Source organism: Uloborus diversus, chromosome 7 (assembly GCF_026930045.1).
Source record: "Uloborus diversus isolate 005 chromosome 7, Udiv.v.3.1, whole genome shotgun sequence".
Taxonomy (NCBI): Eukaryota; Metazoa; Arthropoda; class Arachnida; order Araneae; family Uloboridae; genus Uloborus; species Uloborus diversus.
This window is the reverse complement of record NC_072737.1, coordinates 166,205,243-166,349,421: the sequence shown is the minus strand read 5'-3', so window position 1 is coordinate 166,349,421 and position 144,179 is coordinate 166,205,243. Positions and strand designations below refer to the sequence as shown.

At 34.8% G+C, this 144,179-nt stretch overlaps 1 protein-coding gene across 1 annotated transcript; it reads right to left on the bottom strand.

Moving 5' to 3' along the window:
- Window positions 1–127,899: 127,899 nt before the first annotated feature.
- LOC129226985 (uncharacterized) lies at window positions 127,900–128,679 on the bottom strand. The gene has a single exon (XM_054861614.1). The coding sequence runs from the start codon at window positions 128,677–128,679 to the stop codon at window positions 127,900–127,902; it is 780 nt and encodes a 259-aa protein (XP_054717589.1).
- Window positions 128,680–144,179: the final 15,500 nt, after the last annotated feature.

Genomic DNA, 144,179 nt, shown 5'->3' with positions numbered 1-144,179 from the left:
ATAGCAACCGGTAGCCATGAATGGACCACATGCAAAAATGTTTATTTTTAATTTTCACCAGCTGCGTTGCCCGGCTTTGCCCGGTCTACCTTGAAAAAACAAAACCATTGCGTCAAGTGAAGTATCTTAAATGGCCAGGATTAAATGAAAGAAAAAAAAAACCATCATGCAAAATTTTCTCGCCAAACAATGACGACAGGTACTAAAATACTTTTAAGAAATTAAAATAAAATGAGAAAGATGGATTTAAAAGGCGTAACCATGGAAACACAAAATAAAATAAGTTTAAGAATTGAAAATGAGAAAGATGAAAATAAACAATGGATTCAAAAAGCGTTACCGTGGAAACGCAAAATAAAATGGTTAAAAACTTGAATAGAGGAAAGATTTTTGAACTTCATTTAATGCGCTTGTAACTTTTTTTCTAATGGAGATAAAGGAGTAAACTTTCGACCTTAGGTCGAGTTAGATCTGGAGTAAAAAAAGCAGCTCTATCCAATGCTGTCAAAAAAAAAAAAAAAAAAAACTGTGGGACAATTCCTTCACTTTTTATTGATGGATTTAATGAAGAAAGTAGTGCCTAAATTTTAGCTAAGCCTAAAAAAAATCGAGCTAAAAACGTAAAAAACTCCCGCCGCAATTAAGTTAGAGCATTCGAACAAATTGCGTAGAACGCGGAAAATTCTTCCCTTTCCAACGATATAATATTATTATTTGCGAGTAATTTTTCACCCCTATATTCGGGAATTTATGTGAAATTTGGGTCTAAATTGGAATAAAATAAGAACTGTTCATTGAATTGTTTTCGAACTGGTCTGCAAACCTTCTCAGGACTTAAAGGAACAAACTGTAAAAATTTCAGCAAAATCGTCCGTGTAGTTCTCGAGTTTTGCGAGTTCAAACACACAGACGCTTTTTGGAGACTTCATTTTACACTATGTAGAGATTCATTATTGTGTGTATTTATCATGAAAGTGAATATTATTATTATTAAAAGAGAACTATACTGAAAAATTGTTTCTATAATTAACGTGAAATTTGATTTGGATTTCCTTTTTAAAAAAATCGAAAAATTTTATGTGGTTTATTGACGGCAACCTTCCCCAATTCCTTTTTAGCTTTCCATTCATAGAAATGAGCCCTATATTATTAAAATCCTTTACTAGTTAAATTGCTTCCTTACTAGTTAAATTACTCCTTTACTAGTAAAATTATTACCAACATTACGGAAAATACTATGCACCGACTTCTTTAGGAAATGAAAAAAACGGAAAAAAAAATAAAGCTTGGAAATTGCATTTCTAGGGGTCGTTTCAAGAACATAAGCTCTGTTTAGGTCGTCTTGTGCGTCCACTAGAATCCAAATGATTCTTTTTATTTAGTGCTGTTTAGCTTCCTCCTCTTAACCTCTTCGTACACCTTACTATTATTGAAGTTCAAGGCAATTAAAGTAACTACATGAATATCTCTTTAAAAGTTTAAGTTGAAGTCATTGTATTACCATGACACTTAAAATACAGTAAAACTTAGTGGAAGACAATTTCATTCGCCTTTCCAAAAATTAAAAAAATAAATGAAACGTTTTTCGAGAGAAATACTCATTCTCGAAGAATAAAAGGGATTTGGAAAAGGAAAAATTTTAAACAGGAAGCGAAGAAATACGGTATTTTAATTAGAAATCTTCATTTAAATCCTAAGCATGATTTGTTTGAAATACTCCTAAAAGGTATAGTTAAGCATTTGATATTCTCATTTAGTTCTGGAAAAACTTCTTTCTAGCTTTTTATACCGTCAAAAGCTATTTTAAATGCTATATATACATTAGAAAGTTTATAAAACTGAAAGTACTGTTTGACAACGGATTGTATGTAATTTAGCAAACTGCCAAGTAACGATGATTCCATCTGAATGAATCTAGCAGGGCTAAGGCCCCTATATATACGAGCCGACGCATCAGCTTAAGATAAGCCTTTTTGGATCGGAGCGCGTGTTTGAGTGGTTGTCTTTTCTGGCAAGTTATCGCGTTTGGTGATTATTCACTGTGAGCAATTATTAGCGGCACGTGAATTTTCGGCAAATTTGGCGATATCCGAAACTTTGCTGTGGTAACCCTAGCAGTGCAACAATGAAAAATCCGATCCAAAATGGCTAAACTTAAGCTGATGCGTCGGCCTGTCTATATAGCGGCTCTAAGCAGGGCAGAAGGGAAAATAACGATGGGATTTTGACGCACGCGTTTTATAATGTCACTAGTGTCTTATTCATTTATTGCATTCTCGAAAATAAAATAAGGGAAGCAAAAATAGTTACCATGGAAACAACAAAAATAAAATAAAATATTTTCATTTCGTTCAGGAACGTAGAAGCAAAATGGTAAGCTCAGAACTTTGTTGTGAATGAATAAATCAATTTTTGCCGTGAGAATATAGATCGAATGTACTTTATATTTAAAAAATGTTGCTGTGAGCAAATTTTAATTTTTACAAAATTAACGCTAAATAATAGAGCGGCAAAAATGCACATATGAAACAAACCAACTAACATCCCTCTAAACTAATAGATACGTCCATTTCCGCCTATAAACCGGATATTAGCCTTTCCATGTAACCGATGGTCAGACAGTAATTGCAATTTGCAGTATTTTGAGCTTTAGAACAAATCTTTAATGACAATAATTAGTTTTCCCTATTTTTTTACAGGTTCCCTAAAACATTGACAACGCTAATGGTGAATTCACATCCATCGCAACAGCGAAAAATTACGTATGTTGAAGTAAATTGTTGCAATGATTAAAAAAATAAATGGAACGTTTTTTGGCAAAAAGACGCATTCTCGAAGAACAAGAGGCATTTGGAAAGTGTCATCACTGCGCAATCAACTCTAATGAAGGATTCCCGTGTTGCGACAGCGACAAAAAATGTTTTGTCATTGTACACTGTTTCTATGAAAGTCAAACTAAGAAAACATCATTGTTAAATCCACGTTAACAATGAATTCACACTCATTGTGATAGCATAAGAACACGTCTGTTGTAAAATTTTGTTGTAAATATTTGCTCGTTATAACGAGCATCAGAAAATGAAATAATAGTTTAAAAAACTAAAAAAACACGCTTTCGTATTAAAATGAACTAAAAAGTGAAAAATAATCTTTGGATGATAGTAGTTGACCAATCACTTCATTTTAATGTAATACAAAAGAGCGTGGGGGGCTTCTTATCAGTTGTCTTGAATTTCTTCCATTTGTTGTCCATGCAAAAATGTAAATACACAGCACCCCACGCTTTTTTGTATTACATTAAAATGAAGTGATTGGTCAACTACTATCATCCAAAGATTATTTTTCACTTTTTAGTTCATTTTGCTACGAAAGCGTGTTTTTTTAGTTTTTTAAACTATTATTTTATTTTCTTCTTTTTAGTTTGACTTGTTTTACGAAAAAATATTCATTTCAACATTGTTCCAAATCTTTTTTGCTAATCCATCTCAGTCATCGATGTAAGCGTGCGGAAATCATATCTACATTACTTTGAAAATTGGAGATGCATTTGAATAAAAGTTTTGCTCAACAATGGTCTGATCAGCAATGAATTTCAAATTGAATGCTCACCTAAATTTTGGCATGAAATTAGTTAAAAACAATTATATTTCATGTTCTAATTACCTTGGAACATTGGAACAAATTTTGTCTGACGCAGAAAAATTAAAGGTTTTTGTGGATATTTTTAAATAATTTTTGCGAGCATTTTTTAATGTATTTTTTTTTAAATTTTCCTTTTTCACATTGTTGGATTTATGCCAAAATATTGATTAAAATTGGAGGAAACTAATAGTTAAAAGAGTTAATTAAATTAATTTGATTATAGAATATTGCATTGTCATCGGGTCTGAGGTCACGTGCCAAATTTCAAAAGAATCCGATCGCAGGAAGTGGGCGAAATTTGAGCTGCAAGATTCCGTTACAAGATACACACATACATACATACATACATACATACGTACAGGTGAAGCTAATAAAAGCGTGTTAAAAAACGAGGTTCATTACAAAAATAATTGATGTTTACTTTATGATTTTTTTTTTTTTTTTAAGTTTTGTCCCAATGAATTTCGTTATTTAACTTCGAACCGTCTTATTGTTTAATTCTTGTGCTACTGTTTTTTAAAAAATCCTCATAAGTTGAAAAGTTATTCTTCCACAGCTGCCAAATTTTTCAAGTTTTAGAGCAAAAAAAATGTCTTCGTCACTTGTTCTCAAGATTTATGACCCATCTCTAACTTTCGGTTTACTTCTGGATGTTGAAGGAATATTTTTAAGAACATTTTCAATGAGCTGAAGTCATTAGAAATTTAATGAGTCTTAATAGTCTCTCTCTATATCCGGGGTTTGCTTGTTGAAAACGAATTCTACATCCATAGACATAAGATTGTACCAACCTAGTATCTCTGATTCCCTGTTTAAGTTCAGGTCATCGTTAAATCAGGCTTCGTTATAAACGATTTTGTCTGAATTTAATGAAGGCCAGATTTTATGCAACTTGCAATCATCACAGCGACACCATGCAATTGTGTTTAGGTTTGAGAAACTTCGAATTTCATGCAGTTTTTTTTTTTGAGCAATCACGATTGCTTATTTTTCTCACTTGACTGTTTTTGGCGTGCTATCATTTTATTTTCCCACCGCCACCCTCCGCATCATCACCGTCGACCGGATCCTCACAATGCTACTCCTATAGCGAAAGAACGTCTCCAGGTTGCGTCCATGTCCTACACATACGCGCATACATACACAACCACACAAGCACACATACACACACATACACGTACACACACACACATACACACAACTACCCACACATTCATGCCTGCACACAGACACAAACACATATGCCTACACACACACACGGCAGTAGCAGAGCGGGGTTCCCTTTTGTGTACTCCGCTCCACACACACACATTCATACACACAACTACCCACACACTTATGCCAGCACACAGACACAAACACACATGCCTACGCACATACACATATCCCTCTACACACAAACACACATACCCACACACAAACACACACGCCTACATACACACACTCGTGATTGCGAAAAACATAATTTGAATTCAAGATGTCAAAATTGAAATTAATTTTTCGTTTTTCTTTTTTTTTTTTCGTGGTGGGGGGAAGGATTTCTTGCACAATTTAGTTAATCGAGTTTCAATAAATGAAACAATCACTACATCACTACAGGAAACTCAAATCGTTCTATGAATTACGAAAAATTTGTTTACTGGAAACCTAAACATTACGAAAAGAATCTAGTATTTAAAAAAAAATTGATTATTTCCTTTGTAAACAAAAAAACTTCCCTGGTTTTTTCCAGGATGTCTAGGCTTTTCAGGTGGATACGCACACTACTCTAAACACCATAACAACTTACTTAGTCAATTTTTGGAAACTAGTGGTAATTTCATTGCACGAAATAAAACAAAAATATCACGTCATTAAACTACTGTTAACAAAACTGACAATGTTTTGAAACAGCAACCAACTTCATGAAACGAATGTTTATCATCAAGGAATTAATGAGCACAAGCGAAAATGAATTATTTTTCCCTCCGAACTCTTTTCTTGAATTCATCGATTTCCCGTCAAGATTATGTATCTGCCTGAATTAATCTAATCTTCAATCAAACGGATCAAATAATTTTTCTTTCCGCATGTGGTTTAATTAAGAATATCTTTTGGTTGCGAAGGTGTCAAATATAATTTTTAAAAGAGCAGTTCTTGTATTGCATGTTATTATGAGGAAGTTTCATAATGCGGAATACATAACTCATTTTGAAAATTTTTCGACAAACGACTACAAGAAAAATGTTAATTTTCTTGTCAAACGTAGATAAAAAAAAAAGAAAAATTAGTTTGAATTTCGACATTTTGAATTCAAATTATATTTTTCGCAATCACGAGTGTGTGTATGAAAGCGTGTGTGTTTGTGAGGGGGGTATGTGTGTTTGTGTGTAGGGGGTATGTGTATTTGTGTGTAGGCATGTGTGTTTGTGTCTGTGAGCTGGCATAAGTGAGTGGGTAGTTGTGTGTATGAATGTGTGTGGGGTGGTATGTGTATGTGTGTGTAGGCATATGTGTTTGTGTCTGTGTGCAGGCATGAATGTGTGGGTAGTTGTGTGTATTTGTGTGTGTGCATGTTTTTGTGCGTGTGTATGTGTAGATGTGTGTATGTGTAGGTGTGTGTATGTGTAGGTGTGTGTATGTGTAGGTGTGTGTATGTGTAGGTGTCTATGTATGCGTGTGTGTATGTGTTTGTGTGTGTGTTTGTGTATGTGTGTAAGTGTATGTTTGTGTTTGTGTGCGTGTGTGTGTGTGTAGGACATGGATGCAACCTGGAGACGGCTTTCGCTATAGGAGCAGCATCGAGTGGAGCCGGTCGACGGTGATGGTGCGGAGGGTGGCGGTGGGAAAATAAAATCAAAGGACATCAAAACGATCAAATAAAAGCAATAAGCAATCGTGATTGCTCAAAAAAAAAAACACATTCAGTATACAACATTTATCATTCATCCCTAAACATCCACCCCCTGGTATTCGTTTGAACTTTGACATCTTGAATTCAAATTATGTTTTTCGGAATCACGAATGGCGATAGGACCCTACTCATCGGGTTTCTTGTTTCTACAAATGGATCCTATGGCAATCATAATTACGAAAAACATAATTTGAATTCGAGACGTCAGAATTCAAATGAATGCTAGGGGCTGGCTGCTAGACGGTATGTACTGGATGCTGTTACTGTCTAAACATGATAGTGTGAGATCGAAAGGATCGGGTGGGAATAGAGTCGATTCCGGGTGACATGGACGAGTTGCCGGAGTAGTCACCAACCAGGAGGAGCACCCGCGTGCGGAGGTCGGTGAACCTCAAAAAAGATAGGATGACATTCAAAGGTAAAGTGAAAACAATAAGCAATTGTGATTGCTTCTGATATTTAAACTAAGAAGAAAAGAGAAAATAAAGCTTAGAAATTGCATTTCTAGAGGTCGTTTCAAGAACATTTGCACAGTTTTATAAATCGTCTTGTACGATGCGTCCACTTGGATCCAAAGGATTATTTTTATTTAATGCTGCTTAGCTTCCTCATCTAAACCTCTTTGCTCATCTTACGATTAACGTGTTTCAATTTTTAAAGGAAGCAAACCATTAAACAAAACTAAAAGTTCCCTTACACTAAAAAATAACCCTCCAAATAGCTAAATTAAACCATTAAAAGGTAAAATAATCTACCAAATAAATAAATCAAGTCAGAAAAAAAAATAAAGTAAAGATTAAAGCAAGAGAAGCAAAAAATGGTAACTGCAGGAGGCTTTTTTCGTCCGTTTGGCATGTTCAACGATATAATAATAGCCCCTAAGAAACTAATGGACACGAGGAAAGTGAGTTATATTCTCCTTCGACTTCTTTTCTCGAGAACAATGATTTCTCGTCAAGATTATACATCTGTCGGACTTGATGTAATCTTTAATCAAATGGATCAAATGATTTTTCTTTTTTGAGCAATCACGATTGCTTATTGCTTTCATTTGACTGTTTTGATGTGATATCATTTTATTTTCCCGCCAGCACCCTCTGCAGCATCACCGTCATTGACCGGCTCCTCACGATGCTGCTCCTCTAGCGAAAGCCATCTCCAGGTTATGTCCATGTCCTACACACACACGCACACACGCACACGCACACACACACACGCGCACACACACACGCACACACACACATACACACACATACACCTACACACACATACACAAACACATACACACACGCATACATACAGACACCTACACATACACACACACAAGCACATACACACACACATACACACACATACACACAACTACCCACACATTCATGCCTGCACACAAACAGAAACACATATGCCTACACACCCATACACACACCCCGCCCCCACGCACACAAACACTCATACACACAACTACCAACACTCATGCCCTGCACACAGACACAAACACACATGGCTACACACACGCATATCCCCCACACAAACAAACACAAACGTCTATACACAGACACACACACACACACACACACACTCGTGATTGCGAAAAACATAATTTGAATTCAAGATAACAAAATTCAATTTTTTTTTTTTTTTTGTTTTGTTTTGAACAATCACGACTGCTTACTGCTTTCATTTGACTGTTTTGATGTGCTATAATTTTTTTTAAAGAGTTCTTTTGCTTGCAAAGATAGTCAAACATCAAATAGTAATTTCGAAACACGAGTTCAAGTAAAATATGCTGCTGGCGGGAATTGTTATAGCGTGAAAAACACGAGTCCTTTAAACGATAATTTTCTTGCCAAACATTTCTTAAAAAGAAAAAAAAACAGCAATGTTTCTGAAATTTAAAACTAAATTTTGAATATTTAAATGAAACCAACCGTTAAACAAGAGTAAAAATGCCCTAAAGTTGAAAAATAGTTCGCCAAAAAATTAAGGGCCGTTCACAAATTAATAATGCCACGCTTTGAGGAGCAACGGGGAGGAGGAGGGAGAGGATAACAAGAAGTGTGAAACCACGAATTTTTTTGTATCAATAGGCCTATGAAAAATAGCGTGACTTGCGATTAGGGGAAGGGGTGCATTTTATCACAGATCGGGGGAGGGGGTCAAATTTGAAGAAAAAAAGAGTGACATATTTATAGATATCTCTTAACTAAATCCAGCGATTAAAAAGTATAATAATCGGTTAGATAAATATCTCGAATCATTTAAAAACAATAAAAACTCCTTTAAAAAATAACATTATAATAAACGGGAGTTTCTTTTTCGGGATGTTCCACGTTACGATTATTGCCTCTAAGAAACTAACGAAAACAAAGAATGTGAATTCTATTCCTCATAGACACCTTTTCTCGTGACCATCGTTTTTTCATCAAAGAAAAGCATCTGCCTGACTCACGTAATCTCCAATCGAATAGATCAAATGATTTTTCTTTATGCATGCGGTTTAATTATTTCTTTTGTTTGTGAAAATGAGTCAAATATCAAAACTGCAGTACTGAACAAAAGTATTGCAAGTTGGAGAATTCTAGTATTTTTCCAGCATAAGATCCCCCCCCCCCCAAAAAAAAAAAAACAATTCAATGAACTCTTTCTTATGTCAATATAATAAACTAGTTTAAAGACAAGATATGATTTAGTGAATGAGCAAAAGTAATTATTTAATATTATAAAAGAACATAAAATTTAACAAGATGTTCTATCTAAAAAGAAACGAGCCTACTTTCCCGTATACCAATATCGACTTTCAAGTATCTGATCAATATTCTCGAAATTAGTTAAAATCGCAAATTGTTTCAAGCATATTTTTTTAATATTTTAAGCTGATTTCTAGAGATAAAATATGTCTCGCTCATTTAAAGAATTAGATGCGCAAACTCTGCCAATGTTTGCGGACTCGGAGTAAGGCTTATTTTTTGATGTCGGAGTCAAATTTTCAGGAGTCGGAGTCCGTCCTATTTTCTCCGTGTATAATTTTTTGCTAAACCTACGAAGTCAGAGTCGAAGTAAGTAGTCGGAGTCCGACCAATTTTCGGGCAAGGGACTCAGAGTCGGAGTCAAGTACCCCAAAATTCTTGGAGTCAGAGTCAAAAGCTGGCTGTCGAGCTATTTCCAACAGAATTTGTTTGAAGTAAATCTGCCTTTAAGTTCGGAATCTATATTGACTTTCAGTTTTCCCGTAGGCGTTAATGTTAAGGGAATTGAACTGTTCAAAATTGAATGGAAAATTGTTGAAATCAAAAATATATTTTCTATACATGCCTTTCTTCAAAAACTTAATCCTACAAAATTTGCTTGAAGCAAATTCAGGACTTATATTTGCCTTGAATTTCCCCGTAGGCGCTAATGTTTTTTATTGAACTGTTCAAAGTTGGGCGAAAAGTAGTTCAAATCAACAAGAAGTTCTGTCTAGAACTAAACGAGTCTACTTTCCCGTATACCAATATCGACTTTCTAGTATCTGATTAGTATTCTCAAAATTAGCTAAAATCGTAAATTATTTCAAACATTTTTTTAAAAATATTTAAAGCTTATTTCGAGAAATAAAGTATGACTCGCTTATCCAAAGAATTAGATGCGTAAAAAATAAATAAAATAACAAATAAAATAACAGCACCTTTTAAACAGATCAGCTAAATACATTTTTCCCATTTAAAAAAAAAAAAAAAAAAAACTATCTTTAACCGCTTTTAAAAAGGAAAAAAAGAACTCAAATTAAAAGCTCATTAAAATAATCATATCAAAAAAAAATCGTTTGTATTTCCCCTGTTGCCAAAAAACTTTTTAAGAATGAATTAATGTACTTTCAAAAATAAATAAAAACAATAAAATGTCAACTTAAAGAAATAATTTTCATTGTCGAAAAAAAAAATCGTCTGCGCGTATCTTTATGTAGAAACATAAAGGCCAAAAACTGAATTCATAAATTAAAACTTAAGCCAGGATTAGGTTGTCAACAGCTATTTCCAACAAAGTTTGTTTGAAGTAAATCCGACTTTAAGTTCGGAATCTATATTGACTTTCAGTTTCCCCGTAGGAGCTAATGTTAAGAGATTTGAACTGTTCAAAATTGAACGGAAACTTGTTCAAATCAAAAAGATATTTTATATACAAGTTTTTCATCAAAAGCTTTTCCTACAAAGTTCGTTTGAAGCAAATTCGCCTCACAGTTCGGAATTGCCACGAATTTCCTCGTAAGCGCTAATGTTAAGATTTTTTGAACTGTTCAAAATTGAACGAAAAATTGTTCAAATCAAAAAGTGAATTATGAGAATGAGATGTCCTCGCCGAGATCTTTCTAACAAAAAAAAAAAATTTCCCCCATCTCAATACCCTTCTTTCCAATTTTTAATTTTTCAATATTTATCTAACTATTTTATTTATTTTTGACTTTTTTTGTTTTTGTTTTTCGAGATATTTTTAAGATGCATTAAGCCTTCTTTCATGCTTTTTTCTTCTTTCTCTGACTTTTACTGGGAAAGTAGGCTAAAAAGTGAAATGTGGGAATGAGGTATCCTCGCCCAGATCTTTCGATCAAAAAAAAAAAAAATTCGAATCGAACTATTTCACTGAAAAGTTATTGGGGGGGAGGGGGTTAGGCCGACAGATCGATAGACATTTTCCCCCATCTCATTATTCTACTTTCCAATTTTTAATTGTTCGATATTTATTTAATTGACTTTTATTTAATTATAATTTAAAACTTTAATTATTTTTATAACTTTAATTATTTTTGACTTTTTTTTTTGTTTTTCGCGATATTTTTTAGATGCATTAAGCCTTTTTTCATGTTTTTTTCTTCGTTCTCTGACTTTTACTGGTAAAGTAGACTAAAAAACATTCAGGTCATCAGAAATTGGAAATCCTTTCGACTCCTTTCAAATAAATGGAAATAAAGATACAATTTCAAAAGACTCTGATCAGGAAAAGTATTATGTGAGTGCAACTCAACCGAAGAACATAATGTTTTCGCTTGATTTAAGTAAGGCCCCTGTAGTGGAGGAGCAGATGCATCCGCCATTTTGGAGCAAAATTAATCCAGTACTTCGCAGCGATAGCATTGCTGCTGATGTTGACATTTCTTTCGCGTATGTTAAACTAGCAAAAATACCCGGCGTTGCCTGGATCAGTAATAATTATTAGAAAAAATCGTTACTTGCTTTTGTTTTCTGCTTTAAGTTAAAGAATTTAAAACACATCTTTTTGACGTGATTAAAAATCGAGTTTCTTCCTTACCCATAAAATTAAAATAGCAATAAGTATAAAGAACAAAGTAGTATTGATGTAGAAACGAAATCACTATATTTAAGCATATACAAATTTAAAAAACATGAAATTAATCTTCTCATGTTTAAAAAGATTAATCTGTTGATACTTTTTTTTAACATGGAGTCTAAAACCTTCTCTGTATGGCTAATGAAGTACGAAGTGATTAAAAAAAAGTAGCTGCGCGCGTAATCCCCTTATACTTGCTTTAGTTATTTCGGGAAATTTCAATCATTGTGGCTCTTGGTGCGATTTTACCGAATTTGTGAAAGTCGTTTCGGGGTACCTTCGATGATGCTCCCAAATTCTTTCCTTACTTTGTAAAACGATATGATATTAATTTTCGTTACAGAGATATCGTCGCCAGATGCTGAGATAATTTTGGTCACCATAAAATGGCGCTAAACAGTTTCATCCGAAATGTTACCAAAATAAGTAATAAAATTTGGTGATTGTTTGAAATTGTGCAAAAAGGAAAATTAATGGAAGTTTTTGTGCTGTTTATGGATTTGCCTAATTTAGTTGCTGGATTATTTAACACAGTAAAAAAAGTCTTTTGAAAATTCTTTGATTGGCGATATTTTGTTTACATGGTGAAAGCTGAGAAACATTATGACGTAGTCTTCGGCTTGAAAAGCAGTAACGTTGAAAAAAACTGCCAAATGTATCAGCTACGGCAATCTATCTGCAAAAATTTTGGCGATCTGCTGGTTGTTTGGATAATGGGTAAGTGTTCAATCAGCATAAATAATAATAAAAACCATTAATTACATTAAAGTTCCGTTTAAATGGAAAATCATCAGCCAAATCATGTATTATTTGCCAATTTTGTGCAAAAATCTTACTTCAAGATTTGACTTGAGAAAAGCCTTGAACAATCACGAAAAGCAAAGAAAGTCAACAATACAACAATTGTCGCTATCGACAGGGAGTTGAGATGATACACTAAATACTGTATTGAGTTGAGGAAAGCCTTCGAACATGGATCTAAAAAGCTCATAACTCGTTTTTTATTCTACTTAGAAATTTCGAACAGGTGCCATCCTCAGCAGAAAAATCAGAGTTTTCGATGGACATATAATGTAAATATGTGCAAGTATTTTTTCATCCCAATATTAGAGAATTTATACAAAAATTGTGTTTTATTGCCCTCCTAAGGGGGTTTTGCCCCCCATAACGGGACGAAAACTACCCTATGTGTTATTCTGATGCATAAGCTATATTATTGTAAAGTTTCATCAAAATCCGTTCAGTAGTTTTTGCGTGAAAGAGTAACAAACATCCATACATCCATACAGACAAACTTTCGCATATATAATATTAGTAAGATTGAGTCAAACGGGTGATTTTTTGGCTGTTAATTGTGCAAACAGCTCCAAAAAAAAGATTTCAGTTCTTCAGATTTCTAGCAGATGCAGAGGGAAAAAAAGAAATGGATAATTAATAGCCCGCGAAGTAACTGGCAGCATGGAAGCGACGCCAACAGTTTCCAAAATTTCGCCAATGTTGCCAATGAAGGTTTTCTGGGGCTATATTATAACTTGGAGGTAATAATTAGTATTCAAATTTTACGTTTCGTATTAATAAATTTAAATCATTTTTTTATTTGCATGAAAAAATTCTGAGTTTATATATAAAAAAAAAGTATATTAATTTGAATTTTTGGCATCTTGAATTCAAATTATGTTTTTCGCAATCACGAGCGTGTGTTTGTGTATGAATGCGCGTGTGTGTTTGTGTAGGTGCACTTGTGTGGGTGCGTGTGTATGTGTGAATGTATGTATGTGTGTGCGTGTTGTGTATGCAGTGCTGTGTGTGTAAGCGCGTATGTGTGTAGGCGTTCGTGTGTGTGTGTGTGTGTATGTAGGCATATGTGTTTGTGTCTTTGTGCAGGCATGAGCTTGTGTATGTGTGTGTGTGTAGGCGTGTATGTGTATACGTATGTGTGTGTAGGATATGGACGCAACCTGGAGACGGTTTTCGCAAGAGGAGCAGCATCGTGAGGTCGGTCGACGCGACGGTGGTGCTGGCAGAGGGTGCTGGTGGGAAAATAAAATGATAGGAATTCAAAACAGTCAAGTGAGCACAATAAGCAATCGTGATTGCTCAAAAAAAATGCATACAAATACTATATGTTTTTCAAACTCTACTTATGCCCAGCTGCTTGAATCTTCACTTTTGATTTTTCATCTCATTTCAGAAGCGATCTTGGATTGCTTATTTTTTTCATTTGACCACTGTGTAACATTGGCTCCTTTATCGAAAGGTAGGGAGTGGTAATTGAAAGAAAGGCTATCAGATTGTTTTTTCTTTTTTTTTTACAAACGATACAATAAATCATCTAAAAGATTCACAATCCTCTATTTGGAAGTGTTTTACTTTTTCAGAAACAAATTACAATGGTTTTATAATTCTTTTTTTTTTTTTTTTTTGAGCAATCGCGATTGCTATTGTTCTTATTTGACTGTTTTGAATTCCTATGATTTTATTTTCCCACCACCTCCCCCTGCCAGCACCACCCTCGCGTCGACCAGCCTCATGATGCTGCTCCTCTTGCGAAAACCGTCTCCAGGTTGCGCCCATATCCTACGCACACACGCCTACACACATACACACACTCATGCCTGTGCACAGACACAAACACACACTCCTACGCACACAAACATACACACACTCATGCCTGCATACAGACACAAACACATATGCCTACATACACACACACACACACACACACACGAACGCCTACACACACAGCACTGCATACGCAACACGCACACACATGCATACATATACACACGCCCGCACCCACACACATGCATACATATACACACACGCGCACCCACACACATGCGCCTACACAAACACATACGCGCATTCATACACACACACGCTCGTGATTGCGAAAAGCGTCATTTGAATTCAAGATGCCAAAAATTCAAATTAATATTTTATTTATTTATTTTTTTTTAATCGTTTAAATTCACTCATTTGCCGTTTCGACTGTATTCAATGTCCGAGACGTATATTAGTTTAAAATGAGTACTTTTACTGGCGTAAATTAAGTAATTGAATTGTTTTTTTCTTTAGAAATAATCAGTCAAGCCAACCCTGTAAGGATTTTTTCTTCGAACGTTCGCACAATGCCAGGAAGAAACGTGACGCAAAAATTTCCTGTTTGGCGAATGGTTGCCAATAAAGGTAGTTGTGTGCTTGCTCAAATATGGCGGATGCGTCGGCTTCTCCAGTTATAGGGGTTCTTGATTAATGTAGCAGGGCTTTTAGGCAAGAAATGTACGAGGTTTTGCAACACTTCTTCCTTAATTTTATGGTGTCACACTTTACTCACCGTTTCCTTAAACGTTTCTATTTTTCCACTTCGAAAAAAAATCAATTTAGTTTCAAAAATACTATTTTTAGTGATTTTTCTTGAAAACCAAAAAAACGAGCTGATGTGTGAATCACATGACTTCCTTTTACTCCAATTTAATGTCATTTCCCCATTATTCGCTATTTTAATGTGATTCAATATTTATTCTCTAAATATCACCAACAATGGCCAAATTGAAACCAAAAAAAAAAAAACTCCGCCAAATTTGTCGCCAAGTTGGCGACAAAACTTGGCGACCAAAAGACTGGCGATATATCGCCAAGTGTCCGACAAATTATAACGCCACTTGAGTTTACATCGAAATTAACAATGATTTCCCCCCAAAAAGGTGCAAAAGACCCCCTTAGGAACATCCGAAAGCAACCAAAAGGGGAGGTGCACAACTAGACCCCACTACGAGTCTATGTACCAAATTTCAACTTTCTAGGACATACCATTTTTGAGTTATGCGAGATACATACGCACATACGCACATACGCACATACACACATACGCACATACATACAGACGTCACGAGAAAAGTCGTTGTAATTACCTCGGTGATGGTCAAAATGGATATTTCGCGTGTCTATACATTCTTAGGCACTTTTCCGCATGTGGTCGAATCGAAAAAAAACTCAACATTCATTTGGGGGTGAGCAAAATGGAAATTAAGGGCGATTTTTGAGTGAAAATTTTTTCGCGAATACAATACTTCCTTTTTTGTAAAAGGAAGTAAAAAAGAGTGATATATTTTTCAAACTCGCAATACTTTTGACCAGTAGTGTATAATAAAATTGTCTGTTACTTTGTTCGTTTTGGCATTCTATTGTATCACTCGTATCGAAAATATGGTAAAAAAATTTAACACAAAGTTTAATATGCCTTACTGTACTAGCAATTCGTTTAAACCTTTTTAAATCAATAAACTGATATTAAGTCCTTAAGTACATTAAATTCCCGTTTATCCCATTAATTGGGCGGCACAAGTGGCGCAAATAATACAAATTGCGGATTAGCCGAAGAAAGAAAAAAAATGAGAGAAATAAGGAAATTAAAATTAAAAATTAATTTGAATTTTGACATTTGGAATTTCAGTTATGTTTTTCGAAATCACGAGTGTGTGTGTATTAGTCGTGTTTGTATCTGTGTTTGCAGGCATGAGTGTGTGGGTATGTGTATGTGTGTAGGTGTGTGTGTATATGTGTGTGTTGGTGTGTATGTGTGTGTAGGTGTATATCTAAGTGTGTTTATATGTGTCTGTTGCTGTGTATGTGTGTGTTGGTGAGTGTGTGTGTGTGTATGTAGGATATGGACGCAACCTCGAGACGGTTTTCGCTAGAGGAGCAGCATCGTGAGGAGCCGGTCGACGGTGGTGCTGCTGAGGGAGGCGGGGGGAAAATAAGATCTTAGGAAATTCAAAACAGTCAAATGAGTACAATAAGCAATGTGATTACTCAAAAATTGTCCTTCCTTAAAAACTTAGCTGTATTGATGGATTCTACTTTCTGCAAACAGTAATGTGGCAACGGCCTAAACTCAGAGAAACAGCGCATGCAAATCTGGCAAAGTTTATTTAAAAGTCTCCAGCTGAGTTGGCTAGCTCGCGGTATCTGGATTGAGGTGTTGTGTAAATGTTAGATTATTCCGAGATGGAACTGATTAATTTATATTTATTTCATTTAATGGTAATGTGTTTTGTTGCAATTTACAATAAATGTTCGCTTTTAACAACTGGATTACCCGTCTCTACATTGGTGACCCGAACGCGCAGTTATCAGTTGGTAGCGAAATGATTTCAAGAAAGAATGTGTCGCAGCAATTTGCCGGAAGGTAATTTATTTCGACGAAAAACTTCAATTTTTTTCAACTGTCTTGCTTTTCTGTGCATGTGTCCTTTGAGGTTCTTGAGTGTAGCATTGTACCTAAGCTATTAGTTGTTCATGTTACAAATTCAGTAAATATTTGTTTCATGTTAGTATGGAAACAAAAGAGAATTTAAATTTGACTCAAAAGGAAGTAAGTGCTGAAAACTTAAGTTGCAATAGGGTTTCTGTAAAAGTACCTAATTTTTGGCCTAATAATGCGAAGTTATTTTTTTGTACAACTTGAAGCTAGTTTTAGGTTAGCTGGCGTTACGGTTGAACAAACGCAATTCGATCATTTGGTTGCGTCGCTAGATGCAGAAACTTTGTCTCATGCTACCGATATTTTATGTTAGCCGCCAGAAAAACCATACACCGCACTTAAACAAAGATTGTTAGCGGAGTTCGAATTTTCTCAGAGTCGTAAAGTAAAGACATTAATTGAAGACTTAGAATTAGGTGACAAATCTCCATCTATGTTATTACGAAAAATGAAAGAATTAAGTGAGAGTCATGTAGATGATGATTTTTTAAAAAATATTTGGCTTCGTAGGTTACCGGTACCAGTGCAAACAATTTTAGCGGTCAGTTCTGAAAATTTAGAAAAGTTAGCGGAAATGGCAGACAAGATTTGCGAATATACTGGGTTGGTTGTAAACTCAATTGATAAGCAAACTTTTAAATACCAAACTGCTAGTACTGAAATTCAGTTGGAACAATTGCAACTGAAAGTAGACGAACTTACTAAAACTGTAAAAACGCGCAGTCGCTCAAGGTCTCCAAATCGATCTCAGGGCCGTAAACAATTTAATTTGAGAGCTGAAAAGCGGAATAATTGGTTATGTTGGTATCATTTTAAATTTAAAGACAAAGCTACCAAATGTGTAAAACCATGCGCTTTTGAAGCGAAATTTTCAAATTTTTCAAAATCGTCGGAAGTTTCTATGACTTTTACTAAAACAGGATTTACTCGCAGACTGTATATCACTGATATTTTAACTCAAACGAGCTATCTAATTGACACAGGTAGTGATGTTTCTTGTTACCCAAAATCCTTTTTGAATTTAGACAGCGGAAAAAAAGAATTCACTTTGTACGCTGCAAATGGATCTGGGATTGATACTTACGGTACTAAGTTATTAAATTTAGATTTCGGGTTAGGACGCAGATTGAGATGGCCGTTTATCATAGCTGACGTTACAAAGCCTATAATAGGGGCGGACTTTTTGCAGCATTTTGAATTGCTAGTCGATTTAAAGAAAAGGCGTATTTTAGATCCGGTGACTAAATTTAGTGCAAGCGGTCGATCGATATTTTGCGAGGTTCCGAATGTGAAAACAATTTATGGGAATTCTGAATATCAAGAATTGTTAAAGAAATATATTGAGATTACACAACTTAATGTTCTTTCACAAAAGGTAATGAAACATAATGCAGTTCATTTCATTCCGACTGAGGGACCCCCTGTTTCAGCTAAAGCGCGTCGGTTACACCCAACGCAACTTCAAATAGCTAAACAGGAATTTGAATATATGCTTGACAAAGGGATTTGTAGACCGTCAAAAAGTAATTGGGCTAGTCCTTTGCATATGGTCCCAACTGGCGATTACAGAGCACTAAATCGTATAACAGTTCAGGACAAATATCAAATTCCTCACATTCAAGATTGTGTTAGCATTTTAGACGGGAAGAAAATATTCTCGAAAGTTGACTTAATAAGGGCGTATCACCAGATTCCTGTGAACCCCCCTAATATTCCGAAAACGGCTATAATAACACCTTTTGGGTTATATGAATTTCCGTTTCTAAACTTCGGGTTACGTTCAGCAGCACAAACATTTCAACGCTTTTTGGATGAGGTTTTGAGAGGGTTGAATTTCTGTTTTCCATACCTGGATGACATTTTAATCGCGAGTGAAAATCACCAGCAGCATAAAAAGCATTTAGAAGAAATTTTTAAAAGTTTCCTTAACTACGGGATCGTTATAAACGAATCAAAATGTGAATTTGGGAAAGAAACTATAATTTTTTTAGGACATATGATAAACAGTAAGGGGTGTATGCCAGATCCAAAAAAAGGTGAAGGCAGTGGTAGAGTTCCCTAAACCCAAAACTATTTCTGAACTTAGACGTTTTTTGGGTATGGTAAACTATTATCATCGCTTTATTCCAGATATCGCCGTGATTTTAGCGCCACTTCATAAGTTTTTAATTAAAGCAAAAAAACGAGATAAGAGGGAAATTCCGTGGGATACTGCTTCAGAAACAAGCTTTGAAAAAATTAAAAGTGCTTTAGCGGAAACGACTTTGCTTTATCACCCTTCTACTAATGCAGAACTTGCTTTAACAACTGATTGCAGTGATTTTGCGATGGGTGGTGTATTGCATGAATTATCCCCCGAAGGTCCCAAGCCTTTAGGTTTTTTTTCAAAGAAACTATCGGCTACTCAATGTAAATATTCAACTTATGATAGAGAATTGTTGGCAGCATATAGTGCAATTCAGTATTTTCGATACATGTTAGAGGCAAGGAAATTTATTTTGTATGTAGACCACAAACCTCTAACTTTCGCATTTCAGCGGAAACATGAAAAATCCTCCCCCCGAACTATCCGTCAGTTGGATTTCATATCTCAATTTACTACGGATATCAGATATTTACCTGGTAAGGGAAATGTGGTTGCGGACAGCCTATCGCGAATATCGGAGATCACATTTTCATCTCTAGATGATATAGAAATGTGGGAAAAATCACAATCTGAGGATGAAGAACTTCAGGACGTTTTAGAGGGACGAATTAAGTACAGTGGTAAATTAGCTAAAGTTCCTATGCCTGGTACCGATAAATCTCTATATTGTGATACATCAGGAAATTATAATAAATTCTTTGTTCCGCAAATTCTAAGGCGTAAAATTTTTGATACAATGCACGGTTTGTCTCACCCCGGCATACGTGCTACAAAACGTCTTATCGATAGCAAATATGTCTGGCCAAATATAAACAAAGATATAACTGCTTGGTGCAGAGCTTGTGTTCCGTGTCAGCAGACTAAAGTACATTTGCATACTAAATCCCCGTTAGTTCAATTTTTAGTTCCGGATGAGAGATTTTCTCATATTCATTTAGACATAATAGGTCCACTAACACAAGTTCAAAATTTTAAGTATTGCTTGACTATAGTGGATAGATTTACGCGGTGGCCTGAAGTTGTGCCAATTACTGATATAACAGCAGAAACGGTAGCTCGTGCTTTCGTACAGTCATGGGTTTCTCGATTTGGTACTCCGCAAAGGATAACATGTGACAGGGGCAGACAGTTTGAATCTGAACTTTTTACGAGTCTATCAAAGATGCTTGGCATAAAATTAGCAAGGACATCGCCGTACAGACCCCAAAGTAACGGTCTGGTGGAAAGACTGCACCGACCATTGAAGCAAGCTTTGATGTGTTACAAATCCGATTGGGTTGAAGCACTTCCATTAGTGCTGTTGGGACTCAGATCTACGTTACGTGAAGACCTTGGCGCGTCTGCGGCACAGCTGACTTATGGGTCAACTCTACGGTTACCTGGACAGTTGTATGAAGAAAAAACTTTATCTAATATGCCTGACTACGTTGCACGTCTTCAAAGACTGATTAGCTCGCTAAGTCCATCTACCCCTATTCGGCATGGTCAACAACGGATTTATATCCCTAAAGATCTGCAAAACTGTACACATGTTTTTGTGCGCTTAGATGCTGTAAAAAAATCATTGCAGCCGCCATACGAAGGGCCTTATGAGGTCTTAAAGAGAATGGACAAGAACTTTTTGATTTCGGTGAACGACAAGGAAAAGATCGTTCACATCGATCGCTTAAAACCAACATTTTTAATTGCTGGAGATTCCAATCCAAGGACTCCTGGAGTTACAACAAGGTTTGGCCGCAAAGTACGTTTTCGTCTCCCAATGGTCTTGTGAGACTGGTGAGGGAGTCTGTGGCAACGGCCTAAACTCAGAGAAACAGCGCATGCAAATCTGGCAAAGTTTATTTAAAAGTCTCCAGCTGAGTTGGCTAGCTCGCGGTATCTGGATTGAGGTGTTGTGTAAATGTTAGATTATTCCGAGATGGAACTGATTAATTTATATTTATTTCTTTTAATGGTAATGTGTTTTGTTGCAATTTACAATAAATGTTCGCTTTTAACAACTGGATTACCCGTCTCTACAGTAAAAATGCTTTGTATTTTAGCTAAACATAAATTAACATCAATAAAAAAACAAGTATGTGTGATGAAGAAAGCATAAAAAATCAATAAATAAATAAAACAAAACAACTGATTTTTAATTTACAATTTTCCTGCAAAAAAAAAAAAACTGTTGGTATTTGCTTTTCGCTGAGAAAATACATGTCACTGATTGTCGATTGACTCGCGGATAATCCGCTTGCGGATGATCGAGAGAGAAATAAAGCTAGTTTTTAGCCTACTTTCCCAGTAAAAATCAGAGAAAGAAGAAAAAAGCATGAAAGAAGGCTTAATACATCTTAAAAATATCCCGAAAAACAAAAAAAAGTCAAAAATAAATAAAATAGTTAGATAAATATTGAAAAATTAAAAATTGGAAAGTAGGGTATTGAGATGGGGAAAAATGTCTGTCGGTCTGTCTGTCTGTCTGTCTGTCTGTCGGTCTGTCTGTCTGTCCCCCCCTAATAACTTTTGAATGAATAGTCCGATTCGAACAATTTTTTTTTTTTGTTAGAAAGATCTCAGCGAGGACATCTCATTCCTATAATTCATTTTTTGATTTGAACAATTTTTCGTTCAATTTTGAACAGTTCAAAAAAACTTAACATTAGCGCCTACGGGGAAATTCAAGTCAAAAATAAATCTTGAACTTAGAAGCGAAGTGGCTTCAAACAAACTTTGTAGGGAAAAACTTTTGATAAAAAACATGTATCGAAAATATCTTTTTGATTTGAACAAGTTTTCGTTCAATTTTGAACAGTTCAAATCTCTTAACATTAGCGCCTAAGGGGAAACTGAAAGTCAATATAGATTCCGAACTTAAAGGCGGATTTACTTCAAACAAACTTTGTTGGAAATAGCTCTTGACGACCTACTCCCGACTCCGACTCCGAGAATTTAGGGGCACCTGACACCGACTCTGACTCCTGTTCCCGACAATTAATCGGACTCCGACTCCCCGACTTCGACTCTGACTTCGTAGCTTTGGCAAACATTTATACACGGAGGACAAATGACTGACTCCGATTCTTGGATATTCGACTCCGACTCTTTTATCCCAAAAATGAGATTGACTCCGACACAGACTCCGCTGCTGTGGTTTTAACTGTGAAATAATTATTGTTGATATGATTTGTTTTTATTTTCACGCTAAAGTTTTAATTTAGGTATTTAGTTTTCGGTGAATAAACTCGAAAAACATGCGCAGACGATTTTTTTTTTTTTTGACAATGAAAATTATTTCTTTATGTTGACATTTTATTGTTTTTTTTTTTATTTTGGTAAGTGCATTAATTCGTTTAAAAAATTATTTTTGGCAACAGGGGAAAAAGAAACGATTTTTTTTATATGATGTATTTATTTTAATGAACTTATTATTATTTTTTCGTTTTGAATGCTGTTAAAAAATTTTTTTTAATGGAAAGAAGTGTATTAGCTGCTTTGTTTAAAAGGTGCTGCTATTTTATTTGTTCGTTTTTTTGAAGAAAAGTAAGGAATATTTTATTCCTAGAAATCAGCTTAAAATATTTATAAAAATATGTTTGAAAATATTTGCGATTTTAGCTATTTTTGAGAATTCTGATCAGGTACTAGAAAGTAGTATGGGTATACGGGAAAGTAGGCTCGTCTAGTTCTAGACGGAACTTCTTGTTAAAAACGCTATCGTGATAATTTTATCTCACAGCGTTTTAAATTAAAGCTGTCTTGAAATGGGTTTCGATCATTCAGAATTATCATTTATCACAAAGAGAAAGCAACTTGAAAATTCTGATCAGCATATATTTGACACACGACGAAATCCGATAGAAATGTTTTTAATTATTAACTAAATGACTAAGAACTTGAAGTACATGCAAAGTGTGTATTTTGAAGGAAAATGATGAAGTGTAATTAACATTGGCAGGCGTTAACAAGAAAAATTTATTTTTAATGAAATACAACAGTTGTTGAAAGTTTAGGAAACAAGGTGGCTGCTGTCAGCGAATGGTTTATGACAGTAAATGAAATTCTTTTTTAAAGTGTTGCATAAAGTCAGGAAAATGTTCAAAACTTCGTAAAATTTTATTACAAAACTTCAAGTGGTGAATCATATTTTTGTAAAAATGGAACTGTATACTTATTGAGCCTCCCCAAACAGATGTTTCAGCGATTGAAATAACTTCTTTTTTCTCAAATTCTTCTGTAGTTTCTCTCAAATCATATTGCTTGTGAATGAATCATCCGTAAAATATCAAGTCTAAAGCAGATCTTACAGTCTGGCTGGAAAATTAGAGAGAAAAATAATTAAAAAAAAATACACCAAGAATAATACAGATGCAACAGTTACGTAAACCTTCTGACGCATCTAAGTCTTATATAGTTAATGGCTTATTAGTTCATTTTTTCAGTAGATTTTTTTTGTTTTAACGATGTAACTATTAGTCTTATTTAATGGACTTGAAAGTCGCCCGTTAAGGTATGACTGGTGAAAATGGCTTCTACATTTGAACGAAGCCATTGCCTGTTTGGTGATATTTTGATAGTTGAAATTGTTACCCTAACTCCAGTGGACGAACCCTAAACTCAAGTAGGTAGCGTTCATTGTTGACCGTTTTTTCTCGTTTCTTCATTCCCCTGAAATGACAATCTTACCAGTAAAACAGTTAAGATATCAGATCGAGTTCAGCAGGGCCTCAAAGGGCCTCAAAAAAGCATTGCAACTGGCCCTCAAACCATTAAATCCGCTACTACTTACTCGGAATTTTAAAAGTAGTTTTTTCCTTTTTTTTAATTTTTTTTTTTTTTTTTATGCATATAAAATTCGATTCTTCAGTTTTTCGCAAAGAAAAATAAGCTCTCCACCTACGACGGACAAAAATAACATTCGCATTATAGACTAATATAAGAGTAGACTGAGTTTTCCCAGACTTGCTGATGAAAAAATTGGTTCATGGATACATCATGTGACTAGTGGGAGGTTTGGCGAAAACTTTGGCAGCATGGTTGCTAGATGGCAGGATTATCTATAGTTTGACACTCGACATGTATTTTAAAGCGCAATGTGTTTTTATTATAGTTTTTTTTCCAGGTGCAGATATTGTTTTTCTTTTAGTTATGCATTGTTTTGACATAGTAGTTAGTTTTTGATCACAGTTTTCAGTAACTTTTATTTCATTCGGAACTGCTGCGTCAGCGTTGGCGCGAACGTAATGCCGTAAACGTTTTGCGTTAATGCAAAAATGTATTAATCGGTATCTTAAATTGAAATTGTAGGTAAAAATCTTACCGTTTGCTGATTCTTTTTGGGCGCTTTCATCTTTAATTGCTTAGAGCAGCGGTTCCCAACCTTTTTAGCTGTGCGGCCCACCAGTTTTGTAGAAAATACCATTGAGGCCCACTAACTACTATATATTTCTTGCACAGTCAACATTTTTTTTTTGGGGGGGGGGGGTGGCATCTACTCGTTTTTGTCCGTGAGTGCAAATAAAATACCATTTTCGATTGAAAGTTTGTAAAAAAAAAAGAGTTTTGGAAATGTTAATTTCCTTCTCCCTTCATGCTGCACCACTGATATAGATATGCTGTAAAAGAACAATTTTCAAAATAATTTTTAAGAAAGAAATAACTTGATTGCATTTACTTGCAGCTGTAAGAAAACTCAAAAATAAGTCATCAAAGTTAAAGCTCCATTGGATTTTTGACGCTGTTTCTTCTCTACGAGAAAGTTAATATCTGGATTGAAACTGTCTAGTTTCATTCTCAAATACCTAGCAACATTCAATGAATTTCTATCTTATTATTTTTTTTTTAAACTGCATTGAAAAGTCGCGTTTAAATAGTTAGGTTGTCGAAAAGCATGTCAAATGTCTCAATTCACTGGTTAGTCTTGCCAGTTCAAGAAAAGAGGAGCATTTTTAATTTGAAGCTAATACTAGGTTCTTTGGTAATTTTTTTTAAAAGAGTTTAGGTTTCATTAGAATTCATCTTCAATTTAACGTCGTAAATTCCTAAGAAATATGAAAAATCTTCGTCTTTTGTTTTCTTATTGGCTATGAGCCAGGGAGAGCTTTTGAGCGACGCGACGGTGCATCTAAAAAAGGAATCTTTGGGAGAAAAAAAACGGAAATTGAGACCCAAATTTATCTTGGTTCAGATTCTTGGCCAGTATCTAAGGCCCAGTAACACGCTGTTCGCGGCCCACAAGTGGGCCGCGGCCCATGGGTTGGGAACTGCTGGCTTAGAGAGTTATTGAAATTGACTAAACAAAATGCACAATACTATCTAAACGAAAAACTCACTATATTAACAAAATATTTACAACTTAGAATAACAAATTTACAAATCGGAGTCCATAAAAGATCATTCTTCCGTGTTCCATCAATTCTATTTATTTTATTTCTCGCGGGCGTTGATCGTAGCTGTTGCTAGGATATCCACTAGTCACATGGTTTGGTTTATGAGCAGCAAAAGGGTTGCCATAGATCGGTCTATTCTTATTATTAGTCTATGATTCGCATTCCATCAAAAATATTCTAGCTCTACGTTGCCGTTCCAACAAAACCAAAAAGTTGCGCAGACGATAGTCAAACTAAAGAGAGGGAAAGAAATATACAGCATTAAAGACTATATAATAGATTTGCAATTCAAACAAACTATAGAAAGCGCAAAAGTTTTTGACAAATGGCGACTGAAAGAGGTAAAAACAAGGCAAACCTTAAATGTAGGTTATGACCTCTCCAGTAAGACATCTGCTAAGTCCGAGAAAAACGAAATATTTTATCGCTTTAGCTAATTACTTAAATCACAGAAAAATGGCGTAGCTAAGCTCTAGCACTGCGAATTAATTTACATTTGAAGGGAACTGAAAGAAGAAATTCAATTCTACTATCTCTGTACTTCAGAGCCAGATTTACTTAAGTCCGAAAATGGTGATTTTTAGAGTATTACCCATAGACTAATAATAAGAGTAGACCGAGCTTTCTCAGACTTGCTGATAAAAAAAATTGGTTCATGGATAAATACGCGACTAGTCGGAGGCTTGGCGAGAACTTTGGCAGCATGGTTGCCAAATGGCAACATTATCTATAGTTTGGCACTCGACATGTTATTGTTTTAGGTGCAAAGATTGAACTGTTTTTCTTTTAGTTATGCATTATTTTGACTTTAGTAATTAGTTTTTGATCAGTTTTCAGCATGTTTTATTTCATTTGGAACTGCTACGTCAGCGTTGGCGTGAACGTAATGTACTCTATTCTATTCTATTCAAGAGTCACAACTGACTTCAACTGTATTTATGTCGAGGACTGCATACTATGTGCCTTGCCTCTATTATTTTATATACCGATAGATGGCAGCACCATCACCGGATCGAACAGTTAGTGAGAATTTTGAACTAGCCCAGGAGCTAATAGCTACCTAGTACTAGCACCCCCAGAGGTATCGTTTCACTTGGAGGACATTGAGACCACGAGCATATTTAACGTCGCCCAGTCCCCATTAATGACGACGGTGGGTCTTCGACCAGCGAGGATCTAACCCGAGGCCCTCCGGTCCCGAGTCCAATGCCTTACCGATCAGGCTACCACGGCGAGTGAACGTAATGACGTAAACGTTTTGCGTTAACGCAAAAATGTACTAATCGGTATCTTAAATTGAAATTGTAGGTAAAAATCTTACCGTTTGCCGATTCTTTTTCGGCGCTTGCATATTTAATTGCTTAGAGAGTCATTGAAATTGACTAAAGAAAATGCACAATAATTCACCAGTCACATGGTTTGGTTTATGAGCAGCAAAAGGATTGGCATAGCTCGGTCTATTCTTATTATTAGTCTATGACTGTAACAACGTAATTCGATGAAAAAAAAAGTTAAATATTTACCGGTGCGATAAGAGCATGAGTAACAAATGTGTATGCAACAAACAATTTTTTTTTTACTCCTTCCTGTAAAATCGTTAAAATGTGATTTGCGTTAGTCTGACTTTGAGTTACAAATATAGTTTATTTTTGTGATCAATAAATAATTAAGTTTATTTTTTTAAATAATGCAAAAATAGTTTGGAAAGTGTAATCACTACTGTCTAACCACGGACTGTATGGAAAGGCAAACATCCGGTTCACACGCGGAAATGGATGCATCTATTAGTTTTCAGGGATGTCAGATTTTGCAGATGTATGTTAGCCTTTAAATTAAGCAGAGTCTCATTCAAATGAGCCGAATACGCGCATAAAATTTTTATTTTTCCCCTCATTCAGATGGAGTCGTCTGAACTGGATGTTTGCCAATTCCATGCAATCTATGGTCAAACGGTAATATGGATTTAAGAAACATCTCGAAAGATACCAAAATATTTTTATAACTATTCAAATAAATTATTCATAGTCAGATTCGGTCTTACATTTAATGATTTTTTCTTACCAAATCAATTTCTACACAAGCTAAATATTCTAAATTTTTTCTTACTGATAACTATTAATGTTTCGAAATTCTTTCCCTGCATGCAATTATTTTTAGGCATTGCCTTTAGTAATGGAATTTGTTCCAATATAAAACACATTTTTTAAAATTATTATTATTATTAAAAAAATAAAAAGTTTAGGAACAGCAGTATGAGAAAAAAGAATTATTGCTCAGAGCGAGGTTTTATTGCTAAAAAATGGTCTTAAACGAAGACGAGTACAAAATTAATTTTATCTACCTGCTCCTTTTAAATTATTCGTGATGGGCAATTTATGAAAAACATTTATTTTCTGGGAAGTTCAACTTAATTTATAGCGGTGAATATTAATAAGAACAAATATTGAGCCATTAATCTTTTTTCCCTGTTTTCTGCACGGGAATAATTTTGGGAAATATCTTTTAATATACATTTTTTATGACCAGAAATTAAATTGTTGGGGGTAGAATTATGTTTTTATTGGAAGAAAAACAATTCCAATTTTATTTTAAACTTTTTGCATTCCCTTTCAAAAAAATGCTCGTGAGAAAAGTCGTTAATTAATTCAAAATGCGTCAATATTTTTTTATTAATTTAACTTTTTTTTGCGTAGTAATTTCGGATAACTTTGCATTTTGGGAGATATTTTTACGCCACTTCATTTTTTTTTTTCAGAGAAATCACGAGTTGCTTATTGTTTCCACTTGCCCGCTAAATGACGTCTGCGTCCTTTGATTTTATTTTTTCTGAGTATAATGTAGACGTGCATGTGCCTCGGAGTCGAATTATTTATAAACGACTGTCGTGACACAATCCTTTTTACTCGCAAACTGTATCTGCCAAACAATGTTGCCGCCCTTTGGCTTTTAACCAGAGAACCGCGGGAATCCTCACATAAATAATAGCCAATGATCGAGCAACCCATGTGTTTCAACAATGAAACTCGCGCCACGGCATGATAATCTTATAGTATGTTTTGGTAATGTTTAACATGCAGGGAAAGGCTTTATTGCGACAAGGCTGAACTTGATCCGGACACTTAATTGTTTTACTGGTAAGACTCATTTCAGGAAAGGAACAAACGTTGACTAATATTAAGAGTAGACAGAGCTTTCCCGGACTTGCTGATGAAAAAATTGGTTCATGGATACATCATGTGACTGGTGGGAGGCTTGGCGAAAACTTTGGCAGCATGGTTGCTAGATGGCAACATTATCTATAGTTTGGCACTCGACATGTATTTTAAAACGTAATGTGTTTTCATTATAATTTTTTTCCAGGTGCAGAGATTGAACTGTTTTTTTTTTTTTTTAGTTATGCATTATTTTGACATTAGTAATTAGTTTTTGATCACAGTTTTCAGTAACTTTTATTTCATTTGGAACTGCTACGTCAGCGTTGGCGCGAACGTAATGGCGTAAACGTTTTGCGCTAATGCAAAAATGTACTAATCGGTATCTTAAATTGAAATTGTAGGTAAAAATCTTACCGTTTGCCGATTCTTTTTGGGCGCTTGCATCTTTAATTGCTTAGAGAGTTATTGAAATTGACTAAAGAAAATGCACAATACTATCTAAACGGAAAGCTCACTATATTAACAAAATATTTACAACTTAGAATAACAAATTTACAAATCGGACTCCATAAAAGATCATTCTTCCGTGTTCCATCAATTCTATTTATTTTATTTCTCGCGGGCGTTGATCGTCTGCTACGAACAACGCCTGCTGTTGCTAGGATATTCATCAGTCACATGGTAGGTATATGAGCAGCAAAAGGGTTGCCATAGCTCGGTCTATTCTTATTATTAGTCTATGGGAAGAAACGAAAAAATTCTCACCAATGAACGCTACCTACTGGAGTTTCGGGCATGAAGGACCGGAATCGTCCAATGGAGTTAGTGTAACCATTTCAACTATCAAAATATCACCAAAAAAAGCAACGGCTTCGTTCAATTTTTTCGTTCGATTTTCTAGTAGTGTGTAATAATGACGGAGAAAATATGAAATGGGTAACAACAGGAAGGAGATATTGAAATTCATTTGACGAATAAATTATTTGTCCTCGTGTCCCCGTTATCGAGATATAAGTCTTCCAGTTTTCGAAAACTTAATTTAAGTCGCCAAATTTAAAGACTTGGCAAGAAATGGAAGGTAGAACAGGGTTTCATCGTCTGTAAGCGGTAAGACATCCATCTGCAAAGCGTGTAAAAGTTATGTTCCATTTCTCACTGAAACTCGCTAAATCTGGCGACTTCTCTTACAATTTCGGTAAATTTTAAGAGATCACATTTCGATCACCGGGATAAGAGAGCAAATAATTAATGCATGCAAAAGCATATTCTGCTCTTCCGATAGTTAGATTTATATGTTTCCACTAGAAAATCTCCCGTCAAGGCATGACGGGTGAAAATTGCTTCTCACTGTGAACGCATCAATTGCCTGTTTGGTGATATTTGGATAGTTGAAATTTGAACCCTAACTCCAGTGGATGGACCCTAAACTCCAGTAGACAGCGTAAAATAGTTAAGTTATCGTATCCAGTTCCGTTCCTGTCAAAATAAAGTTTTCCCTGGATGTCAAACATTGCCAAAAAATATTATTAAATTAACATGCCGTGGTGCGAGTTTCATTGTTAATGACGTCAGCGTTATTCGACCATTCGCTATTATATACATATATATGAGGATTATTACAAAACCAAGGATTTCTTACTCTGTTAAATTCATTCATTTGCTATTTGGCTTGGAAACTATTTTTTTTTTAAAAAGTAGATATACTCATAGCGCAGTCTAGTGAAGCAAAATAACAATACTTAAGAATTTAAATTTTTCTGGAGTTTAAAACTTCGTACGTCACCCACACACAGTTAAGTGTTAAATTAGCAGAAAATCAAATTTTGATATTTACAGATATTTCTTTCATTGTCTTCCTGTAAATGTGTCTAAATAAATTTTAAATCTCAAACTTAGAACTTATGTGGGTGTATTCTCTATATTCTACGAATGTAAAAACTGCAAAGCAACGTCTTGTGCTTATTGACTACATTCTACCTTCTATTCATATTTCAAAATCAATATTTTTTTCAGCGCAAACGTAAATTAGCTGCCAAATACATCGAAAAAAAAAATTATAAGCAAGAAGTACTTCCTTTGACGCACATGTGTTAGAAAGGTCGGTACAAAAGAATCTTCCGAATTCTAGTGAAATTTTTCTTTCGATAAAGACGCCTCTGGGATAAGAGACAAAGCGGAACGCAGGATCGCGTGCATCCATTAGAATAAATTCTTCGATTTCGTTTTATTTTTATTGCCCCCAAGGCAACGTGAGAATGTACTTTTCTCGTGTTACTGGAAGTAGAAACAGTTGCGAGAGACAGCTGAGCTGTCCGACATCTTGGATCCAAGAGAGCTTTAGATCCGATCGTGCTGTTAGCAGGGCTTCGGAGTAGGAGTCGAACTCATTAAGGGGTAAAGAGGTCGGAGTCTGGAGTCGGAGACTTTAAAATTCCAAGAGTCGGAGTTGGAGTTGGTAGTTTTCAATCCGAATCCACAATCTACCATGACTGCGAAGTCGGAGTCGGGAGTCGAAGACCTTAAAATTTCAAGAGTCGGGGTCGAAGACCTTGAAATTCCAAGACTCGGAGTCGAAGACCTTAAAATTCCAAGAGTTGGAGTCGCAGACCTTAACCCCTTCAGTTGGAATTATGAAATATTTGACCAAAAATTTTGATATTTGGTACAGTGTACTATGGTAAAGGGTATCTTATAGACAAAATTTTGAGTTTGTAGGAGAAAAATTAAAAGAGTTATGGCATGTCCAATATTCCAAACTTATATTTTTGAAATCAGTCTTTCATATACAAAAACGATAAAAAACCAAACAAACTTCATTATAAAATGTTCTACAAACAATTATAAAACATAATATAAGCGTTTGAAACGATTAATCAAAGATTATATATTTTTAAAAAAATCAGGAAAAAAACCTCGCTTTTCAGATGAAAATCCATGGTTGGAAAAATGAGCCACTCTCTATCCCTCAATCCTTATATGTCAGTGTTGTCAAACCCAAAACGAAAAATTATTTCACATATTATAATAAGCAGAATGTAAAGAGTCAACAACAAAAAAAATCAATTAATTAAATCAATTATTAAATGATTAGCAGCTGTTTAAAGTGGTTGTCCGGTATACCGGTCTGAAGGGGTTAAAATTCCATTAGTTGGAGTCAGAGTCTGTCCCCCCTCCCCCTCCAGAGTCCACAATCTGTCATCACTGCGGAGTCTCAGTTGGAGTCAAAGGCGGATACATGGGGAGGGTCATGGGGATCATGCCACCTCCCCCCCCCCCAAACGTCGATAATGTTATCCATCCATTGTGCTCAAAATTGCTTTATGAATAAGATGAAAACTATTTCAGTAATCTTCTCAATTTATTATTTTATTTTTATAGATGAGTATTTAAAATACTACTTCATGGGCCATTCCACCGTCACGTGCGGGGCAAAAATACGCTTAAATTTCATTAACATTTCGTCATATCTCTTAATATTTCTATGAAACAGGGGTAATTAATTTTTTTAATCTTTACATTTGATACAAAAATACTCCTGACACAATTATATTTTTTTAAACAATTTTGTTATTAAAAAATAAAATTTACTTACATGCGTCACGTGCGGGACATCCAAAGTCAACCTCTGGTAACTTGCTTTTGAATAAGCTCATATTTTTGCTCTATTAATACAGCAATGACGAAACAAATTGTAGATTTTGAAAGCTATTGTTCCAACGTAAAGGAAACATATCTCATTAGTTTAGAAAAAATTATTTAAACCATTGAAAAAAAAATATGTATATGTCCATTCCATTGAAAATGGTCATTTTGTCCCGCACGTGACAGTTCCTATATTTCATAAAAAAGAAATAATTTTTGAAGAAAGAAAGTAAGAAAGAAAAAAAAGGGGGGTCCAAATAAGAGAAAACGTAAAGATTCAGTAAAATTTACTCTTTTATTTTTTTTTTCTGTTGAAGCACTTAAAATAGAGTTAATTGTTTTCTAGTTAATTGTTTTCTTGTACGCACAAATGAGAAATTTTAGAATATTCTTAAAACAGAAGAGCTAGCAGACAATGCATCAAGGAGCAAGCAATGTTCATGAAACTTTCATCTATTGTATAACTGATCCACTATGTAGTAACTGGGGTTGTGGTAAAAATTTGACTGGAAAGATAAGATATGAGAAATGGGGCCAATTTGTTTTTCAAAGTTGTGACATTAGGTACAAAATTTAGGCAAGTAAAATTCTGGCACTTTCTTCTTGAAGCACATGACATGATCATTTCAATCACGAGCAATTTAGAGGAAGCATATAAGTGAGCAAATTACAATCAGTAATGCCTGTTTAATTCTGTATGTCACTCCTCTTTCCTAAGCACCCCTGCATGATTTTTTATCCTTTGTTAAATTAATCCAAATACTACGAACCTCTGCAATTGGAAAGTTCCCTTTCTAAACTAAATCAAGGGCACTAGCATGGGATTTTGTTTTTTTAAAGGATGAAATGATGTTTAATTTTTTAGTTTATTTAAACAAATATCATTTACTAATTACTTGAGTGATTAAAGACATTTTTAAGTTTTTGCCAGTTTCCGTCGGTTTTTACCGGTTATAACCAGTTTCTGCCACTGGCACGGCAAAATCTAGTTTCTGCCGGTAGAAAGCCAACCCTGGGTAAAGAAGTCGCGGGCTCTAAAATTTACAGATTCGGAGTTGGTCATTTTTCTTTTAAACTCCGCAACCCTGGTTGCTGCTAGTACAGTAGCTCCACAACGAACGGAAATGATCGGAACTAGCCCACTTTTGGAAAATTCAAAATTCTAAGTAAAAGAGAGTAATAAAAACTATCTTTCAGGAGACCCCACAAAATTCAATGCTGTATCCAAAACATTTACGAATTTACAATATAACTACGATGTTCTTAATTTAAAATTGCTGTAATTTCAAACAATAAATATGTTCAATAAATGTTACATAGGTGTCCCCTATTTGTCGCCGGCATTTAAATTTTTTTGTCGCCTGTATTTCAGTTTTAACTTCCCCTTTTGATATATTTAAGGGGGGAGGAAACTTAAATGTCGGTGAGAAGTAGGGGAAACCGTTACATACGTATTGTCGCTGGTGGCTAGGTCATAAAAATAACTGATAAGCAGCTGAGTAAAACGCCAATTCGACCGAATCAAGCAAGATAACTGATTTTTAAAATTTAATCATAGTTCATCAGGAAATATTTCGACTGGACAGTTTCACTTTCTTACCTTACTTGTTTTAAATATGATTGAATGAAATCTCCTCCTTTCACAGACTGAAATAATCAGACACTAATCAAGCAACATCTGAAACTTATCTATAAACATCAAGGTTGGAAAATTTTACGATTCGCCAGTGGCTAGTGGACACAAATTTATTAGTCGCCGCTTCTTTTTCTAGTCGCCCCCTTTTTGTAAACCAAAAAAATAACTAAACAGCAAATTAATTTTTTGATTGTTAAAAAAACATAAAAGGATAATTAAACGAATTAGTAAAACGTTAATTCTTTAACCAAGCAGGGACGCCAGAAAATTTACCGAATGAAATTCCAAATTTTCTCGAATGAAAAATTCAAAGCATGCAACATATACCATAGCATCAATCGTACATATACCATCGTAGTATCTAATGAGAAGGAACAATAGTATCATAAAAAATCTTTATAGCAAATCATTAAAAATAATTTTTAAAAACACGAGCCTTTTTCTTTTAAATATTGTCCCCAAATTTTCAGCATCGTCAGCAAAATTTGCCGAGTAAGCAAAATTTCTGAGGTCACAGTGACCTACCACCTACCATGACCTTCCATTGAGACGCTCCTCTAATGATGTATTAATCGTATCTTTTTCATTTTTAACAGGAAAATTTTCCGATGGGTCAAAATTGTTGACTGTACAGGAGAATTGAAGAGATGGCGACCTTTTGCGAATGATATTAATATTTATAGTCGCCACCTTTTTCGTTTACTCGCCACGTGGCAAGTGGTAACCGCGAATCTTGATTTTTACTTCCTATTCCTATTCAGAGTCACAACTGACTACAACTGTATTTATGTCGAGGACTGCATACTAAGTGCCTTGCCTCCATTATTTTATGTACCGATAGATGGCAGCACCATCAACGGATCGAACAGTTAATGACAATTTAGAACTAGACCAGGAGCTAATAGTTACCTGGTGTTAGCACCCCCAGAGGTATTGTTTCACTTGGAGGACATTGAGACCACGAGCATATTTAACTTCGCCCAGTCCCCTTTAATGACGACGGTGGGTCTTCGACCATCGAGGTTCGAACCCAGGACCCTCCGGCCCTGAATCCGACACTCTACCGATCGGGCTACCACGGCCCACCTTTTTTTAATTAGCTACCAATTTTCTTCAATCCTCGTCTATCGCGGATAATTCGTTCCAGACTTGACCGCGATAACTGAATTTCCGCGAAATAGGATTCTGTTTATATTTTTCTAATTAAAGCGCATAAAACTTACTTACGGCAATTTAAATAGGTTTTTATCATAGTTAGAGCCCCCTAGACATGAAACAGCACCCTCAGCCACCATTACATTTGTATTACTTAATATATTGCACAAAATATGAGAAAATTAGATATGTTAGCCGTAATAGATATCACACATTGTTAATTATTGGGAAATATACTGCACACACAAGCAGTTCTTATACACTACTACTAATCTTCGAAAAGCCTCAACTTGTTCGATGAAGAATCAATTGCCCGTTAATGACCGTAGATGCCCCCGTCTTCCTCTACATTTACGTGTACAACTTAAAAAGCTAATACATTGTTGAACACCATTTACAGATGCATTTATCCCCTAGTAATAATACCGTGATTTATATACTTTCCAGTTAGTGCTTAGCGGTTAAAATGGAATAGCAATTCCCTACACTTTCTTCAGCGATTTTATACCTCCACTCTCTCAACTAGTACAACTAGCCCCTCAGACCTTACTTAAAAGCTTACCTTACTTAAAAGACATATACTTTGTTATTCTTTTGTAGAAAAAATTTTACACGAGCGCATAAAAAAGGCTATTTACTATATTTGAAAAAAAAAAAAAAAAAAAAAAACTAGAAAAAACCGCGATGTAGTTAGTGAAGCCGCGAAAGTCGAAGCGCGAAGTAGCGAGAGACGACTCTTTCTTCACTGCGGTTTGGGCTAGCATACTAGCGGTATCACGTGGTGTCTTTTGGAAACCAAAATGTCGTACAAGTCAGCTTGGCTTTAGCTAAAAGAACTTCCTTAACATCGTCATGAACTCCGCTCAAAAATGTACGTCACGAAAATACATTTGCATAGCTATGCTTCCTTTGGAAAACATTTCTTTGTGAACGGATATGTTCGTCTAATTCTTTAACTCGTCGCAGGACTCAAAGGACTTCAGAAACGAACTTTTAATTTTCTTTCGTGTTTTGAATGCAACACGCCGTTGTACGTTTTTAAAGAAGGGCAATTCCATGAAATGAAAACTTTTTCTAAAATACATTCTTTTTTTAAAACTAAATTCATTGTAATAATTTTCTAAATTATTTCACTCCTTATGCTTTATTCAGTAATTGTGTATGAGGCAAGTACAATAGAATATTTTATTTTATTTAAAAAGCTGTCACTTTTGTTGCAAAAAATGGATTTTAAAAATTCTTCCCAATCCGTTACAACGCATGAGTTATTTCAATCCAATACGTGAAAAGTTATTTAAATTAAAAGTTTCTTATTTTTACTTCCGTATGTTAAAATTACTCATTAGTTTAAAAAAATGAATTATACAGAAGTATTTAACTCACGGAAATTTCGTTTTGTACTGAGAAATCCAAAAGCTTGGTTGACAAAAATTTCATTCGGTCACAAAGCAAATAGTTACATAAAAACTGGAAAACAAAGCAGTTAATTTTTTTTTTGTTTTGTTTTTCATATTTGGGTTGTCGACGATGAAATGCAAAGCAAAAATTTTCTGTTTTAATGAAAATAATGTCAGTGTAATCGCTTAAACTTTTTTTTTCATCAAAAATGTCATTCCGAAATTGCCTCGAAATAATACGTTCTCACTTATTGACGAATAATTTTTAACCCTGGGATCATGTATTCCTACCCCCTTGATCAAGAAGACCCAGTCTCCCCTAAACATTGAATTCATTTGAAGCAAATGTAATAATAATTTTTAATTGCAATTAAATAGAGACTTTGAATATAAACTTTTTTTTTTGTTGTATGTTAATTAAATCGAAAGTTAAAAACACCTAAAGCTATTTTTCTTTTGAAAGAAAAACCTCCTGGAAGCATGAAATATATATTTTGAAGCATTTTACCGGAAAATGAATTTTAGTTTTAAGGCCTCCGCATCGGAATTTATTCTAAACTTTTGTTTACTCTCTTCTCTAATGCAATTTAGAACAGTTTTTAAGCCAGAAATCCTTTTTTTTTCTTTTCGTTTGAAGCTTTAATGTGAAGACCAAACCGTAGGGAACTCCTGGAGTCTATAAAAGTTATCAACTTGTTAGGAGTCTTCACTACTTTTACGCAGCATAATTGAAGTCGAAAAATGATAACGCTCCCCAAAGCTGAAAAACTTTTCGGGAAAGTTTCAAATTGAAAGCTTAAAGAAGCATGTTCTTTGAAAATAAATATTGAAATATTTTAAAGTTTGCACTTCATGTTTAAAGTACATAAAGGCAACAAACTCTGAAGTTTGTTTGGATTACATAGGCTTTAGAAAATAGGTGTATAATGATTTCGAACTTTTTTTTTCTTCGACCGCACGTTACATTTAGAGCGAATTGTTTAAGATCATCTAAAGGATTGAATTAAACTACACCAAAGTGCCTTCACCGTTAACTTCGTAGTAAAAATAATAAATTTTAGCCCATCAATCGGATTATTGAAAGTAAATGCATCAGAATAGTTCTAAAATGATGGCGCGTTTCGAATGGGGGGTGGGAGCTAGGTCGTGAACAGAAATTTTGGATTTTTGGGGCACAGAAATTTTGAACCCGTCACAAATGACTTTTCCAGGGGCCCCCTCCATATTGTTTACCCCCTATATTTTATGCCTAATTTTAAAAATATTGGGCCACCTTCAGGCTCGTTCCCGGGCCAACAGGTGTGTCCCCCCTGTGCACGCCCCTGGGGAGGAGAGGGTACCTGAAATTGTGACAGTTTATGCCCCATGGAAGTTGGGGATAACAACACTGAGAAAAATTAAGTTTTCAAAAATAAGTACATTCATGCTTTCAAATGTTCTTAAAAACCTTGTGTTTTAAATATGAGTACCCATGTCTTCAAATAGTGTGCTGAATTACTTTATACTCAAAAATGAGTACGTAATTTGTTTAATACCAAATTTCTAAATTAATAGGTATTCAAAAGTGGGCACAAATACCTCATAAATGAGCACATATTGCTTCATTCCTGGGTTAGTGCAAGGTTTCGAAAATGAGTATTTGATTGCCTCAAGTTTGAAAACCGCATCGTCGGAGCCATATCGACTCGGCGCTATGCTCAAAATTGAGTACTTTTTCGTTGTTTTTGAAACTCGTTTTTAGAGTGAAGTAGTGCGACGTTACACATTGCAGTTGAGTTTAAAACATTTATTTTTTTACAATGCTCGGATGTTAGTTAAATGCAGCATGACATGTGACAAGGGAAAGAGAGGGATTCGAGTGAAGTGTGACATTTTGTGGAAAAGAGGGGAAGGGGTTCAAATAGTCTGAAAAAAGCGACTGAGAGGAAAGACGTATATGCAATGGGGTAAAAATAAAAACGAGCTGATGACTTCCATCACATGATTTCCTTTTACTGCAATTTAATGTCATTTTCTCATTATTGGCAGTTCTAATATGATTCAATAGTATACTCTCTAAATACCACCAACAGTGACCAAATTGAAATTAGATTTTTAAAAAAATGAAAAAAAAAATCACCAAATTTGTCGCCAAGTTGGTGACAAAACTTGGCGACCAAATGACTGGTGATATATCGCCAAGTGTCCGCCAAATTATAACACCACTTGAGTTTAAATCGAAGTTAAGAATGATTTCCCCCAAAAAGGGACAACAGATCCCCTTTGGAGCATCCGAATGCAAGCAAAATGGAAAGTGCACAACTAGACCCCACTAAGAGTCTACGTACCAAATTTCAACTTTCTAGGACATTCCGTTCTTGAGTTATGCGACATACATACACACATACGCACATACATACACTGTAAAAAAAATTCGGAAACGTTTCTGAGTATATCGTGCAGCTGCGGTTCATGAAATTTTCAAAAACGTTTCTGAGTATTTCGGAATTCTCTTTCTGTAATGTCCGGAAACGTGTCTGAGTATTTCGGAATCCTCTTTCTATAATTTCCAGAAATGTTTCTGAGTATTTCGGAATCCTCTTTCTGTAATGTCCAGAAACGTGTCTGAGTATTTCGGAATCCTCTTTCTATAATTTCCAGAAATGTTTCTGAGTATTCTGGAATCCTCTTTCTGTAATTTTCAGAAACGTTTCTGAGTATTTCGGAATCCTCTTTCCGTAATTTCCAGAAATGTTTCTGAGTATTCCGTGCAGCTGTGGTTCATGAAAGTTTCGAAAACGTTTCCGAGTATTTCGGAATTCTCCAAACAATTTACAAAAACGTTTCTGAGAAGTTCGGAATCCTTTTTCCGTGATTTTTTCTAAAAAATAGTTCTTTACTATAGTATTGCATGCCATATCAGTTTCAATTCTTTCATATCTAAGAGCAATAAAACAAGCAATTTTAGAATCATTCGTGGATTTTTTTTTCTGAATTTCTAATGACAAATAGCATGGTTAACAGCATAACATATGCACAAATATAAATTTTTGAAAATTTATGAAATAATATAGTAGTTTCATTCATAATCACAAAATGGTCGGGGGAGGGAAGGGGAGTACTTTCTCAAAAGTGGGATTGTTTGTTAAACAATATTAAACTTCAGTTTTTCTCTCAATATTTTCCAGACAAAATTATCAACATATTGTATTTTTAATGCAGAACTTAAAAACATATCTTGTATCAAACTTGATAGCTTTTGTTTTCGGATAAAATTTGACAGAACTTACCAACACTTTGCGTTCCGAAATTCGTTCACGTCAAGTCAATTTCTTTGACGAACAAAGTGTACCAAAAAGTACCAACAGAGAAATTGATGAATTTAAATATGACACCAAAGTCCCCCTGCTGGAACCATTCGGGTTTATTCTTCTGTTCTTGCCCTTTTCCAGTTTATCACAAATATAGATACTTAATCAAAATAGGTTACTGATTTAGAGTGTGCGCAAAATGCATTATATATTTTATTTATTAAAATATTGAACTCTATTACATGATTATACCATTCAATTATATACGAGAGTCCCCCCCCCCACACCATAAGAGTGATGGTGCACCCATAAAATGATATAAAGCGCCCCCCACCTTTAAAAAAGCAACCCCTTGAAAATGTCAATGGCACAGTCTGCGTGGTGAACACCCCTCGTCTTCTCACCATATGTGCATTGCATATTAATAACATAGTATTTAAAAACTGATCACTTTTAAAACGATTACATGAAATAATATTACTTTTTATTTCAGCATGTAAATGCAGCTGTTCCATTTTTGCCACTGACTCATTCCTCCTGACTGTCCTACCTTAAACTAGTATATCCACGAAGGAAATGTTATTTTCGGAACTAATGTCAAGGAATTTTTTTATTGTTAACCACATTTAACAAAATGAATAAGCAGATGAATTAATTTCATAACTATGTTCTTACTAATAGATAACATGGTCATTTTCTAATGGTATAAATATTTTTAAATGAATGAATAAATTATAATAAAAAAAGATAAATTATACCGGCACATTTTTTGTGAAGCATATTACAATACTAGAAAATATTTGCATTACCATATTTCTAGTGAATTAAACAATCGATTTTTTTTTCTTTTTGAACCAAAATGTATGTACATCCAAGTATTTCGAAATAACTTTTCTGTGATTGCTTCTCAAATATAAATCTTACTTCTTTTGCGTAATTAATCAGTTTCAGTTTGTTACAACAAATAGTACAACGCGCACATAGGTATGTAGGATAACTTTAAATTAATTCGATAAACCCAAAAACAGTTACAATTGAAGCCTCATCAAATGCAAATCAACAAAAATATAAATGTATATAACAACATGTTTTAAAATATTCATTAATACTTACAAGTGAACATGAGCGGAAGAAAATCTAAGTACCTCCATTACAACTGAATAAGTAATCCAAAGGGTTTCGTTTCATTAAGTATAAACACGGGTGTGGAAACTATTCACGCTTGAACACGCAATATATATCTAATTATGGTCGCATTGGAAATTGTAAAGAAGCAAATGGTTATTAACTAACTTAATAGCTGCGTACATCGTCTAAAAAATCAAGGGCAGTCCAAAATGCAAAGGCGTAAAATTAGTTTCGACACATTTTACTACTCTCTAGACATGAAATAACAAGCAATCCAATGCTAAACAGTTGCTGACTGCAGCAACCATAGATAAGAAAAAAAGAAGTTCTCGTTATTTCCGACTCATTGGCGCCTGTGTTGGAAGGATGAAATAGGTTTCGAAGCGTTGCGTCATCACTTCCGCTTCTAGATATCTTGAAATAACAAAAAGCTTTCTGAATATTGAGGAGTTTGCTATTGGATGAAGGATTCCTACTATTTCGGAAACGTTTCCGATACATCCAGAAACGTTTCCGAAATTTGTTAGTGTACGTACATACAAACCTCACGAGAAAACTCGTTGTAATTAACTCAGGGATCGTCAAAATGGATATTTCGGGTGTCTGTACTTTCCTTGGCACATATCCACGTGTGGTCGGGTTGAAAAAAAAACTCAACATTCATTCGGGGGTGAGCAAAATGGAAATTAAGGCCGATTTTCGGGTGAAAATTTTTTTGCGAATACAATACTTCCTTTTTTTATAAAAGGAAGTAAAAAGGATTAACTTCTTTTCTACTATAAGAACACACTTTATATTGCTGCTTTTTTGAGCACTCATGAGTTGCCTTCTACACTAACTTGACCAAAGTTGACGTTGCTCTGATTTTTCAGATTGCCACGACGACGGTTGTTCTTAATATTTATTTACAGAGTGAAATTTTCGTCGTCGTAGTTCAAATCGTCCGTGGTTTGATTTTAATCACATTTTTTTCAGGGCTCAAATCAAGCAGACTTTACATTTAAAAAAAGTTTTTTTTTTTTTTTTTTTTTGTAAAATTACGTTTTTTATTCAGGAAACTAACACCTATATACATGAACTTTAACAGCAAAACTTCATCTAAATACAAAATTTCCAGATCCAACACAAAATTACAAAATTTAAATAATACAATATTACAAAATTTTCAGAATTACAAAATTTTCAGCAAATCTTCATCTAAATAAAAAGTTTCCAATCTTAAATAATGAGAATTAGAAGCTAATTCCCATTATTTAAGATTGAAAAGATATAAAAATACATAACGTTCTTGGCTGTAAATAACCTTTATGATAAGTGCACTGGTGGATACCGGCCATAAAATCTTTATTTCTATTACCGCATCCTAATATCAACATTTATTTTTTTCATGCAAATACCTCGTATTACCTGTTTTAGAAATTATCAGACATAAAATTATTGGTGCAAATTTCTTGGCCATTTCCATTCCATTCCGTTTATAGAAACAAGAAACTCAAAGAGTAGGATCCTATCGCAATTTGTGATTGCGAGAAACATAATTTGAGTTAAAGAAATTCAAATGAATGCTGGATTCTGGATGTTCTTGTTCTTATTTATTGTCCGTTTTCCACGAGAAGGCCCTTGACTCCGCCTTCGTCACGTGGTATCCGATGGTTTCGCTGTTTTCTGCAGAAGGTATATTCTGATCATAGCATTTTGTCGTAAAAGCAGCAGTTTTTAAAATGTAAGAGTAACGAAAATAGCAACAGACAAGTGAAGGAAGTGATGTAAAGGACATTAAGACTTTTTTGTACATTAAAATGCACGCCCAAGTTAAGGTTGCCTGGTTTTCTCATTTAGAAGCCCGTGGATATGTTTACCGATCGACCTCCCCCCGCGTAAAAGCGTTCTAGAAGGCGGGCCGAAGTGCCTTCTCGTGAAAAATGGACAACACCTTCATTCGAGCAGGAATAAACATTCGGAGATGTTCGGGGAGATTGTAATTAAAGTTCCGGTTCCAATATTATGTAAAATTGGGACCACGGGTCGGAAATGCTTCAAACCGGATGGCGCCGATTATATTTTAGTGGATTGTAATATTTGGTTGATGAACCTTGACTCAATATATTTTTGCAAATGAGCTTTTAATAAACTTCACAACACAAAATTATGTACACTAATTTACATTTAATGGTAATGGAATGTGGGCTTCAAAGGAAAACATATCAACGCCCACGTCAGAAATAAATGCCTTCTCTCTGAGGCGTCCGTTCATCAACTCCCTGGCTACGGCCGAGTGGCAAGCTCGCGCATACGCAAACACCGGAATTGAATTTGCTCGAAAGAAGGGGTTAACGATCTGTTACAGGAAGAAAACAAAGCTTACGTCTTTGAATGAAGACTCACACTTCGTTGGTGAAAACCTTTTACGAGAACGCTGATTTCGCGTTAACAGCTGTAATAAATTCTGATAATACTAGTCAACACCAAAAATTCATCAAGTTCAAAAATATCTATTTCTGAAGTATTTTTCCTCGCTAAACACGAAAACCGTCATAAAAAGTTGAGAGTAGCTCTAGTTTTCAAGATGCAGGGCCAATTAGGATAGTGAATTCTCGCTAATGCTCTTTTTTCCTGGCAGATAGACACATCCCAATGAGACTGACTGACCTCTAAACTTCGACCCTAGGTCACTCACTACTAAAAATCTGAAATGGACTAAAAGAAATTAAAATTCTGGGAAGAGAAATTCCCAAAATCTGCCAAAATTGGGAGTTCTAGGTAGATCCGCCCATGCTCATTTTGCTGGGAATAATAAAGAACTTCGTGAAATTTGTGGGAATTTCTCTTCCCAGAATTTTAATTTCTTTTAGTCCATTTCAGATTTTTAGTAGTGAGTGACCTAGGGTCGAAGTTTAGAGGTCAGTCAGTCTCATTGGGATGTTTCTATCTGCCAGGAAATTGGGAGTTCTAGGTAGATCCGCCCATGCTCATTTTGCCTGGAATAATAAAGAACTTCGTGAAAGCTGTGAACAAAGAAAATTTTCCAATATCTTAGGTGGAAATTTCCCAGATATATTGAAGCTAAGGCTAAGGAGAGGATTTTTAACGGCCCTTCGAATTCGCGCAATTATGAAAATCAGTGTGTTAAAAAAAAAAGAAAAATGCGTGGGGAGAAAAAAACACCCAAGAAGCCTTTAAGGGTTCAAGTATTTCTAAGCAGCAGAGAAGGCGAGAACTAAAAACAGTTAGTCAAACAATCCCTGCGGAACTTTTGTGACCATTGTGAATGATGTGTCTCTGTAACTCTCTTTTGTTCACTTTTTTAAGGATATTTTGCTTAAAAACTAAAGCTATGAGCAGTGAGCATGAGGATACTGTTTGACCCCGGATTGTATGGAATTGGCAAACATCCAGTTAAGGCGACTCTATCTGAATGAGGGGAGAAATAAAAATTTTATCCGCGTATTCCGCTCATTTGAATGAGACTCTGCTTAATTTAAAGGCTAACATACATCTGCAAAATCTGACATCCCTGAAAACTAATAGATGCATCCATTTCCGCGTGTAAACCGGATGTTTGCCTTTCCATACAATCCGTGGTTAGACAGTAGGTTTCCCCAAGATATATTTACAATGGAACGCAGATATCAGAGTCATTGGTCTTAGTTAATGCTCACCAAATGCTGCTAAGCTACGGTGCTAGAAAAAAAAAAATTGCATCATCCCCGCATTTTCACAACAATGGGATTATGTGAGAAGTTTTGGTCGACCGATTAACGATGAATGTATGTGAAATTCTGCAAAACTTATGAAATAAACATTTAACAGCAGGAATCCGATAATTGTTTACGTAGATGGGGGCTGTTTCATAGACAAGGCAAACTGCTGACCTCATGCTCATTTTTCCATTTCTGAACCTGCGTGTGAGTTTAAAGAAAAAAGATTATTTAACTCCATGTCAATTTAAGTCTAATGGCAGGATAAAGGATTTTAAATTGTTACTTACCAGTTTTTCCCTATGGCACAGAGCAGAATCATCCTGGGAAATGACATTTGGAACTGAAGTAAAGTGATCCCGGATAGTAGGAAGCGATTTCTCCTCCAAAATGTACACCTAAGCTTTTACTGTTGCTTGCACAAAGTGAAGTCCGCCAACTCCTTGATGAGAAACACATCCCCAAATCAACGGGATGCTTGACTGTGTGTTGAATGCAGTCGGGATGATATTCCTCTCCTTTGCGGCGTGGGTGATGCAATTTTTTTTTACCACCCCTGTATTACAAGAGATGGTCCTTCTTTGTCGCACAAAAAGTCATCGAAAACGAAGTGTTTACAGCAATAAGCTAAAAGCAACCCCTGCTTTCCGAAGAAAAAACCAATGTTTAATAAAACAGCACCTTTTTAATAACATTTACTGCACAGAATTTTTTTTCATTTTGAACCTTACCTTTAAATCAATGTGTGGTTGCTGTGCATCTTTCTCCAGTGGGCTTTTATATATCTTGAAAACAAGAGCTAATAAAACAAAATTCGCTACCATATTCGTTTTTCCCGATCCAAAATTAGTAGGAATTGACTATTTTAAACCAGGATGTAGACAAAGAAATCTTTTTTGTTAACTAGTGTAATTAAAGGTCGTAAAAAAAGACTGAGGTCAGATGTCTCACAAGTGTCTGAAGGAAAGATTAAAGAAATTCGAAGAGGCAGGTTCTGTAAAAATGAAATCTAGAAGAGGGAATAAATAAATTGCTTCGACGTAATACTGGAAGGACATTTTTTTTTTTAAAGATATACAATTTTTCTTTTTTTTTTAATTTATTCAGTTCAAATTGGAAACCATTTCAACCAGTCGTTCTTTTACTACATCAGTTTGAAATTGGACTTCATTTTTTTTTTTTTATCGCATTTTACTTTTTTAAAATATTTTTTTCATTCGAGCCATCTTATTATAAATTACGATAATATTTTCTTAAACAGTTATGTTTGCGTGTAGAAAAAAATCCGGAAAACATTTATCGTTGAAACCATTTGAAGTATTTTCATCATTAATTTTCACAAAAATAAATCAACATAGCGTTGTTTTATTTATATTCGACTTGCTAACTTCATTTTAAGCTGTCAAAGAAATACACTGTCATATTTTACTTTCGTGCTGGTGTTGATGCTTTTTGCTTCTATTTTCTTGTAAAATAAAAAAATCCATAATTTTCTTCGCCATGCAATATGTCATTGTTGAAACGCAAAGATTTATGAGTGAGCTAAATAAATTTTGAAGGGGGAAAGTAAAGAAATATATTTCAAACTGGGCTGCAAATAAATTATTAATAAATACAAAATGACATTTATCAATTTTTTTTCCGGTTAGAATTCCAATGAATGTAGGGAAAGTAACTTCTTTTTCTTTTTACAAATTTGTTCTGAGGCATTTTTGCGGGAAAAAAATGTTTAATTGATTCGATGAGACTAGCTTTTATCTCTAGTTTTATTTATAAAATTTGTCTCACAAAGATTAAAACTTTTTGACAAAAAGTTTAACTGTGGGCTATTAATTATGGAAATATCTTTGAGTAAGAATGTGTCAAATATGCATTCAGAAAAGGATGACAATTTAGATTTTATGAAAAGAAAAAGAAAGAAACTTGAAATTAAAGTAAAGTTGCTCAAAAATGCTTTTTTGCTAAAAAAAAAAAATGCTTAAAACAGGGGATGAAAACAAAGCAATGTAAATTAAGCACAAATCCCCAACAAAGTGCTGCGAATAGCCAAAGTTCATGTTCATTCACAGTTTTCTTTTTCAGTAATGAGCATTTTTGGCACTGAAGGGGGCTACATTGTAGCTTTGGAAAAGCTAGTAAAAACCATTTTCCTAATTTTATCAAACTTAAAAATAAAAATTTAAAATTATGATAATATATAATTTAAAATAAAAAAACGCAAAATAAATAAAAAAAAAATAAAGCAAGGCACTTATGTTTTATCATTCCTTTTTGATGACATTTTTGTTTTAAGCTTGTTAGAGTAATATCACTTAAAATATCAACAACTAGCGAAAATACCCGCCGTTGCCTGGGTCAGTAATAATTGTGAGAAACAATCGCTACTTCCTTTCATTTTCTGTTTTAACTGAAAAAAATCAAACACACTGCTTTGACGTGATTAAAAATCTAACTTCTTCCTTACCCATAAAAGTAAAATAGCAATAAGTATAAAGAACGAACGAGTATTCATTTAAAAACGAAAAGCACTAATTTAAGCATATAAAAATTTGAAGAATTTCCAAAATATGTACTAACAAAAAAAAAATCACTAAAAAAACCGTGCGCTTTATTTAATTAAATAGTACACACGTACAAAAAGGAAAAGAAAAAAAAAAGCTCTCTACTATGTTTCCCTAAGTGTGCAAAAAGTAGAGTTCCCAAATGTTTAAATGATTTTAAACTCATGCTTGCTCCAGAGAAGCCTTGATTCAAAACTTTCAATATAATTACTAATAATATTGCTGTTGTTAGGCAACGAATTTTTATAACAATGGATTTTATATTAAATCATTTAATGGGGGTAATTATATGAAATTTACTGTTTTCCGTCATAACTTTTTAAACTAAGTTTTTAGTAATAAATTACAGCCTAAGTTGCTTCCTGATAATGTAGCTATCTATGGTGAAAAAATGGTTAAAATCCGTCCAGTAGTTTTGAAGTTTACCCCGGACATACATACAAACATACATACATACAGAAGTAGCCATTTATGTATAAAGATAATAACATTGGCAACGATTAGGCACAATTTCTGCAAAATGGATGTCTATCTACATACATTTTGTACTCTAAACCCACAAAAAACCTTTATTTATTTATTCATTAATGCATTCATTACTTACTTATTTATTTATTTATTTGTTTACTTATTTATTACTTTTTTGAGAATCAAATCTAAAACTTTTTTTTAAAATCATTTATACAATCTTAATCGCACAACTGAAATTTTGTAATCTTTAGCCTTTTCTGGTCCTTACTGTTATACGTTCCAGTCCACGCATGCGAAAGCATCCTTTAACTTCAATGACGTAATTGCTGCCATCAGCGAACGTCGGGATGACGTTTATTGGACGTATCGAACAATAGGCAAATACTGATCTCCGTAGCGATGCCCGTGGATTCAATTTCAGCTGCAGGATATAAGATCAAATCGTTGCAAGAGTAATGTCGGGGGAAATAAGGCAAAGTTCTGGAATGCTGTCTTATATTTGCTTGCCCAGCAGTCGGCTTTGTAAACAAAGAAGAAGTTGCTGTAAACACCTAATGTTCGACTTTTTTTTCTTTTTTTAATTTTATACACTTCAACACAACAGTTTACGCACACGATAAAATATTTTAACCTATGAAAGGGAATTAAAAAGTAATTTCAAATATTCGCTGTTGGTGAAAAATGCTTCGTTACCTATAAGCTTTAAAATCATATTGCTCAAAAAAAAAAAAAAAAAAGAATTATGGCATTTTTAATTTATATTATGTTTTTCGCAATCACGAGTGTGTGCGTGTATGTAGGCGTGTGTGTTTGTGTCGAGGCATTAGTGTGTGGGTATGTGTGTGTATATAGGTATGTGTATGTATGCGTGTGTGTTTGTGTCTGTATGCAGACATGAGTGTGTGTGTGTGTATATAAGCGTGGGTGTTTGTGTCTGTGTGCAGGCATGAGTGTGTGTGTATGTGTGTGTGCGTGTGTATTTGTGTCTGTGTGCAGGCATGAGTGTGTGTATGTGAGTGTGTAGGTGTGTGTATCTATGCGTGTGTATGTTGGATATGGACGTAACCTGGAGACGGTTTTCACTAAAGGAGCAGCATCGTGAGGCCCGTCGCCGGTGGTGCTGCAGAGGGAGGCGGTAGGAAAATAAAATGATAGGAAGATCAAAACAGTCAAATGAGAACAATAAGCAATCGTGATTGCTCGAAAAAAAATCAGAGGTTTGTGGCAGAACGAAACTTTATGACAGTGTATACAGCGATTCTATTGGTTATTTACTAAGAAGCTAATTTTTTCTATTATTATTTAAACGATTGTTAACGATGTCTACAGGGGAAGATGGGGCAGCATGGAATAGCGGGGCACAACGAGAAACTCCTATTTTAAGACATCATTACTTACGGAATTTAATTAACTTTCTTTAAGCGTTAAATAAATAAAAGCAGCCATTAAGTAATCAAAATTGCTAAATGATCTCCCTTAGATCAAAGCCTAAAAGCAACATCCATTTGGAGCAGGTCGTTAATAGTCACGTGTTCTTATTAATTTTTTTTAAATACTCTTTTTAAACTAGAACACGGAGAATTTGAGTATTAATTCAAGAGCGGACAAAAGTGGAGTTTCATTGGGGTCATGCCCCCTCCCCCCTCCTAATCTGAAGACAATATTTTCCATCCATCATTATTATATATTATCTCAATTTAATTATTGCTTGCAAGATGGATGAATGTAAAATTATCATTCAAATATATAACTACACATATTGTGTACAAGTATACTTTATGGATAAAACATAAGTTTTTGCCGTAATTTTTGTATTTATTAATTATTTGCGTAAGTAAATAGTTGAGATACAGTTGAGTCCCGACTCACGCGAGGGATGCGTTCCAAGGCCCCTCTCGTAAGTCAATATTTCACTTTGTAGAAAAAGGTATGTATAAGATTTTTTTTAACCATACCAAATTCTTTTAGACACTTATAAACACCCCTCAAATTGCTTGAAACCATTCCTCAACTATACACTTCAGTTTCTTACATAAAGAACAGAACTTTTACTGTACTTAAAAAGAAAAAATATCTGCTTTACTCAACATAAATACTGCACGAAATAAATGATTAATAGGAGGGAGAGACATAAAATATATCAATATGGAACATACAGTATGTAGTAATAATAAAAAGCTGCACTATAATAGTACTGTACAGTAGATAAAGTAATAATATTTATGAATTAAAAATGAAGATGATGATAATTTATGCACCATGATCAGATCGTTATTCTAATTTAATTTTAAGTTTCGCCTTTTTCTTTTATAACGTTTCCATTTATAGCAACACCTAAATTCCTGGTATCTTCAATCTGAAATACAAGAGTAGCTTACAGTTTCGTAATATTTACTTTGCTTAGACATTGCTCTGCGAGTAACAACATAGAAACTAAGTTCTGAATTTTTACGAACATCTTTTTTCTTGATTTAAATTCTACGTATGGAAGTTTCGCTTATACTTAATGTCTTGTTTCCTTCAACGCATTTTTTAGTTTTCCAAACACATCAGAAATCTTAGTTATTCTTTATTTGTCAGAAACTTTCTCTTTTTAACACGCTTTTATTAGCTTCACCTGTATGTATGTATGTTTGTATGTATGTATGTATGTATGTATCTTGTAATGGAATTTTGCAGCTCAAATTTCGCCCACTTCCTGCGATCGGATTCTTTTGAAATTTGGCACGCGACCTCAGACCCGATGACAATGCAATATTCTATAATCAAATTAATTAATTAACTCTTTTAATTGTGAGTTTCCTCCAATTTTAATCAATATTTTGGCATAAATCCAACAATGTGAGAAAGGAAAAATTTAAAAAAATGCATTAAAAAATACTCGCAAAAATTATTTAAAAATATCTACAAAAACCTTTAATTTTTTTGCATCAGACAAAATTTGTTCCAATGTTCCAAGGTAATTAGAACATGAAATATAATTGTTTTTAACTGATTTCATGCCAAAATTTAGGTGAGCCTTCAACTGGAAATTCATTGCTGATCAGACCATTGTTGAACAAAACTTTTATTCAAATGCATCTCAAATTTTCAAAGTAATGTAGATATGATTTCCGCACACATGCATCGATGACTGAGATGGATTAGCATAAAAGATTTTGAACAATGTTGAAATGAATATTTTTCGTAAAACAAGTTAAACTAAAAAGTAGAAAATAAAATAATAGTTTAAAAAACTAAAAAAAAACACGCTTTCGTAGCAAAATGAACTAAAAAGTGAAAAATAATCTTTGGATGATAGTAGTTGATCAATCACTTAATTTTAATGTAATACAAAAAAGCGTGGGGGGCTTCTTACCAGTAGTCTTTAATTTCTTCCATTTGTTGTCCATGCAAAAAATGTAAATAGACAGCACCCCACGGTTTTTTGTATTACATTAAAATTAAGTGATTGGTCAACTACTATCATCCAAAGATTATTTTTCACTTTTTAGTTCATTTTGCTACGAAAGCGTGTTTTTTTTTAGTTTTTTAAACTATTATTTTATTCTTTCCATCTTCACAAACTTTAGATGAAACAACGCAACAAAATGCCATCACATTTTATAAACTAAATAAGAATTTTACCTGTTCATATTCGAGAAAAAAAATGGCAACAGATCTTTTATCTCAATGATTTTCTTTACGCTATACATTTTAATAAAAGCGTTGTTGCGGAAAGTTGAGATGAAGCACTGAATAATAATTTGAATGGAGGAAAGCCTTCGAAAAATAGGGATTTGATTTTGAAATCTAAGAGTCATAATTAATAGTTTTTAATTGATATCTCCGCTAATTATTATCGGAGGATTATGTTAAATAGCCAAACATGAAGACGGAAAGATTACGAATCCATCGATACCTGGTTCGATGGTCAGCTCACTGTCGTTCGGGAGAAGAAGCTTGAACAAACATGGATACATAGATACGCTCAGTTTTTAATTATAAACTAAATAATTAGAATGAAGAAAAATAAATGAGAAATACTGAGTGGTTATTTGATACACTAAGAAAGCGCTGTGTGAACTGACATGGAGCGAGAACTTCCACTGTCAGGTATGCTAAGATGCTAAAGGGATGCAAATCCATTCACAAGATCAATATTTAGTAGCCAATGACGAAACTGATACTTCTTTCAGAAAATTTTCGTGTTGCGGGTGAAGAATTCGCGTTAGCTCTAAAATTCATTACTAGCGAAAAACTCACGTTATGGCCATTTCGCGTTAGTCGAATCACGTTGTAGCGGAATCGACTGTAATACTTCCTTTCACTGCTTCTCCAAATAATTATTAAAGTTTATACCCTACTGGACGCTCTATTTCTGGCAGAATTGGAGATTTTTACTGACACCTAAGCAGTTCCAGAATTTTTCCGTACTTAAAGCTTTATATTTGCCTGTTCGCCCCCCCCCCTTTCCAAATGCTAGTAATGTATTCAACCCTTTAGTAGTTACAACTGGATCTTTATTTTGTAACTAGCGGGTATATTTGCTCTTTTAAACTACATATTACTATCAGAAAAATATCAAAGTCAGAAAAAGTCAACCAAATCTAAATTTTTTATTTGATTCGAACTAGTATTCCGTCCACAATAATTTGAGGATAAATCAAGTAATGGTAGATTTTGGGAATTCTCTTCTAACACAGTTTTGATGAAAATATTTTTTTGATCTCTAAAATTCTATCGAATTCTAAATTTTACGTCTTGACTGGTAACAAGGAAATTTATTTCATTTTATTTCCCCCAGAATATCCGGACAATCTTTAAAAGAAAGAACTACTTTATCGGCAAATCCCTAGAGTTTGCAGAACTTTCTCGGCGTGTCAGAAGACTTTATTGTTCTTAAAGAATTTAAAGTAAAGGAAGTATTAGACATTCCCCAAAGAGTGAACCATTTTGAATGAGTATGAATTTCTCTCCTTTAAATACATATTTTTCGATAGAAAAAGTTTAGATCGGATTTCGATAAAACATTAAACAGATAAAATGTTAATGTGAAGTTTAAGTTTTTTTCTTTTAATCGTAGAATTAAATTCAGCTTCAACTATTTTTTTTTCTTTTATAACGTTTCAAAACCAAAATTCAGTAACAGAAATTTTTCTCTCTCAGCGCTCATTTCTGACAGCTCTGGAACTTGAATACGCTACCTTGCGGTGTCTTGAGAAACTATCAAAAGAGGTAAAATATTCATTTAAACATGTTTCCTTTGTGGCGACATGTAGGCTTCAGGCAGTTTGTATTGTAATGAAATTTCAAAAGAATATAAAAGAAAAACCCCAGATTAAAAATTACTGTCATTCATTAAACTTAAAAAGAAGATTAAAAATTATGGCATTTTTTAAACATCTTTCAGACGCCATTGACCAGAGACTGCAGCGCCTCCTATAGTTCATTGTAATTGCAAATTCAACATGTGGTAGCATCATTTGATTTTAGAAGAAGAAACATTTTATCTTAAAAGAATTCGTTTAATGTTGCATTTTAAAGACATTGTTGACATAATTCGGATAAATGAATTAAATTTCTCAGTTTTCGTAAATGATTATCAGAAAAAAAAACAGATTAAAATCCGTTTAGTTTCACTCATGGTCACTTTGATACAAAACTTCTTTCCTTTTTATTGGAACAAGATTTAAAGAATTATTTCATTTTTAGTAATATTTCACTGTATTTGGTCTAATTGCGCGGCAACGGTAACCGGCAGTAAAATCTGTGTTTTTGTGTTTGATTTATTCATCTTCGTGTATTTCCATTTTTCTCAACGTGAAGGAACTTTAGTGGCAACGACGTTATCTTCTTTTACTAATAATAAAGCTGAAATTATTGTCTCTGTCTGTCAGGATCTCTGTCTGTCAGGTTCTCTGTGACGCGCATAGCGCCTAGACCGTTCGACCGATTTTCATGAAATTTGGCACAAAGTTAGTTTGTAGCATGGGGGTGTGCACCTCGAAGCGATTTTTCGAAAATTCGACGTAGTTCTTTTTCTATTCCAATTTTAAAAACGAAATTATCATAAGATGGACGAGTAAATTACGAAATTATCATAATGTGGAACCATAACATGGGTATAAGCCAATTGGCGAGAAAATTCACCATACATTATTTGTAAATATACAGTCGAACCAAAAGAGCTTTTAATTTTTCCGTGCGGGTACCACTAGTTATGTATAAAACTGCCAGTAATGTAGCTGGTCTCACGTATGCTAGTGCGTGTTGCATTGGGATGTTAAAATAAATTGAGGCAGTGAAAAGCAAAGGGATGTAAGTGGAAAAATTAAAAATTTGGAGGTAACCAGTACCAATGGCAGGTGAACCTCTCCTCTGATTTAGAGCCAGAGATGGTACTAGTAACCCTGGTACGTACTTCTGTACAGCATGATTTAGAAAAACTTTTCAATGAAAGAATACGTAGAACCGCAACTTTAAACGCCTTTTAATCAATACTTAAAAATGTCCACTTACATCCCTTAGCTTTTTACTGCAATTCTCAAATATTGTTTCTGCTTTTAACTCTGGTTGTTTCCATTGTTTGTTTCTCTTAATTTTTGCTGATATGTTCTCGGAAGCAGAAGTCTTTGTGCTTTTATTACCCTTCGTTCTATTCAACTAGATCCTACATTTTGTGTAAGAGTACGTTCATGAACATCTACAAAGTAAAATGCTCGGAAAAATTCTCACTTACGATCAGACGAGTGGATTTAGTAAAATCATGAGAATCAAAACTTCAAATGTTCCAATTTTTTTTATTTTTTTCAGAATTAAAAAAAAATAGTTTCTGATCAAATGACCCAAAAACATTTTATTTATTAAGTAAAATACGAAACAGAGAAAAACTTGGTTATAATAACTCAGTTTTGTTCAAAAGTGCAGGTGTGACTACTTTTATTACTTTGTTTAGCACGGCCGTTCGAATAAACTGAAACTCCAGTTTAAGTTTCGGCTCACGTCAGCTTTAAAAACCATTATGCAGTTTTGGTTTGAGGTTTCTGTTGGAAAGAAAAAGAAAAAACAATTTAGTTTTGATTTGGACTAAGACTGGGTTGGAAAGAATCAAAACTCAATAACTTTCATTTTCAGACGGTAAAGTTATATTGTAAGGAAGGAAAATCATACTTATTTTTCTTTCAAACAGTAATAATCATGTCTGAAAGTCAAAAATTACAATTATTATTTAAAGTTTCAAAGGCAATCTAAAATAGAAAATGTAATTGTTATGATTAGACTGATCTTATTCAATATTATTGGTTGAACAATAACTTGACTTACTGGGGTTTGACCAAGAAAACTGTTATTGAACAAAAAATATTTTTCTAATCAAACTTACCTTTATGTGTATTTCTGTCAAGCAGAAAAATATGTGTGGATTGCATATATTTCTTAATGCCTTTATATGTTCCAAGAAACATAGAGGTATTAAAAAAAACCCTATTTATTCGTTAAAAAATAAATTTTTCCACTTTTTCCACCCCGAAAAAACAGGTAAAAAACCGGTTTTTTTTTCCACCAATTCAAAATTTCTGGAAATGTTTCATCTCTAATCTGAAGTGAAAATGTCAAACCTAAACGTTAAGTGAAAATGTCAATACGAAAGGTTAAATGAAATTGTAAGGCCTAAATTTTAAGTGAAGCAGTTACATCAAAATGTTAAGTGAAAAAGTAAAATCTAAATGTTGAGGGAATTCTTCAACCCTAACCATTGACAGAAATAATCAAGATGTAATGTAAAGCAAATATTTTTGAAGAATTTCCACGAACTTAGAAAGCGATTCTCGAAAATGTATTTATACAAACGATGCCAATCTCTTTATACAGTTTTCAAAAACTGCAAAGCTACTAGAATAGCTAAACCTGAAAACAAAATTTTCTGATCTTCCAAGGGAAAAAGTCTATTTTATTTTCATTCATTTGAAAAGTTTTCCGTAGCATGAATAATGTCTCTCTTCTGAAACATTGCGATTTCAATTGTTCGACCGTAAAGTTCAGTGCGAGAGAAAATTTTTCCAGAAAACTACAGAACTTTCTCCCAGTAGCATTTCGTGTTTGAAGAGATAAAATTCAAGTGTTTTTGTTCGGGAAAACTTTAACTTGGATGTTTTTGCACACGATTTTGAACTCTGAAATTTAACTTTACCCGCTTGCTCAAATATATGCATACAAAAATGTTACCGGCAAAGTATGAAACGCCGGCATGATATTCAATGCCCACGAAATGCGTATAATGCTGAAAATTTTTAGATGAAGTAGGGGAAGGTCGTTTAGTATCGGACAGTGGATAGTATCGGACAAGGGCTACTTCTTTTTTTCGCCGCCAGGGGCAGCACGTACTGGGTCTACATAGTGTGCCGTGAAAGCCACAGACGCCATATTGGTTCAAATCAACCGTTCGTTCTGGTGTGCAAAGCTAGTTGTTTGTTTGTTAAGAGAATTGCCGTGAACGGACTTAACTTCTGGAGCATATATTTGCACATAGAGTAAGTTATAGTGTTTCATTGTTATACCTTTAGACTGATAGTATATTAATCTAAGTATTATGAGCTATAAAAGTGTCTAGCTTAAGTAATAACCTATTGGTGGTTAAACAACTGATCGGACTGTGTTGGACAAACCAATTTCGATTTGTATCGGACAATGTTACTGGCACCAAAATAAAATACTGACGGTGTTTTTCTTTGTCCAACAGGTTGAAATGGAAAAATCACGACATAAATGAGATGATACAAATATGAAAAAGCCATTGAAAAAGTTGGACTTAATAAAATGACAATTAGAGAAGCAAGTGAAAGATATTTAGTCCCAAAAAGTACTTTGGGGGGGGGGGGGTGATAGGATTAAAGCTTTACGGGAAAACAAAGAAGTGCTAATGAAGCCTGTCTTAGGAAATCACAAAGTTTTCCCAAGAACATTCAGAGATGAACAAGATGATCATATTAAAAATTTAGATAGTCAACTTAACTAATAGTCAACTAATAAAAAATTATTACTTATTTTCATTTTTAGACCTGTATACTATTCTAAGTAACCAACGACTTTGTTCGTTGCATTTTTTTTTGCACATAAAAATGTTATTTCTGAACTATTTGTCGTTATTTCAACATTTTAATGTTTTGTCCGATACAACCCTCCTAAATTTAAAATTGACCAAAAATAGAGTTTGACCAAAATTTGTTTAAAAAATACGACTTCATGTTTTTTTTAACCGAAATTTACAATTTATGTTAGGTAATTTAGTACAGCATAATTTAGTGTCTCACGTTGATGTAGTTTTTTTCAATCGATACAAGTTAATGATCAACACAGGGAGAGGTCAAATAGTTAACAAAAAATGGTTTCTCCCCAGTTTCGCCGACATTTAAAATGGCCTCCCCCCTTTAATATATCAAAAGATATGATAAAAACTGGAAATCAAGGGAAGGGGGGGGGAATGAAATGTCAGCGAAACTGGGAAGACACCCAAAAATCACACAACATAAATCAGGAAAACGTTCCGGAGTTGTATAGAAGTTAGTTTGGATAATTCTCAAAAATTCCAATTCGAGTGAGGTCAACAATTCTTAAATAAAGTCAACCATTTCCCTTATAAACCCCATCCCCGTCAAATGGTGTCCAGCGCTACACCTGCTATCTAAATTATTGTATAGCTTCTTACCGGAGAAATCGTCTCAAAATAGGGTCAACAGTCACTATAAATCCAGATTCTAATAATGTCCCTTTAGAATGAGAACATCAAACCTTTAAAATCCCCCACGTGAAGGAAATCAACTGTTTCTTAACAACGTAAACAGTCCTGATTAAAATACCAAAAAATTTCAGAGTAAAAATACCATTAAAATCAGAGTAAGCACAACAGTTTTTTTTTTTTTTTTTTTTTTTTAAGTTCTTATTTAAATGAGGACAATATTACAAAAAACGTCTCATTTCGGAAAGAGAAACACTCCCTAAAGTCTCTATTAGAATGGTGATATCAGCGTTTTCAGATAACATTTCCCTCTGAAGATCTCCTTCATGATTAATTCCAAAAATCTTCATCAGTACAGGTCCAATAGCATAAAACACAAACTAAAAAAAAAATTTTGAACTTTAACATCTAGAATTGAAATTATGTTTTTCGCAATCACGAGTGTGTTTGTGTATGTAGGCGTGTGTGTTTGTTGGGAAGGTATGTTTGTGTGTGGGGGTATGTGTATGTGTGTGTTGGCATATGTGTGGGTAGTTGTGTGTTTGTGATTTGTGTGGGGGGTATGTGTATGTGTGGGTAGTTGCGTGTATGTGTTTGTGTGTCTGTATGCATGCGTGTGTATATGTGTTTGTGTGTGTAGGTGTATGTGTGTGTAGGTGTATATGTAAGTGTAGGCAAGTAAGTGACGCAACCTGGACACGATTTTCGCTAGAGGAGCAGCATCGTAAGGCGACCGGCCGACGGTGGTGCTGCAGAGGAAGGCGGGGGGGGGGGATGAAATCATAGGGGCATCAAAACAGTCAAGTGAGAACAATAAGCAATCGTGATTGCTCAAAAAATAGATAAATAAATAAAATAAAATGAAAAATAAAAGAACGAAAGAAAGAACAATACTCTCTATTATTGTCGCTATTAAAGTAGGGATATTAATTCCACAAAATTCTAATCAGCACCAATTATCCTTAAAAACACACATAAAAAAAGGAAAAAAGAAAACTAAGTACTACAATGAAAATTTGAAACTGAAGCAGGTGATTATATATGTTAGAAGATGTTAATATAATTTCAAACACAAATTGAATACTACTACTGCACTTAACTTTGTCTTAAGATCACTTTCAAAATCTAGACTTGCTCGATGTTTTGAGTCGATGTATGCGACGCTGAAAATACAGATGCACAAAGACATAATTATGTGAATTAAAAACCATCAAAGCTTCCAAAGCAAATTTTGGTTAAACATGAAAATTGTTCAACCAAAATGTTTTAACATTCACGTCAACGCTTTCTGCGTTTGCTTGAAAATGATAGTTTATGATGAGTTTGTTAGAAACTGTATATGTTGCCCACTTCCTCTACCAGACGCCGCTGTCGCCAAAAAGCAAACCATGCACTTTTGCTTTCTTGGCTATAACTTATTAACTTCTCTCTTAGTACTTTTAGTGTGAACATGTAGTGCTGCAGTTTATATTATATTAAATTTGTCCTTCTTAGTGTACACAGGAGTTGTTTGTTAGTCAGGCTTCATACTCTATTTGGATGAAAAAAATTCCATGACTTTTCCAAGACTTTTTCGTAACTTTATAAAAATGTTCATGACCTTGCTACACGAAGAGAATGATACTATTTAATGTCAAACTTGCCAATTTTTTCGGAAATGGGCATTAGAAAAACCTTTACGTGAGTGCCACTACCTCATTGGAGCACTTACTTGTGACTAAAAAAATATCAGTGCATAATGCTTAAAGTAATAAATTATTCTCATTTGTCTTCATCACATAAATTCAAGTAAAATAAAAATATAGTGAATGCAACACAACCGATGTTTAAATGTCTAATAAATATTTAATAAATAGGGCAGAATAGTAATGAATGGGACAAAAATTGAATGTGTCATCACTAAGTTTAAAATAATAAATTTACTTCATAAAAACATTGCCTTTTGATGTCAATAGTGCATCTAATTACATGTGTAACTGGACAGCATGTTCATTCATTAAAGTAAAGTCACTTCTTTCAGTAAATTCATTTTCGAAACCAGATATTTCAACTGGCCAAAAGGATCAGTTTTGCGAGGTGTATGGTGGGCACTACTGTTTTAGAGTATTAGAATTGCCCTATTTCTATATTCTATTAACTAAAGTCTTCATTTTAAAGCCTTCAACACATTAAGATAAACTCTGATAAATTTAATAATGAACTTTTTACAAGTAGTTAAAATGAACTCAGATGCAATTGAATTACACTTTTTGAGGGTGCATGGCATAAATCAAGAATGTGCAAGTCCACTACTACAGAATATAAAATATAGGAAGCACTGAAAATAATGGTGAGTTCAAAATTAAAGATGTCCCAGTAGTAAAATCACATCACAAAAAAAGGCGAGCAACTGTTTCAGAAGAGGATGAAATAGGATTCCTCTTGGATTTGTTTTTCAGATCGTTCAATTTATATGCAATATTACTAAACCACTCAATATTTTTAGCGCTCTTTTAGCTATTGTTACTTTCTTAATAACCAAGACATTTTTCCATGACTTTAATAAATTTCCATGACTTTTAATGAAAATATTAATTTTCCATGACTTTTCCAGGTCTGAAATTTCTTTATCTTTTTTCCATGACTTTCCAGGATTTCCATGACCCGTACGAACCCTGGTTAGTGTGTCCGTGAAAATTCATGAATGGATGCCTACCTCATTTAGAAGAAGATCCCTCCAATAAATCAAAATGGATTGTAGATAGAAAAACAGATGAAGAACATATGATAAGGCAAGTTGCATGCTTCCTTAACTGCATTGATGTAGATATCGCTCTAAGAACGAGTTGATAGTCATTTATGTTTTTTTGATTCTAATAGATTACCTGTGCCTGAACATAAACAAGAAACATCATAGAAGTAGTATTAACTAGATGAACAACGAGAAACCGATTCCATGGGCAACAAGCCCTTCTAGCATAGACACTAGACGTTAAATCCCGGTTATCACAAATTTGCCATTTTAACTGCGCTTGCACACGGACTTTGCTTTTTTGGGCTTTCCGTTTTAAGATTTCGTGTTGCTTGTTTATATTTAGGCTGTGCTAGAGTCCCAACAAATTAATGAATGCGATTAGAATATTTTCACAGCGATTTCGGGATACATTATATGAAACTACGAATATGAATAACTGATAATCTTTATAATGAAAAGAGAAAAATGACACTTCAATATTTATTGGTTTGGAAATATTTATTTAACGTAAACGTAAAACACGTTAGGTACTTCAAAAATGATCGGAATATCCGTCTTTTGGGGATATTTTACGTTAGGCGTAAAAAGCTTAGTATTATACTTTTGTATTTAGGTTGAGGATTCGGCTTTGTATTAGAAGTGATGCTGCAAATCGAGTACTCTTCTGAGGTTAAAAATTTAGCCCTGAAAAGGGCCTTTGTTTGATAGAAAAATCAGACTCCGAATCCATTAATAATTAAGACACAAAACTCAATCTTTACCGAGGCGTAAAAACTAAATCAAAGAAAGCTTTGTAATTTCTAATTTTTATCTGTTCTTATCTCATATTAACAAATTTAAATGTTTTTCATAAGTTTGAGCAAAAGTTTTGAAATCAGCAAAGTCTGCGCGCAAGTGCAGTTGAAATGGCAAATTTGTGATAACCGGGATTTAACGTCGAGTAGTATAGACGGGCAAATGTCTGAAAAACGCATGCGCGAGACTTCACGCAGGAACGTAGACAATTTTTGCTGTAGCCAGTTGGCATGAAAACAGCGTTTCATCCACGCTTTTGCCCGTCTATTTCATAGAGTATAGAAATCACACAGAGGGGCCCCGCTGTACTAAGAAATTAAAACCGGAAGTTGCACCGCTGTATCCCAAGATCCTTAGCTTCTTGCTAAATAACTTAAGATACATTTTGTTCAAAACATTCCATTACTGAATCTTAATTGATTGTTAATTTAAACTTACATATTGTTGTACGTTTATGAAGCTCGTTTTTGAAACTAAATTAAAATGCCAACCAATCCGCTAACTACTTTATTTGGTCTTTTTCATGGGCGGATTTATGGGGGGGCAGAGGGGGGCAATGCCCCCCCCAGTTTTGGGAGGACTTAATGTAGTAACAACACATCTTCCAAAAAAAAAAATCATTATTTTTTTGTTTTTGAATAGTTCAGAAGAGCATGGGTGGATTTATAAGGGGGGGGCAAAGGATGCAATGCCCCCTAGTTTTGAGAAGAGTTCATATAGTAACAACTTATCTTCCAAAATCTTATAACAAAAAAAAAAAAATCATGATTTTTTTTTTCTTTTTTTAATAGTTCAATGAGAATGAAGAGAATAGCCAATGTTCTTTTCTGAAGGGAGAAAAGAAAAAGAAAAAAACCGAACATTAAATACAAATAGTACAGCTGTCACTGGGGTACTGAAAATTTGTCTAAATTCACTATTTTGGACTGAAAACCATTTGGGCAAGTATATGAATGAAAATATAGGCTAAATGAGCTATGCATTCAGCTGCAACACTTATAATAATTGACGTTTGGGACACTCCCTCCCCCTCCCCAATTTGCGCTAACAGAACGATCTACTCGTTACGATTTGTCTTCTCTCTTTTGAGAACGCTATTTTCAATTTGCGTGATTTCAAAAACTAGATGTTTGGGTTGTTACAGACGAAAGATTTTGAAGAACCTTCTGGTATCACGCGTTCAAATGAAATTGGCTGATTTGAAATGTATGCTATTGCAAAAGAAGTACATAGCTAAAAGGTTTTTGTACAGCAAAATACTATCAAATGTAACAGTTAACACCATACTCAACGAATGTATGTAACAATGAAAAAAAGACTAGAAAAATTGTCCAACCATTGAACAAACATAACGTAAAATCACTGTAAACAATGCGTTAATTTTTTTAGGGGAAAAAATTAAGAATCTCAATCCCTAGCAGTTCAAAACTAAATTTCTGATTTTCCAGAATCATACATTGTAAGGAAAACGTCTGAATAAAAGAAAAAGTGAGGGAGATATATTTTCGGCACGAAAGCTTTGCACAATTCTTGTAAGATCGCATTATTACCTGATGAAATGTTTTTCTGTGTTTTCTTTATTTTTTAAAGGAAAAAATTTATATATATGAAAATAATAGTTAGAACTGTACTTCATGCGCTTGGAAAATTTTCGACTTGTCTTTTTTTTTTTTTTTTGAGAAAGAAAAGTAAATACTATCGCAAACTGAATAAATTTCAGTTATCTGAACGTTTCGATTAATTGAATCTTTTTACTTAGAGGGAAAATACCATTTTCCTTACTTTCTAAATACTGTTTAAAAATTAAGGTAAGTCATAATCATCTAAGTCTAAATGAGACAATTATTGTCATTATTGAAATCCGAGTAAATCAGTCATCAAAAGTTTTGGAAAAATTTGCTGAAATTTGATAAAAACCGATAAAAACCTTACACAGATTGGTAAAAATCCTTTTAACTGTAAAAACTGACGAATTTTCGTTAACATTACAAAAAATCAAACAAAAGTCTGCAAGTAAGAGTGAATTACATGCAGGGCCGGATTTGCCTATAAGATAAAAAAGCTATAACTTAGGGCCCCTGCTTTGAAGTGGACCCCTAACTCCCAAAAAATTGTGATTCGTTCCTTAAAAAAATGGAAAGTGTTTGAAAAACTAATTTCATTGTCAAGTAGTTGAAAACCTTGAATATTTGGAAACCTGTGGCTACAAACCTTAAATTTTAAAATTTCTAACAAATTGTAGGGGGAGGAATGCCAAAATGTGTCAAATTCAGCTCCTTGCTACATCTTGCATCAAAAATGTAAAAATCATGGTTCTCGCGTTTGTAACATATTACTTGAAATAAATATTTTTGTGACTCACATGCTTCATATATTGCTATTTATTTAATCCCGAATGCAGAATTTTGGAAATTCTTTTGTATTGATTGCTTTTATCTTACTTTTACTGCATATTGTTGATCTGTTTAGCCCGGGGAAAAAATGATACACTACCCCTATTCCTTTTCGTTTTTTTCACTAATAATTTTTAAAAAAGTTGTAATGAGAAATTAAAGTTTATTTTTTCTTTTAAACTTAAAATAGCCGTTTCTTACAAAGTTTGAACAATACTGTACAACTGTATAATCTACTACTCAATTTCAGAGACTGGAAAGTGCAAATTATTGGTTCTAAAATCCCTGTAAAGAATTGGCGCAGTATAGCCTACCAGGGCTCTTCAGCTAAAAACCCAATCTAACTAACCAAACCTTGAAAATAATTAGACAAGTCTTTGAAACTCTTAAGCAAAGTGTGCTTCAATTTTATTTCTTATCAAGTGTATAAATTAAGAATTGTTCAAATGGGTAGTATGTTACTCTCTTTATACCTATTCTCTAAATCTGCGCACCTTTTCTTTAAAGTATTAACTTGCATCACAAATCACTTTTAAAGTGTAAAACTTTTTTAAAAAAATGATTCGCCTATTATTTCTAATTAACCCTTATAAGACTTCAAAATGCAGAATTTTATATCCATTTTATATATTTTCCTCCCGAGACCCCCGGGCCGCCTAAAATTGGAGATATTCAATATCCCACTTAAAAGGGAGCCCTGCGTCACTCTCTTAATACCAGCCCCCTCTCTTTTAAGGTCAATTCAAAAAGGACAGCATGATTACACACAGTAATGAAAACGGCGCATAAAAAAGTAAAGAATGGCCTTATGCATCACAGAAAACAGATAAAAACATGGGAGAGGTGGGGGGGAGGGAAATTAAAGATGTTGCTCCAAGAAAAAATCCTGCCCCCCCCCCCAAAGAACTCAGTCCTAAATCCGCCTATGGTCTCTTTGCGAGATTGGTGAAACTATTCTAGCAAAGTGATCATGTTATCATAACCCCACTCATCATTGCACCGCTGTGTATCCCATAATTCAGAATTTAATTTTATTTCCTTTTTACCATAGACGGGACCTCTCTATGTAAATTTCTTTACTCTATGGTCTATTTCAAGTTTCGCTCGTTCAATGGCGGCCAGTAGCTTTCACTTCGTAGTTGTGCCTCTAGTTATACTAAGGCCCTTATATATTAGAGTCGGCGCATCAGCTTAAGATCAGCCTTTTGGATCGGAGCGCGTGTTTGAGCGGTTGTCTTTTCTGGCGAGTAGTTGCGTTTGGTGATTATTCTCTGCGAGCGATTATTAGCGGCACCGTGAATTATTTATTAAATAAAGTATTATTTTCAACAAATTTGGCGAAACCGAAATCTTGCTCTGGCAACTTCTTAAACTACGTTTTATTGGAATGTACACCGTTAAAACTACAGGTTGCGTTTGGCACCTTTCAGGGGTGAAAAGCTTGTTCACCAGCGGCACCTAATAAGGACCTCTCATTTGGGTTAAAATCAGGCACTTTCTAAAAGATAGCCAGCGGGGTTGACAAAGAAGGAACCTTCGGAGAGAAAAATAGCAAATTGCACAAATCATTGATCTCAAAGTAGGAAAAGTGATGTTCAGTTAATCTCATTTTAAGGCAGTCTAACGCACCTTCAACAGGCACGTTAGTGAAGAGTGATTTCACATCAAAAGAGGCCATTCTATGGAAAAAATCAAACAAGATCCTTGTGGTAAAGAATTAAAAACTATCAGTAACGCCATTAAGTCATCTCCGTTGATTCCAGATTTTCACAAAAAACGCTTGATTCCTTCTGTTGCACAATGTTCCAGATTCTACGCTTTGCCTAAAGTGCATAAACCACTCATTCCTCTCCGTCCCATTTTTTCTAACATTGGTAGTGTTTCTTATAAATTGGCCAAATTTTTAGTTTCCGTTTTTTCACCTCTTCTTTCCAGCAACTGTTTTACTGTTCGGAACTCTCTTGACTTTGTCCGCAAACTTCGAATTTTTCAGTTAAATAACCATAGAATGGCCTCTTTTGATGTGAAATCACTCTTCACTAACGTGCCTGTTGAAGGTGCGTTAGACTGCCTTAGAATGAGATTAACTGAACATCACTTTTCCTACTTTGAGATCAATGAATTGTGCAATTTAACACGTTCTTGCTTAAAACTAAACCCGTTTGTTTTCGACGGTAATTTTTTCCGGATGACTGAAGGTCTTGCTATGGGCAACCCTTTGAGTCCAATTCTAAGTGATTTGTACATGCACTATTTCGAACTTAAATTATTTAAAATTATACAATTTGATTTTTACGTCAGGTACGTTGACGACATTTTTGTGCTTTTGGACTCGTCTGTCAGTGACCTTGATAACCTTTTATCCATCCTAAATACTATTGACCCACATATTCAATTTACAGTTGAATTGGAATCTGGTAATCATCTTTCTTTTCTTGATGTGTCCATCACTCGTCATGACAATACGTTTACAACTACTGTTTTCCGTAAACCCTTTGCTGTTTCTCTTCCCCCCCCCCACAAGTTATCCGTTCATCCATCTAAACAAAAATTGGCTGCTTTTAAATCTTTTACTTACCGTGCTTCAGCCATTTGTTCAAATTCCAATTTACTTTCATCAGAACTGAATTACCTACGAAATATTGGGTGGATCGGGGATTCACATCAGATATTATTGATACCATTTACAAGAAGCTATGTAGCTCAACTAACAAAAATCAAACACTTGCTCCTGTGAACTATTCGAGTTCCGTTGTCTTACCCTTTTTTCCTAAAATTAGTCTACAAATTGCCAAAATCTTAAAAAAGTTTCATTTTTCCGTCACTTTTTCTCCTGTTAATAAATTAAAATTTTCACAGCTTAAACACCCTGTTCTCAACCTTGAAAAATGGGGCCTTAACAGTGTTTCCTGCCAGTGCAAATTGGCCTACATTGGGCAGACTCGACGATCCCTCAAATTCCGGATAAAAGAACACGAAAATTACGTCAAAAAACAGGATCTCAAACGCTCCTCTATTGCTCAACATTGTTGGTCCTGCGGTCATAGTTTTATTTTTTCTTCCGCCAAAGTTATTCACGAGTGTTCGTCCATTCATGATTTAGATTTTTGGGAGTCATATTACATATGGAAAAATGCTAATTTAATCGTCAATGATTTGTCTAGCACTCCCCCTTTTCCTAATGTTTGGAAGTCTGTTATTTGATTGAAATTTGTTATTTTTGTGCAACTGTCCTCTGTAGCTCTGACGTAACCTTGACGTCATCGTTTCTAGTACTGCTCTCATATCTTTTACAACTCGTCTCTCATTCCATTGTTCGCCTCGACTGTGTTTTATTCGGGTGAACCTGTCTTCGTTTTTAATGCACTGATGATGGCACTTGTATTTTAGAGTGCCGAAACAGGTGTTTGCTGGTTTTTTAACCTTTTTCCATTCTCAATTTGTACTTTATATACGTTGTCATATTTTATTCACATAGTTAAGAAGTGCTCATTGCTTTAATTCATCTGATCATGCTCTAACTCAGTGTTTCTCAATATCTTTTGACTCACTGGCCGGTAAAAGCAAATGAAAAACATTGCGGACCTGTGAAATATTTATCCTTTTCCTAAAAATAAATAAAATAAACAATAATAATAATAACTTTGTGGCCATTAAAAACTTGTGAAAAAATTCAGCGTACTGATGAGGTTTTTTTTTACCAAGTAATATTAAAAATGACTGAAACAATAAATATCTACCCACTTTGTTTGGTATAAAAGAGTTGTAACAAATATATTTAAATTTTAAGACGAGTGTTTGATTATACTTCTATTTTAATAACTTCTACTTTAATTCTTAACTTCTACTTTTATATAGAGGGCGCAATTTTTGTCTTGTCCCATGGAACGATAAATAAAAAAGGCAGTTTTGGCGGAGAACTCAATGATGTTGTGTGGCTTGTATTTACACTTATAGAATTACGGTTTTTTTTGTGTACGTGGAAATTTTTCCTCTGGCGCAACGTACATAAAAATAAAGGCACCGGCGAGATGTCTGAAAAAAAATTGGAAAGATAAGCATAATCTTTTCTTGAATTTTTATGGAATTAGAAAAAGCCGCTGACTTTGGTATGGAAGATACAGAAGCAAAAAAGCTCCGTGAGCGAGCTAAAGCCTCATTAACCAGAATTCGCAATTCATTGCAATCTGTGTTATCTAAAAATGATATTCTTATTAGATTGGAAAAAGTAGAAGAAGTGTTTAAAGATTTTGATAAATATGATGGGCTTTTGCCTGAAAAAGATTCGGAAATTGAAGAATTTACGGAACTGTATTTCGATACCAGAGTCAAATTACAAAATTTGTTGGCTGAAATTGTTATTAATGAAAATGTTATTTCTACGAATATTAATCCAGTGCATTCTATTAAGGGTGATTTTAAATTGCCACGGCTAAGGGTGGTTTTCGATGCGTCAAGTAAAACTTCGACATCGGTCTCATTAAATTCTGTTTTGGGTGTTGGTCCAATCGTTCAGAGAGACTTATTTTCAATTTTGTTGAATTTTTGCATGTATGAATTTGCTTTCACTGCAGACATTGCTAAAATGTATAGACAGGTGTGGGTATCTGAGGAAGACCAAAACTATCAGCTCATATTATGGGGAAACAATTCAAAGTCTCAAATGCAGGAATTTAAATTGCGTACTTTAACATACGGAACTGCATCGGCCCCATTTTTGGCAACCTGAGTGCTGCAACAAATAGGAATGAACTGCGAAACAGAAAATCCACTTCTTTCGAAAGTTATTTTAAAGGACTTTACATGGATGATTTGTTATCGGGTGTAAATAATATAAGTGAAGATATTAAAATTTGTTCTGAGCTGTCTGAATTACTAGGTTCACATAGTTTCCATCTCAGAAAATGGAGATCAAACGCGGAAGAAATTTTGAATCACATTGAGTCTGATTCGAGAAATTTATCAGAGGTTCGAATTCTGCCAAGTAAGGAATCAAAAGTTTTAGGACTTTATTGGGACTCGAATTTGGATTGCTTCACGTTTAAAATTGCCTTTCAAGAAGAGCATTCAGTAACAAAAAGACACATTCGCTCAGAATCTGCAAAGATATTTGATCCATCTCGAAACTGGTACTATTACCAGTTGACTGTCAAGAATGACTCTTGACAGGGCGGGGAGAATGTTTGGTTATATTTCTATTTTAATAACTTCTACTTTAATTCTTAACTTCTACTTTAACATAGAGGGCGCAATTTTTGTCTTGTTCCATGGAACGATAAATAAAAATGGCAGTTTTGGCGGAAAACTCAATGATGTTGTGTGTCTTGTATTTACACTTTTAGAATTACGGTTTTTTTGTGTACGTGGAAATTTTTCCTCTGGCGCAACGTACAACGAGTAATTATTTCAATAATCATAGTTAATTTACTAATCATTTGAGATAAATAATACATTTACTAGATTCGTACCGAAAGTAAAGTGCAGAGGTACTTATGAATTATTTACATGAAGAGTCAAAACTGTTCTGGGATATTAAAGTTACGGAAAAACAAAGTCGTTTCACAAACGTTCAAAATTTCGATCAAGAGTTTAAAAAAAACAAAAGAAAAAGAAAAAAATTAATTTGAATTTTTGGCATCTTGAATTCAAATTATGTTTTTCGCAATCACGAGCGTGTGTGTGTTTGTGTAGGCGCATGTGTGTGGGTGCGTGTGTGTGTATGTATGCATGTGTGTGGGTGTGTGTGTATGTATGCATGTGTGTGCGTGTTGTGTATGCAGTGCTGTGTGTGTAGGCGCGTGTGTGTGTCGGCGTTCGTGTGTGTGTATGTAGGCATATGTGTTTGTGTCTGTGTGCAGGCATGAGAGTGTGTATGTGTGTGTGTGTAGGAGTGTGTGTTTGTGTCTGTGCACAGGCATGAGTGTGTGTATGTGTGTGTGTGTATGTGTGTGTGTAGGATATGGACGCAACCTGGAGACAGTTTTCGCAAGAGGAGCGGCATCGTGAAGCCGGTCGACGCGACGGTGGTGCTGGCAGAGGGTGCTGGTGGGAAAATAAAATGATAGGAATTCAAAACAGTCAAGTGAGAACAATAAGCAATCGTGATTGCTTAATAAAGGAAATGCATATGAAGTTTTTCTGCAGTTTAAAAACCTAAAGAAATTCCTAACATTATCGAAATATTAACCGCTAACAGGAAATAATTCAAACAGTTGAATGAAAAAGCAAAAAAAAGCTAGACCGGACAGAGATTTCTTTTTATTTTTTTTCGCTTGCTGTTTTGCTGTTCTGTAGTAATCTACGAAGCACAAGAACCATTTTTTATTCAGGGTATTATGTTGGTGATTAAATGTTGCTTATCGAGTACTAAAGAAAATAATGATAGATATTTTTAGTAGCGTCTTGAATGATGGAAATTTCACGACAGTAACAGTAACTGAAAAGCAGTAAACGTACTTTTAACTATGTTTGAAAGACCTAAATGCTACAAAGTGATCAAAAGCTGTACTTACTTGTTATTTTTAGATTAATCCAAGAAAAGTTGAGCTTTAATCCAATAGTGAACTTCATTCAATGTGAAAGATATGGAAGCCACGCATAGAGGCACCCTATCATTCGTCTGCCATTTTGAAGTGGTTGAATTTTGAATGTATGATGAAAGAGTATGCACCAGCAAGTCATTCTGCGATTGCTTGCTGTTTTAACACCCCTGCTCTATTTCCTGACCAGCATGGCACCCTTGAGCACCTTGCTTTCACCTTAGGGGGAATATATTCACTTGTCTGGAACCCCTGGTTATAACAGTGTAAAACTCATCTTTTTGGATATTGTCCATACGTATTTAAATAACATTTCTTTGTTTCTGCTGTCTACAACCGAAATAGATCCAGAAAATGTGTACAAATGCTTTGTTTTATTTTGCATAACATTCCGAGTCACAACTGACTACAACTGTATTTATGTCGAGGGCTGCATACTAAGTGCCTTGCCTCCATTATTTTTTATACCGATAGATGGAAGCACCATCACCGGATCGAACAGTTAATAAGAATTTAGAACTAGCCCAGGAGCTAATAGCTACCTGGTACTAGCAGCCCCAGAGGTATCGTTTCACTTGGAGGACAATGAGATCACGAGCATATTTAACGTCGCCCAATCCCCTTTAATGACGACGGTTGGTCTTCGACCCTCGAGGTTCGAACTCAGGACCCTCCGGCCCCGAATCCGACACTCTATCGATCGGGCTACCACGACCCCTTTGCATAACATGAAACCAGGTGATTTTTTTTTTTTTTTTTTTTTTTTTTTTTTGCGATTTAGCAGTAATATTTCTTGCGAAAATTATTTTTACAGCTTCTTGAAGTTTTGAACGATTTCTTTATGTGATATTTTCAATGCGGCCCGTATCCGCCGCTCAAAAACAGGTTTGAGTATATTTTAATAATAATCGAAAAAGAGATGAAGATTGAAATCGTAAATCAATGTGTTACAAATGAGGAGTATACTTTTATACGAGGCGTTACTTTTAAAAATGTCGTAAAGACAAAAAAAGAATTTTAAAGAAAAAATTTCGCAATGAAAATTGCCTTTATTCACGTTCTAAAGAGCTTCACTCTTCGTGACGTGAAGACTCAAGACAGATCTGATTAAAAATAATGAAGTGAAAGGCACAAGGAAACGGTACTTTTTTTTTTTCTTTTTTTTCATTCTTCCTTTTTTTTTTAAGCAAGACTTCATAAAAGTGTGGCACATGTCATGTTCTATCAGTGGAACAAAAAGACGATGAAGCACAAACAACAAGAAAAATAAAGAAAAAAAAGGGAATTTTAATGATTAAATAAAGAGACATATTAGGGTTCATTTCCTAAATCGTTCATGTATTTCTAAGAAATATATGAATGGAATTCAATTCTAGTATATAAATAACTTTTGATAGTTTTCTCTTCTATTTTTTGAATTTATCAACTGTAAACAAATGTGTATGTATGTTCATTACAAATTATTTTAGGAGTTCCATTATTTTGCATGGAAAGGGATTATTCTTTCCTTACTATAACATGTTGCAAAAACACGTAAAGAATTTTGAATTCATTTCTTTTTCCAATGAACTTTAAGAGAAATATGGTGTTTGCCCAGGCCTGGAGCCACTATATATACAGGCCGACGCATCAGCTTAAGTTTAGCCATTTTGGATCGGATTTTTCATTGTTGTGTAGATAGGGTTAGCACAGCAAAAATTCGGTTTTTGCCAAATTGGCTAAAATTAATATTTTATTTAATAAACAATCCACGCGCCACTAATAATCGCTCGCTGTGAAAAATCACCAAACGCGATAACCGGCCAGAAAAGACAATCACTCAAACACGCGCTCCGATCCAAAATGGCTGATCTTAAGCTGATGCGTCGGCTCGTATATATAGGGGCCGTACCCAGGCCGATAAAGCATAATGTAGGACGTACGCAACAGAGGGGTGCTATATTTACGAGTTTTGCGACATTTTGGCGAAATTGTATTTTCAAAACTAGTTTTACCAAAAAGGAATTAATTATTTGACTATAGTCTGCAACATTCATTTTATTCCATATTTTGACGAATTCAATTTTAAAAAAATATTGATGATGATTGCCACAACACTGAAATTAAAAGTAGCAAGTGAAAAGAAAATCCATGAAAGATGAAAACGCGGGGATAAATTAGTAATAGAGAAATATTAAGAAATTATAATTAGTAAAAAAATATTTAAAACACATCGCATAAATAAGTTTTTCTACCTGACGTAGGGAGATAGTTATTTACAAACGTTATGTGCACGTCAAAACGCTTCTCGTAAATATTTTTCATTCCAATTTTAAATTCCAAAATAGTGAAAGTAATCTTTCTATGCGAAATAATGATCGTCTGGTTTCAAAGTACTGCCAAGTCCGTAAATATATCCCATTGAAAATTTGCTCCTATGTTCCGAAGCTAGAAGCGCTTAAATTATTAAGAAAAAAGTTATAAGCATTTTTAGGGAAGCAAAAACCCTCATTCTTAAAAAAGCTTAACTTAAAAAAATTTAAAAAAAAATCACCTGTGCGAATTTTACTGAGCTTGGAAAAATAACCGGCTTTCAAAACGAATTTGATTGAAATACTTCCGCTGTTAAATAAAAATCGTCTCATTTTATTTCCTCGGTTTTATAGAAATTATGCTTTCAGTATATTACAAATATATCGTATAAATGTCTAAAAACACAGTTTGAAAAATTGCTGTGATGTGTTCTGGTGCATTGGAGTTTCTTTGGAGGGGTTTGTGGGAAAGAAAGCATTAAGAAATGGGAACCGCATCAATTATCTGTAGACTAAAAAGAAGAAATGTGTTTGTCCGCCATTTATTTGTTGAGCATACTGTTTTTCTAACCTCTTATGTGCGGATAGTAAATAAAGGCAAAAATCGAAGAAAGAGAAAGAAAGTAAACGCGAATAAAATTGTGTCTGAAGTATGCAGCCATGAAACTTTTCTTTGTTGATGTGCGTACTAAATGCTGTGAACAAACAGCAGTTAATTTCTTTGTAGAGTTATTTCAGCGTCAACAAATGTAGGCCTTCACACTTTTATTGATTACATTTAAAATAAAATTGATGCTAATAACTCCGATGTTAGCACTTTAATTTTGCATATATTTTTTTTTTGAGCAATCACGATTGCTTATTGCTCTCACTTGACTGTTTTTGGCGTTCCTATGATTTTATTTTCCCGCCAGCACCCTCGGCAGCATCACCGTCGACCGGCTCCTCACGATGCTGCTCCTCTAGCGAAAACCGTCTCCAGGTTTCGTCAATATCCAACACTTACACGCATACATACACGCACCTACACACATATACATATATACACCTACACACGCATACATACACGCACCTACACACATATACATATATAAACCTACACACACCTACACACACATACATACACCTACACACATACACAAAAACATACACACACAAACACACACACACACAACTACACACTCACATACACACAACTACCCACACACTCATGCCTGCACACAGACACAAACACATATCACTACACAGACATACGCATACCCCCCCCCCCCACACACACCTACACACATACACACAACTGCCCACACACACACATCAAGAAGGCAAAGACCCAATGATGGAAAGATTATTGTACTGACATCGGTTCACAATCCTGGACTATTTTATATAAGACTGCTCGTGGCAAACATTCGATTTTTTACAAAATCTGGAAAGGAGTCATCTCGAGCATTCAAAATTTAGACCAACAAGTTTGCTCTCTGTCAGTGGAAAAGTTCTTGAAAAAATATTTATCGAAAGAACTATGCATTATTTATACTCAAATGACAAATTAAGCCCTAAACAGTATGGTTTTACACTCGACGTTAAATCCCGGTTATCACGAATTTGCCATTTCAACTGCGCTTGCGCGCGGACTTAGCTTATTTCAAAAATCTTGCTAAAATTAATTGCAAACATTTAAAATTTGTTAATAAATATGAGATGGCAACAGGTAAAAATTAGAAATCACAAAGCTTTCTCTGATTTAGTTTTTAGGCCTCGGTAAAGATTGAGTTTTGCGTCTTGATTATTAATGAATTCGGTGTCTGTTTTTTCTGTCCCTTTTCAGGACCAAATTTTTAACCTCAGAAGAGCGTACTAGAATTGCAGCATCATTTCTAATACAAAGCCGAACCCACAACCTAAATAAAAAATATGTAATACTAAGCTGTTTACACCTAGCGTAAAATATCCGCCAAAGAAGAAAATCTACTCATGTTCCAATCATTTTTGAAGTACGCAACGTGTTTTACGTTTATGTTAAATAAATGTTTCCAAACCAATAAGCATTGAAGTGTCATTTCTATCTTTACATTATAAAGATTATCAGTTATTCATATCCGTAGTTTCATATAACATATCACGAAATCTCTGTGAAAATATACTAATCGCATTCATTAATCTGTTGGGACTCCAACTAAGTCTAAATATAAACAAGCAACACGAAATCTTAAAACAGAAAGCCCAAAAAGCTAAGTCCGCGCGCAAGCGCAGTTGAAATGGCAAATTTGTGATAACCGGGATTTAACGTCTAGTTGGTTTTACTCCCGGTAAAAGCACCACTGATGCCATCTTTAAGGTTACTAATTTTGTGAAAGAAAGTTTAACTAACAATTTACAGGTTCTTGGTATTGCCTTGGACGTCAAGGGGGCGTTTGATGCTGCTTGGTGGCCCGCTATTTTGAATCAACATAGAGAGTTTAACTGCCCCAAAAATTTGTATCTTCTTACAAAAAGTTATTTTTCAGATCGTTCAGCTTGCCTTCGCACCTTAGCAAGTTGTATAAGAAAAATTGTCACTATGGGCTGCCCGCAAGGTTCTTGCAGTAGTCCGGGTTACTGGACAATGTTCTTTGATTCGTTTCTTAGATTGGACTTTCCGAGGTGTGCTGAAGTTGTGGCATTTGCAGATGACCTTTTCTTGTTGATTAGTGCTAAGACAGAAACTGAACTGGAGGCGTATGGTAATATATGTGTGTCAAAAGTTGTGGACTGGTCAAACAAAAGCAAGGTTACATTTATTCAGTAAGTTATCGCCCTATAGCCAGGGCTAAGGCAGAAATACATGAAATACACCGCCAGCTCAGTCAATTCAGCCGAGGACTGCAGTTTCGTGTTTATTAGCACTCATCAGCCCGGCATAGGACTAACTGAGCTGGAGGCAGAAAACCTCTTAAGGAAGCCAAGAGTGCCAAACAAACTGGTAGCTAACATAGAATTAGCAATGACCAGACGAGTGACCGAAACAATGGTTCGGTTCAACTCAAATATCGCAGGCAAGGCAGGTATATTCAGTAAGTTATCGCCCTATAGCCAGGGCTAAGGCAGAAATACATGAAATACACCGCCAGCTCAGTCAATTCTGCCGAGGACTGCAGTTTCGTGCTTATTAGCACTCATCAGCCCGGCATAGGACTAACTGAGCTGGAGGCAGAAAACCTCTTAAGGAAGCCAAGAGTGCCAAACAAACTGGTAGCTAACATAGAATTAGCAATGACCAGACGAGTGACCGAAACAATGGTTCGGTTCAACTCAAATATCGCAGGCAAGGCAGGTATATTCAGTAAGTTATCGCCCTATAGCCAGGGCTAAGGCAGAAATACATGAAATACACCGCCAGCTCAGTCAATTCTGCCGAGGACTGCAGTTTCGTGCTTATTAGCACTCATCAGCCCGGCATAGGACTAACTGAGCTGGAGGCGGAAAACCTCTTAAGGAAGCCAAGAGTGCCAAACAAACTGGTAGCTAACATAGAATTAGCAATGACCAGACGAGTGACCAAAACAATGGTTCGGTTCAACTCAAATATTCCAGGCAAGGCAGGTATATTCAGTAAGTTATTGCCCTATAGCCAGGGCTAAGAAAGAAATACATGAAATACACCGCCAGCTCAGTCAATTCACTGAGACTGGAGACTCAGTCAATTCACTGGAATTGACTGAGCTGGCGGTGTATTTCATGTATTTCTGCCTTAGCCCTGGCTATAGGGCGATAACTTACTGAATATACCTGCTTTGCCTGCAATATTCTGAGTTGAACCGAACCATTGTTTCGGTCACTCGTCTGGTCATTGCTAATTCTATGTTAGCTACCAGTTTGTTTGGCACTCTTCGCTTCCTTAAGAGGTTTTCCCGTCTCCAGCTCAGTTAGTCCTATGCCGGACTGATGAGTGCTAATAAGCACGAAACTGCAGTCCTCGACTGAATTGACTGAGCTGGCTGTGTATTTCATGTAAGGTTACTTTTAATTCTGAAAAGTCAAATATTATTATTTTCTCTAAGAAAAGAAGAATAAATAACATAAATATTTACACGGACGGCAACTTCTTAAAAAGTGTTAGCGAAATGCGTTACCTTGGTGTGATCATCGATAGGAAACTTCGTTGGAAAGCACATATCACTGACTTGTTTAAAAAAGTTAGTGTAGTTCTGAATTCGCTATCAAGAATGGCTAGGGTAACCTGGGGTATTGGTTCAAAGGTTCTGAAAATCATTTACGAAGGAGCAATAATACCTTTGATGACCTACGCAATCGCCGGTTTGGGTCGATGCCTTGTCCTTCGATTACACGAAGACTTCGACGGCACAAAGATTAATTGCCTTGAGAATAATCAAGGGCTTTCGTACGATTTCTTATGAAGCTTCTTGCGTTATCGCGGGCATTAGGGGAAGGTCGTTTAGTATCGGACAGCGGGTAGTATCAAACAAGGCTGCTTCTTAATTCTGCCGCCAGGGGCAGCACGTACTGGGTCAACATAGTGTGCCGTATTGGAGAAGAAGCCGACGGTGGTGCTGCAGAGGAAGGCGGGGGGGGGATGAAATCATAGGGGCATCAAAACAGTCAAGTGAGAACAATAAGCAATCGTGATTGCTCAAAAAATAGATAAATAAATAAAATAAAATGAAAAATAAAAGAACGAAAGAAAGAACAATACTCTCTATTATTGTCGCTATTAAAGTAGGGATATTAATTCCACAAAATTCTAATCAGCACCAATTATCCTTAAAAACACACATAAAAAAAGGAAAAAAGAAAACTAAGTACTACAATGAAAATTTGAAACTGAAGCAGGTGATTATATATGTTAGAAGATGTTAATATAATTTCAAACACAAATTGAATACTACTACTGCACTTAACTTTGTCTTAAGATCACTTTCAAAATCTAGACTTGCTCGATGTTTTGAGTCGATGTATGCGACGCTGAAAATACAGATGCACAAAGACATAATTATGTGAATTAAAAACCATCAAAGCTTCCAAAGCAAATTTTGGTTAAACATGAAAATTGTTCAACCAAAATGTTTTAACATTCACGTCAACGCTTTCTGCGTTTGCTTGAAAATGATAGTTTATGATGAGTTTGTTAGAAACTGTATATGTTGCCCACTTCCTCTACCAGACGCCGCTGTCGCCAAAAAGCAAACCATGCACTTTTGCTTTCTTGGCTATAACTTATTAACTTCTCTCTTAGTACTTTTAGTGTGAACATGTAGTGCTGCAGTTTATATTATATTAAATTTGTCCTTCTTAGTGTACACAGGAGTTGTTTGTTAGTCAGGCTTCATACTCTATTTGGATGAAAAAAATTCCATGACTTTTCCAAGACTTTTTCGTAACTTTATAAAAATGTTCATGACCTTGCTACACGAAGAGAATGATACTATTTAATGTCAAACTTGCCAATTTTTTCGGAAATGGGCATTAGAAAAACCTTTACGTGAGTGCCACTACCTCATTGGAGCACTTACTTGTGACTAAAAAAATATCAGTGCATAATGCTTAAAGTAATAAATTATTCTCATTTGTCTTCATCACATAAATTCAAGTAAAATAAAAATATAGTGAATGCAACACAACCGATGTTTAAATGTCTAATAAATATTTAATAAATAGGGCAGAATAGTAATGAATGGGACAAAAATTGAATGTGTCATCACTAAGTTTAAAATAATAAATTTACTTCATAAAAACATTGCCTTTTGATGTCAATAGTGCATCTAATTACATGTGTAACTGGACAGCATGTTCATTCATTAAAGTAAAGTCACTTCTTTCAGTAAATTCATTTTCGAAACCAGATATTTCAACTGGCCAAAAGGATCAGTTTTGCGAGGTGTATGGTGGGCACTACTGTTTTAGAGTATTAGAATTGCCCTATTTCTATATTCTATTAACTAAAGTCTTCATTTTAAAGCCTTCAACACATTAAGATAAACTCTGATAAATTTAATAATGAACTTTTTACAAGTAGTTAAAATGAACTCAGATGCAATTGAATTACACTTTTTGAGGGTGCATGGCATAAATCAAGAATGTGCAAGTCCACTACTACAGAATATAAAATATAGGAAGCACTGAAAATAATGGTGAGTTCAAAATTAAAGATGTCCCAGTAGTAAAATCACATCACAAAAAAAGGCGAGCAACTGTTTCAGAAGAGGATGAAATAGGATTCCTCTTGGATTTGTTTTTCAGATCGTTCAATTTATATGCAATATTACTAAACCACTCAATATTTTTAGCGCTCTTTTAGCTATTGTTACTTTCTTAATAACCAAGACATTTTTCCATGACTTTAATAAATTTCCATGACTTTTAATGAAAATATTAATTTTCCATGACTTTTCCAGGTCTGAAATTTCTTTATCTTTTTTCCATGACTTTCCAGGATTTCCATGACCCGTACGAACCCTGGTTAGTGTGTCCGTGAAAATTCATGAATGGATGCCTACCTCATTTAGAAGAAGATCCCTCCAATAAATCAAAATGGATTGTAGATAGAAAAACAGATGAAGAACATATGATAAGGCAAGTTGCATGCTTCCTTAACTGCATTGATGTAGATATCGCTCTAAGAACGAGTTGATAGTCATTTATGTTTTTTTGATTCTAATAGATTACCTGTGCCTGAACATAAACAAGAAACATCATAGAAGTAGTATTAACTAGATGAACAACGAGAAACCGATTCCATGGGCAACAAGCCCTTCTAGCATAGACACTAGACGTTAAATCCCGGTTATCACAAATTTGCCATTTTAACTGCGCTTGCACACGGACTTTGCTTTTTTGGGCTTTCCGTTTTAAGATTTCGTGTTGCTTGTTTATATTTAGGCTGTGCTAGAGTCCCAACAAATTAATGAATGCGATTAGAATATTTTCACAGCGATTTCGGGATACATTATATGAAACTACGAATATGAATAACTGATAATCTTTATAATGAAAAGAGAAAAATGACACTTCAATATTTATTGGTTTGGAAATATTTATTTAACGTAAACGTAAAACACGTTAGGTACTTCAAAAATGATCGGAATATCCGTCTTTTGGGGATATTTTACGTTAGGCGTAAAAAGCTTAGTATTATACTTTTGTATTTAGGTTGAGGATTCGGCTTTGTATTAGAAGTGATGCTGCAAATCGAGTACTCTTCTGAGGTTAAAAATTTAGCCCTGAAAAGGGCCTTTGTTTGATAGAAAAATCAGACTCCGAATCCATTAATAATTAAGACACAAAACTCAATCTTTACCGAGGCGTAAAAACTAAATCAAAGAAAGCTTTGTAATTTCTAATTTTTATCTGTTCTTATCTCATATTAACAAATTTAAATGTTTTTCATAAGTTTGAGCAAAAGTTTTGAAATCAGCAAAGTCTGCGCGCAAGTGCAGTTGAAATGGCAAATTTGTGATAACCGGGATTTAACGTCGAGTAGTATAGACGGGCAAATGTCTGAAAAACGCATGCGCGAGACTTCACGCAGGAACGTAGACAATTTTTGCTGTAGCCAGTTGGCATGAAAACAGCGTTTCATCCACGCTTTTGCCCGTCTATTTCATAGAGTATAGAAATCACACAGAGGGGCCCCGCTGTACTAAGAAATTAAAACCGGAAGTTGCACCGCTGTATCCCAAGATCCTTAGCTTCTTGCTAAATAACTTAAGATACATTTTGTTCAAAACATTCCATTACTGAATCTTAATTGATTGTTAATTTAAACTTACATATTGTTGTACGTTTATGAAGCTCGTTTTTGAAACTAAATTAAAATGCCAACCAATCCGCTAACTACTTTATTTGGTCTTTTTCATGGGCGGATTTATGGGGGGGCAGAGGGGGGCAATGCCCCCCCCCCCAGTTTTGGGAGGACTTAATGTAGTAACAACACATCTTCCAAAAAAAAATCATTATTTTTTTGTTTTTGAATAGTTCAGAAGAGCATGGGTGGATTTATAAGGGGGGGGCAAAGGATGCAATGCCCCCTAGTTTTGAGAAGAGTTCATATAGTAACAACTTATCTTCCAAAATCTTATAACAAAAAAAAAAAATCATGATTTTTTTTTTCTTTTTTTAATAGTTCAATGAGAATGAAGAGAATAGCCAATGTTCTTTTCTGAAGGGAGAAAAGAAAAAGAAAAAAACCGAACATTAAATACAAATAGTACAGCTGTCACTGGGGTACTGAAAATTTGTCTAAATTCACTATTTTGGACTGAAAACCATTTGGGCAAGTATATGAATGAAAATATAGGCTAAATGAGCTATGCATTCAGCTGCAACACTTATAATAATTGACGTTTGGGACACTCCCTCCCCCTCCCCAATTTGCGCTAACAGAACGATCTACTCGTTACGATTTGTCTTCTCTCTTTTGAGAACGCTATTTTCAATTTGCGTGATTTCAAAAACTAGATGTTTGGGTTGTTACAGACGAAAGATTTTGAAGAACCTTCTGGTATCACGCGTTCAAATGAAATTGGCTGATTTGAAATGTATGCTATTGCAAAAGAAGTACATAGCTAAAAGGTTTTTGTACAGCAAAATACTATCAAATGTAACAGTTAACACCATACTCAACGAATGTATGTAACAATGAAAAAAAGACTAGAAAAATTGTCCAACCATTGAACAAACATAACGTAAAATCACTGTAAACAATGCGTTAATTTTTTTAGGGGAAAAAATTAAGAATCTCAATCCCTAGCAGTTCAAAACTAAATTTCTGATTTTCCAGAATCATACATTGTAAGGAAAACGTCTGAATAAAAGAAAAAGTGAGGGAGATATATTTTCGGCACGAAAGCTTTGCACAATTCTTGTAAGATCGCATTATTACCTGATGAAATGTTTTTCTGTGTTTTCTTTATTTTTTAAAGGAAAAAATTTATATATATGAAAATAATAGTTAGAACTGTACTTCATGCGCTTGGAAAATTTTCGACTTGTCTTTTTTTTTTTTTTTTTTGAGAAAGAAAAGTAAATACTATCGCAAACTGAATAAATTTCAGCTATCTGAACGTTTCGATTAATTGAATCTTTTTACTTAGAGGGAAAATACCATTTTCCTTACTTTCTAAATACTGTTTAAAAATTAAGGTAAGTCATAATCATCTAAGTCTAAATGAGACAATTATTGTCATTATTGAAATCCGAGTAAATCAGTCATCAAAAGTTTTGGAAAAATTTGCTGAAATTTGATAAAAACCGATAAAAACCTTACACAGATTGGTAAAAATCCTTTTAACTGTAAAAACTGACGAATTTTCGTTAACATTACAAAAAATCAAACAAAAGTCTGCAAGTAAGAGTGAATTACATGCAGGGCCGGATTTGCCTATAAGATAAAAAAGCTATAACTTAGGGCCCCTGCTTTGAAGTGGACCCCTAACTCCCAAAAAATTGTGATTCGTTCCTTAAAAAAATGGAAAGTGTTTGAAAAACTAATTTCATTGTCAAGTAGTTGAAAACCTTGAATATTTGGAAACCTGTGGCTACAAACCTTAAATTTTAAAATTTCTAACAAATTGTAGGGGGAGGAATGCCAAAATGTGTCAAATTCAGCTCCTTGCTACATCTTGCATCAAAAATGTAAAAATCATGGTTCTCGCGTTTGTAACATATTACTTGAAATAAATATTTTTGTGACTCACATGCTTCATATATTGCTATTTATTTAATCCCGAATGCAGAATTTTGGAAATTCTTTTGTATTGATTGCTTTTATCTTACTTTTACTGCATATTGTTGATCTGTTTAGCCCGGGGAAAAAATGATACACTACCCCTATTCCTTTTCGTTTTTTTCACTAATAATTTTTAAAAAAGTTGTAATGAGAAATTAAAGTTTATTTTTTCTTTTAAACTTAAAATAGCCGTTTCTTACAAAGTTTGAACAATACTGTACAACTGTATAATCTACTACTCAATTTCAGAGACTGGAAAGTGCAAATTATTGGTTCTAAAATCCCTGTAAAGAATTGGCGCAGTATAGCCTACCAGGGCTCTTCAGCTAAAAACCCAATCTAACTAACCAAACCTTGAAAATAATTAGACAAGTCTTTGAAACTCTTAAGCAAAGTGTGCTTCAATTTTATTTCTTATCAAGTGTATAAATTAAGAATTGTTCAAATGGGTAGTATGTTACTCTCTTTATACCTATTCTCTAAATCTGCGCACCTTTTCTTTAAAGTATTAACTTGCATCACAAATCACTTTTAAAGTGTAAAACTTTTTTAAAAAAATGATTCGCCTATTATTTCTAATTAACCCTTATAAGACTTCAAAATGCAGAATTTTATATCCATTTTATATATTTTCCTCCCGAGACCCCCGGGCCGCCTAAAATTGGAGATATTCAATATCCCACTTAAAAGGGAGCCCTGCGTCACTCTCTTAATACCAGCCCCCTCTCTTTTAAGGTCAATTCAAAAAGGACAGCATGATTACACACAGTAATGAAAACGGCGCATAAAAAAGTAAAGAATGGCCTTATGCATCACAGAAAACAGATAAAAACATGGGAGAGGTGGGGGGGAGGGAAATTAAAGATGTTGCTCCAAGAAAAAATCCTGCCCCCCCCCCCAAAGAACTCAGTCCTAAATCCGCCTATGGTCTCTTTGCGAGATTGGTGAAACTATTCTAGCAAAGTGATCATGTTATCATAACCCCACTCATCATTGCACCGCTGTGTATCCCATAATTCAGAATTTAATTTTATTTCCTTTTTACCATAGACGGGACCTCTCTATGTAAATTTCTTTACTCTATGGTCTATTTCAAGTTTCGCTCGTTCAATGGCGGCCAGTAGCTTTCACTTCGTAGTTGTGCCTCTAGTTATACTAAGGCCCTTATATATTAGAGTCGGCGCATCAGCTTAAGATCAGCCTTTTGGATCGGAGCGCGTGTTTGAGCGGTTGTCTTTTCTGGCGAGTAGTTGCGTTTGGTGATTATTCTCTGCGAGCGATTATTAGCGGCACCGTGAATTATTTATTAAATAAAGTATTATTTTCAACAAATTTGGCGAAACCGAAATCTTGCTCTGGCAACTTCTTAAACTACGTTTTATTGGAATGTACACCGTTAAAACTACAGGTTGCGTTTGGCACCATTCAGGGGTGAAAAGCTTGTTCACCAGCGGCACCTAATAAGGACCTCTCATTTGGGTTAAAATCAGGCACTTTCTAAAAGATAGCCAGCGGGGTTGACAAAGAAGGAACCTTCGGAGAGAAAAATAGCAAATTGCACAAATCATTGATCTCAAAGTAGGAAAAGTGATGTTCAGTTAATCTCATTTTAAGGCAGTCTAACGCACCTTCAACAGGCACGTTAGTGAAGAGTGATTTCACATCAAAAGAGGCCATTCTATGGAAAAAATCAAACAAGATCCTTGTGGTAAAGAATTAAAAACTATCAGTAACGCCATTAAGTCATCTCCGTTGATTCCAGATTTTCACAAAAAACGCTTGATTCCTTCTGTTGCACAATGTTCCAGATTCTACGCTTTGCCTAAAGTGCATAAACCACTCATTCCTCTCCGTCCCATTTTTTCTAACATTGGTAGTGTTTCTTATAAATTGGCCAAATTTTTAGTTTCCGTTTTTTCACCTCTTCTTTCCAGCAACTGTTTTACTGTTCGGAACTCTCTTGACTTTGTCCGCAAACTTCGAATTTTTCAGTTAAATAACCATAGAATGGCCTCTTTTGATGTGAAATCACTCTTCACTAACGTGCCTGTTGAAGGTGCGTTAGACTGCCTTAGAATGAGATTAACTGAACATCACTTTTCCTACTTTGAGATCAATGAATTGTGCAATTTAACACGTTCTTGCTTAAAACTAAACCCGTTTGTTTTCGACGGTAATTTTTTCCGGATGACTGAAGGTCTTGCTATGGGCAACCCTTTGAGTCCAATTCTAAGTGATTTGTACATGCACTATTTCGAACTTAAATTATTTAAAATTATACAATTTGATTTTTACGTCAGGTACGTTGACGACATTTTTGTGCTTTTGGACTCGTCTGTCAGTGACCTTGATAACCTTTTATCCATCCTAAATACTATTGACCCACATATTCAATTTACAGTTGAATTGGAATCTGGTAATCATCTTTCTTTTCTTGATGTGTCCATCACTCGTCATGACAATACGTTTACAACTACTGTTTTCCGTAAACCCTTTGCTGTTTCTCTTCCCCCCCCCCACAAGTTATCCGTTCATCCATCTAAACAAAAATTGGCTGCTTTTAAATCTTTTACTTACCGTGCTTCAGCCATTTGTTCAAATTCCAATTTACTTTCATCAGAACTGAATTACCTACGAAATATTGGGTGGATCGGGGATTCACATCAGATATTATTGATACCATTTACAAGAAGCTATGTAGCTCAACTAACAAAAATCAAACACTTGCTCCTGTGAACTATTCGAGTTCCGTTGTCTTACCCTTTTTTCCTAAAATTAGTCTACAAATTGCCAAAATCTTAAAAAAGTTTCATTTTTCCGTCACTTTTTCTCCTGTTAATAAATTAAAATTTTCACAGCTTAAACACCCTGTTCTCAACCTTGAAAAATGGGGCCTTAACAGTGTTTCCTGCCAGTGCAAATTGGCCTACATTGGGCAGACTCGACGATCCCTCAAATTCCGGATAAAAGAACACGAAAATTACGTCAAAAAACAGGATCTCAAACGCTCCTCTATTGCTCAACATTGTTGGTCCTGCGGTCATAGTTTTATTTTTTCTTCCGCCAAAGTTATTCACGAGTGTTCGTCCATTCATGATTTAGATTTTTGGGAGTCATATTACATATGGAAAAATGCTAATTTAATCGTCAATGATTTGTCTAGCACTCCCCCTTTTCCTAATGTTTGGAAGTCTGTTATTTGATTGAAATTTGTTATTTTTGTGCAACTGTCCTCTGTAGCTCTGACGTAACCTTGACGTCATCGTTTCTAGTACTGCTCTCATATCTTTTACAACTCGTCTCTCATTCCATTGTTCGCCTCGACTGTGTTTTATTCGGGTGAACCTGTCTTCGTTTTTAATGCACTGATGATGGCACTTGTATTTTAGAGTGCCGAAACAGGTGTTTGCTGGTTTTTTAACCTTTTTCCATTCTCAATTTGTACTTTATATACGTTGTCATATTTTATTCACATAGTTAAGAAGTGCTCATTGCTTTAATTCATCTGATCATGCTCTAACTCAGTGTTTCTCAATATCTTTTGACTCACTGGCCGGTAAAAGCAAATGAAAAACATTGCGGACCTGTGAAATATTTATCCTTTTCCTAAAAATAAATAAAATAAACAATAATAATAATAACTTTGTGGCCATTAAAAACTTGTGAAAAAATTCAGCGTACTGATGAGGTTTTTTTTTACCAAGTAATATTAAAAATGACTGAAACAATAAATATCTACCCACTTTGTTTGGTATAAAAGAGTTGTAACAAATATATTTAAATTTTAAGACGAGTGTTTGATTATACTTCTATTTTAATAACTTCTACTTTAATTCTTAACTTCTACTTTTATATAGAGGGCGCAATTTTTGTCTTGTCCCATGGAACGATAAATAAAAAAGGCAGTTTTGGCGGAGAACTCAATGATGTTGTGTGGCTTGTATTTACACTTATAGAATTACGGTTTTTTTTGTGTACGTGGAAATTTTTCCTCTGGCGCAACGTACATAAAAATAAAGGCACCGGCGAGATGTCTGAAAAAAAATTGGAAAGATAAGCATAATCTTTTCTTGAATTTTTATGGAATTAGAAAAAGCCGCTGACTTTGGTATGGAAGATACAGAAGCAAAAAAGCTCCGTGAGCGAGCTAAAGCCTCATTAACCAGAATTCGCAATTCATTGCAATCTGTGTTATCTAAAAATGATATTCTTATTAGATTGGAAAAAGTAGAAGAAGTGTTTAAAGATTTTGATAAATATGATGGGCTTTTGCCTGAAAAAGATTCGGAAATTGAAGAATTTACGGAACTGTATTTCGATACCAGAGTCAAATTACAAAATTTGTTGGCTGAAATTGTTATTAATGAAAATGTTATTTCTACGAATATTAATCCAGTGCATTCTATTAAGGGTGATTTTAAATTGCCACGGCTAAGGGTGGTTTTCGATGCGTCAAGTAAAACTTCGACATCGGTCTCATTAAATTCTGTTTTGGGTGTTGGTCCAATCGTTCAGAGAGACTTATTTTCAATTTTGTTGAATTTTTGCATGTATGAATTTGCTTTCACTGCAGACATTGCTAAAATGTATAGACAGGTGTGGGTATCTGAGGAAGACCAAAACTATCAGCTCATATTATGGGGAAACAATTCAAAGTCTCAAATGCAGGAATTTAAATTGCGTACTTTAACATACGGAACTGCATCGGCCCCATTTTTGGCAACCTGAGTGCTGCAACAAATAGGAATGAACTGCGAAACAGAAAATCCACTTCTTTCGAAAGTTATTTTAAAGGACTTTACATGGATGATTTGTTATCGGGTGTAAATAATATAAGTGAAGATATTAAAATTTGTTCTGAGCTGTCTGAATTACTAGGTTCACATAGTTTCCATCTCAGAAAATGGAGATCAAACGCGGAAGAAATTTTGAATCACATTGAGTCTGATTCGAGAAATTTATCAGAGGTTCGAATTCTGCCAAGTAAGGAATCAAAAGTTTTAGGACTTTATTGGGACTCGAATTTGGATTGCTTCACGTTTAAAATTGCCTTTCAAGAAGAGCATTCAGTAACAAAAAGACACATTCGCTCAGAATCTGCAAAGATATTTGATCCATCTCGAAACTGGTACTATTACCAGTTGACTGTCAAGAATGACTCTTGACAGGGCGGGGAGAATGTTTGGTTATATTTCTATTTTAATAACTTCTACTTTAATTCTTAACTTCTACTTTAACATAGAGGGCGCAATTTTTGTCTTGTTCCATGGAACGATAAATAAAAATGGCAGTTTTGGCGGAAAACTCAATGATGTTGTGTGTCTTGTATTTACACTTTTAGAATTACGGTTTTTTTGTGTACGTGGAAATTTTTCCTCTGGCGCAACGTACAACGAGTAATTATTTCAATAATCATAGTTAATTTACTAATCATTTGAGATAAATAATACATTTACTAGATTCGTACCGAAAGTAAAGTGCAGAGGTACTTATGAATTATTTACATGAAGAGTCAAAACTGTTCTGGGATATTAAAGTTACGGAAAAACAAAGTCGTTTCACAAACGTTCAAAATTTCGATCAAGAGTTTAAAAAAAACAAAAGAAAAAGAAAAAAATTAATTTGAATTTTTGGCATCTTGAATTCAAATTATGTTTTTCGCAATCACGAGCGTGTGTGTGTTTGTGTAGGCGCATGTGTGTGGGTGCGTGTGTGTGTATGTATGCATGTGTGTGGGTGTGTGTGTATGTATGCATGTGTGTGCGTGTTGTGTATGCAGTGCTGTGTGTGTAGGCGCGTGTGTGTGTCGGCGTTCGTGTGTGTGTATGTAGGCATATGTGTTTGTGTCTGTGTGCAGGCATGAGAGTGTGTATGTGTGTGTGTGTAGGAGTGTGTGTTTGTGTCTGTGCACAGGCATGAGTGTGTGTATGTGTGTGTGTGTATGTGTGTGTGTAGGATATGGACGCAACCTGGAGACAGTTTTCGCAAGAGGAGCGGCATCGTGAAGCCGGTCGACGCGACGGTGGTGCTGGCAGAGGGTGCTGGTGGGAAAATAAAATGATAGGAATTCAAAACAGTCAAGTGAGAACAATAAGCAATCGTGATTGCTTAATAAAGGAAATGCATATGAAGTTTTTCTGCAGTTTAAAAACCTAAAGAAATTCCTAACATTATCGAAATATTAACCGCTAACAGGAAATAATTCAAACAGTTGAATGAAAAAGCAAAAAAAAGCTAGACCGGACAGAGATTTCTTTTTATTTTTTTTCGCTTGCTGTTTTGCTGTTCTGTAGTAATCTACGAAGCACAAGAACCATTTTTTATTCAGGGTATTATGTTGGTGATTAAATGTTGCTTATCGAGTACTAAAGAAAATAATGATAGATATTTTTAGTAGCGTCTTGAATGATGGAAATTTCACGACAGTAACAGTAACTGAAAAGCAGTAAACGTACTTTTAACTATGTTTGAAAGACCTAAATGCTACAAAGTGATCAAAAGCTGTACTTACTTGTTATTTTTAGATTAATCCAAGAAAAGTTGAGCTTTAATCCAATAGTGAACTTCATTCAATGTGAAAGATATGGAAGCCACGCATAGAGGCACCCTATCATTCGTCTGCCATTTTGAAGTGGTTGAATTTTGAATGTATGATGAAAGAGTATGCACCAGCAAGTCATTCTGCGATTGCTTGCTGTTTTAACACCCCTGCTCTATTTCCTGACCAGCATGGCACCCTTGAGCACCTTGCTTTCACCTTAGGGGGAATATATTCACTTGTCTGGAACCCCTGGTTATAACAGTGTAAAACTCATCTTTTTGGATATTGTCCATACGTATTTAAATAACATTTCTTTGTTTCTGCTGTCTACAACCGAAATAGATCCAGAAAATGTGTACAAATGCTTTGTTTTATTTTGCATAACATTCCGAGTCACAACTGACTACAACTGTATTTATGTCGAGGGCTGCATACTAAGTGCCTTGCCTCCATTATTTTTTATACCGATAGATGGAAGCACCATCACCGGATCGAACAGTTAATAAGAATTTAGAACTAGCCCAGGAGCTAATAGCTACCTGGTACTAGCAGCCCCAGAGGTATCGTTTCACTTGGAGGACAATGAGATCACGAGCATATTTAACGTCGCCCAATCCCCTTTAATGACGACGGTTGGTCTTCGACCCTCGAGGTTCGAACTCAGGACCCTCCGGCCCCGAATCCGACACTCTATCGATCGGGCTACCACGACCCCTTTGCATAACATGAAACCAGGTGATTTTTTTTTTTTTTTTTTTTTTTTTTGCGATTTAGCAGTAATATTTCTTGCGAAAATTATTTTTACAGCTTCTTGAAGTTTTGAACGATTTCTTTATGTGATATTTTCAATGCGGCCCGTATCCGCCGCTCAAAAACAGGTTTGAGTATATTTTAATAATAATCGAAAAAGAGATGAAGATTGAAATCGTAAATCAATGTGTTACAAATGAGGAGTATACTTTTATACGAGGCGTTACTTTTAAAAATGTCGTAAAGACAAAAAAAGAATTTTAAAGAAAAAATTTCGCAATGAAAATTGCCTTTATTCACGTTCTAAAGAGCTTCACTCTTCGTGACGTGAAGACTCAAGACAGATCTGATTAAAAATAATGAAGTGAAAGGCACAAGGAAACGGTACTTTTTTTTTTTCTTTTTTTTCATTCTTCCTTTTTTTTTTAAGCAAGACTTCATAAAAGTGTGGCACATGTCATGTTCTATCAGTGGAACAAAAAGACGATGAAGCACAAACAACAAGAAAAATAAAGAAAAAAAAGGGAATTTTAATGATTAAATAAAGAGACATATTAGGGTTCATTTCCTAAATCGTTCATGTATTTCTAAGAAATATATGAATGGAATTCAATTCTAGTATATAAATAACTTTTGATAGTTTTCTCTTCTATTTTTTGAATTTATCAACTGTAAACAAATGTGTATGTATGTTCATTACAAATTATTTTAGGAGTTCCATTATTTTGCATGGAAAGGGATTATTCTTTCCTTACTATAACATGTTGCAAAAACACGTAAAGAATTTTGAATTCATTTCTTTTTCCAATGAACTTTAAGAGAAATATGGTGTTTGCCCAGGCCTGGAGCCACTATATATACAGGCCGACGCATCAGCTTAAGTTTAGCCATTTTGGATCGGATTTTTCATTGTTGTGTAGATAGGGTTAGCACAGCAAAAATTCGGTTTTTGCCAAATTGGCTAAAATTAATATTTTATTTAATAAACAATCCACGCGCCACTAATAATCGCTCGCTGTGAAAAATCACCAAACGCGATAACCGGCCAGAAAAGACAATCACTCAAACACGCGCTCCGATCCAAAATGGCTGATCTTAAGCTGATGCGTCGGCTCGTATATATAGGGGCCGTACCCAGGCCGATAAAGCATAATGTAGGACGTACGCAACAGAGGGGTGCTATATTTACGAGTTTTGCGACATTTTGGCGAAATTGTATTTTCAAAACTAGTTTTACCAAAAAGGAATTAATTATTTGACTATAGTCTGCAACATTCATTTTATTCCATATTTTGACGAATTCAATTTTAAAAAAATATTGATGATGATTGCCACAACACTGAAATTAAAAGTAGCAAGTGAAAAGAAAATCCATGAAAGATGAAAACGCGGGGATAAATTAGTAATAGAGAAATATTAAGAAATTATAATTAGTAAAAAAATATTTAAAACACATCGCATAAATAAGTTTTTCTACCTGACGTAGGGAGATAGTTATTTACAAACGTTATGTGCACGTCAAAACGCTTCTCGTAAATATTTTTCATTCCAATTTTAAATTCCAAAATAGTGAAAGTAATCTTTCTATGCGAAATAATGATCGTCTGGTTTCAAAGTACTGCCAAGTCCGTAAATATATCCCATTGAAAATTTGCTCCTATGTTCCGAAGCTAGAAGCGCTTAAATTATTAAGAAAAAAGTTATAAGCATTTTTAGGGAAGCAAAAACCCTCATTCTTAAAAAAGCTTAACTTAAAAAAATTTAAAAAAAAAATCACCTGTGCGAATTTTACTGAGCTTGGAAAAATAACCGGCTTTCAAAACGAATTTGATTGAAATACTTCCGCTGTTAAATAAAAATCGTCTCATTTTATTTCCTCGGTTTTATAGAAATTATGCTTTCAGTATATTACAAATATATCGTATAAATGTCTAAAAACACAGTTTGAAAAATTGCTGTGATGTGTTCTGGTGCATTGGAGTTTCTTTGGAGGGGTTTGTGGGAAAGAAAGCATTAAGAAATGGGAACCGCATCAATTATCTGTAGACTAAAAAGAAGAAATGTGTTTGTCCGCCATTTATTTGTTGAGCATACTGTTTTTCTAACCTCTTATGTGCGGATAGTAAATAAAGGCAAAAATCGAAGAAAGAGAAAGAAAGTAAACGCGAATAAAATTGTGTCTGAAGTATGCAGCCATGAAACTTTTCTTTGTTGATGTGCGTACTAAATGCTGTGAACAAACAGCAGTTAATTTCTTTGTAGAGTTATTTCAGCGTCAACAAATGTAGGCCTTCACACTTTTATTGATTACATTTAAAATAAAATTGATGCTAATAACTCCGATGTTAGCACTTTAATTTTGCATATATTTTTTTTTTTGAGCAATCACGATTGCTTATTGCTCTCACTTGACTGTTTTTGGCGTTCCTATGATTTTATTTTCCCGCCAGCACCCTCGGCAGCATCACCGTCGACCGGCTCCTCACGATGCTGCTCCTCTAGCGAAAACCGTCTCCAGGTTTCGTCAATATCCAACACTTACACGCATACATACACGCACCTACACACATATACATATATACACCTACACACGCATACATACACGCACCTACACACATATACATATATAAACCTACACACACCTACACACACATACATACACCTACACACATACACAAAAACATACACACACAAACACACACACACACAACTACACACTCACATACACACAACTACCCACACACTCATGCCTGCACACAGACACAAACACATATCACTACACAGACATACGCATACCCCCCCCCCACACACACCTACACACATACACACAACTGCCCACACACACACATCAAGAAGGCAAAGACCCAATGATGGAAAGATTATTGTACTGACATCGGTTCACAATCCTGGACTATTTTATATAAGACTGCTCGTGGCAAACATTCGATTTTTTACAAAATCTGGAAAGGAGTCATCTCGAGCATTCAAAATTTAGACCAACAAGTTTGCTCTCTGTCAGTGGAAAAGTTCTTGAAAAAATATTTATCGAAAGAACTATGCATTATTTATACTCAAATGACAAATTAAGCCCTAAACAGTATGGTTTTACACTCGACGTTAAATCCCGGTTATCACGAATTTGCCATTTCAACTGCGCTTGCGCGCGGACTTAGCTTATTTCAAAAATCTTGCTAAAATTAATTGCAAACATTTAAAATTTGTTAATAAATATGAGATGGCAACAGGTAAAAATTAGAAATCACAAAGCTTTCTCTGATTTAGTTTTTAGGCCTCGGTAAAGATTGAGTTTTGCGTCTTGATTATTAATGAATTCGGTGTCTGTTTTTTCTGTCCCTTTTCAGGACCAAATTTTTAACCTCAGAAGAGCGTACTAGAATTGCAGCATCATTTCTAATACAAAGCCGAACCCACAACCTAAATAAAAAATATGTAATACTAAGCTGTTTACACCTAGCGTAAAATATCCGCCAAAGAAGAAAATCTACTCATGTTCCAATCATTTTTGAAGTACGCAACGTGTTTTACGTTTATGTTAAATAAATGTTTCCAAACCAATAAGCATTGAAGTGTCATTTCTATCTTTACATTATAAAGATTATCAGTTATTCATATCCGTAGTTTCATATAACATATCACGAAATCTCTGTGAAAATATACTAATCGCATTCATTAATCTGTTGGGACTCCAACTAAGTCTAAATATAAACAAGCAACACGAAATCTTAAAACAGAAAGCCCAAAAAGCTAAGTCCGCGCGCAAGCGCAGTTGAAATGGCAAATTTGTGATAACCGGGATTTAACGTCTAGTTGGTTTTACTCCCGGTAAAAGCACCACTGATGCCATCTTTAAGGTTACTAATTTTGTGAAAGAAAGTTTAACTAACAATTTACAGGTTCTTGGTATTGCCTTGGACGTCAAGGGGGCGTTTGATGCTGCTTGGTGGCCCGCTATTTTGAATCAACATAGAGAGTTTAACTGCCCCAAAAATTTGTATCTTCTTACAAAAAGTTATTTTTCAGATCGTTCAGCTTGCCTTCGCACCTTAGCAAGTTGTATAAGAAAAATTGTCACTATGGGCTGCCCGCAAGGTTCTTGCAGTAGTCCGGGTTACTGGACAATGTTCTTTGATTCGTTTCTTAGATTGGACTTTCCGAGGTGTGCTGAAGTTGTGGCATTTGCAGATGACCTTTTCTTGTTGATTAGTGCTAAGACAGAAACTGAACTGGAGGCGTATGGTAATATATGTGTGTCAAAAGTTGTGGACTGGTCAAACAAAAGCAAGGTTACATTTATTCAGTAAGTTATCGCCCTATAGCCAGGGCTAAGGCAGAAATACATGAAATACACCGCCAGCTCAGTCAATTCAGCCGAGGACTGCAGTTTCGTGTTTATTAGCACTCATCAGCCCGGCATAGGACTAACTGAGCTGGAGGCAGAAAACCTCTTAAGGAAGCCAAGAGTGCCAAACAAACTGGTAGCTAACATAGAATTAGCAATGACCAGACGAGTGACCGAAACAATGGTTCGGTTCAACTCAAATATCGCAGGCAAGGCAGGTATATTCAGTAAGTTATCGCCCTATAGCCAGGGCTAAGGCAGAAATACATGAAATACACCGCCAGCTCAGTCAATTCTGCCGAGGACTGCAGTTTCGTGCTTATTAGCACTCATCAGCCCGGCATAGGACTAACTGAGCTGGAGGCAGAAAACCTCTTAAGGAAGCCAAGAGTGCCAAACAAACTGGTAGCTAACATAGAATTAGCAATGACCAGACGAGTGACCGAAACAATGGTTCGGTTCAACTCAAATATCGCAGGCAAGGCAGGTATATTCAGTAAGTTATCGCCCTATAGCCAGGGCTAAGGCAGAAATACATGAAATACACCGCCAGCTCAGTCAATTCTGCCGAGGACTGCAGTTTCGTGCTTATTAGCACTCATCAGCCCGGCATAGGACTAACTGAGCTGGAGGCGGAAAACCTCTTAAGGAAGCCAAGAGTGCCAAACAAACTGGTAGCTAACATAGAATTAGCAATGACCAGACGAGTGACCAAAACAATGGTTCGGTTCAACTCAAATATTCCAGGCAAGGCAGGTATATTCAGTAAGTTATTGCCCTATAGCCAGGGCTAAGAAAGAAATACATGAAATACACCGCCAGCTCAGTCAATTCACTGAGACTGGAGACTCAGTCAATTCACTGGAATTGACTGAGCTGGCGGTGTATTTCATGTATTTCTGCCTTAGCCCTGGCTATAGGGCGATAACTTACTGAATATACCTGCTTTGCCTGCAATATTCTGAGTTGAACCGAACCATTGTTTCGGTCACTCGTCTGGTCATTGCTAATTCTATGTTAGCTACCAGTTTGTTTGGCACTCTTCGCTTCCTTAAGAGGTTTTCCCGTCTCCAGCTCAGTTAGTCCTATGCCGGGCTGATGAGTGCTAATAAGCACGAAACTGCAGTCCTCGACTGAATTGACTGAGCTGGCTGTGTATTTCATGTAAGGTTACTTTTAATTCTGAAAAGTCAAATATTATTATTTTCTCTAAGAAAAGAAGAATAAATAACATAAATATTTACACGGACGGCAACTTCTTAAAAAGTGTTAGCGAAATGCGTTACCTTGGTGTGATCATCGATAGGAAACTTCGTTGGAAAGCACATATCACTGACTTGTTTAAAAAAGTTAGTGTAGTTCTGAATTCGCTATCAAGAATGGCTAGGGTAACCTGGGGTATTGGTTCAAAGGTTCTGAAAATCATTTACGAAGGAGCAATAATACCTTTGATGACCTACGCAATCGCCGGTTTGGGTCGATGCCTTGTCCTTCGATTACACGAAGACTTCGACGGCACAAAGATTAATTGCCTTGAGAATAATCAAGGGCTTTCGTACGATTTCTTATGAAGCTTCTTGCGTTATCGCGGGCATTAGGGGAAGGTCGTTTAGTATCGGACAGCGGGTAGTATCAAACAAGGCTGCTTCTTAATTCTGCCGCCAGGGGCAGCACGTACTGGGTCAACATAGTGTGCCGTATTGGAGAAGAAAGCCACAGACGCCATATTGGTTCAAATCAACCGTTCGTTCTGGTGTGCAAAGCTAGTTGTTTCTTTGTTGAGAGAATTGCAGTGCACGAACTTAACTTCTGGGACATATATTTACACATAGAGTAAGTTATTTTGTTTCATTGTTATACCTTTAGATTGATAGTATATTAATGTAAGTATTATGGGCTATAAAAGTGTCTAGCTTAAGTAATAACCTAGTGGTGGTTAAACAAATGTAGCTATACAGTCGGGTTGTATCGGACAAACCAATTTCGGGTTGTATCGGACAAAGTTACTGGCACCAAAATAAAATACTGACGGTGTTTTTCTTTGTCCAACAGGTTGAAATGGAAAAATCACGACACAAATGGGATGAAACAAATATTAAAGATGCCATTGAAAAAGTTGTACTTAATAAAATGACAATTAGCCAACCATAGGCTATATTTTTCAACTTTTATAAAAAATTATTACTTATTTTCATTTTTAGACATGTATACTATTCTAAGTAACCAACTACTTTGTTCGTTTCATTCTTTGCACATTAAAATGTTATATCTGAATTTTTTGTTTTTATTTCAACATTTTGATGTTTTGTCCGATACAATCCTAAAAAATTTAAAATTCTCCAAAAATAGAGTTTGACAAAACTTTGTTTAAAAAATAAGAATCCATGTTTTTTTAACCAAAGTTTACAATATATGTTAGATAACTTAATACAGCATAATTTAGTGTAAAAACTAATTCCTTACAAATAAAACAAAAAGTGTTATGATTGAAATGGCTTAGGTGTCCGATACTACCCGACCTTCCCGTATACCAATTTGTTTGAAGATTCAAGAGAACACTGAAATTTACTATAGCATTAAACTGAATCCTCAGAATGAAATTGAATCGGAACTCCCCCCTGATCACTGGATTCACCCTGCTAAATTTATTACTCTCAACCAAGTTGTTAATAGGGAGCATTGCATTAATATTTTTACTGATGGTAGCAAAATAAATAACAGCACAGGTTGTGCTTTTGTGATCTACCATTGCAATACCGAAATTAAAAACAAGCAATTTAAATTACATTCTAACTGTTCTAATAATCAAGCTGAGGCTTTTGCTATCCTACAGGCTTTAAATTGGATTTCTTCTCCTGATAATTCTTTATATGGGAACTTTAATATTTATACTGACAGTCAAATTCTAATATTTAACCTTCATAATAAAAAAAATGCCATTCGGAGATAATTGAAAAAATTCGTCATGTTCTTTTAAGTTTACATGAGAAAAATTTTACTATAGACATTCAGTGGATCAAGGGTCATGCAGGAAATCGTGGGAATGAAAAAGCACACGAGCTTGCCAAGTTAGCTGCTCAATCAGAACTTCCAATTAGTTATAAAAAGGCTCCAAAGATTTCTTTTCAAGACAGATACACAAAAAAATTGTCGACTTGTGGCAAAAAGACTGACTTTTTACTCAAAATGGGAAAATAACTAAAAGATTTTTTCCATCTGTTCATGAGAGATTAGACCAAAATCTAAATCCCTCATTTATACTCACCCAAATTTTATCTGGACACTGAAGAACAAGATAATATTTATTTAGATTGAATCACGTGACCTCCTCTCTGCGCTCTTGCGACCTGAATGAACTTCAGACTGTTGATTATGTTTTATTCTTCTGTCCTCAGTTTGACTTTCTTCGATATGAATTTTATAAATAAGTTATAACAAGTGGACTAACGTGGCCTCCAAAGCTGAAAAATTTGCTTGCACTTGAGTACATTGTGCAAGCAAATTTTTCAGCTTTGTGCAAGCAAATTTTTGCCTTTGAATTTTCAATCTGTTTTTCATCTTTGTTTGTCGCTGTAAGGACACTTGATTTACGTTTTGTTCTCTATGCATCTTTAACTGAATGTAATTGATTGTGGATGCATGTGGTATGACTTGCGTCATGGAGCATGCTGTAAATAAATTATTTTATATATAAAAAAAAACTACCCACACACTCATGCCTGCACACAGACACAAACACACACATGCCTACACACATACACATACCCCGTGCACACAAACACTCATACCCCCTACACACAAACACACATACCCCCCACACAAAAACACACACGCCTACGTACACACACACTCGTGATTGCGAAAAACATTATTTGAATTCAAAGTGACAAAATTCAAATTAATTTTTTTTTATTTATTTATCTTTAATTTAATTTTAAAATCTTTAACTATGACGCGGCAAAATTAGTTACAATAATAAATCACAGCATCAATCAACCTACACATAAACTACATAAACTGGTTAAATTAATCGAGAAGATCAGTTATGAGTGGTTTATCATTAATGAAACTAAAAATATTTGGAGAATCAGGGTAACTTTTTAATGTTTTTTTTTGAGCAATCACAATTGCTTATTGTTCTCACTTGACTGTTTTGGCGAGCTATCATTTTATTTTCCCACCGCCACCCTCCGCACCATCACCGTCGACCGGCTCCTCACGATGCTGTCCTCTCCACGAAAGCCGTCTCCAGGTTGCATCCATATGCTACACACACGCGCATACATACATACACAACTACACACACGCGCATACATACACAACTACACACACACACTCGCACGCACACACAAATACATACACACACATACACCTACACACGTACGCAAACACATACACACACAAACACATACACACACGCATATATACAGACACCTCCACATACACACAACTACCCACACATTCATGCCTGCACACAGACACAAACACATATCATGCCTACACACACTTATGCTAGCACACAGACACAAACACACATGCCTACACACACATACCCCTACACACATACACATACCCCCTGCACACAAACACACATACCCCCTACACACATAAACACACACGCCTACATACACACACTCGTGATTGCGAAAAACATAATTTGAATTCAAGATGTCAAAATTCAAATTAATTTTCCTTTTTTTTTTAAGCTAAGCCCTTACCTTTCTTCTTCTTCTTCAAGGATTAGGCATATAGCCTGTTCCGGCTTCTTGGTGGCCCCACCGCTTCCTGGGCCCACCACGGTCTCGTTTGCCCCTTGGTCTGTAATAAAAGGCAGCTCTTGGAAGTCTCCCTCGTGCCATACGTCGAACATGGTTTTTCCAATCGTTACGATATTCCGTGATTTTTTCACTGAGGCTGAATATCTGTAATTCCCTTCGAATAGATTCATTCCTTATTTTGTCTAGCATAGTGCAGTTCTTCAGTGATCGCAAATACTTCATCTCTGCTGCTTGAATTCTACTAGTTTCTTGACTGTTCAAAGTCCATGTTTCTTAGCCATATAGTAAGATTGGCACCGCCATAACCTTATAGAACTTCAGTAACCTTTACCTTTCTTCAATAAGTTTTTCACATTTTTTTGAATAATGGAAACGATAAGCATTTAAGAAATAGCTACATACCTTAGAACAAAAAAGTAAAAATATGAACAGCGTTTGAAAAAAAAGCACAACTTTGCAACTAGTGCCTGTGCTTTTTTCTTTTTCTTTTTTTTTTTGAACTTAATGTCAGTAAAAATTAGAATTCTGTGAGCATTTTTTTAACTCAGATTAGTTAAGTCACATTTTTTTTTATCGCTTCCAAAAAAGCTTTTGCTGAAAGTCTTACACACGCATTCATTAAAGTTTTAAAAGCGAACTCAATTAAAATTGCTCAAAAAAAAAAAAAAAAAAAAGACAAATTGCGGTGTAGCTTGCAGCACACGCAGTATGCGGGTTTTTTTTTCGTAAATAAAAATAGATGCATGAAAGCTCTGGGACCCAAAGTGAAAAAAGCTCCCTAGTGGAATTAGTGTAAAGGGATTAGTGTCAACATTTATCAGCTTCTGCCTCTGACTCCTTGATCCTCTAACTTGAGGCAGCAAATGGAAAAAAACATGTAAAGCTCCTTTTTCTTTGCACTGGACAGGCTTACAAGTGAAGAAGCCGCCCTAAGTGGAAAAAAGCTATTTCAGATTTAATTTCAAAACTTTTACTTTTAGAGTTTGTGTACGCATTTTTCTTTTCAGATTATTATATTCTGATTTTCATAACTTTGCTGAAAAAGTTCTTATTTGCAATAAAGTTATGATCATCTGTCAAAAGTACTACTTTTAGTCACTGAAATTTGTTGAATAAGGGAAAAAAATAACATGGAGCAAAGAAAAACTTTTACTTTCAAAACGTTTAATTTTTACAGAGGGTGCTGGTGGGAAAATAAAATGATAGCACGCCAAAACAGTCAAGTGAGAACAATAAGTTATCGTGATTGCTCAAAAAAAAAAAAAACACTGAGCGAGAAAAATCTTTTATTTTCCCAACAGTTATCTTTTGATTATTTTTTTTAAATGTCCGATTTTTCAAACAAAGAATGGTCTTTATGACATCACAAGCGATGAACTTTGCCACGCTATTCCACTGGTGCTCTGAATGCTTACGCTTGCTGTCTACCACGTTTCCAAGATATGATTATCAAAAAGCGAATTAAATATTGCGCTCTACGCTTGTTATCAACCATATTGTTGCCAATACATGTGAGTAAGGAAGCGAATTACATATTGCGCTCTGTGCTAATAGCATCAGTGAAATGGCATTTCATCACTTGTGATGTCATGTGCAGAAGCGAAAAAAAAAAAGAAATTGAATCTGCGCACCATTTAAAATAATTGTTAAAAAATATTAAACTTTGTCAAATTATTTTTTAAATGATCCAATCCTATATTTTTAAAGCATGCTCTTTTAGAAAAAAAAAATACTTTCAAAATCTCAGAAACGACCCCATTCTACAGAGCTTGAATACGCCACTTTGTGGTGATTTGAGAAATTGCCAAATGAGGCGAACATTAAGTTCCAAGTTTTTCCCATGGAGTAAAATATCGGTTTCAGACAGTTTATGGCGTTATGTAATTTCAAAAGAATATTGATGAAAACCCCCCAAGAATAAAAATTACTCTCATTCACTAAGCTTAAAAGCACGTTATGAGTTACGGCATTAGCTTATTTCATCTCTTGCAACCACCATTAGCTAGAGACTGTAGTGCCTCTTGTAATGTATTGGAATCGTGAATTGTAGGTAATTGATTTAACACCAAATGTTCCTTTTGCACTTACAATAAGAACACAATTATTTGCTAACAGAGTCATCAAATTCTTATCTTTCGCATTACCAGTTACTCTCAAAGAGGACGTCCTTGGTCACAATAGACAAAATTTACTCGTAACAATCACAAAAGAGGAAATAAATTACCTTCAATTAAAATACATATATATATTTTTTTTTGAGTAATCACGATTGCTTATTGCTTTCATTTGACTGTTTTTGGCGTCCTATCATTTTATTTTCCCAACGCCACCTTCTGCAGCATCACCGTCGACCGGCTCCTCACGATGATGCTCCTATAGCGAAAGCCGTCTCCAGGTTGCATCCATGTCCTACACACACGCGCATACATACACAACTACACACACACACGCACGCACACACATATACACACAAACACATACACACACGCATACATACAGACACCTACACATACACACACACACACATGAACATCACACACAAACACATACACACACGTGCACCTACAAACACATACACAAACACATACACACACAAACACACACGTATACATACAGACACCAACACATACACACATGAACATCACACACAAACACATACACACACGTACACCTACACACACATACACAAACACATACACACACAAACACACACGCATACATACAGACACCAACACATACACACACAAACACACACGCATACATACAGTCACCAACACATACACACACACACAAACATCACACACATACACACAACTAACCACACATTCATGCCTGCACACAGACACAAACACATATGCCTACACACACATACACATACCCCCCCACACACACACATTCATACACACAACTACCCACACACTTGTGCCAGCACACAGACACAAACACACATACACATAACCCGTACACACAAACACACACGCCTACATACACACACTCGTGATTGCGAAAAACATAATTTGAATTCAAGATGTCAAAATTCAAATTAATTTTTCTTTTTTTTTTAACTACACTCTTAAACTTGAAAATGAACGTTTCACCAAGAAACCGGTTCAATCTGAAGTGTAAGAAAACATTCTGCACACAACATCTAGCATCCAGCCCCTGGCATCAATTTGAAGTTCGACGTCTTCAAGTTATATTTTAAGCAATCACGAACTGCGATAGAACACTACTCGTTGTGCTTCTTGTTCCTACAAATGGATCCTATCACAATTATAACTACAAAAATCATAATTTGAATTTAAGATGTCAAAATTCAAATCAATGCCAGAGAATGATTACTTAAGGCTGGATGTTAGATTTCGTATGCTGGATGCTAGACGTTGTCAGCTAGACGCTGTTTTGTGTAAAAGGGATTGTGCAAAGCCGAGAGAGTCGAGCTTTAATAAAGCCGACTCCAGTGGCCATGGACAAGGAGTTTAGAGGAGTCATCGCCCAGGACGAGCACACGCGCGCGAAGTCAGGTGGTCCTAAACAAAAGTGAAAACAACAAGCAATCGTGATTGCATACAAAAGAAACGAGTTGATGTGTGCCTCACATGACTTCCTTTTACTCCAATTTAATGTTATATTCCCATTATTGGTAATTTTAATGTGATTCAATAGTTTACTCTTAAAATATCACAAACAGTGGCAAAATTAAAACCAGATTTTTAAAAAAATCGCCAAATTTGCCGCCAAGTTCGCAACAAAACTTGGCGACCAAAAGACTGGCGATATAACGCCAAGTGTCCGCCAAATTGTAACACCACTTGAGTTTACATCGAAATTAACAATGATTTCCCCCAAAAAGGAACAAAAGGCTCCCTTAGAAACACTCGAATGCATCCAAAAGGAGAGGGGCACAACTAGGCCCCACTAGGAGTCTACGTACCAAATTTCAACTTTCTAGGACATACCGTTCTTGAGCTATGCGACATACATACGCACATACGCACATCCACACATACGCACATACATACAAACGTACATACAGACGTCACGAGAAAACTCGTTGCAACTAACTCGGGAATCGTCAAAATGGATATTTTGCGTATTTATACGTTTTTAGGCACTTATCCACGTGTGATCGAGTCGAAAAAAAACTCAACATTCATTCGGGTGGTGAGCAAAATGGAAATTAAGGTCGATTTTTGAGTGAAAATTTTTTTTCGAATACAATACTTCCTTGTTTGTAGAAGGAAGTAAAAATGACCGCCCAACGAACTAAAAGCTACTGAAAGTGTTAGTGCGCATGGAAAATGAAAACAAAAATGGTGTAACAGTCGAAAACTGGTGTATCAGTCCGAAAAAAAAATGTAGTCAACTTTAATAGAACTTCAAGAATAAAATATTGTTCATGGGTTGCGTGACTTTTTACTCACCCTGTATTATAAACCAGGGAGCCCCGCTCCTTGCTCGTAAACCCTCGTTTGTCACCTGAGGTAGCTCAATGCCGCCTGCGACAGATGACAATTGATGATTTTAATGCTTTTCAGTGTTTCAGGACATTTTCAGGACTGTATTTCCAGTCTCTTAACTCCGGTCCTTAAAGGTTTAGAGGAGTGAGACAGGGCGGAATGACTTTCCCTGGAGTCCTCTATCTAATGGTGCCAGTACTGACCTGGTAGACAATCACACTCCGGAGGAGATGGAGTTACAGACACACACACAAATATGAACTGGTTTTGATAGTAGAAGTTTTGTATAATAGCAAAACGTATTCTTTTACTGTCCAACCACGGATTGTATGGAATTTTCAAACGTCCAAATGAGACGAATCTAACTGAATGAGAGGGGGAAAAGTAAAAGTTTGATGCGTGTATTCCGCTCATTTGAATGAAACTCTGCTTCTGCAAAAGCTGATATCGCTAAAAATAATAGATTTGTCCATTTCCGGCTGCAAAACGGATGTTTATCTTTCCATACAATCCGTGGTCAGATAGTAACACTCTTATAAGACAAGTTTGTTCCTAAAAGGTGACTGTGGTTTCATTTATTTCTTCACACCAATATGGAGGAAATTCAATTTTTATTTGCCTGTGAGAAATGTTTTCTTAACTCATATACCTGAGTAACGCCGGGTAATTAGATAGTGTGCCAATAAATTTCATGTTAGTTCAACATTTTGCTTTAAAACCTTGCTAGAAACTATTTAAATATGAACTGTAACAGAAAGACTTAAAAAATGATTTAATATATCAAAATATACGAGTGGCTTCGTATTTCTCTACTGGAATAAGATAGAAATAATGTCCCCATTTGGCATCCAATAAGCATCCACATTCTTTGCCATTTTCTTCCCAAAAGGAATTTCATCGCATTCTAAATTTAACCGACATTCCAAGAAAACCATCAGTTATAGAAAAACAACCCCCGAAAAAAAATTCCTATTTTTATGAGCGAATTTTCTTTTATCCTTCTGTATGACTCACTCGCAATTTATCATTTTATGTGAGATGATCTATCGATATTCATAAGAAATCATCAATATAGCTTTCAAAGTTAGAATTTAAAATCAATACGAAGTAAATAGTTTAATGCATTAATTCATGAAGAGCTATATCGCTATCTCTGAAAGAAAAGGGAAAATAACTTATTTTATGTGATAAAAAAGGGAAAATATCTATAATGTAATTGCTTTTCGGGTCTGCAAAAAAAATTGTAGATTTCCTCTTAACGTGGTTCGGAGATTTTCAAAAAAGAGAACATCTGATCTTTAGACAGAAACAATTCTCTACTAAGCGTAGCTCTTTCCATCAAATTTAAAACAAGTACATCTACATTTTCTTTTATATACAAAATATGTTTTTAATGCTAATGTATCGCTATTCACTTTTCAATTTTGTGCTTTCAGTATCATTTCTAACTGCAACTGCAACTTTCAGGGTGCCGAAATTTAACTGCTGAAAATTTTAACGACAGTTGCTGCATTGCTAATAATACGTAACTGAAAAACCAACTAGTATATATTATCTTTGTAAAAGCTATTTTAAATTATAATAATTCGAAAATGTGGTAATGTTTTAATAGTTTACTTTAAGCACCTCTTTCTAAAATGTACTGACTATTTTTCGAAAGAAATTCTTACAATTTAAAGACACTTAAGTTACATCTATTCTTGTTATATCGAAAGAGAATATTAAGAAAAAAATGCTTTTCATTGACGAATTATTATTTAGTAACAGTGCGGCACACATAAAAGGCTATGAACCCACTCAAAGATTTTGTTCTCAAATTTCACCCCCACCACTAAACTAGTATGTTGTTGCCATCACGAAACTTTCTTCTATATCTTTCTTATAATTCTGATCCCTCCCCATGCTTAATGAGGAAGCAATATTCCCAACGAAAACAAAATTACACATGCCAAAACTTGATGACCATCCCAATTCCTGATTTTTCTCAAAAGCAAAGCAAAGATGAAAATTGAAAATTATTTTAAAAGCCTTGCTTAAAATAATTACAAACATTTATCTGTTAACAGACACAGTTAAAAATTTTAAATCATTGACATAATATTTCAGATCATTTCCATGCAATTAAAAGCACGAGCTGAACGCAGACGACAGTCTGTTACGATTTATCTTTCTTATTGTTGCAATTAAAAAGCTATTTTTATTCACACAAATAACAAAAATCAGCCCCCCATGGAGCGATTGGCGCCAAAATTAAACCAACGCCTGTTTACATATGGATTCATATTTATTACAAATTTCATCCAGAACGTAGCATTACTTCTTGAGATATGGCACTCACAATGAAAAAAAAAAGAACGTTCGATTGCGCCACCCCCTTTTTAGCTGTTGACACCAAAATAGAATCATTTCTTATACCCTCTAAGGGCTACTTGTCGATAAATTTTTGTTTGATTACGTTCATTATTTATTGAGATACAGCAGTCACAATTGACGGCAAAAAACGTTCTATAGCTCAACCCCTGTCTGAGATATTGACACCAAAATTGAATCAGCACATGTTCCTGTTGATGCCAACATATGGACCAAATTTTGTTTGATTCCGCCAGTTACTTCCTGAGGAATAGCAAGCACGCGTAACTCAAAAAACGTCCCATTGCTCCACCCCCCCCCCCTTGGAGGAATTCGCGCCAAAAACCAATGGGCACAAGTTCACATAGAGGCACATATGTGTACCAAATTTCGTTCGATTTCATGCGGTAGTTTCTGCTGTAGAGCGGCCACAAAAAACTGGTCACACACAAACGTGACACACACATACACACAGACAGACAGACATTTTCCAAAAATAGTCGAAATGGACTCAGCACACCTCAAAACGTTCGAATCCGTCAAAATTCGAAATTCGAAAATTTGCACGAATCCAATACTTTCTTCTATATATTAGATATAGAAGAAAGTAAAAATGGGAATTTCTAGTAATCTGCTGCGTAATACACATTGTTTAGTAGTCCCTCCAGAAAAGTTTACCTCCACGTTAATTGTTTATTTCTTTATTTTGTTTATTGGATTTGAGTTGTTGTTAATTAAATTAGTGTACATTCTTCGGTTCCTGCCAACGTCCTGAGGAAATATTATTATTACAAGAATTCTTTGTTTTGGTATTGACAACTCTAATAAATAGGAATGGGGTGGTTCCCTTCAGTCAAAAGTACTTCTTTTATTCTTTGAAATGGATAGAATAAGCAAAAAATTACATGGACGCAGAAACTACTTTCATTTTCCCAACAGTTTTTTTTTTATTTTTTTTTAAATGTCCGATTTTTCAAACAAGGCGTGGTCTTTATGACGTCACAAATGATTTAATTTGGCGCATCTTTCTACTACGTTTCCACGTCATGATAATCAAGCAGCGAATTAAAATTGCGCTCTAAGTTTGCTACCAACCATATCGTTTCCAATACACGTGAGTAAAGATGCGAATTAAATATTTTGCTCTGTGGATGGCAACACTGAATGGCATTTCATGATTTGTGATGTCACACGACAGAAGTGTAACCAATGAAAGCGCAACGATTTAAGTAATTTTTTTAAAATATTAAACTTTAAAAAAATATTTAAAAAACGGTCTGATCCTATGTTTTTAAGCATGTTCTTTCAGAAAAAAATACTTTTAAAATTTTGGAAACGACCCCATTGCGAGATTAAGACCTGCTACCATGGATTCTCGTTAAAGCGATCTTTATATTTTCTCCCTGAATTAAAAAAATATTAAATCATTTATTGATTATTTCAAATGCTAATATTGTTTTTTAATATTGTTTGCAGAGAATTTTACAATGAAGTTTGATGTTTTTTCTTGTCTGAAATATTTATCGCAAAAATATATGTCCAGAAAATGTAACACATCATCACTCTTAATTTTTCGCCTAAAAACTTGAAATATTGTCTACTAGTGGTACCCGCACGGCTTTGCCCGTAATAGAAAATTTAAAGGTCTTTTGGTTAGCCTGCATATTTGCAAATAATGTATGGTGAATTTTCTCGCCAATTGGCTTGTGCCCATGTTACGATTCCACGTTATGATAATTTCGTAATTTCCTCGTCCATCTTATGATAATTTTGTTCTTTAAATTGGAATAGAAAAAGAACCACATCGAATTTTCGAAAAATCGCAGTGCACACCCCCATATTACAAACTTACTTTGTGCCGAATTTCATGAAAATCGGCCGAACGGCCTAGGCGCTATGAGCGTCACAGAGATCCTGACAGACAGAGAGACTTTCAGCTTTATTGCTAGTAAAGATGACATACTATTTACTATCTAAAAAATTTTTTGGTCCGTCCAACAAATTATCTACTAAATAAAAACATTTTTGGTTAAATATTTCATAGCTCCGACTGAAAAGGTTAAACAATCAAATACAGTGCTTTAGAAAATTTTGCTCTCTATAACTTTTACACTGTCCACTATATTTTTTGTAAATGATAAAGTGTGTTTTATTCGGAACCAGAAAGCTACACTCATAACCTAAATTTTAAAGCAAGTTAGAATATTGACAACAAGGTTCATAAATCTGCAAAACCCGTCATCGGAAAATGTTGCAGCATTTTCTAGTTCAATATATTTCGATATTGATTCCCTAGAAGCTACGAAGAGGTAGATTATGGAATATTTCCGTTTTTCATACTGAAGTAAGGCTGGGCATTTCATTACGAGCATTCTCTCTCCCGATAAGATCAAAGAGAAAGACCTTTAAAACAAAAGTTTGCGAGCCCTATACAAGATTGGCATGTGAAAAACATTACTGGCCTCAAGATAAAAAGAGCTAATGTAATGATAAACAGCAGAACGATCAAGCTAAACTGATATTTTTCAAAAATGCATTTGCTTCACGAATAAACAATTGCGAATTCCTAACATAGCGACATCATGGTGAACATTCCATCTTATATAATTGAAAACTGAGTTTATCAATAACCTATCCATCTATATCATTTATGTCAGAGTTACTTCTCCCGAACGCCAGTAAACTGACGATCGAACCAAGTATCAATAGATTCGTAATTTTATCTTCTTTATGTTTGGCTATTTCACATAATCCCCCGATAATAATTATCGGAGATCAGTGGCGGTTCGTGCCTTAAAAAAGTGAGGAGGCCAGATCATGGGTGCACTCGCCCCCCCCCCCCTCCTGATTTTTGAAGAAAAAAATAGTATTTTATAAAATATTTTTTTAATATAAACGTTCTTAAAATAATTTACTATTTTTTTTTAAATACATATTTGTGTTAAATAAATAAAATTAAATTCATATTAAACACAGGATAAGCTACAAAATACTTAAACTACTAAGTAAATCACGAAAGATATTATTGGTATCATGCTTATGTCCGTGATTGCCGGCAGGGTGGTGCAATCTCACCCTCTGAATTTCAAAACTATAAATACATCACGAAAATTATTAATCTCACGTTGATGTCCAGTACGCTTTCCGGCGCTGCAGTACGCCTCCCATGCAGTCCCCTACCGTGCCCTGCTTGCCGAGGAGGGGAGGGGGATCACTTTCACCACCTTTCTGTTCAAAAAAATAAATAAATAAATTTTAAAAAGCAATACTAATCCAATATATTTAATAGAATTAATATTTTCAATCTTTTAATAACTAATTATTTTGAATTTTTAAAATTAATTTTATTTTAAGCAAGGTCAAATTACAAAAGGGCAAAAATATTGTGATCAGAGAAATATGAAAAAAAAATATATAGATTAATTAACTTTAACAAAGATAAAAATACATTCGTTTTGAAATTAATGAAATAAACATAAATAAACAAAATTTAAAAAAAAAACTACAAATAAATAAATTAAAAAACTAGTAAAAAAATCTTAGCGATTTTTATGTGGGTGTACCCTTCTGCATATCAATCTGCCGACGCCCATGAAGCAGCTCAGATTTTTTATCCAGACAAAGAAAAAAAATAACTAATTTTTTAAATTTTCTTCAAATTATTGATACTTTGTCACATTTTCTTTAACATTACATTAGCAGTAATTTAAAACAAGTAATAATTTCTGTGTAACAATGGGAAGACATTTTTGGAATTAAAAAAAAAATCTTGTAACGATACGTATATGTACACACGTACATACAAGACAACACACACATTAGCGCAATTAGAAAATAGTTTTTATGGGAGGAAAGGACACAATAGGGAAAAGTTCTCATCAATATGATTGATTGCTAAAATTGAACTTTCAATTTTAAAAAAATTGTTTTTTGCCGTTATACTATTTGTTGTCACCACAGATTATAAAGGTTTTCTTTTCTTCAGACCTAAGTGATTCTTTAATTTTATAACCGAGTTGTATTCTTCTTTTATATATTTTAAAATTAACTAACTGCTTTTTTTCTTTTCCTTTTTTTTTTTTTTTTTGCATTTCAATGTTGTTTGTTACAAAAGCAATCAAAGATTTTTTCTTGTTACATACTGAAATCATTTGAAATAGAGTTAACTTGTGTACTGAAGTAAATGTCTATATTTTTTTATTGTTAAAATGCTGTATTCATTCATTAAAACCTATGTTCTTGATTAGAGAAAAGCTCCCTATGAATGGTTGTCAAATGGTTTCATCTGTTTTGCATAAATATGTCAATTAGTTATATAAGAATAGCTACATTACTTCTATTCTTTCACTATTACTTGTTATTCTTGCACCAATGATTATACTGTTTGAAAACTAAGTTCAAAATAAATTCAATTACTTTTTAGTTCTATCATAAATACACATGTTTTTAAAAGTAATTTTAATAGCTTCCAAAAACTCTTATGCTAAGTGATTTCTGGAAGTGAAGTTTTTTTTTTTTTAATTTTCTATTATCTTTCCATTTGTGTAAAAATTTAATATACTGTTTTGTAAGTTCCCCCCCCCCCAAATTGTCTTTTTTTTAACCATTTTATTAAAAAAAGTAGCATCTTTTTAAAATATATCTTTAGTTCAACAATTTTACACAACATAAAACGTTTAAAATATTACATTTTATACAAACATACAATGGACTTCAAGTAGAGCAAAGAAAGAAAACCATTATCATTGGTAACGTAAATCAGGGAAATTTGGTGAACTTCATCAGGGAAATCAGGGAAAAGTCAGGGAACTTTTTTTCACAGTTCCTGTCGCCACCCTGATTTACGAGAATTATTTTATTACTTGTATTCGTAATAATTTTCGGAGATTATTTTCCGAAAAATTCCAAACCAATATTCAAAAGTTTTCAAAATTAAAAATCATGATAGATCACAATAAATTTTCCATAAGTATTTTCTCAAAAAATACGTAAGGAAAATTTATGGAAGAAACTTGCTTTATTAAGTACGTGCCCATACGGAAAACACTCACAAAGAACCCATATCCAATATTAAACATTGGAAAACAGCTGTAGGAAGTGTCTTGAATAATAAGTGTCCGATTTTTGTTCAGTAAAGGATTTCAAGTTTGGCCCTTTTGATTTTAGCCAGCAATATTTTCAGATTCTTTTGTATATTTTCCTTGAGAATAAACCACAACTGCGATTTTATTGGAAGTTACTTTTTTTTCTTTTCTGAAGCAGTTTGTATTAACAGAAACGTGGGGTTATATCTTTGGAATTATAAAATCGCGAAGTTTTTATAAGGTTGCACCAGTAAAAATATATATATTTGTTTGAGAAACGTTGCTGAAACACACTGTTGCTGCAATTTAAAATTATTAAGTGTTTCAATTGATTAAAAAAAAGAGCCATCAAACGCGAATAAAAATTCTATTGAAAAGAAAAATAATCAGCCAAACAGGCTGATTAAGAAGCAAAATAATAAGACAAATTAACATTTCAACTTGTTAAGAAACAATAAAAGTTTTATTTATTTATTTATTTATTTATTTTTTTTTGAGCAATCAAGATTGCTTATTGCTTTCATTTGACTGTTTTGGCGTTCCTTTGATTTTATTCTCCCACCGCCACCCTCCGCACCTTCACCGTCGACCGGGTCCTCACGATGCAGCTCCTAGCGAAAGCCGTCTCCAGGTTGCATCCATGTCCTACACACACGCACATACATACACAACTACACACATACATGCACTCACACATACACACACACACAAACACATACACACATACACCTACACACATATACCTACACACATGCACAAACACATACACCTACACACATACACCTACACACATGCACCTACAAACACATGCACCTACAAACACATGCACCTACACACATGCACAAACACATACACACACAAACACATAAAGACACCTACACATACACACATTTACCAACACATTCATGCCTGCACGCGCAGACACAAACACATATGCCTACACACACATACACATCCCCCACACACAAACACACACTCGTGATTGCGAAAAACATAATTTGAATTCCAGATGTCAAATTTCAAATTAATTTTTTTTTTTTTTTTTAATTCATGAGAAGCAAAAATGGCAACAGTCATTTAACAGTGGGTAACTTTTCGCCGACTTTGAATGTTTCAACTTTTGATAATATCTTCTTTAATTTAAGTGAGTCGCCGCGGGAGTCAAATCTAGTTGTCAAAAGTGTTAGAATAATGCTCTAATATTGAAACATCACTTTTGAATGCCAATTATAAACATAATATTTAATAACTAGAAAATCGCTCGTCAAGGTAAGACGAGTGAAAATTGTTTCTGCATTTCAACGAAGCCATTGCCTGTTCGGTGATATTTTGATAGTTGAAATTGTAACCCAAACTCCACTGGATTAACCCTAAACTAATGAGGGTAGCATTCATTGTTGACCGTTTTTTCGTTTCTTCATTCCCCTGAAATAACAGTCTCATCAGTAAAGCAGTTACTGTTTGACCACGGATTGTATGTAATTCGGCAATCTGCCAAGTAAAGACGATTCTATCTAATGAATCTTGCAGGGGAGAAGGGAAAATAACGATGGGATTTTGATGCACGAGCTTTATAATGTCACTAGTGCCTTATTCATTTATTGCATTCTCAAAAATAAAATAAAGGGAAACAAAAATAGTTACCATGGAAACAACGAAAACAAAATACAACATTTTCATTTCGTTCAGGAACATAAAAGCAAAATGGTAACTTGACGTTAAATCCCGGTTATCACAAATTTGCCATTTCAACTGCGCTTGCGCGTGGACTTAGCTTTTTGGGCTTTCTGCTTTAAGATTTCGTGTTGCTTGTTTATATTTAAGCTGAGCGAGAGTCCCACCAAATTAATGAATGCGATTAGAATATTTTCACAGCGACTTCGTGATATACTATATGAAACTACGGATATGAATAACTGATAATCTTAAGAGAAAAATGACACTTCAATATTTATTAGTTTGGAAATATTTATTTAACATAAATGTAAAACACGTTGTGTACTTCAAAAATGATTGGAATATTAGTACAGAAATCCGTCTTTTGCGGATATTTTACGTAAGGCGTAAACAACTTAGTATTATACATTTTTATTTAGGTTGAGGGTTCGGCTTTGTATTAGAAGTGATGCTGAAATTCTAGTACGCTCTTCTGAGGTTAAAAATTTGGTCCTGAAAAAGGACAGACGATTCAGACACCGAATCCATTAATAATTAAGACGCAAAATTCAATCTTTACCGAGGCCTAAAAACTAAATCAGAAAAAACTTTGTGATTTCTAATTTTTATCTTTTGCCATCTCATATTTATTACCAAATTTAAAATGTTTGTAGTTAATTTAGCAAGAGTTTTGAAATCAGCTAAGTCCGCGCGCAAGCGCAGTTGAAATGGCAAATTTGTGATAACCGGGATTTAACGTCGAGTAAAATGGTAAGCTCAAAACTTTGTTGTGAACAAATAAATCAATTAATTTTTGCCGTAAGAATATGGATCGAATATAGTTTAGATTTAAAAAATGTTGCTGTGAGCAAATTTTCATTCTTACAAAACTAAGGCTAAATAATAGAGAGGCAAAAGTGCATATCTGAAAGAAAACAACTACATCCCTATAAATTAATAGATACGTCCATTTCCGCCTATAAACCGGATATTAGCCTTTCGATGTAATCGATGGTCGAACAGTAAGGTACGAAATCTAGTTCAGTCTTGTCACAATAAAGATTTTCCCTGCATTTTAAACATTACCAAAACATATTATCAAATTATCATGTCGTGGCGCGAGTTTCATTGTTGAAACTCGTGGGTTACTCAATCATTGGCTACTATTTAAATGAGGATACACTGTTCAACATTGAAAATGTAACACGAAGAAGGCGGGGTCAGAAATTTATGCATATTTCTGGGTAGACGGGTGTCACTGAGGTATGCAAATGATGTGAAATTCGCAACTCTAACGAACGTGAAGTAAGATATTAAAGAAGGAACTCATAGATAGACAATATTCGTACCGTTATTTCTGCCAGACAAATCATTTGAAGTTTTCTTTTTCTTTTTTTTTTTTTGAGCAATCACGATTGTTTATTGTTCTCATTTGACCGTTTTTGGTGTCCGTGCCTTTTTCAACTTGGACCAGAAGCCTTTGCAGCACCACCGCCCACCGTCCTCTGCTGGCGGCGCGGCGCGGCTGCTCCGGTTTTGAGCTACCCGCTTCTCCTGGTCGGAGGTGTCCATGTCCTACACACACGCACGTTCACACACATACACACACACGGCTTTACACACGCCTACGTGCATACACACAAGTCTACGCACACACACAACTATGCACAAGTAACTGCTCAGGAGGAGAGGCAGACTTGGGGGGGACAGGAGCCGTTTCTAGAAACAATAACTCCAATGAATAGGGTCCTGTCTCAGTTCGTGATTGCGAAAAACATAATTTGGATTCAAAATTTCAGAATTCAAATTAATTTTCTTTTTTTTTTTTTTTTTTTTGAGCAATCACGAATGCTTATTGCTTCCATTTCACCGTCCTTGATGTTGTGGTTCCTTTTTCAGCTTGAACCAGGGACACCAGCACCACCGCCCACCGGCCTCTGCAGGCGCGGCTCCGAGCACTGCATCCTGGAATCTGTTTCTCCTGGTCGATGGCGTCCATGTCCTAGACACACGCGCGCTCATACACACAAGCCTTTACACACATACACATACGCTTACGTGCATACACACACCCCTACGTGCATACACACAGGTCTAAGCACACCCACAAGCCTACACATGCACGCACGCGCGCCTACACAAACACAGACACACGCGCCTACACACACACACACACACGCCTGCGCACACACACACACAACTATTCACACGTAATCGCCGAGGAGCAGGGGCAGGCTTGGAGAAAAGGAGCCGTTTCTAGAAACAATAGACCCTAAATGAGTCCTGTCGCAACTCGTGATTGCGAAAAACATAATTTGAATTCCAAATTTCAGAATTCAAGTTAATTTTTTTTTTTTTTTTTGAGCAATCACGCTTGCTTATTGCTTTTATTTGACTGTTTTTGGCGTTCCTTTGATTTTTCGCACCGCCACCCTCCGCAGCATCACTGTCGACCGGCTCCTCACGATGCTGCACCTCCAGCAAAAACCATCTACAGGTTTCGTCAATACCCTACACACACGCGTACATTCACGCACCTACACACATATACATGCACCTACACACATACACAAACACATACACACACAAACACACACACACACTTACACACTCACATACACACAACTACCCACACTCATGCCTGCTCACAGACACAAACACACATGCCTACACACATACCCCCCCCCCCACACACACACACAAACACACACGCTTACATATGCACACACACTCGTGATTGCGAAAAACATAATTTGAATTCAAGATGACAAAATTCAATTTTTTTTTTTTTTTTTTTTTTTTTTTTTTGTCTTGGAGGATACGTGTCACAGGAGAGAATGCAAGGCCACTACCAACCGAGAAATTTCCAGCAGACAAACGATTTTACTAGGGGTATACAGAGAAGGATCGGTTAGTCCTTACGTCAAATCGCAGCTGATACTAACATGGATGCATCTACGGTGCATCGGCTGTGCCGAAATGGTTAGAGCAAGGAAATGTGGCAAGTTTTTAGGGGTGCCGATAAGGCCCCTATGTATATTATTGGCAGATTTTTAAGCCAAACTTTGAGTTTTTTTTTTTTTTTTTTTTTTTTTCAAAGTTGACTGAATCTTAATAAAGAATAATTACTGTGATTATTCTTTGTTGAATACATTTTGAATTAATTTTTTAGCTACTAGTATTTTATTTTGTAGAAGTACTTGTGTTTTTAGCCTACTTTCCCAATAAAAATCAGAGAAAGAAGAAAAAAGCATGAAAGAAGGCTTAATACATCTTAAAAATATCCCGAAAAACAAAGAAAAGTCAAAAATAAATAAAATAGTTAGATAAATATTGAAAAATTTAAAATTGGAAAGTAGGGTATTGAGATGGGGGAAAATGTCTGTCGGTCGGTCTGTCTGTCGGTCGGTCTGTCTGTCGTTCTGTCTGTCGGTCTGTTTGTCGGTCTGTCTGTCTGTCCCCCCCCCCCTAATAACTTTTGAATGAAAAGTCCGATTCGAACAAATTTTTTTTTTGTTAGAAAGATCTCGGCGAGGACATCTCATTCCCATAATTCATTTTTTGTTTTGAACAATTTTTCGTTCAATTTTGAACAGTTCAAAAAAACTTAACATTAGCGCCTACGGGGAAATTCAAATCAAAAATAAATCTTGAACTTAGAAGCCAAGTGGCTTCAAACAAACTTTGTAGGGAAAAACTTTTGATAAAAAACATGTATCGAAAATATCTTTTTGATTTGAACAAGTTTTCGTTCAATTTTGAACAGTTCAAATCTCTTAACATTAGCGCCTAAGGGGAAACTGAAAGTGAATATAGATTCCGAACTTAAAGGCGGATTTACTTCAAACAAACTTTGTTGAAAATAGCTCTTGACGACTTACTCCCGACTCCGACTCCGAGAATTTAGGGGCACCTGACACCGACTCTGACTCCTGTTCCCGACAATTAATCGGACTCCGACTCCCCGACTTCGACTCTCACTTCGTAGCTTTGGCAAACATTTATACACGGAGGACAAATGACTGACTCCGATTCTTGGATATTCGACTCCGACTCTTTTATCCCAAAATGAGATTGACTCCGACTCCGCTGCTGTGGTTTTAACTGTGAAATAATTATTGTTGATATGATTTGTTTTTATTTTCACGCTAAAGTTTTAATTTAGGTATTTAGTTTTCGATGAATAAACTCGAAAAATATGCGCAGACGATTTTTTTTTTTTTTTTTTTTGACAATGAAAATTATTTCTTCAAGTTGACATTTTATTGTTTTTTTATTTTATTTTGGTAAGTGCATTAATTCGTTTAAAAAATTATTTTTGGCAGCAGGGGAAAAAGAAACGATTTTTTTTTAATATGATGTATTTATTTTAATAAACTTATTATTATTATTTTTTCGTTTTGAAAGCTGTTAAAAAATTTTTTTAATGGAAAGAAGTGTATTAGCTGCTTTGTTTAAAAGGTGTTGCTATTTTATTTGTTCGTTTTTTTGAAGAAAAGTAAGGAATATTTTATTCCTAGAAATCAGCTTAAAATATTTAAAAAAATATGTTTGAAAAAATTTGCGATTTTAGCTATTTTTGAGAATATTGATCAGGTACTAGAAAGTAGTATGGGTATACGGGAAAGTAGGCTCGTCTAGTTCTAGACGGAACTTCTTGTTATGTTTTGCAATTACCTTTTCGTTCTACTTGTGAACCCATCAGCAATATTAGTAAAAAAAGGTGTCCCAAATTTTGTTGGGTGTGTGATTTTTTTTTCTTATTACATACCTCACAAACGGCTCGCCATATCGTCTTCGAATTTTGGAAGGGGTTCGCAAGGGAAAAAGTTAATCAGCTGTTACTCGGGTGTGACTGTGTTAAGCTCTTGTTGCCAGTTAGAGCTGAAATTCTTATCTTAGTGTTTTTGCGTATTTGGCTGAAAATATGTGTTTTCCATTGAGTTTACGGTGTTTGATGATATTTTCATAATTGCTGTGGATGTTTCAGCAACTTTTTATACTTCTTCATAAATATTTGTGAATGAAATTGCAGCTTTTGTGAGTCGTAACTCCCACAAACTATAGGGGGCATTGCAGCCACTGTCTAGTGGCGGATGAAAAAGGTAAAACAAACGCATGCCGCAGCGTCGAAAATGTTAATAAACCTAGTAATTTTTGTTTGTATGAATGATTTTTTTGCTTTATTCTATTTAAATTATTTTTGAAGTCTTGTGGATATTCTTTCCCACGTAGAAATAAATGAGAATTCAAGAAGCATTACTAAACGTCAGAAATTAGAGCAAATTACGCAATTCGTAGTTCGAAGCAGCCATTTCCACGATGTTAAACTCGAAATTTATCAATTTTTGATGGAACTACATTTTCATTGTGGCCGTAAGACGAACGAGAATAACAATTAATGCTAGATAATTTAATTATATGACATTACGAATTATTATCAAAAGAAGAAAATGATATTCATTTGCCTTGCTTGGCTTGCGCTAATAGGGTTGTTTCCTTCAGTCAAAAGTACTACTTTTAGTCAGTGAAATTGATAGAATGAGTAAAAAAAATAACATGGCCCCAGAAAATACTTTCATTTTCCCAACAATTTTTTTTAATTAATTTTTTTAAATGCTCGATTTTGAAAAAAAGGCGTGGTCTTTATGACGTCACAAATGATGCAATTTGGCTCATCTTTCTACCTTTCACGTTATGATAATCAAGAAACGAATTTAATGTTGCGCTCTACGCTTGCTATCAACCATATCGTTGCCAATACACGTGAGTAAAGATTCGAATTAAATATTTTTCTTCATGAATGGCAACACTGAATGACATTTCATCATTTGTGATGTCACACAACAGAAACGTAAACATTGAAAGCGCACCGATTTAAGTAATTTTTTTTTAGATATTAAACTTGAACAAATTATTTAAAAAATGGTCAGATCCTGTATTTTTAAGCATGCTCTATCAGAAAAAAATACTTGTAAAATTTTGGAAACGACCTTGTTGTTTTGCATTTGTAGCTAAGTTTTTATTTATTTATTTAATTTTTCTCAAATAGCCGAATCGGTTAATTTTAAATTTTTCTGTCTCGCACGTTTCTAATTTCTGAACTATTATTTAATTATCTCACGCTATTTAATTCATCAACAAAATTCTCACGGATATATGGTGGTAGTTTTCTTTTTAATTGATCTACCATTATTTCTTTTAACTTACATAATTCTGTAATCTTTCTGTCATTTTATTTCACTCATGATAAAAAAAAAATGGTTTAACTGACATGCGAAATCCCGCCAAGGGTTCTTTGCTCGCACAATACTAAAACTATAACCCTAAACAAATTTTTGTTGAAACTCTTCAGCTAAAAATGTAAGCAATAAAGTAAAGTTGGCGCACTCTTTTGACGATGAAAAATCTCGGCTTTTGTTTTTGCTAGTTCAAATTTCTTTCTCGGTTAAACATTTTTCATTTCGTTCTACGATAATATATTCAAGAAAATATTTTGCATACTGTCCATTCCAACTAAATGCTGCAGAAAAATAAGGTTAGTTAAATTAATTATTTTCAAACTAGGCAGAGATGAAAGCCCGAATTCTTCTGCTAATGTTATTAAATCCTTATTCTTACAAATTCCCATAAAACAATTTAAAAAAAATTTACCTTGTATAACGTTATCCTCTTTCAAAAAGAAAAGAAAAAAAAGCTTTGAACAGATGAGAATATTTGTTTTTAATTTCATACAAATCCTAAGTTTGTTAATCAGGAGTTTTCTCGTGTTTGCGCTTTCGCCATTTACGACAATCAACCCACTTTTTAGAGGAAAATAATGAAACCCAACATTATTTTGAGAAGCTGGAGAGTACCATTAAGGGATGAAACAATTTTTGTAGCTGAAAGTAATCTAAAACGCATCGAATGCTTTAATAAATACTCATAACAAACTGACTATGTTTACCAACACACACACGTGGAACGTAATGTCTTACTTTTTTTTTTTTTTTAGTTTTGTAAATCACCGCAAGGTAGCGTATTCGAGCGCTGGAGTTGCGAAGAAGTCACCCTTTGGCGTAAACCAATTACATCGCAAATTTATACTGCTCCACACTTTAGCCTCATATTGAATACTAGTATTATTTTCCGTCGTTATTTCACGTGAATTAGCGTGAGTTGTTTAGATTTCCTAAAATGAACATCGCATTTGTAACATAGAATTTTCTTTCTCAAAAACCATCGAAATTCAACAAAATTTAATGCTAACTACATTTCAAATTTGTCATACAATAGCAAATTAGTTTGGCGGTGAATTTCACCATTAAAGACATCGAGACATCAAACAAGCTAAGGTTGGATAAAAAACATAATTTAATGGCACCCAGACATAAGTCTTCTTCGCAGCGTAGTTTTACCACTCAAGTGAGCCGAGAAATAAAAGCCGTGGGAAAGCTTGTTCATCCGTACTTGGAAATCAGCAAAAAAGCCCTGAAGATCATGGAAACAGCCTTATCACTTTTGAACAACAAGCTAGTAGATAGCTCAAAGAAGAACTTCAAGCCCACAAGTCAGAACAAAAGGACGATGACCGCAGAAGTGGCTAGAAAAGCATTGACGACTACGATCGCAGGCGAAATGCAGCAGTATGCCCTATCCGAAGCACACAAGTGCTTGTTCAAATACAGTACCGGTATCCTGGTGTACAGGCTGCGACCGAAGAGGGTGTACAAAGCTAAAGCCAAAAGAGTGACTCCGCATTTCGCCAGGAGCGTGCCGTCCCTGGCGCAAATGATTAGCCAAGATGCATCTGTCAGCAACGACGCGAAACAGCTGGTTGGCGAGATATTGAAGAAAATGTGCAAAATCGTTATTGAAAAATCGCAACAGACAGCGGCGGAGAGCGATTCGCTCAAACCCAAAGACATCGTCAAGGCAGTGGATTACTATATGGCCCCTAACTTGGCGAAACACGCCATCAGCGAGGGCGCCAGGAATACCTTGTTGTTCACAAATGGACTTGAGCGGTACAAGCCTGAAGATTTCGAGAAAAAGCGACTGGCGGCACTCAAGAGAAAGGCTCCCCGTACAAACCCAGTTATAAAGAAAAGGCTGCGACCTTCTATTAGAAGTTGAAAGTAGTAAATGCCCTAATAAATGACCTTAGCGTAATGACCTATTAAATAACATAGCACACTAAATGTAAGACCTTTAGAAATAAAATGTATAGCTCCCTATCTCAAGATGAAATGCATTCATTGGTCGCGGTAACGTAGTGTCGAAGTGTTTTCAGAATTCTCGGTGCCACAACCTTCTAAAAATTGAAGAATTATAATAACGTGAATGAAGCCAAATTGGCTAAAAACATCTCTGTTGCTGAAAATGTAGTTTTTTTTCCTCCTCGTACCTCAATTTTACATTTTGATGGAACTGTTCATGCTAGCTAATAACTTGTGGGTTTTTTTTTTTTTTTTATTTGGTGGAATATTTTCTATTTTCATGAGGGTTTTTTTTTCTTTCTAACATTTGGCAGAATTGTTTTCATTTAATCTAACCATGATCCCACTGAATACACATAAGCGTATTTAGTAGGGCTATGATCTAACTTTTAGCTTTATTTAATCACACGTTTTGTTAAAAAAAAAAAAAACATTAACTCAGAAATTTCTGTAATTTTGTTTGCGGCTACGGCTGAAAACCAGAAAAGTGCTTTGTTTTGACTAGTTTGGCGAAACAATTAACTCAGCACTCGTTCTACGCTATGATCATTCCCCAAAAATTCAATTAAAATTTTAAAATTTCTGCCAAATAAACAAATTAGGCGAGAGTGTTTCGTTCATTTGGATTTTCGCTTGATTGTCATATTTTGGTCAATAATCACTTTGTTCTGGTGTCATTTATCAGGTCAAAATACGGTTATTTTCCCGTTATAAGTACATCACTTGGCTATTATTATTACATAGGCACAATGTTTGGCCAAAGTTGCTTAGAAGCAACACTGCAAAAAATAAATAAATAAATAAAAAATCAATTTGAACTTTGACATCTTGAATTCAAATTATGTTTTTCGCAATCTCGAGTGTGTGTGTATGTACGCGTGTGTGTATGTGTGTGGGGGTTATGTGTGTAGGCATATGTGTTTGTGTGTGTGTGAGTAGTTGTGTGTACGTGTGTTTGTGTGGGCGGTGTAAGTGTGGGTAGTTGTGTGTGTAGGTGTGTGTGTATGTGTTTCTGTGTATGTGTTTGTGAGTATGTGTAGGTGTCTGTATGTATGCATGTGTGTGTAGGTGTATGTGTGTAGGCATATGTATTTGTGTGTGTGTGAGTAGTTGTGTGTACGTGTGTTTGTGTGGGCGGTGTAAGTGTGGGTAGTTGTGTGTGTAGGTGTATGTGTGTGTATGTGTTTTTGGGTATGTGTTTGTGTGTATGTGTAGGTGTCTGTATGTATGCATGTGTGTGTATGTGTTTATGTGTAGGTGTATGTGTGTGTGTGTAGGTGTATGTGTAAGTGTAGGCAAGTAAGTGACGCACCCTGAAGACGTTTTTCGCCAAAGGAGCAGCATCGTGAGGCGGCCATCCGACGGTGGTGCTGGTGGGAAAAAAAATCATAGGAATTCAAAACTGTCAAGTGAGAACAATAAGCAATCGTGATTGCTCAAAAAAGCTGTATGTTACACAAAAAAATGGTGCGAATTGGCAAGTTTCAAAGAAATGCGTATTGGTTTCAGGAGCAGATACATAAATAGGTTTTGGATGTGGCACTGGACATTAGAAGTCAAAAGCAACACCTCCTAGATATTCATAGCTAAGTTTTCACGAAATTCTTTTTAAATGACTTTTAGGCTTGTTGATTGCCTATGAAGCCGTGCTGGCCCGATCGATAAGACCTCGGAAACGTAATAAAGGGTCCCGAGTTCGATGCCAGCCGGTCAAAGATCCTTTTTGTTTATTAATGGTGATTGGGGCACGTTAAATATTGTAGTCGTCAAAAAGTTCTCCAAGCTCTCATTCCAAATCAATACCTGTGGTGGTGCTGGATTTGGGGTTCATAGGCTTCTGGTCTGATTCAAAAAACAGAGCTATCTTCAGTAAAGTCCTGGAGACGGATCGAGGGCTTTAATCTTACTCGACGTTAAATCCCGGTTATCACAAATTTGCCATTTCAACTGCGCTTGCGCACGGACTTGGCTTTTTGAGCTTTCTGTTTTAAGATTTCGTGTTGCTTCTTTATATTAGGTTGTGCTAGAATCCCAACAAATTAATGAATGCGATTAGAGTATTTTCACAGCGATTTCGGGATACATTATATGAAACTACGAATATGAATAACTGATAATCTTTATAAAGAAAAGAGAAAAATTACACTTCAATATTTATTGGTTTGGAAATATTTATTTAACGTAAACGTAAAACACGTTATGTACTTCAAAAATGATCGGAATATTACAAATATCCGTCTTTTGCAGATATTTTACGTTAGGCGTAAACAGCTTAGTATTATACATTTGTATTTAGATTGAGGGTTCCGCTTTGTATTAGAAGTGATGCTGCAGATCGAGTACGCTCTTCTGAGGTTAAAAATTTGACCCTGAAAAGGGCCTTTGTTTGATAGAAAATCAGGCTCCGAATCCATTAATAATTAAGACGCAAAACTCAATCCTTTACTGAGGCGTAAAAACTAAATCATAGACAGCTTTATAATTTCTAATTTTTATCTGTTCTTATCTCATATTAACAAATTTAAATGTTTTCCATTAGTTTGAGCAAGAGTTTTGAAATCAGCAAAGTCCGCGCGCAAGCGCAGTTGAAATGGCAAATTTGTGATAACCGGGATTTAACGTCGAGTTTTAATCTTCAGGACCCCATCCAACCGGTTGAACCACATATAGTTGTAGGTCGGGGGATCCTGGAGTGTAGTGTACTGTTAGAAGAATAATTAGACGCTGAAAGGTGACGTAAGGTGAAATAAAGTACCTTTAAATCCTAAACCAGTGAGTTAAGCTAGTTAAATATATACTTTCTCAGTTACCTCTGACTGCAATATTACTACTCCAAAAGGGCAAAAGGGGGGGGGGGAAATGATTTTATTTAAATACGATGTGCTTTTTTTTTTTTTGAAATAATAGTTTAAATCTTTTGCTATTCTTTACTAATAATAAAGCTGAAAGTCTCACTGTCTGGATATCTGGATCTCTGTCTGGATGTCTGGATATTTGTGACGCGCACAGCGCCTAGACCGTTCTGCCAATTTTCATGAAGTTTGTCACAAAGTTAGTATGAACATTGGGGGCGTGCACCTCGAAGCGAGTTTTCAAAAATTCTATTTTGTTCTTTTTCTATTCCAATTTCAACAAAATTTCACCGAGCAAAATTATCATAAGATGGACGAGTAAATTACCAAGTTATCATAACGTGGAACCGTAACATGGGCAAGCCAATTGGCGAGAAATTCATCATACATTATTTGTAAATATACAGGCGAACCAAAAGATCTTTTAATTTTCTACTACGGGCAACGCCGTGCGGGTGCCACTAGTGCATTAATAAACGGAAAATCGCAATTTTTGGACTCACGTCACTCTGGTTTTGAGGTACAGATTTGAAAATGATACCAAACAATAATTTTTGGACAACTGTGACTAGCACAACTCCATTCTACTACAGCTAGACACAAGACTATCACAACGTGGAAGAGTCAATTACGAACTTATCATAACGTGGAACCGTAACATTGGCGAGCAAATGAACTTAGCAAATTGGCGAGAAATTCGTCATCCATTATTTGTAAATATACAGGTAAACCAAATGACCATTTAATTTTCAACTACGGGCAAAGCCGTGCGGCTACCACTAGTTAGAAAAAATTAAAGGATATTTAATAGGATAGTCAAATATTTATTCTTTTGGGAGGGGTCAGGGGCCAGTACTCCCCTTTCCCCCCCAAAAAAAAGTACGGTACTGATTGACTTTACCATACTTTATTGCAACAAAAGCAAGTTTTGGACCTTTCTTGTTCTGCCCCATGTTTTTGTGCAATATACTGTGAAAAATTACTTGTTTGGCACTGTCATGCAATGTTTTGGTTCTTGAAATGAAGTTTTAAACAAAACAAGCTTTGAAACAGGTCTAAAAGCTCCATTAAAATGCTAAATTGGTGGAGTTATGGTAATGTTGTAAAAACCAGTTTTCAAAAATATATCTGTATGATAAAAATCCCATGTCATTAATAAACTTTGAAAGCTCCATTAAATTGTAAAATTAGAAAAGAGGATTAAACATGGCGGTGACGTGAACCTCATTATCTATTTCCAACAAGGTAGGAAGTAAAAAAGTACCAAGCCACGTGATGTACCAATAGCGGAAAAGTGCTAGAAATACATCAATTCTTAGTCTTTGACGTCAAAAAAATTGTCGGGAGTTGGAAAAATTTCCAAGAAGCCCAGTTATTGAAATCATCATAATTATGTTACGTTGACATTAAAAATTCCGGCAAAGTTAAAATTTTTTCGTTAAGTAGAGATAACACGAAACATGCTTTTTGGTTGCTGGTTGTGGACTGAATTTCTTATATCAGGAAAACTCAATTTGAGTTTCAACTCATTTGTTGAGTTCATATTTAACCATTATAAACTCTCACCGTATCTGCTCTTTCTTCACAGAGGAATCCCATGTGAAATAAATACAGAGAGCGTTGACAGAGAAAAAAAATACATGGAGTAATTTACATGCACACAAGAATTTAACTTACTTCCGACGTTGAATTTTGGATTTCATAAATATAATTAAAAGCACATTAAAACGAACTTTCGCAAAATTAGTTATCTTACACAACCAACCGACTACATAAAATGTACAATCGAATCATACTAGCATTTAATGTATGTGTTACGTTAGAGTATTAAATCCGTTATTTTATAGAATACCCAGTTAACCATGGAATAACTGATCGTGTCCGTTAAAGTGTAAAACTTTCTTGTGTTTTATAGTTTAACTAGTTTTTTCATAAATAACGATCTGCAACCCGTTAAAGTGTAAAATAATCTAAATTATATATCTTGCACGACAAATACATTTACCTTACACCCCTACTGCATTTCTGAACTATTTCAGGTCATAGGGAGAGAACTTGTTTAGCGTGTTGGCACCAGTTCGTTTGCTACACTGCCGTGCTAAGCACAGATGTGGTATCTGCAGTAGAGCTCAAAATGAGAAATTCATGATTAAAGTTTTACAACTCGTTTCTTTGATTTATGACTTAATTAAATGCTCAACTTGCGGTAGTTGTTTCGTAAATAACTTATCTAAAAACTGTAAGAGAGTATTTTTTTTAATCTTAATTTAAAATTAATAAATGTAGTTACGACAAATTTTCCATATATTAAGCTATTTGCACCGTAAGTGACAATTACTAGGCATTTTTAGGGGGTATCTGCACAGATACTACAAAAGTAGCTTAGAAAAACGTGCTCAATGTATCATTAAATAATACTGAAAACATCTGCTTTCTTTGGACTTAGCTGTTTCGCTTTATTTGGTAATACAAATCTAGCAGAATCTATCTTCTGAAAGATACCATTTTCAAAACTCCGGAAAGTTAAAACTGTAATCCATAACAATTTTCTGTTTTTTATATTCAAAGAATGTGTTTTTTTTTTTAATAATGTTTTATTTTCTAGATTCATTTTTACCGAGCATGAAGATAATTTTGGCAGCAGACGATACTTAAATAAAAATATTACTGACCGTAAAATGAAATGCGGTTTTTTTTTTTTTTTTTTTTTGCATGAAAGAATTAGTGAATATTTTACATGTATTTCATCTTTAGAACTCGCATTTTAAATAACCATTTAAATAGAAAAGCTGAATATTTACTTTAACAATTATGCAAAGTTGCATTAGTTTTTATTATCAACCTGTATCAACTATTCAACGGTAAACTAATTTAAGTACTCTGTTACAATTAGCTACTACATTATTAAATATGCTGCTTTACTAAGGTATAAAAGTCGTATCTACAAATTACTAAGGAAAAAAGTGGTAACTGCGCAGATACCACATTAAAGGCTTAGTATTTGTCACTTACGTTCAAATTGCCTTAGCAAACTAAGCAAATTTGCAGTTACGACTTTTTTCTTAAAGCTTTTTTTAATATTTCGCGTTTACAAATCGCCGAAAAACTTGAGATTTAGGTAAATTAAATTACTAACGACCACCTGGTGACAATAACTCAATTTTGATAATATGTGCAGATATCACATCTGTGCTTAGCACGGCAGTACAGCTCAAAGTTTAGGTACTGGTCAGCGATTTAGAAAAATGTTCGTGTAAAACCCAGTGTAAGCGTTCCATACATATCATTTATGCACTGCATAAATTAGATAAATTGTTCTTTTTCATTTTAACTGTCTATCATCAGATTATTTATAGAATACCCCGTTTTTTCATTCTAGATAAATTGCTTATTTTACACTTTAACTGTCTCTCATTAGTTAATTTATAGAATACCTAGTTATTTCATAGAATAACCAGTTAAAGTGTCAAATTAATAACATGTTACACACTTCAACGGACACGATCAGTTATTTCATGGAATAACTAGGTGTTTGGTACTTCCTCCAAAAAATGTCATCTCGTAAAAAGTTTAATTTTTTAATTGTTTTCTATGGCAACAGTTTTGATAAGTGTTGTGTTCTTTCCATAGACTAATAATAAGAGTAGACCGAGCTATGGCAACCCTTTTGCTGTTCATAAACCAAACCATGTGACTGGTGGATATCCTAGCAACAGCGGGCGTTAATCGTAGCAGACGATCAACGCCAGCGCGAAATAAAATAAATAGAATTTATGGAACACGGAAGAATGATCTTTTATGGAGTCCGATTTGTAAATTTGTTATTCTAAGTTGTAAATATTTTGTTAATATAGTGAGTTTTTCGTTTAGATAGTATTGTGCATTTTCTTTAGTCAATTTCAATAACTCTCTAAGCAATTAAAGATGCAAGCGACCAAGAAGAATAAGCAAACGGTAAGATTTTTACCTACAGTTTCAATTTAAGATACCGATTAGTACATTTTTGCGTTAACGCAAAACGTTTACGCCATTTCGTTCACGCCAACGCTGACAGCTCCAAATGAAATAAAAGTTACTGAAAACTGATTAAAAACTATTACTAATGTCAAAATAATGCATAACTAAAAGAAAAACAGTTCAATCTCTGCACCTGGAAGTTTTTTTTAATGAAAACACATTGTCGTAAAATACATGTCGAGTGCCAAACTGTAGATAATACTGCCATCTAGCAACCATGCTGCCAAAGTCTTCGCCAATCCCTTCCACTAGTCACATGATACATCTATGAACCAATTTTCTTCATCAGCAAGAATGAGAAAGCTCGGTCTACTCTTATTATTAGTCTATGGTTCTTTCTTCTTCTTCTTGCAAAAGTGTTGTTGCATCTAATGAAGTAGTGGCTTCATGCGTTGCTTATTTTGAAGTAGTGGATTCATATGTATTATTAGGAGTTAATTAGGAGTAGCGGCTTGTACGATGCTCTTGTGTAGGTTATGTGGACTGTATTTCAATAGGCAATAAACGCATTTCGAACAATACAATACATTTATTAAAAACATGTAAATATAAAATCATAAAACTGAAAACACCGCCCTAACCATTAGCAGAAAATACAACTGACAACAACCAACAAAAACTAACAACTAACTGGCAAAAATAATCAAAATCAGTTTTTATGACTTAGGGGCACGTGTGCGCACCTACTTGACGCACACTGCCAACGCGCCGTCTACTTTAATGTGTGCAAGGGATTTAACACTCCCCCGCGATTGAAATTACTATTTCAATACAACATTCAAAACAAAAAGTTCAAAATAACAGTTGATAACATGAACAAATTAAACATTACTTACTCAAGCACAAACTAGTAAACATCCTAGTTCCAAAACTATATATAAAAATTAAACAGTTTCTTCAACTGGAAGAATGCAAACATCTCTAACATTTCTTATTAGTGTGCTTCCACTTGGCAAACATAATTTTACTACTCGAACTCTATTATCACGACCAATGTTCGTTTCAATAATTCTGCCAACACACCATTTTGTCGATGGCAAGTTTTCTTCTAGAATGAGAACAAGAGTCCCTGTTTTAACATCATTTTTGCTAAATCTCCATTTATTTCTCTGTTGTAAATGGGTTAAGTAATCCCTTTTCCATAACTTCCAAATTTGTTGACTAAATTTGGTAATCCTTTGCCACTTAGAAAGGGTGTTTTCCTTAACATCAATCAATTGTGGTTCACTAAGGGTAGTGATAGGTCTGCCAATAAGAAAGTGACCTGGTGTTAATATTTCAAAATTGTCCATTTCTGATGACATTGGTATGAGAGGCCGGGAATTTAAAACGCCTTCGATTTCTGACAAAATTGTAATAAATTCTTCTAAAGTTAAATTTTGACTGCCAATTACTCTTTTTAAATGGAATTTGAACGATTTCACCCCGGCCTCCCAAATGCCACCAAAATTGGGCGATCTAGGAGGAATGAAATTCCACTGAATACCTTCTGTTAGAAAATAATTTGACAAAACTTCATCAGGAATTCTAACCATTTTTTGCAATCTCTTGATTTCGACATTAGCCCCAACGAACGTTTTAGCATTATCAGTAATGATTTTTGAACATTTTCCTCGCCTGCCGAAAAAACGTTTCAAACTTGCTATAAAAGCCTGTGTAGTCATATCAGTTACGAAGTCCAGGTGTATTGCTTTAGTACTGAGAAAAATATAAACAACATACACTTTATTTAATACACCCTTCCTTTGATTTTTAAATTTGATAAAGAAAGGACCACAAAAATTTATCCCAGTGACAAAAAAGGGATAACTAGGATTTACCCGGTCTTTAGACAATTCAGCCATGATTTGACTAACAGTAACAGGTCTGTTTTTGAAACAGATCACACAGTTACGAACAATTTTCCTACAACTATTTCTGCCATTTAGCGGCCAAAATTTTTGTCTAACTTGATGTAAAAGAGCTTGGGGACCTACGTGCAAATGTTTAAGGTGAACGTTTCTTAAAATTATACTTGTTAAAGGATGTTTTGCAGGTAAAATCATAGGATGTTTGGTTGCATAAGATAAATCTGCATGGGACAGTCTCCCCCCTACTCTCATTACTTTATTTTTATCCAAAAACACATTTAAAGAGGAAAGTTTACTTCTGCTCTGAACTTGATTACCATTTGTTAACCTTTTAATCTCATCAGAAAACTCACCTTCCTGGAGAGATCGTATTAACCAATTTTCTGCATTAGCAGATTCATCAATAGACAAAGGACCTATTTTCTTGGACTTTGGATTTTTACAATTATAAATAAACCTATAAAGAAAACTTACAATACGAATAAGTTTCATATAATTATTTGACTTATTAAGTATGCAATCAAAAACAGAATTTTCATTTCTCGCAATCAAGATCATTACATGTTCATTTGGTTCAGTTTTTAAGTTCGGTTTTAGTTCTTTATTGATTGCTTCCTCTTCGGGAACCACTGAAAGATGATCAGTAGAATAAATGTTCACGGATTTCAGAAATGTAGGGCCATACCACCAAGCTATGTTTTCTAACAGCTGATCGACACTGATACCTCTCGTCAAAGCATCAGATGGGTTGTCACGAACTAACGCAAAAGAACCATTTATCGAGGTCTGTAAGTTCCTGAATTTCCTTCACACGGTTGCAGACGAAGGTTTTCCACTTCAAAGCTGAACCTCTTATCCAGTATAGTGCTATTTGAGAATCTGTCCAAAAGTACATAGGAGGGGATATTTTCCGCTTCAACGCATTTGCAACTTCATTTGCTAATCTAGCAGCAAGTAAAACTCCTAGCAACTCCATTCTTGGAAGAGTAATCTTTTTTAACGGAGCCACACGGGGGGCTTTTAGATGTAAGAAAGTTCACAATAACTTTGTCATCAGATCTTATCAGTACAAACACGACGGCACCGTAAGCTTTAGGACTGGCGTCCGAAAAGGTATGCAATTCTATGTCACAACTTGAAAGTTCTGCACAATCAAGGACGTTTCTGGGAATTTGGAGTTTTAACAATGTAGAAAGTTCAAAGCACCAGCGATTCCAGATTTTTAAAATGTCATCTGGCAGCTCAGCGTCCCAGGAAATTTTTCGAATCCATAATTCTTGAAACAGGCACTTAATTCTGATGGTGTATGGTGTCACAAATCTTAGAGGATCGAATATTCTACCTGCTGCTTGCAGCACAAATCGTTTTGTATTCTTTCCGGTCTTGATAAATTCAAGCAAATCCTTTACTTCTATAGCGAAAGTATCTTCCTTAATGTCCCACGGCAGTCCGAGAACCTTACTTGGTTCGTTACAGTTATTTGAGAAATTACTCGGTAAAATATTAAATTCTCGTTCTTCCCACATTTTCATCAACACTTCATCATTCGAAATCCATTTGCGGAGATTCATACTAGCTTTTTTCATTATGTTATTTGCTTCGATAGAAATTTTTAAAGCATCCTTTATATTGTCTGCACCAGTAACAAGGTCATCAACGTAAAAACAGGTATTGAGTACTTCAGTAGTAACGGGATAGGCTTCTTCATACTTTTTGATGTGTTCTTTAATGGTTGCAGACAGCAAAAAAGGGCTCACATTTATTCCGAATGTCAGACGTAAAAAACGATAAACTACTACTTCTACATTGTCATTCTTGTTAGGATCATGTTTAACAAAAAGGAATCTAACCACATCTCTATCAAACTCGTTTAGAGATATTTGCAAAAACGCACGATCTATATCCGATAACATGGCAATCTTGTTAATTCTAAAGTAAATCAACAGTTGAAAAATATGCGGGTTCAAATTTATACCAGACCAAAGACAGTCATTTAGTGACAGTTGTCCAACGTCGTTTGAACTAGCATCAAAAACTATCCTACATTTAGTATAAACACTTTGTTGCTTGAATACTGCATGGTGAGGAAGATAAAAAACAGGTCTAACAATGCGTTTTTCAGGTTCCTTGACTTCTTCAATTATTCCGTTCGCTAAATATTCTTTCAAAATTTCACTATATTGAATATACAAAGTCTTATCGCGTTTCATTTTTTTGACTAATCCTTGAAATCGCCTTTCTGCTACCTCAAAATTGTCATTTAATTCCTTCCAATTTTTCTTCCAAGGAAAACTAACTTCATATCGTTCGTGCTTATAGCGTACCGTTTTATTAAAGACTTCTAAAGCGGCGTCTTTATCTGAGCGTTTTGAATCGTCTTTAATGCCGAAGGATTCAAGAGTCCAAAATTGTTTTAAAGCTGCTTCAGTTTTATCCTCTACTACGTAACATTTAAAATTACTGTTTTCTCTATTGTTAAGTGTTCCCGTAGCAATCCAGCCGAATACCGAATTTTGCAAAATTACCGAACAACTAACTGGCGAGCGACCTATGGATTGAATTGCGTTAAAACTGAATTGCGTTTCAGTTGTGAACTGCTTTTGAAATTTGAAAGAAATTGGAAATTTACAATGACGGAACCTGCAACGAAAGTTTCTGATTTAACAATGCTGAATAGAAAACGAGGAGCCATCAAAGGCCAAATTACTAGGATTGAAAATTGTGTCAATGCTGAAACTCCGCCCGATTCGAAAGTGTTAGAATTGAAATTGTCTTCATTGAACAACTTGAAGGAAAAGATAAATTCCTTACGAAATGAAAGTTTTTGTAGTCTTCCAAATGACCAAGACGTGGAAGATTTTGAAGGAACCTTAACAGAGGTCGAGGATTATCTAGAAGAAACTGAAGTAAGTATCTTCAATTTGTTAAAGATTCAAAATACTTCAAGTAATAAGGCTGAAAAAGTTAATAGCGAATCAATCGCGAATGCTAAAATCAAGCTACCAAGTATTTCATTACCGCATTTTTCGGGGAAATATACCGAATGGTTAACATTTAAATCGCAGTTTATTACTTTAATTGATAGTAATAAACAACTGTCGGATTCCCAAAAACTGTTTTATTTGCAGTCGGCGTTGACAGGAACGGCGAAACAACTGCAAAATATTGATGATTCATATTCTTCTCTGTTTGAAGCATTAAAAAATAGATATGAAAATAAAAGATTGATTGTTCAAAGTCATATATCTGAAATATTAAATGCAAACAAATTAAAGTGTAAAAATCCTAAGGATTTGCGTTATTTAACGGATAATTTGCTTAATAATTTAAGAGCTTTAAAACAGTTAGATTTGAATATGAATGCTCTATCAGAAGCAATTTTAATGAATGTTATGCTGCAACGGCTTGATGAAGAATCAAGAAAGGTATTTGAAATGTCTTTGGATTGTAATGATCTGCCAAATTGGGAAAAATTCATTGAGTTTTTATTGAAACGTATTCAAGCGCTAGAGAATGTTCAACGTAGTGTTCCCGTTGCAAAATTTAAACAAGAATGTATACCTAAACAAAAAAGTTTCGTGTTGCAAAATAACAATGTTGTTTGTCCTGTATGTAATGAGAATCATTTAACTTATAAATGTAAGAAATTTCTAGATTTACCTGTCCAAGAAAGATTAAATTTAGTTCGTAAATTGCAATTATGCTTTAATTGTTTAAGTAAACATAGAAGGCCAGAATGTTCTAGGTTAGATTATAAATGCCGAATTTGTTCAAATTCTCACCATTCTATGCTTCACGGAGCTAATTTCGCAAAGGTAGATTTTGATAAAAGTAAGAATCCCAAAACGTTTGTGAATAATTCCCGACATAACGTTAATTCGCGTTCAGAGCAATTTAATACAGTAAAGGCATTAGAATCCGAGGAACAGGTTTCGAATGAAGAAAAAGTCGGTGCATGCGGGAATAGTAGTCGGGATTCGCAGAATTGTTTTACTCAATGGGGAAGTCAGTCAAATGTTCTGTTGTCGACTGCAGTTATTTATGCGAAAACTGCAGACGATTCCTTTTTGCCCTTTCTTACAATTTTAGACACAGGATCTGAAATTTGTGCCTGCACACAGGAAGTTGCAGACTTGTTAAAATTAAAGGGTCAGTCGGTTAACTTTCTAATTACGGGATTGAATAGAGCGGGTTTAAAAGTTAAAAAAGAAATAAATGTGCTTATTTCAAATAAAAGTAAGAGCTTTCAGAAAACTATTAAAATGCTAGTAATACCCAAATTTACGGATTTGACCCCATCCAAACATCTTGATATTTCCAACCTTAAACTTCCACAGCATTTAATGTATGCTAATCCTAACTTTTTCAAACCGCAGCGCGCTCAAGTTTTGTTGGGTGGCAATGTATTTTATGAGTTATTGCGAACGGGACAAATTAAAGTGAAAGACAGTTGTGTTAAATCCCATGTGTGCAAGGGATTTAACACGGCTCCAACTAATAAAGTGTGTTGATTTAACTTTTACACAGTCCACATTGTGTTTTGTGAGTATGTTCATTTCGAACCAGAACGTAACACTAGGTATTCTATAAAATAACTGCATTACATACTTTAACGGTAACATATGCACTTAATTCAAACCGTTACTTACACTAGAAGCGGCTCAAGATGTAAAATACTCGTAAAATATCCCCACTATCTCCGTCAAGGTTAAAAATGCTCTAAAAACGGAAATGCACTTAATACAGTATAACCTCTCAATAGGGGACACTAATGGGACCAGACATTATGTCCCTTAAGTAGAGGGGTCCCTTATTCGGAGGTATTTTAGTTTATGCATGCAGCGTGTTAACTCAGTATAATTTTTTTATTAATGTAAACTATTAACATTTAAGATTAAATACTTTTTATTTTTCACACACAACTGAATAAAATTCACACTTAATGTTTTTTTTTTAAGTTTTATTTTTTTTTATTATAATTAAGTCAAAAATTTGGTAAGTCCAGAGTTTTGCAGCATAAAGCAACTATTTTGAAGTAATTCACTGCATGAATTTGCTTCTTGTCATGTAATTTACAATGCAAGACATTGTGAATTACAATTAGTGTTTACATTTCAATTTTTATATAAAATGCTTGTCAGTTTCTGTGCCCTCTCCTTTGGTCCTGAACCTGCGTGAATAAATATCTGTGCGGGCAAATCATGCATGTAACTTTCAGCAAGACGTTTGCAACATATATTTGTTTCTTTAGCACATGTTAATGTTAAAGGCTCTTCAATTAGTTTTTAGACGAAAAGTAAAACTAGAATTCCAGTAAATTCACTCTTTCTCATGCACTTGTACTTTTTTTTTTTTTTTGCTGTGACTGTCCCTTAAATAGAGTTTCCTTTAATTAGAGGCAAATACATGGAGGTCACTATTCAAAGGGACTGGGACCAGAAAAAATGTCCCTTAAATAGAGGTGTCCCTTATTCGGAGGTGTCCCTTAGGGGAGGTTCTACTGTACAAGGTTTTCGAGGGGCGACGCCGAAGGAATCCCGTAAATGTTACTTTCGAGTTAAGATACTTTCACTGCGGTGAAAACTACTTTCCGCACTAGTTTGACTATTGGAAAGCTTTCCGCTACGGGGTATGGATCATTCTAACGAAAATAATATCCGACATTTTTTACCCTTTTCCAACAATTTCTATAATTAAAACCATTTAATAATTTTTTTTTATTTATTCTTCGTTAAATTGGATAGAACCGAGTCTCAATGGTTTGTTCATTAGTAATTTATAAAGTGTTTAAAAATATTTTCTTTTAAACCATGAAGGAAAGAGAATATTAGGTGTATCATCTTCTCATTAATATGCCTAAAGATGTGATTTAAAATCGTGCCGAAATGCAAAAACAGCACAAAATATCAGGTGAATTATATCTTTCACATAAGAATAAATAAAGCAATAAAACTAGGGGAGAGGGAGAGGGAGTCCCATTGATTTTTTTTTTTTTTTTTTCATTTACGTTCATATATTGTCGATGCTTCATATTATCCACCCTGTTAGAGCTCTTTCAAAAGAAAAAGGAAAGGCATTGAATCTGGTTTGTTTTTAAGAGGTCTAAGCAAAAACTTCGGTGCTTAGTTAGCCATTTTGTCAACCAAAATGACTTAGTACTCTTTTTTTTTTTTTTTTTGCAGCTAATTAATTTGAATTTTTGAATGTTCTCTGTTGCATTTTCATTAATGATTTCTTTTAAATAACTTTTTTACCTTGGAATTTCATACAAAATAGTTTTTAGAATCATTATTTCATCTTATGCTCGTTCTGCACTTGTAACTTTTCATTATGATTAGAACATTTTTCTAAAGGCTTGTTGTCCACTCGGTTAAATGCAATGGTCAAAATATTTTGAACCCTTCATAAATTGCTAATGTACAAACCATTGATACTTTATATAGAGCTGTCCATAAATTATGTCAACAAATCTCCACCCCCCCCCCTCCTCTTTGTCGCATGGTGTTGCACATGGCCTTACCTTGTTCCTTCCCCTTGGTGTCCCCCTCAAGATTTCATAATCATGTTGTTATACGTAAAAAAAGAAAGTGTGATGTCACACTTTTTGTCCCCCCCCCTTCTTCTTCGCCACTAACTAACAATATCACGAACCCTCTTCTCCCTCAAAAAGGGACACAATTTGTGGAGAGCCCCTTAAATTTGGGGAGGGCCCCCTAATTTCAGCAAATCTAGCAAACTGATTTTTTTTTTAATTTAGCGTAAGCATACCGCGGTTGAGAACCACGGTTTTAGATGATTTTGAGCAAAAACAAACTTGTATCGTTAAATTTTTTCAACCTTTTTAAAAAAAAATATTTATTTATTTATTCATTTATATTTTTATTTGCATACTTGTGGTACTCGGACGGCTTTGCCCATAATAAAAAAAATTAAAAAGTCTTTTGGTTCGCCTGTACATTTACAAATAACGTATGGTGAATTTTCTCGCCAGTTGGCTTGTACCCATGTTACAGTTTCACGTTATGATAATTTCGTATCTCGCCAATTGGCTTGTGCCCATGTTACGGTTCTACTTTATGATAATTTCGTAATTTAATCGTCCATCTTATGATAATTTTGTCCTTAAAATTGTTGAAAAAGAACCACATCGAATTTTTGCAAAATCGCTTCGAGGTGCGCACCCCCATGCTACAAACTAACTTTGTGCCAAATTTCCTGAAAATCGACCGAACGGTCTAGGCGCTATGCGCGTCACAGAGATCCAGACATCCAGACAGAGAGACTTTCAGCTTTATTATTAGTAAAGATAAAGATTAACTAATTTTGGAAATGTTTCTGGCTTCTAGAATAAATTCTAAAGCAATCACGCCTTTGTTTTACCTACAACTTTTTAGCATTAAGTTCTTCTACATTTACAAGTACTAGATAAAGTATTTATGAAATGCAGTAGTTGCAGATGTAATGCAGATGTCTGATTTGTGATTGGTTGATATTGTATCATTGATGAAATATGAACTTATCTTTGATTACAAGGACGTCAGCTCATCTGACTTGTATTATCTCGACATTTATATGATGGTTGGTTCAAATTTAACATCATGGATAATAGTTCCAGTTTGGAACACATTTATAGTAATCTCAACAAACGTTTTATAACAATGAAACAGATAAATATTTCCATGGAGATTGAAAATATTTTTTCTAGGTTTATTTGTTATAATTTTCAAATTCAGTTTTATAAACATACTTAAACTGAGACTCACTCAAAAAATGAAGTGAAAATATTAAAATAAAAAGTTTCTGGGAAAAACATTCGTTTCAGCAAAATTTTGATATTCTCTGATGCATTGTTTAACAAAATTGCTATGAAGAAATGGTATAGAAATATCTTTCATTTAAATTCCATATTTTTACTAAGGTCAATTTGAATTTAGAGAACCTTTCAGAATGACAAAGGGTTAGAAATCATTTTTTTTCTTCAAGTGAAACTTTTTATGCAAAGGCTTTGAAATTCTGATCCGCTAGCTTTTAGTGTGACGGAAGTAACGTAGTCGATTTTTAATTGTTTCCAAAAACAACGAAGAATAATAGCAATAATAAAATTTAATTGCTTCTGATTTTTAATTGTTGCCAAAAACAATGAAAAATGATAGTAATTATTAAGTTATTTTTTTAAAATAAATTTAACAAATAGATTTCAAGGCTGAAATTAAACAAGTATATAATTTAAACCAAGTCATCAGTTTAAAGTGTAATCCACATTGCTTAAGTGATTGAAGTTAGCTTGTTAACTTTTATTAACAAAATTAACTTTAGAATTAATAACAATTTTCATTTTAGCAGCAATTAAAAAACATATTTCAAGCATTGTTTAGTTTTCTCCTAAATTATAATCTATTTTCTTCTCTTCATTAAAATATATAATTTCATAGTGAATATGCCTAAGTCAGGCGCAGAAAGAACAAGAGCGTTACGTGCGAGAAAAGTTGCGAGTAAGTAATAGTTCAGAATGTAAAAAAAAGGGAAAAGATAAAAGTTTCACCTCCATCGTGTGTCTTTACGATACACCTTTTTTCCCTTCAGCAACGAAAACAGCTTATTACTTTCGCTATGCAATGGCTGCCCCATCCCCTTCCTTTATTCTCTTTGCGGTGTTGGTAGATAGCGAGTGACATAATCCGCTTTCATTGATTGAAAATTATTTTGCCATTTTTTCACCAGTTTTTACAGGCTTTTCTGAGCATTATTTTCACCACTATAACCAGCAACGTTCTCATCAATTTTCTGAGAGCATACTCAAAGTAATCCATTATGCATAATATGTGTATGCGATCATATACCTAATATGTCTAAAAAAGTTTTGAGAGTATACGGCATATATGGAGTACACCCCATGGGCCTATGGAAACACCCCTGCTCATGACAAAGGAAATTCATAATTATGCAAGGAAAAAATCGCGGCTCTGGCAGCAAATATTATCGTCTACTTCTTCTGCATGTAAAAATAATCCCTATTTTTCTTTCTGTCTTTTTCGGCTCTTTTCTTCCTCTCCCACTCTCTCTCTCTTTTTTAATTTTCGGGTAGAAATTTTTTTAGACTTTTTTGAGTAATCACGATTGCTTATTGCTTTCATTTGACTGCTTTGAGGTCCTATCATTTTATTCCAATCCCCGCCTCCCTCTGCAGCACCACCGACGACCGGCCGCCTCACGATGCTGCTCCTCTAGCGAAAACCGTCTCCAGGTTGCGTCACTTACTTGCCTACACTTACACATACACCTACACACACATATACGCATACACCTACACACACATACACCTACACAGACAAACACATACACACACTCATGAATGCACACAGACACAAATACACGCATACATACATACACACACAGAGAGACACACACACACATACCCACACACTCATGCCTGGACACAAACATACACACCTACATTCACAAACACCTCGTGATTGCGAAAAACACAGGGTTGGTACTCAATTTCAGAAATAAAATGAAGGAGTTTTGAAGGAGTACTAATGGAGTGTCATTAAATGATATCCCACATTTTTTCAACATATTTGACCGTCCTCTCTGACTGACCCCTTTATCACATTTGACTGACCCCTTTATCACAAAGTGTCACACTTCACCTCAAACTTCTACTCTTGTCACGTCATATTTTTTGCAAACATATTGTTACAATGACTGTGTGATGTCACTTTTTGTCACTCACTCTCTTCCCCTTTCATGAGCCCGTCTCCTCCTCAAAGCATGGCATCACTTGTGGATGACCCTTTTTACAATATCATAACTGCAATTAACTAAACTTTTTTTTTTTTAACGCATAACGCAATCACTTAATGTAGAACATTTACTTATGTAGTTTTAAATACTGAAATAATAATTAGACAACTTGACTTTTATTGCTGAGAGTGTGGTGGAGGCAAAACCAATAATCATAAAACTTGAAAAAATAGCCAAGCACCATTTAAACATGTTTTACTTCTCTTATGAAATGTCTTAGTCTTCTAATAAAATTCTCACCTTCAACTTTTATGAATTAACTATGATTAGTTTGTAAATCGAAAAAAATAAATGCACGAAATTACTACACTAAAATCGCCTTTGTGACGAAGTTAGTTGTCAATAGAAGTATTTTAAGTTTCTGTGATAGAGGAAAATTATGTAGTCTTGAACTAAAAAAGAAGGAGTTTTGAAGGAGTTAAATCCAAAATGAAGGAGTTTGAAGGGCCCTTCAAAAAAATTCATAAATGAAGAAGTATTGGAGAAGTTTTGAAGGAGCGTACGAACCCTAAAAACATAATTTGAATTCAAAATTTCAGAATTCAAATTAATTTCCTTTTTTTTTTCCTTTTTTTTTCTTTTCTTTTCTTTTTTTTTTTTTACATGAACAAGCTGTCAGATAAGAAATTTTGCCAGTTATTCGAAGCCTCAATAACTAGCAAAAATTGTTCAGTAACAACTATATCATTTTCTGAAATTAAAATCCTCATCCAGATATGCTCAAAAAAAAACATTCTTAAGGGATAATTTTTAGCCTTTTTAGGATATTTTCATGATTTATCATTACACACTACCTACAAAGAAGGGAGAGAAAAAAAAGTTCAATATTTCTCTCAAGACGTGACTTTTAAGGAAAGCCACATCTCATTTTGTTTCAAATTTCAGTGGGATTGCAAAATTGATATTGCATTTTTAATGAAAGTTCATTTAACTTGCACTCCCACGCAGCGGTTATTCCGAAAAAAAAGGACAGCCTTTCATTTATCCGTAACCGCAGTCAGAATAAATATGAATCGCCTGCCATTTGGAGAGAAATAAAATGAAATATCTTTTCAAATGAAGATGAAGTTTTGAAAAACTGCGTGCAGCAGTATTTTAATAAAAAGCAGCATGGAAAACATTTTCAAGAAAGGATCAAAAGTAAGTTCAAAGGATAAATTAAAGTGATTCAGTGACCATTTTTAGGCACGCAATGGTTTTCCACTTTTTTGTCGGAACAAAATATTTTCGTCTTCTTTCCTTTTCATGTAGAAGTTTGAAATGTGAGGATGTTAAATGGTATTAAAAGCTATAAAATCGCACTGTTTAGCAAAATTAACCAAGCAAAAGTATAGGAATTGCGTACTTCTTTTTCAGTACTGGTAAAACAGGTTTCTTAGAATTGAAACAAAATCGCCTTTTTTTGAGAACATCATTTACTCAAAATGGCTCCGAGACAATTTGGCTTAGAATTAAAAAGTAAGAGCTCTTACTTTTGAAATGCACCGTCTTCTCAAAAACGATTCACCATGTTCTCATTTTTGAAATACCGCTCCACTCACGAATGGTGCAACATGTGCTTATTTTTGAGACATCCGTCGAATGAGACATTCGTCGAGAACATGTCGAATTGGTTTGAGAATACGAATGTCTCAATAAAAAAATTTTGAAAAAAAAAATAGAACCGACTTCAAAATTGCTCTAAAAAGTGAAAAATAATTTTATTCTTTAAACACCATCGATAATACTTTTAAACATAATTTTTGAAGTTGGCGCAAAAACAAAAAGTAAAATCCAGTGAAACCATGCTTCGTTCAGATTTTTTTCAGAAAAGCATCCAAAGTTAGGAACGAAACATTTATATCGTTACTCAAATATGCTGTCACCAATGCATAATGTATGTGGTAGTGAAGAAACTAGGGCTGTTTAAATTTATAGTTGTAGTTGAGTTATGGTTGTGAATGATCTTATCCATCGTTTTTGCGCCAACTTCAAAAAGTATATTTAAAAGTATTATCCATGGTGTTTAAAGAATAAAATTATTTTTCACTTTTTAGAGCAATTTTAAAGTCGGTTCTTTTTTTTTCAAAATTTTTTATATCTTTCTTTTTAGTGTAAATGTAGGTATTTCAGTAAAAGTAAGAAGTTACCATCAGGAAACTTTACCTTATTTTTTTCATAAAAATGCTCCATACTAAAAAAAACTATAAGCACGCCTTAAACTTTAAGCGATTGGCACTAAAAATTTCTCTTTTTTTTCTCTCTGGAATTCATTTGTGTGTTAATTTAATAACAACCATTTAAATATTACATTTTCTCTAACTAATTTGCATTTCACAGCATACAAGTTGCTTGTGATGCAATTCTGTATAGTTGAGGCAATCCTAACCTGGTAGTATTTGAAGGCTAAGCAGATCCTGATCGCTGCATCACCTCGCTTCCAGGTTAGGTTTACCCCCACTATGGAGCAATGACACTGAAAAAACTTGATGCTTGCTTCAGAGAAGCCGTTATTCAAAATTATCATTACAATTACTATTAATGTTACTGTTATATGGCACCAATTTTTTATAACAATGGGTTTTCTGTTTAATCATTTAATAGGGAAATTGCATGAAATTTACGGTTTTTTGACTATAACTTCTTTTCTAAAGAACATATATGGTCAAACAAAATAATGGGACCTATGTTGAGCCATCCCCTATGCAGTAAAAAAAGAATCATCAAAATCGTTTCACTAGGTGAGACGCTGTGAGTGGACAAAAAAAAAAAAACATGCATACGGTATGAACAGATAACCGCCTTCTTTTTTGAAGCCGGTTAAAAAAAAGCAAATGTTGTACCATTCATGAGTATGGTACTTTGCTCGGCTGTAATTCTTGCAAAGCTAAGTAGTCTTTGGATTTATTCGCTTCCTTTGACAGCTTAAACAGTCTGGACGGGCTGCAGTCGTACTGAAGTCGATGCACTTTATAAATACGCTCAGTTAATCTTTAAACTGGGAGCTAAAAATATTCCTCAGAACAGTGAGAAGTCTGTAGTGAGAAACAATGAGAAATTCAACTCCCGCTTTCCTTTCTGCGCATGCGTTATATTTTTGAGATGGTTTGCTTACTTGAATTTGAATTTGATATTTATTTATTCCTAAGTCAAAACTGCCTTAAAAAATGAGAGGATAAGTGTTTTCATTTCTAAGCAGATGATTTTTTTACAGTGTGTAATGCAAAAATACTTTAGAGTTAAAAAGTAAAAGCAACAACGTTCAGCAATACTTTTTTACAGAGCGATAGCATTAAAATCATATGTAAAATACAATTTGTTAACAATACTGCCATGCTAAGCGCAAAAGTCGTATCTGCCGCTGAGTTCAAAATGAGAAATTCCCGTTTAAGGTTATGTCCCTCCATGTATTTGATTCAGATGCATTTTTCTTTTCCAGAATTTTTTTTAAGTATTTCCCATTGACAAATGATCATAAAACATTGTATTTAAGTGAAATACACTGCTGGTCATTAAAATTGCTACATCAAGAAGAAATTGCCAGAATGAAGCTAAATTTTGCACACGTGATAGCAAAATCGACCTTAGAATGTGATTACAAAATGAAAGCAAATTGATCATTTATTGTTGGAAAAATCTCAAATGAATGGAGGTTTAAGTACCCTGTTAATTCACCTCGAGCGTGAATGTACGATGTACGAAGCGATACAATCGGGCATTGAGGCATAGTAGAGGCGCTATATAGATAGGCCGGCGCATCAGCTAAGTTTAGCCATTTTGGATCGAATTTTTCATTGTTGCACTGTTAGGGTTACCAGAGAAAAGTTTCCGGTTTCGCCAAACTAGCCAAAAATAATATTTAATTTACGCGCAACTAATAAGTGCTCCCGGTGAAAATTCAACAACGCGATAACTTTCCAGAAAAGACAACCACTCAAATACGCGCTCCGATCCAAAATGGCTGAACTTAAGCTGATGCGTCGGCTCGTATATATAGGGGCCTTAAGGCATAGCAGTCACCTACGATATCCTACGTCATCTCCTACCACAGTTGCTGTAAACGTGCCACTCGATTAAATTCATGCCCGTGTGTTAGCACTCACGACGGAGCTCCCAGGAGCCTATTTTTAACATGACTGTTTGCGCCATTATGCAAATGCGCTGTCCACAGAGGTCAGCACACGTGATTGTGAGCATAAAACAGCTAATCTCCATGAGAAGTGGCGGATTCCTACCTGATGCATCTCAACAGCATTCGTACACTCGTCCATTACACTGCATGTCGCAAAACTTTTATAAAACCAAGAAGGGTTTTAATTTTATTTACAATGTTATTTTAATTTAGTTACTGTACATATGTTAAGTCAAATATAATAGTTTTAAGTAAATCTTAGTTTTCTTGCCCTTACAAGAGCAAACAATGACAATGCTCGGTCACACACAGCAAGGGTATCAAGGGACTTCCTCTTCCACATTATCACTTTCTCTGGTCTGATTTGTCACAAATCCAGCATATCTGGGATCAGACGGTAACTTGGACAGCGTGTAAGTTTTATCGAATTAGTTTACAGAAACTGTGGTACGAGAGGACGTAGGACATCGAACGAAACTACGGTAGCTCAATGGTTGACCGTATCGACTCTTATATTCCAGCTAGAGGTGGCGAAATAGGGTACTTAAACCTTCATTCATGTGAGATTTTTCCAGTAATTAAGAATCATTTTACTTTCATTTTGTAATCGTTTTCTAGTGTCAACCCAGGAAAAAATGTCAGCGTAAAACCTTTAAAAAAAAACCTCGTAAAACTAGCAGTTATTTCGGACTGATTTCCCTACGTAAAACCTGATCAAAACCTGCAGGCTCTGTTCAGGTTTTTTAGTCCGAAATAACTGCTAATAACCTGCGCCTTCGAGATACCTGAAGGTTCTATTCAGGTTTTTTAGTCCGAAATAACTGCTAATAACCTGCGGCTTTGATTTACCTGCAGGCTCTGTTCAGGTTTTTTAGTCCGAAATAACTGCTAATAACCTGTGCCTTCGATTTTCCTGCAGGCTCTGTTCAGGTTTTTTTGTCCGAATTAACTGTTAATAGCCTGCACCTTTGATTTACCCGCAGGCTCTGTACAGGCTTTTTAATCCATTATAACCGGCGTTGAAAAGCTTTTGATTTACGTTCAGACTCTGTACAGGTTCTATGTCTAGAAAAAAGTCAAACACATGTAGTTGTTGTTGTCTTGTGCCAGCTGGGCAACTTTTGGGGTAGGTTGCTTCACTTTTCCAACTGTACTGTAATTTGGAGTAAAGTCTGATTTCCGCTGTACACACACATGCCATAAGGACGCGTTTAACGGGTGAGCTATTATTCACAGAGCATTCAAAGGCAGGGGCGGACTGGATCCCCCAAGAAGGTGTGAACCTTGATTCCCAAACGGCGCAAAAATTAAAAATAAAGGTGCACAGGTTCGGGAAGCTGGAAATAGAAAAAAAAACCAAAGGCGCACCAGTTTGAGGGCGCAGGATGAAAACCGA

Coding starts and splice junctions, on each gene's coding strand:
- LOC129226985 (XM_054861614.1), bottom strand. CDS start 128,679: ATGACTACACAGGCTTTTATAGCAAGTTTGAAACGTTTTTTCGGCAGG.